The sequence below is a fragment of the Oncorhynchus tshawytscha genome, unplaced genomic scaffold (assembly GCF_018296145.1).
Source record: "Oncorhynchus tshawytscha isolate Ot180627B unplaced genomic scaffold, Otsh_v2.0 Un_scaffold_822_pilon_pilon, whole genome shotgun sequence".
In the NCBI taxonomy this organism is placed as follows: Eukaryota; Metazoa; Chordata; class Actinopteri; order Salmoniformes; family Salmonidae; genus Oncorhynchus; species Oncorhynchus tshawytscha.
In genome coordinates this window covers 872501-1012500 of record NW_024609824.1, presented here as the reverse complement: position 1 = coordinate 1012500, position 140000 = coordinate 872501, and the positions used below count along the sequence as shown (strand labels likewise).

The 140000-nt window shown below is 42.2% G+C and overlaps 7 protein-coding genes and 2 long non-coding RNA genes across 26 annotated transcripts; 2 read left to right on the top strand and 7 right to left on the bottom strand.

The window, feature by feature from the left end:
- Window positions 1–5972: 5972 nt before the first annotated feature.
- ddit4 (DNA-damage-inducible transcript 4) lies at window positions 5973–8181 on the top strand. Its single transcript, XM_024425235.2, has 3 exons — window positions 5973–6133; window positions 6402–6673; window positions 6864–8181. Exons 2-3 carry the CDS (start codon window positions 6466–6468, stop codon window positions 7367–7369), a joined length of 714 nt encoding a protein of 237 aa, XP_024281003.1. The 5' UTR covers window positions 5973–6133; window positions 6402–6465; the 3' UTR covers window positions 7370–8181.
- Window positions 8182–9057: 876 nt separating this feature from the next.
- Window positions 9058–28269, bottom strand: dnajb12b (DnaJ heat shock protein family (Hsp40) member B12b). Its single transcript, XM_042319060.1, has 9 exons — window positions 28060–28269; window positions 27410–27581; window positions 26746–26891; window positions 26356–26529; window positions 26180–26244; window positions 22869–22978; window positions 17809–17981; window positions 11888–12044; window positions 9058–9992 (listed from the first exon to the last, which is right to left on the bottom strand). The coding sequence occupies exons 1-8, from the start codon at window positions 28190–28192 to the stop codon at window positions 11923–11925; spliced, it is 1095 nt and encodes a 364-aa protein (XP_042174994.1). The 5' UTR covers window positions 28193–28269; the 3' UTR covers window positions 9058–9992; window positions 11888–11922.
- A 7418-nt stretch (window positions 28270–35687) lies between these two features.
- scd (stearoyl-CoA desaturase (delta-9-desaturase)) lies at window positions 35688–48234 on the bottom strand. Of its 2 annotated transcripts, none has more exons than XM_042319068.1 (6): window positions 48066–48234; window positions 47525–47815; window positions 46750–46880; window positions 41944–42149; window positions 38291–38523; window positions 35688–37360 (listed from the first exon to the last, which is right to left on the bottom strand). In XM_042319068.1, the coding sequence occupies exons 2-6, from the start codon at window positions 47805–47807 to the stop codon at window positions 37155–37157; spliced, it is 1059 nt and encodes a 352-aa protein (XP_042175002.1). In that variant the 5' UTR covers window positions 47808–47815; window positions 48066–48234; the 3' UTR covers window positions 35688–37154. The 2 variants fall into 2 exon arrangements, with proteins under 2 accessions (XP_042175002.1, XP_042175003.1); XM_042319069.1 differs by having other exon boundaries at window positions 47525–47787.
- Window positions 48235–57858: 9624 nt separating this feature from the next.
- Window positions 57859–82843, bottom strand: sec31b (SEC31 homolog B, COPII coat complex component). The gene is given in 28 exon segments (XM_042319059.1): window positions 57859–59368; window positions 60983–61054; window positions 61211–61330; window positions 63305–63466; window positions 63817–63872; window positions 68278–68322; window positions 68832–68973; window positions 68976–69250; window positions 69729–69951; window positions 70272–70448; window positions 71008–71181; window positions 71367–71512; window positions 71855–71981; window positions 73080–73258; window positions 73495–73633; window positions 73849–74016; window positions 74579–74812; window positions 75641–75793; window positions 76354–76515; window positions 76747–76846; window positions 78584–78726; window positions 79530–79670; window positions 79993–80001; window positions 80149–80244; window positions 80630–80825; window positions 80947–81070; window positions 81456–81570; window positions 82715–82843. Coding segments are annotated over 27 exon segments (3822 nt in total). The 5' UTR covers window positions 81535–81570; window positions 82715–82843; the 3' UTR covers window positions 57859–59188.
- Window positions 64912–67887, bottom strand: LOC121846119. 17 transcript variants are annotated; one of them, XR_006083028.1, is made up of 8 exons: window positions 67377–67887; window positions 66998–67198; window positions 66681–66832; window positions 66588–66649; window positions 66414–66490; window positions 66021–66128; window positions 65276–65337; window positions 64912–65137 (listed from the first exon to the last, which is right to left on the bottom strand). It is a non-coding gene; the product is annotated as an uncharacterized LOC121846119 (long non-coding RNA). The 17 variants fall into 17 exon arrangements; XR_006083037.1 differs by lacking the exon at window positions 66414–66490 and adding an exon at window positions 67331–67376 and having other exon boundaries at window positions 66542–66832; window positions 66998–67167; window positions 67408–67887; XR_006083035.1 differs by lacking the exon at window positions 66414–66490 and having other exon boundaries at window positions 66542–66832; window positions 66998–67167; window positions 67287–67407; window positions 67454–67887.
- A 12671-nt stretch (window positions 82844–95514) lies between the features above and the next one.
- On the bottom strand, window positions 95515–100304 carry ndufb8 (NADH:ubiquinone oxidoreductase subunit B8). The gene is made up of 5 exons (XM_042319061.1): window positions 100146–100304; window positions 99621–99747; window positions 99169–99268; window positions 96611–96766; window positions 95515–95680 (listed from the first exon to the last, which is right to left on the bottom strand). The coding sequence occupies exons 1-5, from the start codon at window positions 100255–100257 to the stop codon at window positions 95588–95590; spliced, it is 588 nt and encodes a 195-aa protein (XP_042174995.1). The 5' UTR covers window positions 100258–100304; the 3' UTR covers window positions 95515–95587.
- Window positions 97377–97988, bottom strand: LOC121846120. The gene is made up of 2 exons (XR_006083043.1): window positions 97629–97988; window positions 97377–97490 (listed from the first exon to the last, which is right to left on the bottom strand). It is a non-coding gene; the product is annotated as an uncharacterized LOC121846120 (long non-coding RNA).
- A 946-nt stretch (window positions 100305–101250) lies between the features above and the next one.
- Window positions 101251–104080, bottom strand: gpx9 (glutathione peroxidase 9). Its single transcript, XM_042319062.1, has 5 exons — window positions 103314–104080; window positions 103061–103154; window positions 102517–102647; window positions 101750–101880; window positions 101251–101595 (listed from the first exon to the last, which is right to left on the bottom strand). Exons 2-5 carry the CDS (start codon window positions 103143–103145, stop codon window positions 101538–101540), a joined length of 405 nt encoding a protein of 134 aa, XP_042174996.1. The 5' UTR covers window positions 103146–103154; window positions 103314–104080; the 3' UTR covers window positions 101251–101537.
- Window positions 104081–104434: 354 nt separating this feature from the next.
- On the top strand, window positions 104435–109237 carry fbxl15 (F-box and leucine-rich repeat protein 15). Its single transcript, XM_024425232.2, has 6 exons — window positions 104435–104592; window positions 104882–105041; window positions 105164–105666; window positions 106730–106877; window positions 107155–107239; window positions 108736–109237. Exons 1-5 carry the CDS (start codon window positions 104567–104569, stop codon window positions 107194–107196), a joined length of 879 nt encoding a protein of 292 aa, XP_024281000.2. The 5' UTR covers window positions 104435–104566; the 3' UTR covers window positions 107197–107239; window positions 108736–109237.
- Window positions 109238–140000: the final 30763 nt, after the last annotated feature.

Here is a 140000-nt window from a genome sequence, read left to right as displayed (position 1 = left end):
GGCTTGTTATTCCCCACACATTCTAAAGGGAGGGGACTGAACAGGCTGATGTTCTGGATGACAGTGCTAGTATGTCCATGTGTCGATGCCCTCGGAGCTGCTCTCAATATGCAGATACACACACACACACACACACATAACATCAGGCAGTCAGTCATTAAAGGACAAGGGGGAGAGAAGTAGGTTTTGTTAATAAATCACCACCATTCTGTCTACACTACCAGGCTGTAGGTGTTCTGTCTACACTACCAATGACAGACTGTTTACCAGGAGTCTGATCAGTACAGTCCAGGGACAGACTGTTGTTTACCAGGAGTCTGATCAGCAGGGTGCAATGTTACAGGATATTGGGATAGAAATGTATTGTGGAACTTATATGTTGTCTGTAATGTCCAGTAGAATAGAGCATTTTAAAATGTCAGCTCTATTCTTATGGCATTTCTATCTGCGGTGTTCCTCCACAGTGTTTGTCTACTGAGCGTGGCCCTGGCAGAGATCCAGTCTCTTTCACCCTGGTGTTTGGTGGGTCTTATTGAATCTGAAGTCAGGAAATGTGCTGTACTTGGTGATCACACCAGTGAATGAATGTTTTTCAGTTGAATGAGCAGTGGGGAAGCTCAGTGATTGGTTGACTGTACAGAATGTACTGTACTAGTTTACAAACTGTTTTTTTTTTTTTTTCAATAAAAGGGTGTGACCAACCGAGAGGAACACTTCTGGGTCCTAAAGTTAGTCCGGTTAAAACTTGTTTTTAACCAGGCTCCTGTTTCTCTACACTTTGTGTCTCTTGCTGTGTTAAAACTTGTTTTTAACCAGGCTCCTGTTTCTCTACATTTTGTGTCTCTTGTTGTGTCAGTTGGTAGATTTGTATTTTTACAAACTACACATAATAAAAGTTATTTCAAACAATCAACTTGCCTCTACTGATTTCGGTAACCTATCTATTTTCCTTGATCAGATAGAGACAAAGGTTGTTGAAGGTAGCCTTAAGTCATTTTATGACAGCACATTGTTTGTCTTGCTGCAGTTCACATTGTGTGCATTGTGCATTGTCTAGCAGTTCAATCTCCTTGACTAGTACAGTCCGTCCATCTCTCGTCATGTGTTGTTTCACTGCATATGTGATACCTGGCTGCCATCCAAAAACTGTTCTTTTCTTCCTCTGGCAGACCACAAAAGCCTGGTTGAGAATGTGTTCTCCTACTGGCAGTAAGGCCTGATACAGAACACACTAGTTTACCAGCCGATCACGTTATTCTGCCAATTTTGTGACAGTAAAAAGTGACTTTACTGAGCCGACGCAGCACAACTTAAGTTAGTTCCTAATCAGTAGGTCTTTTTGTGAGTCCCATATTTTATGATTACTCATATTTTATTTTTCAAGTAGCATGTTTAGTGTACATGTGGAGGATGTCAGAAGTACTTTAAACATATGACTAAGGCATTCTGCGGTTTAGATGGCATCACTATGGCTACCATGCTGGTTGCAGTGGTCTTAGATGATAGAAAGAATAGTACTGCCATGTCTGTAGACTTGTCAAAAGCTTTTTATACAGTAGACCATGTTATTCTGTTGAATAAGCTGTCCTGATAGGGTAATATAGACCATGTTATTCTGTTGAATAAGCTGTCCTGATAGGGTAATATAGACCATGATATTCTGTTGAATAAGCTGTCCTGATAGGGTAATATAGACCATGTTATTCTGTTGAATAAGCTGTCCTGATAGGGTAATATAGACCATGTTATTCTGTTGAATAAGCTGTCCTGATAGGGTAATATAGACCATGTTATTCTGTTGAATAAGCTGTCCTGATAGGGTAATATAGACCATGTTATTCTGTTGAAAGGCTTGGGTACTGATGCTTGCTGATGATTTCGTAATTATCTCAATGACAGAACTCAGGCCATCAAGGTAGATGAGGTCAAATCCGAGATCCTTGAGTTACATCCTCGGCCTGCTAACGTTTACGATCTATATAGAAATAAAAAAACATTAGTAATGCTGTAAACAACTGTAATATTCATTTTGTATGCAGATGATAGTGTTGTATTCCATTACTGCTGTCACGTCCTGACCTTAGTTCCTTTTGATGTCTCTATTTTAGGTTGGGCAGGGCGCAAGTTGGGGTGGGCATTCTATGTTGTTTTTCTTTGCTTTTCTATGTGTTTGGCCTGGTATGGTTCCCAATCAGAGGCAGCTGTCTATCGTTGTCTCTGATTGAGAACCATACTTAGGCAGCCTGTTTTCCCACTATGATTTGTGGGTAGTTGTTTTCTGTGTCTGTGGTTTCACCATACAGAACTGTTTCCATTTTCATTTCTTTCCTTCATGTTGTTATTTTGTAATTTTTCGTGTTCTGATATAATGAATTATAAACTTACAACGCTGCATTTTGGTCCGATCCTTCCTACTCCTCATCAGACGAAGAAGTTGGTCACAACTGCATCAGTTGGCCAAGTCTTCTCCCGTTTAACATCTGATTTACACTGCAGAGGTCACTGTTGGATCTACAGTTGGTGGTAAATACAAACAAAACCAAACACTTTTGTTCTAGGTCCTATAATCCAGATTGAAATGAATTTGTAATGACTAGTTTGAACACTGCACAAATGGAGGGAGTTCCTTCCTACAAGTATCTGGCTTGATGACTAAATGTAATTAAAAAAAAAAAACATGTCACTAAGGTGGTGAAGAAGATGACCGTTCAAGGTTGGTTTCTTTTACAGAAACAAAGCATGTCTGACTTTTGATATCAGGAAGGATATTGTCCAGGCCACTTTTATGTCGATTTAAGATTCTGGGGATATTATCTAATGCCTGTAGCAGCAACTATACTTAAACCAGTAGATGCTGTTTTCCATTGGGCCCTTAGGTTTATTAATGGGGATGGTTCTAGAACTCAACGTTGTGCCATTAGGTTTATTACTGGGGATGGTTCTAGAATTCAACGTTGTGCCATTAGGTTTATTACTGGGGATGGTTCTAGAATTCAACGTTGTGCCATTAGGTTTATTACTGGGGATGGTTCTAGAATTCAACGTTGTGCCATTAGGTTTATTACTGGGGATGGTTCTAGAATTCAACGTTGTGCCATTAGGTTTATTACTGGGGATGGTTCTAGAATTCAACGTTGTGCCATTAGGTTTATTACTGGGGATGGTTCTAGAATTCAACGTTGTGCCATTAGGTTTATTACTGGGGATGGTTCTAGAATTCAACGTTGTGCCATTAGGTTTATTACCTGGGATGGTTCTAGAATTCAACGTTGTGCCATTAGGTTTATTACTGGGGATGGTTCTAGAATTCAACGTTGTGCCATTAGGTTTATTACTGGGGATGGTTCTAGAATTCAACGTTGTGCCATTAGGTTTATTACTGGGGATGGTTCTAGAATTCAACGTTGTGCCATTAGGTTTATTACTGGGGATGGTTCTAGAATTCAATGTTGTGCTTTTTTTTCAAGAAGTGGGTAGGGCTTCTTTGTATGTAAGGAGAGAGTAGCATTATCTTGCGTGAATTTACAAAGCACTCATGCAGAAACCTATGTATCTATCGTCATTAATTACATTTTTGACTTACAAATGACCAAACCCGGTTACAGGCTTGGATAACACTGGAGGCCCCTTCGGTCTCCACAGAGTTGGGTAAAGATGTTTATTTTTTATTTTTTCTTGGCCCTTTATGTGGAACAACTCTCTCAGAGCTCTCTGAAATTAGTAGTTCTGGTCCCCCATTGGTCAGTTCAGAGTCATGATCAGAGACCTCTATGTTGATACATTTTCTTAATATATTTTGTATGTTGTATATATGTTTGATGTATTTATGCAGGGCTCATCTGAAAAAGAGGCCCTAGTCTCAGCATGACTTCCCTGTCAAAATAACGGTTTAGTAATACTATGCAACATGGCATGTAGCTTAGCGGTTAGAGCGTTGGTACAGTAACCAAGAGGTTGCTGGTTCAAATACCCGAGCCAACAAGGTGCAAAATCTGTCGCTGTGCCCTTGAGCAAGGCACTTAACCCTAATTTGCATCAGGGGTGCTGTACTATGGCTGACCCTGTAAAACAACACCTATCATACTACTATGACTGACCCTGTAAAACAACACCTATCATACTACTATGATTGACCCTGTAAAACAACACCTATCATACTACTATGATTGACCCTGTAAAACAACACCTATCATACTACTATGACTGACCCTGTAAAACACAGCCTATCCTATCCTATCTGTTAAACCCCCATCACACTACTATGTAAAACAACACATTTCACTGCACCTATCACTACTATGACTGACCCTGTAAACAACACCTATCATACTACTATGACTGACCCTGTAAAACAACACATTTCACTGCACCTATCAGACTACTATGACTGACCCTGTAGAACAACACCTATCATACTACTATGACTGACCCTGTAAAACAACACATTTCACTGCACCTATCAGACTACTATGACTGACCCTGTAGAACAACACCTATCATACTACTATGACTGACCCTGTAAAACAACACTGCTATCATACTACTATGACTGACCCTGTAAAACAACACCTATCATACTACTATGACTGACCCTGTAAAACAACTGCACCTATCAGACTACTATGACTGACCCTGTAGAACAACACCTATCATACTACTATGACTGACCCTGTAAAACAACACATTTCACTGCACCTAATCCGGTGTATGTGAAAATAATTATTTTTAAACCACAGAACAATGCTAAACGTGTCCCTGCATCCTCCAAACACAAAACCAACTAATTAGTTTATCTGCATTAAGAACACGATGTTCACGACATGAAGATAATGTACCAACCCACTTCCTGAAAACACTTCCTGAAAACAGTTCCTCACACTCAATAGTCACCATGTTATCCTTCTAATAGTGACATCAGCAACATGATCAACAGATAAGGTATTACAGCCAGTTCAGCAATACGTCTGAGACTAATATAATGTCGTTTGTTGATAAAGGATCAATATACCTGTAAATGCTCTCTGCCTTGCTATACAAATGGTAACAGAGAATATTATATCCTGTGGGGAGTGGGAGATTCAAAGTTACAATATACAGCATGTACTATAACAGCAGCTGAGCATAACATAGTAACATACCTGGACTGAATAACATAAACTGTTACTGTAACCAACTGATGAATTGACATAATGTAAAGGCAACATGAAAACATATAAAGTCGCGCTGTATTATAACCAGAAGTGTGTCCATTGTCTGCGGTTCTCTTGTTTACCTGCAGCGGACAGTTTCTATGCCTATTGCCTGTGGTTTGGGGGCTGGGGGGGTACATGGGATGACAAAACAGCATTTTCGACAGTTATTCTCGCAAGTAAAATCATAGCTATGCACCACCAAATGATGACAAAACATTTTCGACAGTTTTTCTTGCAAGTAAAAATCATAACTACGCACCACCAAATTGATGACCCTGCTGTTGTAAGTTATTTTTAGGGTATAAGGTAAAATGCATGTTGTATCTAGAACTGTGTAGTGTAGTAAGCAGTGGACTATGCCTACTCAGCTGGTACAATGTAATACGCTTAGTTTAAATCAGATACATGGTTCCAAACCCATGACGTAATGTTACACCTTCTGCTTAGTCAATGTATTGCGTCCTATTCTTTTGGAAATTAACAAGTGCACGGAGTTTTAAGATGTCCGGGCTAGTACTACGTGCAACAAAGACTGTAGCTGGTGTTTTTCCCGATCAGAAAATACATTTTGAGGGTCCCACCCCCCCTTCACCATGTCTGTGTCCTTCCTTCTGCCCCCTCTGTGATTAACCGCATGTTACCAGGCAAGATAGAACACCGATGACGTGCCCCTGCTTCTGATTGGCTGAAGAGTGAGCGCTGGGCGTGCTGTCCTGCCTCTGATTGGCTGAAAAGTGAGAACTGGGCGTGCTGTTCTCCCGTCTGCATATTTAAACAGCTTCGTCGTTGCAGAATATCTGCAGAGCTGAGCAGCTGTGCGACCGGAGTGTTACATGTATAGTCGGCTTGACTGGGAAGCCTTTGTCCTCAATCGCAGCAACAAAAATAAATAAACTGGATTCGCAACAGAAAGAACATTTCCACGTTAGCAACATATCTTTGTAAGTATCATTACTGTCACTGGCTATTGTTTCAACCTATTGTCTCGACCGTCAACTTTGAACAAGGGAATGAAAGGACTAACGTTAGCCAGCTTAGTCAACTGCCTTTTTCCTCCACTCGGTAAACGTTTATTACAATAGATAACTAGCTATATCAGTCACTGAATAGCTAGCTGTATTGTTAGATTGTCTGATGTGTAAATTCTAGCTAGTCAACGTTACTTTCAAAGTCAGTGGTCTCATCTTTTGCCCTTATTTCTCTCAACAGAACCTGATCTATGATCCCTGAGACTTGGAAAGTTATAAGAAGTTGAACACTTGACCACTTGGAAATGATGCATGCACTTCCTACAACCATGATGGTCCATGATTTAGATATCTTCAGCTCATCTCCTTCTCCAATGGACGCCACTGCCAAAAGGTCTTCATGGGGGAAACTGGTGCAGAAGTTAACAGACTTCAGTGGAGACGGCCAGAGCAGCCGTCACAGTTTAGACTCCGACTCAGACAATGGCAGCAGGACTGATCTCTCAGACTCTGGTAAATATTTCTAATAACTCGACCTAGCCTGGTGCCTGGACCTGTTTGTGCTGTCTTATTGAGGATAGGAGTTGGCTATTAATACAGAAACAAACAGATCTGAGACCAGGTTATTATTATTGCTAGTTCGACAAAAAAAAATGGATCTAGCTGATGTTCTGTATGACTAAAACTGCCCTCTGTCTTTCAGGGTTTGACTTTCCCTCGATCTCCTCATCTGATGACTTCAGCAATGTGCTATACGACGATCTCCTCTCAATGGAGGAGACCCTTCTGAAAGAACTTGTGCACCTAATTGCCAGTAGCTTAAGGGAAGCCAAAGACGGTGCCCTTAGATGTTCGAAACTACTCATCCCTGAGAAGCTTCTAGAACACATAGGCCAAGAGCTCCTTCACCTGGCGGCCAGCGAGCCCTGTGGCCTGAGGGGCGCTCTCATAGACCTCTGTGTGGAACAGGGGGAGGTGTGTCAGAGTATGGAACAGATCGCCGTGGACCCATATCTCGTCCCTACCTTCCAGCTCACACTGGTGCTGAGGCTCGACTCTGGAGGACTGTGGCCCAAAATCCAAGGGCTTTTCTCCACAAAGTCTCCATCCAGTCCCGTAAAGAGACAGGCAATTAGACTGAGCACGGGCTTCAGAGTGATCAAGAAGAAACTGTACAGCTCTGAAGAGTTGCTCATTGAAGAATGCTGAGAGAAACCAAAGAGACGTTCTTTAGATATTTTTCTAATAAACCTCGTTGTACCAAGTGTCCTACCTACAACGCTCATTAGAGCCCTAGTGATCAACATTTGGGATTCTAGTCAAATGTATGATTTTTCTAGGACATTTTCTTAACTGTTAAGATGAACCGCCGATTACTTTGCTATGTTCATTATTTGCCGATTGGTGTTCCTGTGTAGGGGAGCCACAGTAAATGGTACGTGGAAAGTTAATAAGAACAACTATTGTGCTTAAGAGAATGGAGCAGGGAGCCACAGTTAATGGTATGTGAGTAGTTTAGTGTGCTTAAGAGAATGGTGTTAACCCAAACACTGAAAAATGAAGTTTCTGGCACTTTTGCAAACCACTAATATCTATTTTTATACAAGATGGGTGGTTTGGTTTTCCATTTATTGTTAAAAATGTTTACCTGTTTCTATTGAAACCAGACAATGGCAGCTAGCTGTATGGTAATGTTTGAATGTGGCCATTTAGAAACTGTGGTAATATATATAATTTTTTTTCTTCGTGGCATTTCATTGTACACTATGGTAAGGGGACCAGATTGACATGTTTGGTTAGAGACCAACATTACGTCGCAGTACTTGCTTCTCCGTCTGTAGCATCCATTCTGTGAACCACAGGTCAGTTTACTTGATTCTTTATTTCTGGTTTCGACTGGATTGTCCTCCTGCATACTCATCTGTGCATCATTTTATTTGATATTCAAATATCTGTACTGTCTTGATACTTTCCATTTTATGAACCTCCGACAATAAAATATTTTTTTTTTTAAAAACTCATTGTTGCTTTGACCAAACCTTTCAGATTGTCTTATGAGAGGGTGTAGTGTTATACCTCTCACTGAATGACACTCCACTTTACCTCATTGAATCAAGAACACCATATGTAGGTTGCACACTGTGGCTGCATTTTACACTGGCAACAAAATTCTGTTCCCCCCTGATTGGGCTTGACTTTTGATCAGTAAGATCAGATCTATGCCAATAATTGGGACTAATGATCCACATTTATCTGCCTGTGTATTGTGTAAAAGCAGCCAGTAGGAAAGGATTATTAGCTGAATTGGAACATGAATAGTTCTGAAGGATCATGAAGCAACACAGCATTAGATACTAGGATTCTTTGCAACACAGGCGCACATTTGTTTTTCTCTATTCATTGCAGGGCCTTTGTCTGAGCTCCACCACTTGTTTTTCTCAGACGTGTTTTTTCTTACGTCAGCGCCCTCTAGCGATACAGCAAGTCAACTACAGGTGTTGACCATAAACTGAGAAATATATTGCAGTATCCCAAGAAATGGCCTGTGTATATGACAAACATTTCCTTGGAAGACATGTTCTAAAAGGGGCAGTCAAGTACTGAGAAGTATATAAAAACTAGTGCCAACCAGCCCCAGGGTAGATCATTGTTATTCTAGTTCCTCACCACTGATTTGCTTGTGGTTTTAAATACATATTGTAGATACTGAAGCGTTGTGGAATGAAGCCGTCCCTGGGAAACGTGCACATCTTCACGTCTTTGCTACAACTAGTCACTGTTGTACAAGCCAATTTTTCGATGAGTAATGCACTCACTGGTCTGGGCACTTTTCCAACTCCCAGCTCCCACACACACACACACACACACACACACACACAGAGAGAGGAAGAATGACAGATGGGGCACGTAGAATATTTATTTTCCCTGTTTGAGTAAAAACATAATATGAACGTGTCATCGTGAGCAAGACCTACTTTATTAGATAGCCGTTGTGTTCTAATGAAGAAAATCTTGATTAAAAACATTTTGATATTTTAGAATTCCAACAATAAATAAATTACTTTCTCAGTCACTGGGTTCACTCATTGTAAATACATAGGTCTGCAAAATTAAAATTGCTCAGTACATGTCTTGAGAGGTGTATGTTTACCTTACTGACTCTGATAGGAGAATATATAAATATAATCCCTGCATAGTAAAAATCATAATTTACGTATAGAGTATAAAATCAGGAAACCAACTGTCATCAGCTTCAATTGGTCTTAACCATTCTTCTATGTTTTCACCAGATCAAAATAAAAGATGAATATCTCGGAAGTATCACTTGCTAAAGGAGGACATCTATAACGAACCACTTCTGATCGGAGTATTTCCTGATTATAACACCGCCCTTACATCATCTGACTCGAGGGTGCATCCTAAATAGCACCCTATTCTCTATATGCTGCACTACTTGTGACCAGAGCCCTATGGGTCCGGATAAAAAAAAATAAAAAAAAAGAAGTAGTGCACTATATAGGAAATAGTGTGCCATTTAGGACGTAAGAGGGTAAAAGCAGGAGTCCCTAACAGTGCATTTGTAAAACAGTCAGCTTGTAACAGAGCACAGTCACTTCGTGACACATCACCATGATCATCAACAAAGAGGGCATTCATTCTTCCTCAACAAGACTTTAGGTCATTCTCTTCTTCGCCATACGAGATCTCCAACTCAAGGAGAGAGAGTCTGTCCGAGTTTTGGTGTGCAGTGAAGTCACAGTCCCGAATGTTGAAAAGCGTACGTATTTACAGGCAATAAAATTGATTTTTTTTGCGGTTTCGATATAACTACCTAAAAGAGAGAGCAAAAAACAATTCAGTTTCAACATGTGCACTCTGTTCATGGGACTCATAACTTACATAGTCAGGTAGGCCTTCATACCGTGGCAACAAGAAGTGTGTGAACCCTTTGGAATTACCTGTAATTTCTCAAAAATTGGTCATCAAATTTGATCTGATCTTCATCTAAGTCACAACAATAGACAAACAGTCTGCTTAAACTAATAACACAAATAGTATTTTTTTTGTTGTCTATATTGAATACATTATTTAAATAATCACAGTGTAGGTTGGAAAAAGTATTTGAACCCCCCCCTAGGCTAATGACTTCTCCAAAAGCTAATTGGAGTCAGGAGTCAGCTAACCTGGAGTCCAATCAATGAGATGAGATTGGAGATGTTGGTTAGAGCTGCCCTGCCCTATAAAAAAAACACTCACCCAGTCTGAGTTTGCTATTCACAAGAAGCATTGCCTGATGTGACCCATGTCTCGAACAAAAGAGATCTCAGAAGACCCAAGATTAAGAATTGTTGACTTGCATATAGCTGGAGAGGGTTACACAAGTATCTCTAAAAGCCTTGATGTTCATCAGTCCACAGTAAAACAAAATGTCTATAAATGGAGAAAGTTCAGCACTGTTGCTACTCTCCCTAGGACTGGCTGTCCTGCAAAGATGACTGCAAGAGCACAGCACAGAATGCTCAATGAGGTTAAGAAGAATCCTAGAGTGTCAGCTAAAGACTTACAGAAATCTCTGGAACATGCTAACATCTCTGTTGATGAGTCTACGATACATAAAACACTAAACAAGAATGGTGTTCATGGGAGGACACCACGGAAGAAGCCACTGCTGTCCAATAAAAACATTGCTGCACATCTGAAGTTTGCATAATTGCACCTGGATGTTCCACAGCGGTACTGGAAATATATTCTGTGGACAGATGAAACCACAGTTGAGTTGTTTGGAAGGAACACACAGCACTATGTGTGGAGAAAAAAAAGGCACAGCACACCAACATCAAAACCTCATCCCAACTGTAAAGTATGGTGGAGGGAGCATCATGGTTAGGAGTTGCTTTGCTGCCTCAGGGCCTGGACAGCTTGCTATCATCAACGGAAAAATGAATTCCCAAGTTTATCAAGACATTTTGCAGGAGAATATAAGGCTATCTGTCCGCCAATTGAAGCTCAACAGAAGTTGGGTGATGCAACAGGACAACGACCCAAAACACAGAAGTAAATCAACAACAGAATGGCTTCAAAAGAAGAAAATACGCCTTTTCGAGTGGCCCTGTCAGAGTCCTGACCTTAACCCATTTGAGATGCTGTAGCATGACCTCGAGAGAGCAGTTCACACCAGACATTATTATTGCTGAACAATTTTGTAAAGAGGAATGGTCCAAAATTCCTCCTGACCGTTGTGCAGGTCTGATCCACAACTACAGAAAATGTTTAGTTGAGGTTATTGCTGCCAAGGGAGGGTCAACCAGTTATTAAATCCAAGGGTTCACATACTTTTCCCACCCTGCACTGTGAATGTTTACACAGTCTGTTCAATAAAGACATGAAAACCTATAATTGTGTGTTATTAGTTTAAGCAGACTGTGTTTGTCTGTTGTTGTGACCTAGATGAAGATCAGATCACATTTGATCACTAATTTATGCAGAAATCCAGGTATTTCCAAAGGGTTCACCTGCTTTTACTTGCTACTGTACATAGTTCAGTAGGACTTCATAACTATCCCAATGGGGACACTACAACAATGGAGCCTTATATAGACAGACTGTGCCTGACTGAGTCCACAATGGCATCCTATTCCCTATAGTGTCCTATGGGCCCTGGTCAAAAGTAGTGCACTATAAAGGGAATAGGGTGCCATTTGGGTTGTTTTAGTGGTGAGCTCTTACCTATCAGTGTGGCGATCAACAGCCTTCCTTTATATTTAACCACCCAAGGAAACGGAGATGTCAGACAGCCTGGAGCAGCTCGGTGTGCCCATCTTCTGAGCCCTCTGGTACAACTCATTGTCTCCAAAATAGCGAGCTCGATACAGCAGGCCCTCCTCTGGAACACAACAACAAAGTACAACGGCTCAGTCCCCAATATTTCCCAGAAGTCTGCGCTCCATGTCGTGGATTTAAAAGCATATGATTGTTGTAAGCATTGAGTTTCCACTATCGTTAAATCCATGCAAGAAAGTGAGCAAGTGGACACCTTGGGAGAAGGGAGCAGAACTGTGATGTAGTCTAAGACAAACGCCTACTTGGGCATCCAGTACAATACAAGTTCAATAAGATAACAGGAAGTACAATACAAGTTAAATAAGATAACAGGAAGTACAATAGAGAGGCTGAAAAGAGGATCCTAATTCCTTTGCCCAGACAACCAATCATCTGAATGATGTGTTGTAATGTAAAACTGCTGTGTGTCTTTCCTCCTGCCATGGAAACAGCGGTGGCTGGCACTTTAAAATAGGAGGACAGGCTCATAGTAATGTCTTGAACAGAATAAATGGAATTGTACCATTCCTAGGGTCCGAGAAAATCCGCAATGTTGAGAATGAGGACGGAATCACGGAATCCAGACATTAAAACGGAATCCAACAATGTACTGAACTTAGTAGGGAATCAAGTAAATTAATTAAAAATTAAGTTTATCATAAGACATAAACAGAATGAATCAGTGATTGGTATTTCCTGCAACTTTCTGAAGAGCCAATGAGAATTCCCCGTCTGTATGTGTGGTGTGTCGCCGTTAGCGATGATGCTAATGAATGGTCTTTCTGGACATGGGAAAGCCTTTCCTTATCCAAAATCCTTCTCACATTAAATGTCATCTAGGAAGTAGGCTATGCTGACCTGGCAGAACCATATGAGGATGATTATTGTGGCTGTTTTGTCATCTAGGAAGTAGGCTATGCTGACCTGGCAGAACCATATGAGGATGATTATTGTGGCTGTTTTGTCATCTAGGAAGTAGGCTATGCTGACCTGGCAGAACCATATGAGGATGATTATTGTGGCTGTTTTGTCATCTAGGAAGTAGGCTATGCTGACCTGGCAGAACCATATGAGGATGATTATTGTGGCTGTTTTGTCATCTACGAAGTAGGCTATGCTGACCTGGCAGAACCATATGAGGATGATTATTGTGGCTGTTTTGTCATCTACGAAGTAGGCTATGCTGACCTGGCAGAACCATATGAGGATGATTAGTGTGTCTGTTTTGTCATCTAGGAAGTAGGCTATGCTGACCTGGCAGAACCATATGAGGATGATTAGTGTGGCTGTTTTGTCATCTAGGAAGTAGGCTATGCTGACCTGGCAGAACCATATGAGGATGATTATTGTGGCTATTTTGTCGTCTAGGAAGTAGGCTATGCTGACCTGGCAGAACCATATGAGGATGATTATTGTGGCTGTTTTGTCATCTAGGAAGTAGGCTATGCTGACCTGGCAGAACCATATGAGGATGATTATTGTGGCTGTTTTGTCATCTAGGAAGTAGGCTATGCTGACCTGGCAGAACCATATGAGGATGATTATTGTGTCTGTTTTGTCATCTAGGAAGTAGGCTATGCTGACCTGGCAGAACCATATGAGGATGATTATTGTGTCTGTTTTGTCATCTAGGAAGTAGGCTATGCTGACCTGGCAGAACCATATGAGGATGATTATTGTGTCTGTTTTGTCATCTAGGAAGTAGGCTATGCTGACCTGGCAGAACCATATGAGGATGATTATTGTGGCTGTTTTGTCATGTAGAAGTAGGCTATGCTGACCTGGCAGAACCATATGAGGATGATTATTGTGGCTGTTTTGTCATCTAGGAAGTAGGCTATGCTGACCTGGCAGAACCATATGAGGATGATTATTGTGGCTGTTTTGTCATCTAGAAGTAGGCTATGCTGACCTGGCAGAACCATATGAGGATGATTATTGTGGCTGTTTTGTCATCTAGGAAGTAGGCTATGCTGACCTGGCAGAACCATATGAGGATGATTATTGTGGCTGTTTTGTCATCTAGGAAGTAGGCTATGCTGACCTGGCAGAACCATATGAGGATGATTATTGTGGCTGTTTTGTCATCTAGGAAGTAGGCTATGCTGACCTGGCAGAACCATATGAGGATGATTATTGTGGCTGTTTTGTCATCTAGGAAGTAGGCTATGCTGACCTGGCAGAACCATATGAGGATGATTATTGTGGCTGTTTTGTCATCTAGGAAGTAGGCTATGCTGACCTGGCAGAACCATATGAGGATGATTATTGTGGCTGCTCTAGTAGGCTTGCTGACCTGGCAGAACCATATGAGGATGATTATTGTGGCTGTTTTGTCATCTATGAAGTAGGCTGACCTGGCAGAACCATATGAGGATGATTATTGTGGCTGTTTTGTCATCTAGGAAGTAGGCTATGCTGACCTGGCAGAACCATATGAGGATGATTAGTGTGGCTGTTTTGTCATCTAGAAGAGGCTTGCTGACCTGGCAGAACCATATGAGGATGATTATTGTGGCTGTTTTGTCATCTAGGAAGTAGGCTATGCTGACCTGGCAGAACCATATGAGGATGATTATTGTGGCTGTTTTGTCATCTAGGAAGTAGGCTATGCTGACCTGGCAGAACCATATGAGGATGATCATTGTGTCTGTTTTGTCATCTAGAAAGTAGGCTATGCTGACCTGGCAGAACCATATGAGGATGATTATTGTGTCTGTTTTGTCATCTAGGAAGTAGGCTATGCTGACCTGGCAGAACCATATGAGGATGATCATTGTGTCTGTTTTGTCATCTAGGAAGTAGGCTATGCTGACCTGGCAGAACCATATGAGGATGATTATTGTGTCTGTTTTGTCATCTAGGAAGTAGGCTATGCTGACCTGGCAGAACCATATGAGGATGATCATTGTGTCTGTTTTGTCATCTAGGAAGTAGGCTATGCTGACCTGGCAGAACCATATGAGGATGATTATTGTGTCTGTTTTGTCATCTAGGAAGTAGGCTATGCTGACCTGGCAGAACCATATGAGGATGATTATTGTGGCTGTTTTGTCATCTAGGAAGTAGGCTATGCTGACCTGGCAGAACCATATGAGGATGATTATTGTGGCTGTTTTGTCATCTAGAAGTAGGCTATGCTGACCTGGCAGAACCATATGAGGATGATTATTGTGGCTGTTTTGTCGTCTAGGAAGTAGGCTATGCTGACCTGGCAGAACCATATGAGGATGATTATTGTGGCTGTTTTGTCGTCTAGGAAGTAGGCTATGCTGACCTGGCAGAACCATATGAGGATGATTATTGTGGCTGTTTTGTCATCTAGGAAGTAGGCTATGCTGACCTGGCAGAACCATATGAGGATGATTATTGTGGCTGTTTTGTCATCTAGGAAGTAGGCTATGCTGACCTGGCAGAACCATATGAGGATGATTATTGTGGCTGTTTTGTCATCTAGGAAGTAGGCTATGCTGACCTGGCAGAACCATATGAGGATGATTATTGTGGCTGTTTTGTCGTCTAGAAGTAGGCTATGCTGACCTGGCAGAACCATATGAGGATGATTATTGTGGCTGTTTTGTCATCTAGGAAGTAGGCTATGCTGACCTGGCAGAACCATATGAGGATGATTATTGTGGCTGTTTTGTCATCTAGGAAGTAGGCTATGCTGACCTGGCAGAACCATATGAGGATGATTATTGTGGCTGTTTTGTCATCTAGGAAGTAGGCTATGCTGACCTGGCAGAACCATATGAGGATGATTATTGTGGCTGTTTTGTCATCTAGGAAGTAGGCTATGCTGACCTGGCAGAACCATATGAGGATGATTATTGTGGCTGTTTTGTCATCTAGGAAGTAGCTGACCTGGCAGAACCATATGCTATGCTGACCTGGCAGAACCATATGAGGATGATTATTGTGGCTGTTTTGTCATCTAGAAGTAGGCTATGCTGACCTGGCAGAACCATATGAGGATGATTATTGTGGCTGTTTTGTCATCTAGGAAGTAGGCTATGCTGACCTGGCAGAACCATATGAGGATGATTATTGTGGCTGTTTTGTCATCTAGGAAGTAGGCTATGCTGACCTGGCAGAACCATATGAGGATGATTATTGTGGCTGTTTTGTCATCTAGGAAGTAGGCTATGCTGACCTGGCAGAACCATATGAGGATGATTATTGTGGCTGTTTTGTCATCTAGGAAGTAGGCTATGCTGACCTGGCAGAACCATATGAGGATGATTATTGTGGCTGTTTTGTCATCTAGGAAGTAGGCTATGCTGACCTGGCAGAACCATATGAGGATGATTATTGTGGCTATTTTGTCATCTAGGAAGTAGGCTATGCTGACCTGGCAGAACCATATGAGGATGATTATTGTGGCTATTTAGTTTTACAAAAACACCTCTAAAAGAAACAGCCTCAGTACACTGGAATTAAAATGGTAACTAGACCCAAACATATATCAACATTATCCCAGACCTTAAGTGTTCTCCTGATGTGGTTTAAGCATTGTTGTGGACTTAGAAAATAACTGAATAAAATATTTTTAAAAAGTGATTGAGAGCAAAAACATGAAACTGTAGGAAATTGAAATCTGAAAAAACTGAATCAGGCAAAACAAATATATATATATTTTTAGGTCCCTACATTCCATTCACTGTATTTCAGCCATTATTATGAACCGTCCTCCCATCACCAGCCTCCTCTGCATGTGAAGAAGTGCTATTTCTATCGCTTTCTGATATCGCTTTCTGGTACTGTGTTATCCATCTTACGTTATAGCAAACAGGACACAACCGGTTAAGGTCGGATCAGAAAACCTGAAGCCTCCAAACTAAATCATTAAAAACACTCCTCCAGTACACATTCATTTTAAAAGTAGCCAGCCACGTGGAATTGACCGCAGGGCTCTCCAGAGGGTGGTGAGGTCTGCACAACGCACCACGGGGGGGGCAAACTAAATGCCCTCCAGGACACCAACAACACCCGATGTCACAGGAAGGCCATAAAGATCATCCAGGACAATAACCACCCGAGCCACTTCCTGTTCACCCCGCTATCATCCAGAAGGCGAGGTCAGTACAGGTGCATCATCACCACCCGAGCCACTGCCTGTTCACCCCGCTACCATCCAGAAGGAGAGGTCAGTACAGGTGCATCAAAGCAGGGACTGAGAGACTGAATAACAGCTTCTATCTCAAGGCCATCAGACTGTTAAACAGCTTCTATCTCAAGGTCATCAGACTGTTAAACAGCCGTCACTAACACAGAGAGGCTGCTGCCCTACTGTACACAGACTTGAAATCACTGGCCCCTTTAATAATGGAACACTAGTCACTTTATGTTGACATATTTTGCATGACTCGTCTCATTTGTACATACTGTATTCTATCCTATTCTACATCGCTCTGACATTGCCCGTCCATATATTTATATATTCTTAATTCCATTCCTTTACTTTAGATGTGCGTGTATTGTTAGATATTACTGCACTGTTGGAGCTAGAAACACAAGCATTTCACTAAATCCGCAATAACATCTGCTAGACACGTGTACGTGACCAATAACATTTGATTTGGAGAATATTGATTAATCAATAGTACAACTTCATCATCCAAAGACAGAGAAAAAGGTCAACGGAGAAGAAGCTTGTTAGAAAAATCAACCTACTTCTGCTTCCAGCAGCTGTAGTTCTAAGAGTATGGGGTTGTGGGTTCGATTCCCACACGGATCAACATACTGAATAGGTGTCACTGTCCACGCTGACTGTTCTGGAAGTGTCTGCTAAATGACCATGTTATTCTCACACTACAAAGGGAACGTACTCTGTTGTTTCTCCTTCCAGCAGTTGTTTCTGAGGTTGGAGATGTAGTCATCCTCCACACTCCTCTCCACAGTCTTCAGATTCAGTCCGTTGTACTCCCTGGAGAAGTGGTCTCCCACATAGTACGGCACCCTCAAGGTCTCCGTGTACCTCTTGTGGGTGTGTCCAATAGACCTGAATTTGATGGAGATACAGACAGAGACAGCGAGAGAGACAGAGAGACAGAGAGAGAGAGACAGAGAGACAGAGACAGAAAGACAGAGAGAGAGCAGTGAGTGAATTTTTATGTGGACTACTCTCTGACACGATCACTACAGTCTTCCACACGACAGTAACAGTGGTGATAACAGACAGACAGAGGAGTAGGGTATTGGTGGTGATAGCCTGGTGGTTAGGTGCGTAGGGCCAGTAACCGAAAGGTTGCTGGATCGAATCCCGGAGTTGACATGGTCAAAATCTGTCGTTCTGCCCCTGAGCAAGACAGTTAACCCACTGTTCCCAGGGCGCCGATGACATGGATGTTGATTAAGGTAGCTTCCCGCACCTCTCTGATTCAGAGGGGTTGGGTTAAATAAGGATGACACATTTCAGTTGAATACATTCAGTTGTACAACTGACTAGGTATCACACTTTCCCTCATTGCACAAGTTGACTGCGGGTATTAATTTAAAAAGTAGATACACATATTCACATTTATTGAGAAATTACAAATAAATAGTTTTGACGGTATTGAAAAAACATACCGTGGCTTTTTCCAAATACCCTGGTATACTGCCCAAGCCTACCAGCCATCACCGGGCCTTAACCACGGGCCCGCCATCACCGGGCCTTAACCACGGGCCAGCCATCACCGGGCCATCCCCGCGCCTTAACCACGGGCCACGGGCCAGCCATCCCCGGGCCTTAACCACGGGCCAGCCATCCACCCACGGGCCTCCCGGGCCACGGGCCAGCCATCGCCGGGCCTTAACCACGGGCCAGCCATCCCGGGCCTTAACCACGGGCCAGCCATCGCCGGGCCTTAACCGCGGGCCAAAGAGCCCCTGCTGACGACTACTTTCCCCTAAAGTCAATCTATGACCTCCCTAAAGACTACCAGGCGGTGTCCCAAATGGCACCCTAGTCCCTATTTAGTGTCCTATATAGGGAATAGGGTGCCATCTCACCACCCAAGTCAAACTAATACAGCTAGCAAACACAAAAAAACCCCGGCTGAAAACCAACCTTTCCAATCAATTTCCAAATTGTGAAATCCATTGTCATAGCAACTGGAGGATAATCCGTCCCATCAAAGACAGTTCAGCATTGTGTAATACAAGGAAAGAAGACTCATCAAATGATTGCATTATTCTGGGGGAAGTTGCTTAATAATACAGCATAGTCAGATGTATGACTATAGGAGTTTAAGACCGCAACAGCTAGGGTTGCAAAACTCCGGTAAATTTTCCAAAATTCCAGATTGCCATTAATCCTGGTTGGAACATTCCCAAAAACCTCTCTCATCGTCACTCAATGCCTAGGTTTACCTCCACTGTACTCATATCCTGCCATACTCTTGTCTGTACATTATGCCTTGAATCTATTCTTCCACGCCCAGAATCCTGCTCCTTTTACTCTCTGTTCCGAACGTGCTAGACGGCCAGTTCTTATAGCTTTTAGCCGTACCCTTATCCTACTCTGTTCCTCTGGTGATGTAGAGGTTAACCCAGGACCTGCAGCCCCCAGCACCACTCCCATTCCCCAGGCGCTCTCATTTGTTGACTTCTGTAACCGCAAAAGCCTTGGTTTCATGCATGTTAACATCAGAAGCCTCCTCCCCAAGTTTGTTTTATTCACTGCTTTAGCACACTCTGCCAACCTGGATGTCCTAGCCATGTCTCAATCCTGGCTTAGGAAGACCACCAAAACCCCTGAAATTTCCATCCCTAACTATAACACTTTCCGACAAGATAGAACTGCCAAAGGGGGCGGTGTTGCAATCTACTGCAGAGGTAGCCTGCAGAGTTCTGTCTTACTATCCAGGTCTGTGCCCAAACGAATCGAGCTTCTAAAAATCCACCTTTCCAGAAACAAGTCTCTCACCGTTGCCGCTTGTTATAGACCCCCTTCAGCCCCCAGCTGTGCCCTGGACACCATATGTGAATTGATTGCCCCCGTCTATCTTCTGAGTTCGTACTGTTAGGTGACCTAAACTGGGATATGCTTAACACCCCGGCCATCCTATAATCTAAACTAGATGCCCTCAATCTCACACAAATTATCAAGGAACCTACCAGGTACAACCCTAAATCCGTAATCATGGGCACCCTCTTAGATATCATCCTGACCAGCAGGTAACCTATGATGAAAAGTACAGGCCTCTCATATTTTAAGTGGGAGAACTTGCACAATTGGTGGCCGACTAAATACTTTTTTGCCCCACTGTATATCTCACTGGTCATCTCCAAAGCCAACACTTCCTTTGGCCGCCTTTCCTTCCAGTTCTCTGCTGCCAATGACTGGAATGAATTGCAAAAATTACTGTAGCTGGAGACTCTTACCTCCCTCACTAACTTTAAGCATCAGCTGTCAGAGCAGCTTACCGATCACTGCACCTGTACATAGCCAATCTGTAAATAGCACCCGCAACTACCTCACCCCCATATTGTTATTTATCTTGAGTTGAGTTTATTTTTATTTTTACAGGGACAGTGCACATTAATCAACGTTTCAGTAAAAGTGCCGGTTTTAGCCAGCCGGCTAATTTTCAACCGCAGTCCCTGGGCAGGTTATTAAAAACAATTACAATATAGACAATAGCAACATAGAACAAGCAAGACATAGCATACAGACAGAGCAACATAGGACAAGCAAGACATAGCACACAGACAGAGCAGCATAGAACAAAAAGCAGCAAGACAAAATTCATAAAAGCAACAAAGTGTTTCCACACCTCACAAGCTACAGACAACAGACAACATGGAAAGCGGCAACACACAGCTAGGGACCATGTTCACAAATCTGATTGACCTTTAGCCATGTCTTCAAGCATTTTGTGAAAGTGTGATATGTGGTGCAGTTATGTGTGTCTGATGGCAGTGTATTCCAGACATGGGAAGCTCTCACAGAGAATGCAGATTTACTAAAGGTGCTTTTCCTTAGGGGAACTATACAGTCACCTCTCATGGCAGACCTTGTGGATCTGCTGCCATATGTCTGGGTTTTCTGTTTAACAAAAATATTGAGTGGAGGGGGAGGAGCCAGGCCATTAAGGATCTTGAATACAAGACATGCGTCGGTGTATTGCACAAGATTTTCCCAACTCAAGAGCTCATGCTTTCTAAGGATGTGACAATGATGATGGCTATTGGGCTTCCTATCAAGCACTTTGAGAGCCTGTTTGTAGACAGACTGAATAGGTTTTAATGTTGTACAGCAAGCTTGGGCCCAACTAGTCAAGCAGTATGTTAAGTGGGGGAGTATCATAGATTTGAAGTACAGTTTTGCTACCTCTGTAGTCAAACAATTTCGTATAAATCGGAAATTAGCTAGGTTGAATTTGGTTATTTGAATGACCTTTTTCACATGCTTTTTAAAAGAGAGGTTGGAATCAAGTATGATGCCAAGGTACTTAAAATCAGATACCACCTGGAGCTTCTCCCCTGACACATAGACATCTGGCTCAGTAGCATCAGATACCACCTGGAGCTTCTCCCCTGACACATAGACATCTGGCTCAGTAGCATCAGATACCACCTGGAGCTTCTCCCCTGACACATAGACATCTGGCTCAGTAGCATCAGATACCACCTGACACATAGACATCTGGCTCAGTAGCATCAGATACCACCTGGAGCTTCTCCCCTGACACATAGACATCTGGCTCAGTAGCATCAGATACCACCTGGAGCTTCTCCCCTGACACATAGACATCTGGCTCAGTAGCATCAGATACCACCTGGAGCTTCTCCCCTGACACATAGACATCTGGCTCAGTAGCATCAGATACCACCTGGAGCTTCTCCCCTGACACATGACATCATAGACATCTGGCTCAGTAGCATCTGGCTCATCAGATACCACCTGGCTTCTCCCCTGACACATAGACATCTGGCTCCATCAGATACCACCTGAGCTTCTCCCCTGACACATCTTCTTGCTCAGAGACATCTGGCTCACATCTGTTGCCCTCTTTGTGAAGAACATGCAAACAGTTTTTTTCACATTGAGATGCACCATTACAGTAGTGAGTCACTGAGCCACTTTGTAACCTGGACCATTACAGTAGTGAGTCACTGAGCCACTTTGTAACCTGGACCATTACAGTAGTGAGTTCTTGTGCAGCTTGTTGTTTGCTCTTTGCATGCACATATATCACTGTATCATCTGCATACATTTGAACTTCAGACCCAGTACAGACAGAAGGCAGATCATTAATGTACAGGCTGAACAGGAGGGGCCCCAGTATTGACCCGTGGGGCACGCCCACATCATAGCTACGAGTGGGCGACAGCTCATTGCTCACTCTGACACACTGAGTTCTGCCTCAAGGTATGATTTCATCCATCTCAAGGCATCAGGGGAAAAGTTGAACTTGACAATTTTGTGATGAGAATCTCATGGTTAACAGTATCAAAAGCCTTCCTTAGGTCCAGAAACACAGCCCCAACAGCACCCCCTTTCTTGCTCCCCATCTTTCCAGCACCCCATCTTCTTGCTCTTTTGCACCCCAGTATCTCTACTTGAACGTCATCTGCAAATCGATCACTCCAGTGTTGATGCTAAATTGTAATTATTTTGCCTCTATGGCCTACTTATTGCCTTACCTCTCTAATCTTCTACATTTGCACACACTGTATATAGATTTTTCTATTGTATTATTGACTGTACGTTTGTTTATCTCATGTGTAACTCTGTTGTTTTTGTCGCACTGCTTTGCTTTATCTTGGGCAGGTCGCAGTTGTAAATGAGAACTTGTTATCAACTGACCTACCTGGTTATATAAAAGGTGAAATAAATAAAGACCAGGCTACTCCATGAGGTGATTATCCAGGTGTGGGGGGGGTCAGGGGTTAGACTCACGGCCTGAAGCTGAGGCTGTAGGGGGCGGCGGAGACCATCATCTGACTGAGAGCTGACACAACCACTAGGATGACGATGGGCAGCAGCTGGACAAAGAGCGCAAAGCCTCCCTGAAAATCACAACACACAGGTTAGTTAGACAACAACAACAACCTGACATGGTAAACTATACAGGTTAGTTAGACAACAACAACAACCTGACATGGTAAACTATACAGGTTAGTTAGACAACAACAACAACCTGACATGGTAAACTATACAGGTTAGTTAGACAACAACAACCTGACATGGTAAACTATACAGGTTAGTTAGACAACAACAACAACCTGACATGGTAAACTATACAGGTTAGTTAGACAACAACAACAACCTGACATGGTAAACTATACAGGTTAGTTAGAAACAACAACAACAACCTGAAACTATGGTTAGTTAACTGACATGGTAAACTATACAGGTTAGTTAGACAACAACAACAACCTGACATGGTAAACTATACAGGTTAGTTAGACAACAACCTGACATGGTAAACTATACAGGTTAGTTAGACAACAACCTGACATGGTAAACTATACAGGTTAGTTAGACAACAACAACAACCTGACATGGTAAACTATACAGGTTAGTTAGACAACAACAACAACCTGACATGGTAAACTATACAGGTTAGTTAGACAACAACCTGACATGGTAAACTATACAGGTTAGTTAGACAACAACAACAACCTGACATGGTAAACTATACAGGTTAGTTAGACAACAACCTGACATGGTAAACTATACAGGTTAGTTAGACAACAACCTGACATGGTAAACTATACAGGTTAGTTAGACAACAACAACAACCTGACATGGTAAACTATACAGGTTAGTTAGACAACAACAACAACCTGACATGGTAAACTATACAGGTTAGTTAGACAACAACAACAACCTGACATGGTAAACTATACAGGTTAGTTAGACAACAACCTGACATGGTAAACTATACAGGTTAGTTAGACAACAACAACCTGACATGGTAAACTATACAGGTTAGTTAGACAACAACCTGACATGGTAAACTATACAGGTTAGTTAGACAACAACAACAACCTGACATGGTAAACTATACAGGTTAGTTAGACAACAACAACAACCTGACATGGTAAACTATACAGGTTAGTTAGACAACAACAACAACCTGACATGGTAAACTATACAGGTTAGTTAGACAACAACAACAACCTGACATGGTAAACTATACAGGTTAGTTAGACAACAACAACAACCTGACATGGTAAACTATACAGGTTAGTTAGACAACAACCTGACATGGTAAACTATACAGGTGACATGGTAAACTATACAGGTTAGTTAGACAACAACCTGACATGGTAAACTATACAGGTTAGTTAGACAACAACAACAACCTGACATGGTAAACTATACAGGTTAGTTAGACAACAACCTGACATGGTAAACTATACAGGTTAGACAGTGACATGGTAAACAACAACCAACATGGTAAACTATACAGGTTAGTTAGACAACAACCTGACATGGTAAACTATACAGGTTAGTTAGACAACAACAACAACCTGACATGGTAAACTATACAGGTTAGTTAGACAACAACCTGACATGGTAAACTATACAGGTTAGTTAGACAACAACAACAACCTGACATGGTAAACTATACAGGTTAGTTAGACAACAACCTGACATGGTAAACTATACAGGTTAGTTAGACAACAACACAACAACCTGACATGGTAAACTATACAGGTTAGTTAGACAACAACAACAATGACAAACTGACATGTTTAACTGTACAGGTTAGTTAGAGTTAACTGGTAACACTGCAAAACCAACTACTGACCTTAAACCTAGCAATCCACTTTGCACAGGCTAATTTCACACACACTATATGTACAAAAGTATATGGACACACTTTCAAATGAGTGAATTCAGCTATTTCAGCCACACCCGTTGCTGACAGGTATACAAAACTGAGCACGCCGCCATGCAATCTCCATAGACAAACATTTGTAGTAGAACGGCCTTACTGAAGAGCTCAGTGACTTTCAACATGGCAACTGTCATAAGATGCCACCTCTCCAACAAGTCAGTTCATCAAATGTCTGCCCTGCTAGAGCTGCCCCGGGCAACTAAGTGTTGTTATATTGAAGTGGAAACGTCTAGGAGCAACAACGGCTCAGCCGTGAAGTGGTAGGCCACATAAGCTCCCAGAACAAGACCGCCGAGCGATGTAGCCCATAGAGCATAAAAATAGTCTGTCCTCGGTTGCAACACTCACTGCCATGTTCAAAACTGCCTCCGGAAGCAACGTCAGCACAAGAACTGTTTGTCAGGAGCTTCATGAAATGGACTTCCATGGCCGAGCAGCCACACACAAGCCTAAGATCACCATGCGCAATGCCAAGTGTCGGCTGGAGTGGTGTAAAGCTCACCGCCATTGGGCTCTGGAGCAGTGGAAACACGTTCTCTGAAGTGATGAATCACACTTCACCTTCTGGCAGTCCGTCAGACGAATCTGGTGTTGGGAGATGCCAGGAGAACGCTACCTGCCCCAATGCATAGTGCCAACTGTAAAGTGTGGTGGAAAAGGAATAATGGTTTGGGGCTGTTTTTCATGGTTCGGGCTAGGCCCCTTAGTTCCAGTGAAGGGAAATCTTAACGCTACAGCATACAATGACATTTAAGATGATTCTGTGCTTCCAACTTTGTGGCAACAGTTTGGGGAAGGCCCTTTTCTGTTTCAGTATGACAATGACCCTGTACACAAAGCGAGGTCCATACAGAAATTGTTTGTCGAGATCGGTGTGGAAGTGGAACTTGACTGGCCTGCACCGAGCCCTGGCCTCAACTCCATCAAAAACCATTGGGATGAATTGGAACGCAGACTGTGAGCCAGACCTAATCACCCAACATCAGTGTCAGACCTCACTAATGCTGTTGTGGCTGAATGGAAGCATGCCCCCACAACAATATTCCAACATCTAGTGGAAAGCCTTCCCAGAAGAGTGGAGGCTGTTATAGCAGCAAGGGGGGGGGGGACCAACTCCATATTAATGCCAATGATTTTGGAATGAGATGTTGGACAAGCAAGTGTCCACATACTTTTGATCACGTAGTGTAACAATACAGTTCTACCCAAGTAGATCTCAGTTTGCAGTGCAAAAACAACAAGGACTCCCCCTGCTGTACAGCAGCAGTACATTAGAAAACCATTATAAAATGGCTAAATGTATCTACTTAATGACCTGAACTGGAAAATGTGCAATCACGATAAAAACCCACTGGCATACCTCTCTCTGTTGTCCCCGTTGTCCTGCTGGCCTCTGATGCCCATTTCTGTATACATGAACGTTGCCTAGAGAAGCAAAACAGACGACCAATAGATAAAGCATTAGCAGTGGAGGTGGCAGTAAAATATGTAGATGTAATGGTTTCTAATGACTGTGTGTGTGTGTGTGTCACTCACTTGCTGGAAAACCCCCTCCGAAGAACATATTGAAGAGATCCTCGGGTGAAATATCGGCCTGGAAGTCGCCGTTGGTCTGGCCCTGTCTTGACGGATGTCTCTTCTCCTCACCACACTGGTCATACTGTTTCCTCTTGTCAGCATTACTCAAGCAGGCATAGGCATTTCCAATAGCTGGGGGAAAACAAACACCTTTTTAGGTACCTTCAAATGACATTAAATGATATACAATTCATTGGACCGGTTTCCTGGATACAGATTAGACTAGAAAGCATTCTCAGTTTAACACCTTTTAGTCCACTAGGTTTAATCTGTGTCCGTCAAACCGGATCCTTTGAATGGTTATCACATTCAAATAATTAAGAAAATAAGTATGGTTTGGGGGCGTACCTTTAAACGCCTCAGTGGCACCCGGTGCGTGGTTTTTGTCGGGATGGAATTTCAACGCTAATTTTCGATATGACTTCTTGAGATCATCTTCGGACGCATCTTTCTTCACTCCAAGAATCTCATAGAAGTCTTTACACTGTTTTATTCTGGAAACAAAGAAGAAGACAACTATAAAGACAAAACACGAAATTGTTTCAAGATATTTTCATGTTCTGATAAGGAAGATTCATTGTGGAAAGTGGGAGTTAAACAGATGTTTGATGTTAATGTTTTAGAAGCCTTGACGCAGTTTCAATATAACATGCCATTTAGCAGATGCTTTTATCAACACACACACACACACACATATATATATATAGTCCCAGCTCAGCAGGAACGTTGGGCGGCAGGTAGCCTAACGGGTAAGAGCGTTGGATGAAAAATCTGTTTGAATCCAAGCCAGCGACCTTTCGCATTTAACCCCCAACAACTGTTCTCCGGGCAAGGATGACATGGATTTCGATTAAGGCAACCCCTCGCACCTCTCTGATTCAGAGGGGTTGGGTTAGATGAGGGGAGACACATTTTGGTTGAATGTGTTCAGTTATGCAACAACTTTTCCTTCACTTTCCTTGCAATTTTTCATGATAACAATTGCAATGATACTAAACTCCATGCATCCTACTTCTTGACAGCATCCAGTTGATCTGAGGTGTAGGATTTGGCTGTCTGCGAGGCCTTCTCTCCTTGGTCCTCCTCCCCAGGTCTTCGCTGCCTTGGCCCAGTGCCATCACTGGTTCCTGACTGGTTGTCATGACCAGGGGTGAAACCATTTTTTGCAATCAGGTCCAGCAGTGCTGGAAATACAGATAGAGTGTAACATTTAGAGGAACATTAACAGAAACGTCTCCACTGAGCAGGCCCATTGGGGCAAATCTCTGATGACATCTCCCTCTTGTACAGTCAGAAGCACACGGAGTGAGTTATTCGAAGTAACAGCGTCAAAGACCGCTAGCTATGCAGCTACACCGTTTGTATTTAACCAGCAACATGAGATTGGGTGCAACTGAATGTACTGACTACATAACTAGCGTTTAGGTAGCTCGCTAATATAACCAGCAGAATTAAACGGACTGTTGTATACTACAACAGTGACAATGCAAAATCCAGACAGATTAGATGTTTTATATGAAAACTCTGCGATAATTAGCTAGCTATAGCAGTGAGATGGGTAATGTATTTTCGTAACTATAGAGGGCCCTCAATTTCCCAAGAAAAAATATAGCCTGGATGCTAGCTGGCATTCATGTCGCTTCTCAAGCGGCCGTCTCTTACCTCTCGCCTTATCCGTCGGAAAAAGTTTCTGTGCCTTTTCTAGAAACCTAACAGCCTTCTCTGCTTGATTATTTGTTAATGCAGCAGTTGCAATGTCAATGCAACGCTCTGCTTCGTCCCTGTTTACTTCCATTGCGGGACGCAGCTCGAGGTAAATAAAAAAATAACGCTATAATAGCCGTTGTACGGCGCTTTCTAATGACGCCACGCAGTAAGTAGGGACGAGGTGGTGGGGTCACGCTGGTATTGCCTACTAGATGGAGCCAAACCTTCCATAACAAAGCCATCACCTACAGAGAGATGAACCTGGAGAAGCAAGCTGGTCCTGGGGCTCTGTTGACAAACACAAACAGAGCCCCAGAACAGCAACACAATTAGACCCAACCAAATCATAAGATAACAAAAATATAATTACTTGACACATTGGAAAGAATTAACATAAAAACAGAGCAAACTAGAATGCTATTTGGCCCTAAACAGAGAGTACACAGTGGCAGAAAACCTGACCACTGTGACTGACCCAAAATTAAGGAAAGCTTTGACTATGTGCAGACTCAGTGAGCATAGCCTTGCTATTGAGGAAGACCACCGTAGACAGACATGGCTCTCAAGAGAAGACAGGCTATGTGCTCACTGCCCACAAAATGAGGTGGAAACTGAGCTGCACTTTCGAACCAACTGCCAAATGTATGACCATATTTTTTTATTTTATTTCTTTACCTTTATTTAACTAGGCAAGTCAGTCACATATTTCCCTCAGATTACACAGACCCACAAAGAATTTTAAAACTCCCATATCTATTGGGTGAAATACCCGTGTGCCATCACAGCAGCAAGAAAAGGGCAACCAGTGAAGAACAAACACCATTGTAAATACAACCCATATTTATTTTTTATTCATTTCCCCTTTGTATTCGTTGCAACACTGTATATAGACATAATATGACATTTGAAATGTCTCTATTTCCTTTGGAATTTTTGTGAGTGTAATGTTTACTGTTCATTTTATATTAATTTCACTTTTGTTTATTATCTATTTCACTTGCTTTGACAATAAAGCCCTTTGAATTGAATTGCCCTTATGGGGCCCCATGATTGAGCCAGATGGTGTTTTAAGTGGAATCAAATCTCATTGAAGTACAGCTACGTACCGTTTTATCGCAGTTCCAGCAAAATGCTTATGTATCTAGTTCAAGCAGTGCAGTAATATCTAGCAATACAAAATAACAATACGCACATAATCCAAAGGTTTACTAACCGCCTGTATGTAGCTGCTGCTCACGTTGGTATCTGTACTGATGGCGCAAAAGCCATGACAGGGAGACATAGTGGAGTGGTAACGTGAGTGCAAACAGTTGCTCCCGGGTCGCTCTTGGGTCCACTGCAGCATCCACGGAGAGGTTCTTGCTGCCGAGGGAATGCTTGACAGCTTGAAAGACGTTTTGGACACGACAGTGAAAATGGTTAACTTTGCTAAAGCAAGGCCCCAGAACTCTTGTGTATTTTCTGCACTATGCAATGATGTAGGCAGCAACCATGTAACGCTTTTACGACATACAGAAGTGGGCTGGTTATCAAGGGACAAACTATTGACACTTTCTCTCATTTTTTTTTAATTGAGAGAAGTTTTCTTTACTGACCATAATTTTCACTTGTCTGACCGGTTGCATGATGACGAGTTTCTTATACGACTGGCCGATCTGGGTGATATTTCTTTTCTCGCCTGAATGATCTGAATCAAGGATTACAGGGACTCTCAGCAACTATATTCAATGTGCAGGACAAAATTGAGGCTATGATTAATTGAGATCCGCCCCTTTAAAAAATGTTTTTTTTTTGCCTAAAATGACATACCCAAATCTAACTGCCTGTAGCTCAGGGCCTGAAGCAAGGATATGCATATTCTTGGTACCATTTGAAAGGGAACACTTTGAAGTTTATGTAAATGTCAACGGAATGTAGGAGAATATAACACAATATATCTGGTAAAAGATAATGCAAAGAAAAAACAACCGTTCTTTTGTATTTTTTTTGTACCATCATCTTTGAAATGAAAGAGAAAGGCTATAATGTATTATTCCAGCCCAGGTGCAATTTAGATGTTGGCCACTAGATGGCATCAGTGTATGTGCAAAGTTTTAGACTGATCCAATGAACCATTTCATTTCTGTTCAAAATTTTGTATGAAGACTGCCCAAATGTGCCTAATTTGTTTATTAATAACTTTTCATGTTCAAAATCTCCTCAAACAATAGCATGTTATTCTTTCACTGTAATAGCTACTGTAAATTGGACAGAGCAGTTAGATTAACAAGAATTTAAGCTTTCTGCCAATATCAGATATGTCTATGTCCTGGGAAATGTTCTTGTTACTTGTTACTCATGCTAATCGCATTAGCCTACATTAGCTCAACCGTCCCATGGAAGGGACACCGATCCCAAAGAAGTTTTAAGAAGTTGGAGTTCTTCTCTGTCTGCATTAACAAGGACAACACACAGGTCTTTCCATCATTGTATGATTTTTTGTGTACAAATGAACTCAAGCTTACAGACAATGTCAAATGTAATATATAGCAAATGGACAATGTCAAATGTGATATATAGCAAAGCACTTTAGTGAGTTGGGTGCGCAAATACGCAGGTACTTTCCCGAAATGGATGACACAAACAACTGGATTCATTATATACCTTTCATGTCCTGCCTCCAGTCCACTTATCGATATCTGAACATGAGAGCCTCATTGAAATTGCAACTATCAGTTCGGTGAAAATTGAATTTAATCAGAAGCCACTGCCAGATTTCTGAATTGGGCTGTGCTCAGAGTATCCTGCCTTGGCAAATCGTGCTGTTAAGACATGATGCCCTTTGCAACCATGTACCTATGTGAGAGAGGATTCTCTGCCCTCACTAGCATGAAAACTAAATACAAGCACAGACTGTGTGTGGAAAATGATTTAAGACGGAGACTCTCTCCAATACAACCCAACATTGCAGAGTTATGTGCATCCTTTCAAGCTGAGTTATTCACAATTTTTGATGAACAAATAAGGTTTTATATGTAAGATGGTTAAATAAAGAGCAAAATGATTGATTATTATTATATTATTATTTGTGCCCTGGTCCTATAAGAGCTTTTTGTCACTTCCCACGAGCCGGTCTGTGACAAACTCACACTCATTCTTATGTTTAATAAATGTATCGTATAGTGTGTGTGTGTGCGGCAGGCTTACAATGGCAAAAAACAACATTTGAGAGTGGGCTGACCTTGGTGCTAGAAGGGGTACGCAGCTGGAGGTTGAATATGTGAAGTGGTACGGGACTATAAAAAGTTTATGGACCACTGATCCACCGTAACTTGTCCAATAAGAAACGTTTGTTTTCCTTCTCTGTTGCAAAACGTTTTGAAACAGTGTGCACTGGTGAATACACGACTCAGTTAATTTCCCTTCGTCTTTGACATGTTGATTGTGCTTTGGCTTATTATCAGATCTGTTATTATTGAGATTATTATATAATATTTTACAACTTTACTTACAGATTAGGCAAAAGGTACAATGTATTTTTTATTTGACTGGGCATTTGAACAATATATTAATTCATATCAATGTGGCATTTAAATACAGGAAGATACAGTATCTTCAACACGGTATATTTCCCACCTGTAGAAAATCTTCTATTTACAGTGCATTACAACTTTCCTGGCAAAATGTGTCAGACTGTTGCTAAGGCAAAATGTGTCAGACTGTTGCTAAGGCAAAATGTGTCAGACTGTTGCTAAGGCAAAATGTGTCAGACTGTTGCTAAGGCAAAATGTGTCAGACTGTTGCTAAGGCATTTCAAGAATACTGGAAAAATAACTGCACTGCAAAACAGTAGAGCAACAACAATTCATTTAATTATACATTTATTGAAAATATCTCTGAATTTTACTTCAGAATATATTTCACATTTTACATATACCAGAACATAAGAATGATAACATTTTTGCTTCCCTCAACATGACAGAATTAACAATATTTATTTTTGGATTGTTGAATAATACTGCAAGATAATTATTTGAATGACTTGTTGTAATAATTTGCAGTTCAGTAAAACTCTACGATTAGTTCTCAGTAGCATTTCACATGAAAGTATCCTGTTCCCAGATCAACGTGTGCTGTATATCCAACTCCTACAGCTGTTTTGATGTACAGCACAAACCGATCCGGAACTGGGACCAGGCTAACATTAAAGCCCCTTTTTGTTCAAAAGTTCCATGTAGATGATGTCATGTCCTGTCTCTGTACCTCCTTCAGGTTGGCACGTCTATCGGACTCCAGCCACTGTCCACTGAAGTACATTAAATACAGTAAACCACCAATTCATTCATATCTGATGGAACTAAAACACTTAGATCTGCATTGTGGTACGTGTCATTTCTGCCTTTTACGGCCTTTGGCTGTTTTTAACCAAACTAAACGGGATGTGAACACAGAAAGGATCAGGAATGGATTAAAGTCATCATAAGGCATTGGGCAGTAGTAGAGTATCCCGACTCAGTCTTTTTTAAGTACAGTCAACAATGTGATTTCCTGTGTTTTTATATATATATATATATATATATATATATATATCCTTTTAGTGGTAAGAGCTGTTTGAAAAGACTGCCTGAAATTTCAGCCTGTTTTGGTGAGAGGGAGTTTTGTCCTAACATTGTGACATCACCATGTGGTAAATGAGTTAATAGACCAATAAGAAAGAGAGTTCCAGACCTCTCTGCCAATAACAGCTCGTTTTCAGTTTCCCCCTCCCCACTCAGAACCACTTCCAGACAGTTCAAGCTAAACATTTGCTTGAGAAATTGCTCTTTGCTACAAAGCTATTTTTGTTTTTTCTTTTTGACCATTTTAATTGAAAACAATCACAGTAAGGTAGTTAATTGTTACCCAGAAATGCTAGACATTGCGATAAAAATAGCTGCTTTCAACCTTTAAAATTGTTTAAAAAGGTGCTCAAATAATTCATTTTAAAGTTCTGTGCTACTGCCAAAGGAAAAAAGTACTTAAAGCAATACATTTTCATGCCATTTTCTTTCAGTAAATTAAAACCACAAATGGCGAAAAAATACACAATAAATGCATACAGAACATTTTGTCAAGTTAACATACAAACAGAATCTTTCAAGTTGAATGAAAAGTAACTCCCCTATTGAACAAGCTCCTAAGTCACAATCTGAGCCTCTGTAGAAGATCCAAAGGCCCCTAGATCTTCTATGGTCCAAATAACACCTGGGCCTACTGCATGTGTTACTACCTTACTGAGAAAAACACATCACCAAGAATGCTTCCGTGTCAATGTTATCTTTTGCATGCTCTACGACTGTCTCAGGTAACAACTAATTGACTTTATTTAGTTAGTGTCAGGGAAATCAGGGCAGTTGTTTAGGTTATGACAAAGACCACACTTTTAAGCGTTGGCCCAGTAACCGAAAGGTCACTGGTTCGAATCCCAGAGCTGACTAGGTGCAAAAAATATATATATGCCGATGTGCCCTTGAGCAAGGCACTTAACACTAATTGCTCCTGTAAGTTGCTCTGGATAAGAGCCGTCTGCTAAATGTCTGAAAAAGTTTTAAAATCTTGTACAATCTTATGACCTAAGTAGCTTGCTAAACAGCATTATCCAGCTACAAGGGGCTAATAACGGCTCTATGGTAAGGCTGCACTACACATGTCCAACCAATGGCACATTATGGGCACATAGAGGTAACTGGCAAAATAAAAACAACACCAACATCGTCTCAATAGAACGCTGGCCCACCACCAGCCAGAACAGCTTCACCTTGGCATAGATTCTACACATGTCTGGAACTCTGTTGGGAGGCTTGCGACACCATTATTCCAGGAGAAATTCCACCAGTTGGTGTTTTGTTGGCGGTGGTGTAAAACGCCGTCTCAAGGCGCCGCTTCAGAATCTCCCGTAAAAGTGTTCAATTGGGTTGAGATCTGGTGACTGAGACGGCACTTGGTTTACATCGTATTCATGCTTATCAAACCACTCGTGCCCTGTTGTGGACGGGGGCATTGTCATCTTATGGGGACGTAGCCATGGTAACCATAATAATGTCCTGCCCAGCCATTTGTATGCATGACCCTAAGCATTATGGGATGTTAATTGTTTAATTAACTCAGGAAACCACACCTGTGTGGAAGCGCCTGCTTCAATACACTTTGTATCCCTCATTTACTCAAGTGGTATTATTTTAGCAGTTAGATTTATTATCAAATATTACGAGAAAATCCACTAACATTTTCATGCTATGGCAGAGAGGAAGGTATGGAAGAAATGTACCGTAAAGTAGTTGGTGAATGTTTTAAACTAAATGTGGATGAACTCCTTATATAACCGTGTTATCAATAAGTTAAATATTATGATACTGGGGTTACTGGGGCAGGTAGCCTAGTGGTTAGAACGTTGGGCCAGTAACTGAAAGGTTGCTGGATCAAATCCCAGAGCTGACAAGGTAAAAATCTATCGTTCTGCCCCTGAACAAGGCATTTAACCCACTGTTCCTAGACCAGTTAACCCCACTGTTCCTAGGCCAGTTAACCCCACTGTTCCTAGACCAGTTAACCCACTGTTCCTAGAACAGTTAACCCTCTGTTCCTAGACCAGTTAACCCACTGTTCCTAGACCAGTTAACCCACTGTTCCCAGGCCGTCATTGTAAATAAGAATGTATTCTTAACTGACTTGCCTAGTTCAATAAAGGGAAAAAGAAATACTGCAGGTCCCTCTTCAGGGATTCAGAAGTACATTTTATGGCCATAATCCTAACAACTACATTTTACATTCACCTTTTACTAGTTTACTTGTATCAACAAATCATTTTTTATTGAGTTGTCTTTTTGTCAATTCAATGAAAAAGTGCTGTAGACTACAAATAGCTTGTGAAAAGTACACTCAGCCTACTGTAGAATGGCCATGGCAGAGACAGAGAACTGTTTCATATTCATGGCCGGATTACCAACTGGGAAATTAGCTTTAAAACTGAACATTTTTTATCTCTGCCCCATGGCAAAATGTTTACAATTGCAGGAAGTTAGCTTTTAAAAATGTCTTGCTCCACTGCCATGAGGGGAGGGGGGCTTCAAAATATTATTGCCTAGGGCCCCAGATGTGGTTAATCAGCCCTGCTTCTATAAGAAACAGCACATAAAAAAATAATTTTTTTACTATATATGTTTTTTTGTATAGCTCTAACCTGGTTGACAATCTAGGGAGGGGGAGCATGTATTCTTCATTTGTTTTCTAAGATGTATAAAATCTCTTTTTGTGACAGTACCGCCATGCCTGTGCTTTATCCAGTTCCACCGCGACCCCTCTCATTTATCCAGTTCCACCGCGACCCCTCTCATTTATCAAGTTCCACTGCGACCCCTCTCATTTATCCAGTTCCACTGGGACCCCTCTCATTTATCCAGTTCCACTGGGACCCCTCTCATTTATCCAGTTCCACTGGGACCCCTCTCATTTATCCAGTTCCACTGCGACCCCTCTCATTTATCCAAGTTCAGTTCCACCGTGACCCCTCTCATTTATCCAGTTCCACCGCGACCCCTCTCATTTATCCAGTTCCACTGTGACCCCTCTCATTTATCCAGTTCCACTGGGACCCCTCTCATTTATCCAGTTCCACTGGGACCCCTCTCATTTATCCAGTTCCACTGGGACCCCTCTCATTTATCCAGTTCCACTGCGACCCCTCTCATTTATCCAGTTCCACTGTGACCCCTCTCATTTATCCAGTTCCACTGTGACCCCTCTCATTTATCCAGTTCCACTGGGACCCCTCTCATTTATCCAGTTCCACTGGGACCCCTCTCATTTATCCAGTTCCACTGCGACCCCTCTCATTTATCCAGTTCCACTGGGACCCCTCTCATTTATCCAGTTCCACTGCGACCCCTCTCATTTATCCAGTTCCACTGGGACCCCTCTCATTTATCCAGTTCCACTGCGACCCCTCGCATTTATCCAGTTCCACTGTGATGGTTTTCCACGTTTCAGGACTCTATTCCTTATTAATATCCAGTAAATCATTGAGTATTAAAGTAACTTCCAGATTTTTATGAAATATGAAATAGTTTTCCTTCCAATTTAAAAAAAAAAAAATGAAGTCTGTTCAAAAGCAGCTTTTCTGTGTTGGAATGGTGTGGGCGTATCTACCGGTCATTAAAAATATTCATGTGAGTAAACCGCTGATTGGCCAGCACTTCATACTCTATGAGGAAATAGCAAGGCTTTTTTAAACCGTCTGTTTGAGATATAAGTTTGAATTTGGAATTTTTGAAGTGTTTATTTTCTTCTTCTGACCAATTTATGCTTTTGTCCACAAATACAAGTATAGGACGAGTCCACAACATTATTTGGGTTTGAGTAAACAGAATATGACCTTTTAAAAGTGAGACTTTCACTGGACAGTTACTTTAAGAATAGAAAAGTATCTGTGTTGGTTGCACGACCCACATTACATGAAAGCTATGGACACGACTGACAGCTTCACTTCAAGACGGGAGATTTAAAAGGTGTCACAACAAACACGTTTTTTTTTTTAAAAAAGCTTTCTTATTTTTCAAATGTCTCCTTTAATACTTGACAGCAGTATTAAAGAGAAACTCTGGATTTGATTGCCTAGGCAACATCAATGTAACATTACAGCAGAAGAAGCAATCACAGCTCATGAACACCTCCTCCAGCCTACTGAGGGAGGCTCGACCAATGGCAGCATACCAGCTTTGGCAACAGACAGATTTGTACCATTTCACACAACAGACTATTTTGCTGCAACGAAGAAGAAATGAAACAGTAAAATGTAAGGTGATTTAAAGTCCTTATTTTAAAAGCTAACATGAATCTTTAAAGAACTCTTTAGGAAATCTGTAAAAAGCTCACAAAGGAGAAGAGTGAAGATGTGACTGTAGCTACAAGTTAGAGAAGCATCTCTCAAAATTACACTGCAAACTAAACTTTTGTCGGTTTTATATATATGTATTATTATTTATTTTTTTACATTGGTTTTGTTTTGGAGCTTTTTTGAGATTGGGGAAAACTTCCTAGCCACTCCGGTTCCGGGTGCTTCCGTCCCCAGTGCGCTGAGCCCGGGCCAGCACTATTTCAGGGGACACTCTCTTGCGGTCCTTTGCCAGGCCGAGGAAACACATGAAGTCGATGAAACAGGTGGTCAGGTTCAGTTTGCAGCCAAACTCACTTGATGCATAATCATATGGGAAGGTGTGGTGATAGTTATGGAACCCCTCACCTGAAAGTGACAGGAAACCACAGTCAGGATAACCATTGGCTGTTATTTACACAGAATCATATATTCAAGATATCTTGTAAGATGTGAACACCCACACATGGTTTGATATAGAGCTTCTATAAATATTATTTTCTGTCAACTCAAAAACCTAAAATTCATGGTCTGCATAAACTTGCTCTTCATCGACAATGAACAACCAATCCCCTTTGGATCTCTTTGACAAACAGGTGGAATCAAAGTAAACTGACAGCAGGTTAAAAACATATCACGTGTTCAATATCACCCAGGAAGGTAATTACAAGCACAGAAGTCAACGCTCGTTCTGTTAGGCTACTGTTCTGCGATAATTGTGTAATATAGAGTCATTTATTTAGTTATTTACCCCGTTTTCTCCCCAATTTCATGGTATCCAATTGGTAGTTACCGTCTTGTCTCATCGCTGCAACTCGCCTACGAAGGTCGAGAGCCGTGTGTCCCCCGAAACACAACCCGGCCCCAAGCCACACTGCTTCTAGACACAACGCCCACTTAACCCGGAAGCACTAATGTGTCGGAGCAAACGCCGTACATCTGGTGACCGTGTCAGCGTGCACTGCGCCCGGTCCGGCCCGCCACAGGAGTCGCTAGTGCGTGACGGGACAAGGATATCCTTGCCGACCAAACCCTCCCCTAACTCAGACGACGCTGGGCCAAACCTTTCCCTAACCCAGACGACGCTGGGCCAATTGTGCGCTGCCCCACGGGTCTCCCTGGACTTGAACCCAGAATCTGTAGCGGCACAGCTAGCAATGCGATGCAGTGCCTTAGACCACTGCGGCACTCAGGAGACCCCAGTATAGAGTCATCTACGATATAACTACCATGTTATAAAGGAGCGACTTAATGAAAGATCTTAAGATCTTTTAAAATGGCAAGAGGTAGCTAACATACCTATGGCACTAAGGGTGACAAACTTGTTCTCTCTGGGGTTGATGTTGGTGTCGTAGGGCCGGTTTCCCCACATGTGGGCAGCACTGTTGACCAGCCAGGTAGCATTCAGTACCAGGGTGTACCTCAGCAGACCCGGCACAAAGTAGCCCAGCCACAGGCTCTCTCCCCACAGGCACCAAGGAACAAACATGGGGATGGAGAAGCACATCAGCACCACTGACATCTTGTAATACCTGTGGAGAAGACCAGAGACATATCCTCTATTACATCTTGTAATACCTGTGGAGAAGACCAGAGACATATCCTCTATTACATCTTGTAATACCTGTGGAGAAGACCAGAGACATATCCTCTATTACATCTTGTAATACCTGTGGAGAAGACCAGAGACATATCCTCTATGACATCTTGTAATACCTGTGGAGAAGACCAGAGACATATCCTCTATTACATCTTGTAATACCTGTGGAGAAGACCAGAGACATATCCTCTATGACATCTAGTAATACCCGTGGAGAAGACAGGAGAACAGAGACATATCCTCTATGACATCTTGTAATACCTGTGGAGAAGACCAGAGACATATCCTCTATGACATCTTGTAATACCTGTGGAGAAGACCAGAGACATATCCTCTATGACATCTTGTAATACCTGTGGAGAAGACCAGAGACATATCCTCTATGACATCTTGTAATACCTGTGGAGAAGACCAGAGACATATCCTCTATGACATCTTGTAATACCTGTGGAGAAGACCAGAGACATATCCTCTATGACATCTTGTAATACCTGTGGAGAAGACCAGAGACATATCCTCTATGACATCTTGTATACCTCTAGAGACATCTAGTAATACCTGTGGAGAAGACCAGACCAGAGACATATCCTCTATGACATCTTGTAGTGGAGTGTGCCCTCAGGCCCAGAGACATATCCCTCTACTCTTGTAATAGAAGACCACTACCACATATCTACAACACACTGAGTGTGTGCCCTCAGGCCCTCTACATCTACTACCACATATCTAGAGACACACTGAGTGTGTATCCTCTATGACATCTAGTAATACCTGTCCAGGCCCCTATCCTCTATGACATCTACCTGTGGAGTGTGTGCCCTATCCCCTACTCCACTACACATATCTACAACACACTGAGTGTGTGCCCTCAGGCCCCTACTCCACTACCACATATCTACAACACACTGAGTGTGTGCCCTCAGGCCCCTACTCCACTACCACATATCTACAACACACTGAGTGTGTGTCCTCAGGCCCCTACTCCACTACCACATATCTACAACACACTGAGTGTGTGCCCTCAGGCCCCTACTCCACTACCACATATCTACAACACACTGAGTGTGTGCCCTCAGGCCCCTACTCCACTACCACATATCTACAACACACTGAGTGTGTGCCCTCAGGCCCCTACTCCACTACCACATATCTACAACACACTGAGTGTGTGCCCTCAGGCCCCTACTCCACTACCACATATCTACAACACACTGAGTGTGTGCCCTCAGGCCCCTACTCCACTACCACATATCTACAACACACTGAGTGTGTGCCCTCAGGCCCCTACTCCACTACCACATATCTACAATACAAAATCCATGTGTATGTGTGTATAGTGCGTATGTTATCATGGTGTGTATATATCCATGTATCTGTGAAGATATACTATCAGTCTAGCAGACCTCTCTCTACAGGACCCAACACAGCAGATAGACCTCTCTCTACAGGACCCAACACAGCAGATATACCTCTCTCTACAGGACCCAACACAGCAGATATACTATCAGTCTAACAGACCTCTCTCTACAGGACCCAACACAGCAGATAGACCTCTCTCTACAGGACCCAACACAGCAGATATACTATCAGTCTAACAGACCTCTCTCTACAGGACCCAACACAGCAGATATACTATCAGTCTAACAGACCTCTCTCTACAGGACCCAACACAGCAGATAGACCTCTCTCTACAGGACCCAACACAGCAGACAGACCTCTCTCTACAGCACCCAACACAGCAGATATACTACAGTCTAACAGCTGGACAGCCTCTTCTTTGACAGATGAACACAGCAGATCACTCTCTCTACAGGACCCAACACAGCAGATACATTATTACGTTAAAAACTATCAGTCTAACAGACCTGCCTACCGGTTACAGCAGATGTTCTCTACAGGACCCAACACAGTAACACTGCTTCTGGCAACCTTCTTTGAGATGATTACTTATTACGTGATCTAACATATGAGGTTACAGGACAGGTTTCCAACCTTCTGAGTCATACTGGTGATCTAACTATGAACAGGACAGGTTTACTTCTGAGTCATACTGGTGATCTAACTATGAACAGGACAGGTTTATTTCTGAGTCATGCTGGTGATCTAACTATGAACAGGACAGGTTTAGTGGGGAGTCATACTGGTGATCTAACTATGAACAGGACAGGTTTACTTCTGAGTCATACTGGTGATCTAACTATGAACAGGACAGGTTTATTTCTGAGTCATGCTGGTGATCTAACTATGAACAGGACAGGTTTAGTGGGGAGTCATACTGGTGATCTAACTATGAACAGGACAGGTTTAGTGGGGAGTCATGCTGGTGATCTAACTATGAACAGGACAGGTTTAGTGGGGAGTCATACTGGTGATCTAACTATGAACAGGACAGGTTTAGTGGGGAGTCATACTGGTGATCTAACTATGAACAGGACAGGTTTAGTGGGGAGTCATACTGGTGATCTAACTATGAACAGGACAGGTTTATTTCTGAGTCATGCTGGTGATCTAACTATGAACAGGACAGGTTTAGTGGGGAGTCATACTGGTGATCTAACTATGAACAGGACAGGTTTAGTGGGGAGTCATGCTGGTGATCTAACTATGAACAGGACAGGTTTAGTGGGGAGTCATACTGGTGATCTAACTATGAACAGGACAGGTTTAGTGGGGAGTCATACTGGTGATCTAACTATGAACAGAACAGGTTTAGTGGGGAGTCATGCTGGTGATCTAACTATGAACAGGACAGGTTTAGTGGGGAGTCATACTGGTGATCTAACTATGAACAGGACAGGTTTAGTGGGGAGTCATACTGGTGATCTAACTATGAACAGGAGAGGTTTAGTGGGGAGTCATACTGGTGATCTAACTATGAACAGGACAGGTTTAGTGGGGAGTCATACTGGTGATCTAACTATGAACAGGACAGGTTTAGTGGGGAGTCATACTGGTGATCTAACTATGAACAGGACAGGTTTAGTGGGGAGTCATACTGGTGATCTAACTATGAACAGGACAGGTTTAGTGGGGAGTCATACTGGTGATCTAACTATGAACAGGACAGGTTTAGTGGGGAGTCATGCTGGTGATCTAACTATGAACAGGACAGGTTTAGTGGGGAGTCATACTGGTGATCTAACTATGAACAGGACAGGTTTAGTGGGGAGTCATACTGGTGATCTAACTATGAACAGGACAGGTTTAGTGGGGAGTCATACTGGTGATCTAACTATGAACAGGACAGGTTTAGTGGGGAGTCATACTGGTGATCTAACTATGAACAGGACAGGTTTAGTGGGGAGAATTCAAGGAATACGGTTGAAATGGATCGTCAGGAAGGAACACCTACTTCCTCTGGAACATGACGACCTTGTCAGCCTTCAAGTCACTGAGCTCCAGCTTCTTCCCTTTCTCAATGACGTCTGGGTGTTTACGCACCAGGAGCCAACCGATGTGGGCGAAGAAGAACCCTCGGACGGCATTGTGCGGGTCGGCATCGGTCTCTGAAAACTTGTGGTGAACTCTGTGGTCCCGAGCCCATTCAAAGATATCATTCTGTAGTGGGGGAAACAAAGACAAAATATTTAAACATAGAATCCGTAGAACGGCCTGATGGCATAATGGGTGGACTTGGCAGCCATTTTGAGTGTACCCATGTCTAGGTCGTTAATATACTGGTTAAGACAGCGGAATAATTCCATGCAGAGCGTTCGAAAAGGAAACAAATTCATTGGACCGGTGCTGATTCTACAGGATTAGCATTGAACACGTGACCAGCGGTCGGGACATCAAGTAATAAAAGTGGATGTAGATCATTTGAAAAACGTTTAAAAATGACCAGAACGACAGTTATTCTGTGTTTACTGAGTAGTTAGCTGAAATGAACTACGATTGTGTTTATTCTCCACTTTCATGGTGAACTTTCAGTACGGCAAAAAATCCACTTGCAGTCCTTTTTAAATCGCTAATCCTGTAGAATCAGCGACGCGACGCTGGTCCAATGAATTTGTTTATTTTCAAACGCTTCTGCATGGAATTATTACATTGGCCTAAACGTTGTTCGCTTCAAACTAGACCAATCCAGGAAATAAAAACAGGAAGTGTACCTTTCAATCTTTGCTGTGTTGTCAACTCAAATTACATGACAGAAATCCATTCCATTGCATGTGACATATACAGGGCCTTGGGCAAGTTTTCAGACTCATTCACTTCTTCCAAACGTTTGTTAGGTTACAGCCTTAATCTAAAATGGATTTGAAAAATAATTCTAATCAATCTACACACAATACCCCATAATGACAAAGCAAAAATATATATACGTACAGTGTATAGATAAAAAACAAACAAAACATTTTTGCTAATGTATGAAAAAAAACAACAACGGAAATATCACATTTACATAAGTATTCAGACCCTTTACTCTGTACTTTATTGAAGCACCTTTGGCAGCGATTACAGCCTTGAATCTTCTTGGGTGTGACGCTACAAGCTTGGCACACCTGTATTTGGGGAGTTTCTCCCATTCTTCTCTGCAGATCCTCTCAAGCTCTGTCAGGTTGGATAGGGAGTGTCGCTGCACAGTTATTTACAGGTCTCTCCAGAGATGTTTGATCGGGTCCAAGTCCGGGCTCTGGCTGGGCCACTCAAGGACATTCAGAGACTTGTCCCGAAGCCATTCCTGCGTTGTCTTGGCTGTGTGCTTAGGGTCATTGTCCTGCTGGAAGGTGAACCTTCACCCCAGTCTGAGGTTCTGAGCGCTCTGGAGCAGATTTTCATCAAGGACCTCTCTGTACTTTGCTCCGTTCATCTCTGCCTCGATCCTGACTATTCTCCCAGTCCCTGCCGCTGAAAAACATCCCAACAACATGATGCTGCCACCACCATGCTTCACAGTAGGGATGGTTCCAGGTTTCCTCCAGACATGATGCTGCCACCACTATGCTTCACCGGGATGGTTCCAGGTTTCCTCCAGACATGATGTTTCCACCACTATGCTTCACCGTAGGGATGGTTCCAGGTTTCCTCTAGACATGATGCTGCCACCACTATGCTTCACCGCAGGAATGGTTCCAGGTTTCCTCCAGACATGATGCTGCCACCACCATGCTTCACTGTCGGGATGGTTCCAGGTTTCCTCCAGACATGATGCTGCCACCACCATGCTTCACTTTCGGGATGGTTCCAGGTTTCCTCCAGATGTTATTCATACCAAAGAGTGTAATCTTGGTTTCATCATAGATTCTTGTTTCTCATGGTCTGAGTCTTTAGGTTCCTTTTGGCAAACTCCAAGCAGGCTGTTTTTATGTATTTGTTTAGTATTTAACCTTTACTTAACTAGGCAAGTCAGTTTAGAAACAAATTCTTATTTAAAATGACGGCCTACCAAAAGGATACAACACTACATAAAGAGAGACCTAACAACAACAACATAGCAAGGCAGCAACACATGACAAAACAACATGGTAGCAGCACAACATGGTAGCAGCACAACATGGTAGCAGCACAACATGGTAGCAACACAACATGGTAGCAACACAAAACATGGTAGCAACACAACATGGTAGCAGCACAAAACATGGTAGCAACACAACATGGTAGCAGAACAACATGGTAGCAGCACAACATGGTAGCAACACAACATGGTAGCAGAACAACATGGTAGCAGCACAAAACATGGTACAAACATTATTGGGCACAGACAACAGCACAAAAGGCTGTCATGTGTCTTTTACTGAAGAGTGGCTTCTGTCTGGCCACTCTACCATAAAGGCCTGATTGGTGGAGTGCTGCAGAGATGGTTGTCCTTCTGGAAGGTTCTCCCATCTTCACAGAGGAACTCTGTCAGTGTGACCATCGAGGTTCGTCGTCACAGCCAATAAGGACAATTCCTTCGACTTCATGCCTTGTTTTTGCTCTGACATGCACTGTCAACTGTGGGACCTTATATAGACAGGTGTGGGTCTTTCCAAATCATGTCCAATCAATTGAATTTACCACAGGTTGATTCCAATCAAGTTGTAGAAATGTCTCAAGGATGATCAATGGAAACAGGATGCACCTGAGCTCAATTTTGAGTCTCATAGCAAAAGGTCTGAATACTTATGTAAATAAGTATATACAGTGCCTTGCGAAAGTATTCGGCCCCCTTGTACTTTGCGACCTTTTGCCACATTTCAGGCTTCAAACATAAAGATATAAAACTGTATTTTTTTGTGAAGAATCAACAACAAGTGGGACACAATCATGAAGTGGAACGACATTTATTGGATATTTCAAACTTTTTTAACATATCAAAAACTGAAAAATTGGGCGTGCAAAATTATTCAGCCCCTTTAATTTCAGTGCAGCAAACTCTCTCCAGAAGTTCAGTGAGGATCTCTGAATGATCCAATGTTGACCTAAATGACTAATGATGGTAAATACAATCCACCTGTGTGTAATCAAGTCTCGTATAAATGCACCTGCACTGTGATAGTCTCAGAGGTCCGTTAAAAGCGCAGAGCATCATGAAGAACAAGGAACACACCAGGCAGGTCCGAGATACTGTTGTGAAGAAGTTTAAAGCCGGATTTGGATACAAAAAGATTTCCCAAGCTTTAAACATCCCAAGGAGCACTGTGCAAGCGATAATCTTGAAATGGAAGGAGTATCAGACCACTGCAAATCTACCAAGACCTGGCCGTCCCTCTAAACTTTCAGCTCATACAAGGAGAAGACTGATCAGAGATGCAGCCAAGAGGCCCATGATCACTCTGGATGAACTGCAGAGATCTACAGCTGAGGTGGGAGACTCTGTCCATAGGACAACAATCAGTCGTATATTGCACAAATCTGGCCTTTATGGAAGAGTGACAAGAAGAAAGCCATTTCTTAAAGATATCCATAAAAAGTGTTGTTTAAAGTTTGCCACAAGCCACCTGGGAGACACACCAAACATGTGGAAGAAGGTGCTCTGGTCAGATGAAACCAAAATTGAACTTTTTGGCAACAATGCAAAACGTTATGTTTGGCGTAAAAGCAACACAGCTCATCACCCTGAACACACCATCCCCACTGTCAAACATGGTGGTGGCAGCATCATGGTTTGGGCCTGCTTTTCTTCAGCAGGGACAGGGAAGATGGTTAAAATTGATGGGAAGATGGATGGAGCCAAATACAGGACCATTCTGGAAGAAAACCTGATGGAGTCTGCAAAAGACCTGAGACTGGGACGGAGATTTGTCTTCCAACAAGACAATGATCCAAAACATAAAGCAAAATCTACAATGGAATGGTTCAAAAATAAACATATCCAGGTGTTAGAATGGCCAAGTCAAAGTCCAGACCTGAATCCAATCGAGAATCTGTGGAAAGAACTGAAAACTGCTGTTCACAAATGCTCTCCATCCAACCTCACTGAGCTCGAGCTGTTTTGCAAGGAGGAATGGGAAAAAATGTCAGTCTCTCGATGTGCAAAACTGATAGAGACATACCCCAAGCGACTTACAGCTGTAATCGCAGCAAAAGGTGGCGCTACAAAGTATTAACTTAAGGGGGCTGAATAATTTTGCACGCCCAATTTTTCAGTTTTTGATTTGTTAAAAAAGTTTGAAATATCCAATAAATGTTGTTCCACTTCATGATTGTGTCCCACTTGTTGTTGATTCTTCACAAAAAAATACAGTTTTATATCTTTATGTTTGAAGCCTGAAATGTGGCAAAAGGTCGCAAAGTTCAAGGGGGATGAATACTTTCGCAAGGCACTGTATATATATATATATTATATTCTAATTATTTTTAATACATTAGCAAAAATATCTCAAAACCTGTTTTTGCCTTGTCATTATGGGGTATTGTGTGTATACAAATATATTTCAACCCAATTTAGATTAAGGCTGTAACGTAACAAAATGTGGATAAAGTCAAGGGGTCTGAATCCTTTCCAAAGGCACTGTAAATCATTTGAATGAACATTCTACATTACAGCCTGATCTCGCGACAGCTCACATTCTGAGTGCATGCAGTCGTCTGCTTGACCAGGCTAACAGAATGATACTTCGGGGAAGTTTGTTCATCATAACAATGGAAGAGGTTTTTGTGTGTGTACCGCTATTGTCTGTCTTCTGATGTTCAACCCGGTTCAATAAAGGTGAAGTGAGAAAGACCCATGTTGTACCTGAAAGGCCATGGAGTTGGCAGTGGCAAGGAAGATTCTGAGAGGTAATGAGGCCTTGTAGGACCTGTGGCTCCATAGCCGGTGAGCCCCCGCAGTCACTCCTAAAGCACTTGTTAAAAAGCAAAACACAACTGTGTGGAAAGAGAGAGAACAAGGAAGATAGAGGAACAAAATCTATTTAAATGGTCAGATGACAACAGCTCCTCCGGCAGAATCATTTGCATGATAAAACAGAGGAAACACGACCATAAACATGCATAGCATCAGGTGGCAGAGAATGGGTCCTGTACTCTCTGGTTTTCCTAAAAACATTCATTCATTTGTTTGCCATCTAATCCAGAAAAAGGGTCTGCTATTCCATAACAGAGTATAAACGAGCGATAGTGAATAATAATATACACCGTCAGAGTGGAAGGGTCAACAGATTAGAATGTCTCTTTTCCATAGAATCATTCATTTGGAGTTTATCTCCGGGATACAATAATAATATTTGGTTAAGAGTTTTTTTTAATGAATGCATAATAACAATTATTTCTAGAACTTTCTACATGTCTGGTTATTATAGTATTCCATTTGCAGAGAAATGACAACCATCCGTGTTCACCAGCAGGGGAGAGAGAAAGAGGCAGGGAGTTTGCGCTACGCACCACTGAAGACTGGCGAATCCAGCTGTGCTGTGTGCCCAATCCGAGGTGAAAATGAACTACGCCATAAAAAACAATATGAAAACTCAGTTCATTTGAAATAACAAGTGGGTTAGCTTGATCATACTTACACCAAGCCCAGGTCAAAACATGAGCAGATGGGACGAGGGTGATGCCGTACACGGCTCCAATGTGCAATAAAGTCATCAATATGATATTTCTCCACACGATTATCATTGAAGGTTTAGGACCTTCTTTCTCTTTGTACGTTTCATCAAACACATCATCTCTTTTTGTCGCCGATTCTGCGAGCACATCACCGTTCCTGTGTCTCCCCGGACCCTCGATCTCCGTGTCAGTCATCCTCGCCGTGATTTTGTTGTGATGAATGAAACTGGCAACGAAAGCAGACATTTTGTTACCTTCAAAATAACGAGACAACACAACAGTCATAAAATAGTGGCGTGAATGTGAATTAAATGTCATGTTTCTGCAGAAATTGACATTTGTAACTAATGTCACTCGAAATTGTGGTTAAACGTTGCACGATGGTGACAAAACCTGTCTGTGGCTGGGTGATGCTGAACACTGGCATCAAGACACCGCGTACATTAGTTAACTCATGTTGGATGAAACATCCCCGTATTATATTCAATTAAATATCAAACGTACCTTATGAAGACTACTTCTGTTAATTGATGCGAACAAATATGACAGAATCCAGTTTCAAATGGTGGTAAACGGCACTGAATTGAAAATAATATAATAACACTGTGATGCCCTAAGTTCCAGTGCTGCTGAAGCCGTTTACCTTGCTAGGTGCTCCGGGGTTTGGAGAAGATATTTGCGAGACTGTAATTGGACGAGCTGGGTTTGATACCACCTTTCTCGCCTCGTTTCATTGGTTGCCCTGTTATCTGATGTTCACGTTGTTATAAGAACTTGTTAATAGAATATTCTCATCATTTACATAATAATATAGTACAGTCTGGTTTTCATGTCTATGCATGTACCCCCGCACATTTACTCGGTACCGGTACCCCCTGTTTATAGCCTCGTTATTGTTATTTTATTGTGTTACTTTTTTTGTTTTTTGTAAATATTTTCTTAACTATTTATTGAACTGCACTGTTGGTTAAAAGAGCTTGTAAATACGCATTTCACGGTAAGGTCTAAACATGTTGTATTCGACGCATGTGACAAATAAAGTTGGATTTGATTTATGACTACAGTACAGCCCCCCTCAAAGATGAGGGATTGGATGGAGAAAGTGTAGGCCTACTTTAGTCACATCTCATTAATACGATATTGATCAATAATAATCTATTGTACAGGTTTACAGAAATAGTTTAGATGTTTTATTGGATTGGCACTCTAGAAATTGAATGCAATACTGACAATACCAGTAGCCCATGCTAAAAACATCAAACGGTTGGTTTGGATCATCAGTGATAGCGACACTGTCAGCATGAAGGGACTATCTTCAGCCATTAGATAGTAGATAGGCTTCAGTCGTTCCTCCGCTCTCTGCTTCAGCTTTGCCATGTGATGTTACCACGTCTAGTGCTGTGCTTCCCACACCTATATGATGAATTCCACAGGAAGCCTCAATGTCACACCACATTTCAGTGGTTTCGGTGGTTCATACGCTTTGTGATAATAGGCATGTATTTAATGTGCTTGATTCATTCATCATATCTTTGTTTAGTATCACCACTTTCATTCAAACACTGAAGAAATAGAAGAAGAATACTTTGTCCATTGATACAGCCACACCCACACCCACAGCCACACCCACACCCACAGCCACACCCACAGCCACACCCACACCCACACGGTTGCCCTGCAATGATGGGAATGCAGTGAGAGATGATGTCTAAGATTGCTTGACTTGGGCCGGAGCTGTCCCGACGAGCTCCGTACCCGGACTTCACATTTTTTAGTAATTGCAAACCAGATCCTCTATAAAACAAAGTAGCATGTCGCCGGCGCAGATTCACACACCGAGGTAAAACACGGTGATCAAAACGGAATGGAAGGCGGGATCTGCATTGAATAGCAATGAAAATTGGGCATTCATTTCCTGATTCCGCTTTGTTGAAATTGATTCGCCGCTAGTCTGTGAAACTATGCATGACTGTAGGCTGTTCCAGATTGTGCAGACTGAAAATGCACCAGCCTGAATGGCATGGTGTCAAATTAGGGGTTTTAAGGTCATAATAATTTTTGTTAATATAATTAATTAATAAAGGCACACTTTTAAATATGATCAATCACTTAAAAATCGACATATCAGCCATTACCGGAAGGACCATTCATTGCGAGACTGTTGTACGCTGCACGTGTGAGAGTATGAGTGGTCTGTTGCCCGAGGAGAGAGAGAGAGCGCGGCAATTCAGCAGCAGGTATAACATAATGACAGACAACAGACTAACTACCCTGAACTAAAATATAAACGCAACATGCAACAATTTAAAATATTTGTTACTGAGTTTACAGTTCATATAAGAAAATCAGTCAATTGAAATCCATTCATTAGGCCCGAATCTATAGATTTCACATGACTGGGAATACAAATATGCAACTGTTGGTCACAGATACCGTGTGGATCAGAAAACCAGTATCTGGCAGGGGCGCAACAAGTCCCCACCACATTCCCCTATTTTATCATTGGAATGTGATACAAACCTAGGAAAAGGTGTGCTTTAGGACCATGCAGACGTTTGGAGTGTTATCTATCTGGATTCTACAAAAAAAACTTTAAAAAAGATCTACATTTTTATATATATATATTTGTGATCGGAAGTTTCCATAGACTTAGTTTAGAGTCATTAAAACTAGATTTTCAACCACTACACAAATTTCTTGTTAACAAACTATAGTTTTGGCAAGTTGGTAAGAACATCTACTGTGTGCATGACACAAGTAATGTTTCCAACAATTGTTAACATACAGATTATTTCACTTATAATTCACTGTATCACAATTTCAGTGGGTCAGAAGTTTACATACACTAAGTTGACTGTGCCTTTAAACAGCTTGAAAAATTCCAGAAAATGATGTCATGGCTTTAGAAGATTCTGATAGGCTAATTGACATAATTTGAGTCAATTGGAGGTGTACCTGTGGATGTATTTCAAGGGCTACCTTCAAACTCAGTGCCTCTTTGCTTGACATCATGGGAAAATCAAAAGAAATCAGCCAAGACCTCAGAAAAAAATTGTAGACCTCCACAAGTCGGGTTCATCTTTGGGAGCATTTTCCAAACGCCTGAAGATACCACGTTCATCTGTACAAACAATAGTACGCAAGTATAAACACGATGGGACCACACAGCCATCATACTGCTCAGGAAGGAGACGCGTTCTGTCTCCTAGAGATTAACGTACTTTGTTGCGAAAAGGAAGGTACAAAAGTATCTATATCCACAGTAAAACGAGTCCTATATCGACATAACCTGAAAGGCTGCTCAGCAAGGAAGAAGCCACTGCTCCAAAACCGCCATAAAAAAGCCAGACTACGGTTTGCAACTACACATGGTGACAAAGATCATACTTTTGGAGAAATGTCCTCTGGTCTGATGAAATAAAAGTAGAACTGTTTGGCCATAATGACCATCGTTATGTTTGGAGGAAAAAGGGGGAGACTTGCAAGAACACCATCCCAATCGTGAAGCACGGGGGTGGCAGCATCATGTTGTGGGGGTGCTTTGCTGCAGGAGGGACGGGTGCACTTCACAAAATAGATGGCATGAGGGAGGAAAATGATGTGGATATATTGAAGCAACATCTCAAGACATCAGTCAGGAAGTTAAAGCTTGGTCGCAAATGGATCTTCCAAATGGACAATGACCCCAAGCATACTTCCAAAGTTGTGGCCAAATGGCTTAAGGACAACAAAATCAAGGTATTGGGAGTGGCCATCACAAAGCCCTGACCTCAAGCCTATAGAACATTTGTGGGCAGAACTGAAAAAGGGTGTTTCGAGCAAGGAGGCCTACAAACCTGACTCAGTTACACCAGCTCTGTCAGGAGGAAGGGCCCAAAATTCACCAAATTCAACTTATTGTCGGAAGCTTGTGGAAGGCTACCTGAAACATTTGACCCAAGTTAAACAATTTAAATGCAATGCTACCAAATACTAATTGAGTGTATGAAAACTTCTGACCCACTGGGAATGTGACGAAAGAAATAAAAGCTGAAATAAATCATTCTCTCTTCTATGATTCTGACATTTCACGTTCTTAAAATAAAGTGGTGATCCTAACTAACCTAAGACAGGGAATTTTTACTAGGATTAAATGCCAGGAATTGTGAAAAACTGAGTTGAGATGTATTTGGCTGAGGTGTATGTAAACTTCCGACTTCAACTGTATGTCCCCCCCACTTCTAAAACCAAAGTTGTGCCCCTTGTATCTGGTGTGACCACCATTTACCTAATGCAGCAAGACACATCTCATTCTCATGGAGTTGATCAGGCTGTTGATTGTGGACTGTGGAATGCTGTCCCACTCCTCTTCAATGGCTGTGCAAAGTTGCTGGATATTGGCGGGACCTGGAACACGCTGTCGTACACATAGATCCACAGCATCCCAAACATTCTCAATAGGTGACAAGTCTGGTGAGAATGCAGGCTATGGAAGAACAAACACAGTTTCAGCTTCTAGGAATTGTGTACAGATCTGTGTGACATGGGGCCGTGCATTATCATGCTGAAACATGAGGTAATGGTGGCGGATGAATGGCACGACAATGGACCTCAGGATTACGTCACGGTATCTGTGTCCATTCAAATTGCCATCGATAAAATGCAATTGTGTTCGTTGTCCACAGTTTATGCCTGCCTGTACCATAACCCCCTGCAACCATTGGACACTGTGTTCACAACGTTGACATCAGCAAACGGCTCGCCCACACCACGCCATACATGTTGTCTGACATTTGCCTGGTACAGTTGAAACCGGGATTCAAGGTCAAGACCCTGGTGAGGACGACGAGCACACAAATGAGCTTCCCTGAGACGGTTTCTGACAGTCAACTGTCCAGGTGGCTGGTGGCTGGTCTCAGACAATCCCGCAGGTGAAGAAGCCGAATGTGGAGGTCCTGGGTTGGCGTGGTTACACATGGTCTGCGGTTGTGAAGACAGTTGGACGTACTGCCAAATTCTGGAGGCAGCTTATCGTAGAGAACATTAGATTCTCTGGCAACAGCTCTGGTGAACATTGCTGCAGTCAGCATGCCAATTGTACACTCCCTCAAAACTTGAGACATCTGTGACATTGCGTTGTGTGACAAAACTGCACATTTTAGAGTGGCCTTTTATTGTCCCCAGCACAAGGTTCACCTGTGCAATGATCATACTGTTTAATCAGCTTCTTGATATGCCAGACCTGTAATGTGGATAGATTATCTTGGCAATGGTTAAATGCTCACTAACGGGGATGTAAACAAATTTGTGCACAAAATTTGAGAGAAATAATATGTTTGTGCGTATGGAACATTTCTGGGATCTTTTATTTCAGCTCATGAAACATGGGACCAACCTTTTACATTCATATTTTTGTTCAGTGTAGATAACCAATGCAAAACAATGTGTAGCAGTTATCTCACTAGTTAATTATAACTAAGCATGAATGTCGTTGTCACCTTTCCGCACGCCTAAATAAATCTGCACCGTTGGAAAACTGGGATTACCCTCTATTAAACCGTAGCCGTGTAATTACGACGACAACAAAAAATGGTAAGAATTGACAAATGACTTGCTGTGGTACCCTAACTGGGGAGAACAGGCTCATGGTAATGACTGGAGTGGAATCAATGGAATGGTATCAAACACATCAAACACCTGGTTTCCATAGTTTCCAGGTGTTTGATGCCATTCCATTTGCTCCGTTCCTGTCATTATTATGGGCCGTTCTCCCCTCAGCGGCCTCCTGTGCTGTGTATAGATATCTCCTGAAATATGAATATTTGAGCCTTATATATAAACAGTTAAGCCGTGTTCACATTGGCAGTTTGAAGTGACTCAAATCCTATTTATTTGCATAATCTTAGCTTGCTACATAACGTCTGAGTGATAGGAAGCACAAGCACCACCACTAATCAGCCTACACCACTATGGCATACACCTGTTGTTACTATGACGACTAGGGTAGCCTTGTCTGCAAATGACTGCTGTCTGAACACACACAAATCTGATTTGGCCACGCTGTTTGGACAGTCAGTAGTCCAAAACAGATTTGAAAAACAAAACTGATTTGAGCATTAAGGCCTGCAGGAACAAGGCTTTAGAAACCTTGCTTTGAAGTATCCTACCTTATCCATCTGATCAATATATCCATCTGCAATATATTATATCAAGGGTGGCAACCATCCTTCAGGATAACACTGGTGAAAAAAGTATTAAATTCTCATACTGGAGTAAAAGTAAAGATACCTTAAAAGAAAATGACTCAAGTAAAAGTGAAAGTTACCCAGTAAAATACTACTTGAGTAAAAGTCTAAAAGTATTTTTAAATATACTTAACTATCAAAAGTGAATGTAATTGCTAAAATATACTTATGTATCAAAAGTAAAAGTACCAATAATGCAAAATTCCTTATATAAATGCCTTATATACAGCCAGGGTCACACGCCAACACTCAGACATAATTTAAAACAAAGCATTTGTGTTTAGTGAGTCCACCAGATCAGAGGCAGTATAGATGACCAGGGATGTTCTCTGATAAATGTGCAAATTGGACCATTTTCTGTCCTGCTAAGCATTTAAAATGTAACGAGTACTTTTGGGTGTCAGGGAATATGTATGGAGTAAAAAGTACATTAGGAATTTTGTGAAGTAAAAGTAAAGTTGTTAAAAATTATAAATAATAAAGTACCCCAATAAACAACTTAAGTAGTACTTTAAAGTATTTTTTACTTAAGTACTTTTCACCACTGCAGGATAGCTACTGGGTGTGCAGACTTTTGTTCAAGCCCTGCTCTAACCACATTGTAGCCTAAACATCAGCTGCTCAACAGGACCTTGATAAGCAGACTTGGGTGTTTCAGGGATAGATCAAAAGTCAAGCCTGAACACCCAGGAGGTCTCCAGATGGAGGGTTGACCACGTGTTGACAACATGCGACTAAGAGTGCAGGTCTACTTTGTGGAGGTTAAGTGCCTTGATCAATGGCACAACGGCCTACAGGGGATCAGACACCGTGTCAAACACCGTGACATCAGCTCAGGGATTCGATACAGCAACCTTTTGGTTACTAACACAATGCTCTAACCACTGGGCTAGTTGCTAAGGGCTTGTAAGTAAGCATTTCACGGTAAGGTCTACCTACACCTGTTGTATTCGGCGCAAATACATTTTTATTTGATTTACTTAACAGATCCATGGCTGTGCTATCTTTGTCTTTGAGGCCAAAGCTCTCAGTAAAGTGCAAGTGAAGGGTTTCCCTAAAATTCAAAGCTGGCTAGAGCTCTAGGAATCATGTCTGGGTAGGACTGTGAATGTAGATATAATCTGCTCCCCAAATGGCACTCTATTGCCAATATAGTGCTTAACTTGACCAGGGCCCCCTTTTCAAAAGTAGTGCACTATATAGGGAATATGGAGCCATTTGGGATATATTCCATATGACTCTGACACACCCCACCAACACAATCAGACTGTGTTCATTTCCCATTGGTGAATGTAGGATAAGTACATATGCATTGTGTTTGATGGAGGTTATGGTTACATCACCTTGTCAAGAAGAGGTTACTTTAGGTCATAATGGCACTAGGGCGGTTCACCTGGTAAAATCACCCGCACAAGTTTACGTCGTCTGATTCAACACAACCAATCAGCAGCAGTTCTTCAACATGTGTTCCCCTCTGACCAATCGTACCACATGCTTTCAAAGTGAGTGAAAACCTTAGCAAGGCATCACGTCTGAAGTAAATGAAAAAAGAATCCAACCTATAAATTACGGTCATTCCTATATGAGCTCATTGGGACGTCCCTACCCTAAACCCGAACTTTACCTATAATTTACATTCCCCTTGGATGATAGTGGCACAGATGGAACAATGAGCCAGATCTTTCACTGGCTGTATAAATGTGAAGAAACCGGTTGGCGTTTCCACTCACTACCAAATATGGTGATAAGAGGAACCCCAATAGCCGGCTGTAGGAGAAGATGGAGCCAGATGGATTTTGGCCTACAATCTGCAAATTTTCTCATCGATGAAACATTTGATCTCCATACGGTTTTCTGTTTCCAAATCTAGAGTCTGTAACAAACATAGTAGATGTTTTGTTGATTTTACGCTTTGCCAAATGTTTTTAAAAATTGCGTTGTTTAAAAGGAGTGCAAGGGCGAATTTTGATATTGTACACGTACACTTCAGAGTAGGCGTTCCCTTAACAGAAATATGCAAATAAACTCTAGAACACGCCAATAGGATCTCACTAGCTCGTGCTTGGCTCTGCCCACCTCCTTCCTTGTTCTGCCCACTATGATTAATTTGCTCTCATTGGAAAGGACAGGCTCTGGTATATATTGGGTTAGTTATAGAAATCTTTGATAGTGGGGTGACGTGTTCCCACCTTAAAACCTCCAGCTTTGTTGTATGGCTATTAGCTGAGTTTTGGCGCCACCTACCTGGAAAGACACAACATGACAAGGCAGAACATTCGTAGTATCACGGCCTCGTAATTGGGTGATTCTGCAACTACGGGCATTTCCATGTCCTCAGGTCAATTTTGGGGATCTTATTTTAAAAAATATATTCCTTATATGTTAAGTTCACACTACAAGCGGTTCCACACTGCCAGGTTCCATACCGCTGCCTGGTTCCACACTGGTTGGTTCCATGCTGTTGGTCCGCTCCATACTCACCACTCAGTTCAGCCTGACCTGCTGTTATTAAGTCTCTCGTGCCATTCATTCATTCACCTTCTCTCCTGTAGACCCACATGTACATTAGCCTACTCTGCTGAGGAATCAACCTTACACAATCAGAAATCCCTTTATACACTTTCTGCATTAAACATTGACACTTCCTTATTTATACAAGTCTGAATTATTATTATTTTATTTCAAAACAAAAATATATACAGCAAAGGATGGCAATGTAAGCATCAATGGATTGGATAAATATTTTTGTGCAACAAATAATGAGCATTGGGTGAGGTACTTCAATGCCTTCTGTTGCCACATGATGTTCTCTGTTTGCTCTCTCTGGCCAACCTGTTTAACTGACTGACATCTCTTCAACCAACCTATAGTACAGAACTAAACCAATACACAACAGGGTGTAACATAGTAAATTACATGATCAAAAGTATGTGGACACCTGCTTGTTGAACATCTTATTCCAAAATAATGGGCATTAATATGGAGTTGGTCCCTCCTTTGCTGCTATAACAGCCTCCACTCTTCTGGGAAGGCTTTCCACTAGATGTTGGAACATTGCTGCTATAACAGCCTCCACTCTTCTGGGAAGGCTTTCCACTAGATGTTGGAACATTGCTGCTATAACAGCCTCCACTCTTCTGGGAAGGCTTTCCACTAGATGTTGGAATATCAATACGGGGACATGCTTCCATTCAGCCACAAAAGCATTAGTGAGGTCTGACACTGACGTTGGGCGATTAGGCCTGACTCCCAGTCGGCGTTCCAATTTTTCTCAAAGGTGTTTGATGGAGTTGAGGTCAGGGCTCTGTGCAGGCCAGTCAAGTTCTCCCACACCGATCTCGACAAACCATTTCTGTATGGACCTCGCTTTGTGCATGGGGGCATTGTTATCGTGCTGAAACAGGAAAGGGCCTTCCCCAAACTGCTGCCACAAAGTTGGAAGCACAGAATTGTCTAGAATGTTATTGTATGCTGTAGCATTAAGATTTCCCTTCACTGGAACTAAGGGACCCGAACCATGAAAAACAGCCCCAGACCATTATACCTCCTCCACCAAACTTTACAGTTGACACTATGCAGTAGGACAGGTAGCGTTTTACTGGCATCCGCCAAACTCAGATGCGTTCGTCGGACTGCCAGATGGTGAAGCGTGATTCATCACTCTAGAGAAAGCGTTTCCACTGCTCCAGCTCTCAAAAATTTGATTTAGCACATTAGATCTCAACTAATATTAAGTACATACGTAATCATAGGCCACTCCCAATGAGAACAAAACACTAGAATGGATCAGCTTTGGTGTGATCATTTTGTGCACAAACCCCCCCCCCCTCCTGAAAAAGAACAAGGTGGCGTGGGAAGGTCGTTTCTATGGCGACGCACAATTAGAAACTAAATATAGGATGCAACAGGTCAAATAAGAAATGTCTAATTCCTTATTAAAACAGGGGTAATTGCTAATTCCTTATTAAAAAAAATGGGGAAATACTAATTAATTATTAAAACAGGGAAATCGTCAACAACGACAAAAAAAAAATAGGGGGAGTGTAGCTTACGCACCACTTACAATTCACAAAAATATTTCAAGATATTTATTCATGGGTTTCTTTGCCATAATTCATATTTCAGTCGATAACTGCCACATTCTTCAATCAGCATGAAATGTCAAGTGTAACCACACCAAAGCTGTTTACAGTGGTGTGCTCATTACAGTTTATACACAACAGAAGCCAGCACACTATAAACAGGGGGCGAAGCCAACAACCAAGACACACACAGTATCTCAATCACACAAGCTAGCTGACAGCAGTGGGCCGCTCTATAGTGACGAACGCGGACTGACTAAAAAAAAATCCAGCAACTCCACAAGAATCATCAAATGACATTCTGTTGTTGCATAGCTCTGGACCAGGGCGTAATGTGCAGGCTCTGACACAGCTCTGAGTCAACAAGCTGCACGTAACACCCTGGATCAGAGCTAGTCGTTGCAGTGCTTTGGCCTGAAAACGTAACAAAGTAAGAGATGGCACACTGGTCTGTAGAGCACACTGGTCTGTCAGTGAAAAAAGTAACAATTTCAGCGCTGTGGTACAGTATGCATTACAAAAGTGTATATAACTCATTCACTCTTCCTAACTATTGCAAAAATCAGCTGGACGTTGTGTGGTTTGTTAAGGAAAGATGAGGTAGGAAGGTGGACAAAAACAACCTCGCTCTCCAAAGTCTTCCCTTAGTTGGATGTGTTACCATGTTAAGAACTACTGACAGCCAGAGAATCCAAGCCCACATTGTTCAGAGACATTTGCGTATATCTTTCTCCACTCTCAAACATATGACATTAAAATCCTCAGCTATCTTACAATCCTCCCACACCAATAACCCCCCACCCTCTTTAATATTTAACATCCGGTATCTTCCCATCGAGAAGCTAAAAGGACTCAACTTCTTTAATACTATTGGGTGTTTTGCTGTTGATAAACACCACAGTGACTCGTCTTCTCAGAGAAAAACACCTCTCGTCATCAGCCAAGTCTGAAACCTTTCAATGAGTCGGCTTTAGTCAAGCGAAAACCACACATCTGCAATCATGTTCTCTTTATCAAAGCACATTTCAACAGCTGAAAAAGAAATAAATATCTAATCTATAACATTGTGATCCATCCATATGATAACACTTAAGGCTGTTTTTATCTTGGTGTGTTTTTGAGTGTTCCAAATGGCACTCTGCTCCCTATATAGAGCACTACTTTTGACAAGAGCCCTCGGGGGCCCTCATAGACCCCTCGGGGCTCTCATAAATCATAGGGCCCACGGGGCCCGTAAAGAGCCCATAGGGTCTGGTCAAAAGTAGAGCATTATAGGAAATCAGGTTTATTCTAGAAGCCTGCCTTGGTGTGGGATCAGTGGTCAGACGCCCAGCTTGTTGGCGATGGTCATGACCACTTTGAGGATGGGCATGAAGGCTTGGATCTCGCTGAAGTTGCTGCTGGTGACCACAGCAGTGTGGACCTCTAGGCCACGCTGGTAGTTCTGGCCCGCCACACAGCGGCTGATCTCATGTAAACCCCCCAGGATGTTGTTAGACAGCTACAGGATGAGGAGAGAATTTAAAGTTACTATAGGCATGTACACATTTCCTTTGGGTCTGTAATGTAGTGGACTAACTTCACTGGGTCTGTTATGGAGTGGAGCACCATGACTGGGTCTGTTATGGAGTGGAGCACCATGACTGGGTCTGTTATGGAGTGGAGCACCATGACTGGGTCTGTTATGTAGTGGAGCACCATGACTGGGTCTGTTATGCCGGGTGGAGCACCATGACTGGGTCTGTTATGCCGGGTGGAGCACCATGACTGGGTCTGTTATGCCGGGTGGAGCACCATGACTGGGTCTGTTATGCCGGGTGGAGCACCATGACTGGGTCTGTTATGCCGGGTGGAGCACCATGACTGGGTCTGTTATGCACCATGACTGGGTGGATGCACCATGACTGGGTCTGTTATGGAGTGGAGCACCATGACTGGGTCTGTTATGGAGTGGAGCACCATGACTGGGTCTGTTATGTAGTGGAGCACCATGACTGGGTCTGTTATGTAGTGGAGCACCATGACTGGGTCTGTTATGGAGTGGAGCACCATGACTGGGTCTGTTATGGAGTGGAGCACCATGACTGGGTCTGTTATGGTGGAGTGAGCACCATGACTGGGTCTGTTATGGAGTGGAGCACCATGACTGGGTCTGTTATGGAGTGGAGCACCATGACTGGGTCTGTTATGGAGTGGAGCACCATGACTGGGTCTGTTATGGAGTGGAGCACCATGACTGGGTCTGTTATGGAGTGGAGCACCATGACTGGGTCTGTTATGTAGTGGAGCACCATGACTGGGTCTGTTATGTAGTGGAGCAACATGACTGGGTCTGTTATGGAGTGGAGCACCATGACTGGGTCTGTTATGTAGTGGAGCACCATGACTGGGTCTGTTATGTAGTGGAATAACTTGACTGGATTAAAATGAGAACTAACTGACATCATGGTACAGGAGTCGCGTTAATACAGAATTGTGTGATTTTCACGCGGAAAAAAATAAATCTCTTGCTGCGTTACCTCAAATCTAAAATGCTTCTTATTGTAATTTCTGCTCTGCATCAGACTAATTTTGTGCTTCAGTTGCACTTCAGGAACGGCATTCTATCAGCAGATAGCGTTCTGAATGATGTGTAGCTACTTTTCCGTGTAGCCAACTTTTCTCTGGTAAAATACAAGATTAACTTCAAGCAAAACATTGGGAAATGTAGCTGGCTACATTCTCTCTCTATGCCAAACAGAAATATGATGGCCATGCATCGTTTTTGCAAAAAAAAAAAAGACAGTGCTTTTTAATTGTAAACTCATTTACTTGTGTGGCTGCCAGCCAAATGGCGTTCCACTTCTGTTGTCATCTGATGAAAACAAAGTTATTTTCTGCCAGAATGTGTTGCACTAATGTCTTTTCTGTGAATGAAGACTATAGTTACATGTCCCTGATCACTCTATTGAAGCCAAAAAAACAACAAAAAAACAGCCGACTTTCAATATAAAAACGCAGGTGAAATGTTTTAAAAACACAGATGATTTTGTTTGAAGGTGTGTGTTTTGGAACAGCAGATTTGTGAACTCTAAGGCTGGGGCCCTGTGGTAGAGTATCTGCTTCATGTTCTCACCGTTTGCTCTCTCAGCTTGTCATACAGGTACCCAAGGCGTTTCGATGCATCCTCAAGTTTCCTTTTTGTTTGCTGAGGAAAATAAATAAATATTTTGAAATATTAGGATGTCAGACTCGAACAGCAGCACCTTCAGATTGGCTCTGTGTGTCTTATGCAGATAGACGGGTAGAAATTATGTCTTTTGAATCACAAGAGCCGAAACTACCGTCTTGTGTAAAGACTTACTGGGTCTTGTGCGGCTAGCTGGCAGCGTTGAACCAGGCTGTCGAAGGTCTGCTTGAGGACCATGTGCTCTGTAGGGATCTCTCTCTGCTCCACCCTCTCAGCCGGCAGCGCCTGGAGGAGCTGAAGGGACACACAGGGGTTAGAGGTCGGCCTGCCTATAAGTAACTGGTATCCTGACTTTAGGGGTTAGAGGTCAGGCTGCCAGGCCATTAATAAGAAAGTAACTGGTAGCCTGACTTTAGGGGTTAGAGGTCTGCCTGCCTATAAGTAACTGGTAGCCTGACTTTAGGGGTTAGAGATCTGTCTACCTATAAGTAACTGGTAGCCTGACTTTAGGGGTTAGGGATCTGTCTACCTATAAGTAACTGGTAGCCTGACTTTAGGGGTTAGAGGTCTGACCTACCTATAAGTAACTGGTAGCCTGACTTTAGGGGTTAGAGGTCTGACTGCCTATAAGTAACTGGTAGCCTGACTTTAGGGGTTAGAGATCTGACTACCTATAAGTAACTGGTAGCCTGACTTTAGGGGTTAGAGGTCTGACTACCTATAAGTAACTGGTAGCCTGACTTTAGGGGTTAGAGGTCTGACTGCCTATAAGTAACTGGTAGCCTGACTTTAGGGGTTAGAGATCTGACTACCTATAAGTAACTGGTAGCCTGACTTTAGGGGTTAGAGGTCTGACTACCTATAAGTAACTGGTAGCCTGACTTTAGGGGTTAGAGATCTGACTACCTATAAGTAACTGGTAGCCTGACTTTAGGGGTTAGAGATCTGACTACCTATAAGTAACTGGTAGCCTGACTTTAGGGGTTAGAGATCTGACTACCTATAAGTAACTGGTAGCCTGACTTTTAGAGATCTGAGGTAACTGGTAGCCTGACTTTAGAGAGATCTGACTACCTATAAGTAACTGGTAGCCTGACTTTAGGGTTAGAGATCTGACTACCTATAAGTAACTGGTAGCCTGACTTTAGGGGTTAGAGATCTGACTACCTATAAGTAACTGGTAGCCTGACTTTAGGGGTTAGAGATCTGACTACCTATAAGTAACTGGTAGCCTGACTTTAGGGGTTAGAGATCTGACTACCTATAAGTAACTGGTAGCCTGACTTTAGGGGTTAGAGATCTGACTACCTATAAGTAACTCCTGACTTTACCTACCTAAAGTAACTGGTAGCCTGACTTTAGGGGTTAGAGATCTGACTACCTATAAGTAACTGGTAGCCTGACTTTAGGGGTTAGAGATCTGACTACCTATAAGTAACTGGTAGCCTGACTTTAGGGGTTAGAGATCTGACTACCTATAAGTAACTGGTAGCCTGACTTTAGGGGTTAGAGGTCTGCCTGCCTATAAGTAACTGGTAGCCTGACTTTAGGGGTTAGACATCTGTCTACCTATAAGTAACTGGTAGCCTGACTTTAGGGGTTAGGGATCTGTCTACCTATAAGTAACTGGTAGCCTGACTTTAGGGGTTAGAGGTCGGCCTACCTATAAGTAACTGGTAGCCTGACTTTAGGGGTTAGAGGTCTGACTGCCTATAAGTAACTGGTAGCCTGACTTTAGGGGTTAGAGATCTGACTACCTATAAGTAACTGGTAGCCTGACTTTAGGGGTTAGAGATCTGACTACCTATAAGTAACTGGTAGCCTGACTTTAGGGGTTAGAGATCTGACTACCTATAAGTAACTGGTAGCCTGACTTTAGGGGTTAGAGGTCTGACTGCCTATAAGTAACTGGTAGCCTGACTTTAGGGGTTAGAGATCTGTCTACCTATAAGTAACTGGTAGCCTGACTTTAGGGGTTAGAGATCTGACTACCTATAAGTAACTGGTAGCCTGACTTTAGGGGTTAGAGATCTGACTACCTATAAGTAACTGGTAGCCTGACTTTAGGGGTTAGAGGTCGGCCTGGCAGGCCTTTAATATAAAGTAACTGGTAGCCTGACTTTAGGGGTTAGAGGTCGGCCTGGCAGGCCTTTAATATAAAGTAAATGGTACTGGGTTAGGTTGGCACTAGTCTCATGCTACCAGAAATCCCACTGTATTCTGGCTCCAGAACTGGCATGGAGAAACACAGAAGAGGTTGTCACTGACCTGTACGCTGGGCTCCTGAGGGGCCCCTGGGGGGAACTGCTGCGTGCGGCTGGGGTCGTGGCCCTGCTGTCCTTGGGGCTGATGATGATGGCCCTCCATGGGGAAACCCCCCATAACAGGGGCGGTGATGGGAGCCGGAGGGGTGTAGTTGTCTGGGACAACCTGAGATGCGGACAGAACACAGATTCACACACTGGCAGGTTTATTATTACAGACATAAAAGCTTCACCTTATACTGGTTAACATATAGCTAAGATCTTACTGCATGTTTAAACACGTGAAAGTACTGACATAGCAAAGACCCGTCTACAACATCTGGAGAACATGGATTCACTGAATACTGGTTTACATACAACTAAGATTGTAGCTATTAACATTTCCAAGATGGTCTACTGGTCCTGGACTGGGTTGGACAAATTGGAACTGGTCCACATTTCTCCAGTCTGAGCTAGTCCATGTTATCAGAGAGGATGGGGAATCTGGTATGAAGGTCATTTATCCAGAGGAGATACCTTTTTCTTCCTAGAACCCCCTCGTACTGCTGGTGGGTCATTCCAGCCATCTTGTCCTATAGATAGTGAAAGATGAATAGTCAGCCACAAGATACCTGATGCTTTTTAAGAATCCAGACAGCAGCCAAAGCCAAGAGCCAAGAGACCCATGGAAAGCTCTGGGACATTAAGTTGAGCAGGGTTATTTCTCAATCTCTTAGGAGGATAAATTAGTCTTAAAAATCACTTTCAACTCTGAAAAACAAAAAAAGGTATTTCCACTTGAGTAGCAACAAACAGGTCACTTCAACAGACAGCAGGCCACAGCCAGGCAGCATCACAGTGCAGTTAGATTGGACACACTGACTGACAATAAGGGTAGCCTAGTGGTTAGAGTGTTGGACTAGTAAACGAAAGGTTGTAAGTTCAAACCCCCGAGCTGACAAGGTTAACCCGCTGTTCCTAGGCCGTCATTGAAAATAAGAATTTGTTCTTAACTGACTTGCCTGGTTGAATAAAGGTAAAATAAAAATAAAAAATATCACATTATTGTTGTTGCATTATCTTCACTACTTGGCATAGCCTAATACTGTGGTAAATTTACATTTTTTAGTACTCAAATATCATAAACTTAAAACAGATATTTCAGTATTAAATGAGTAAATGTAAATCACCAACAGTGATTTAGCATGGATTATTTCACTACATCGTTACAATGTTTGTTATAAATCAGAGACCGGCTCAACACGTTCCTGTAAAATCATGTGACGGCACAAGCAGAAACCTTTCTACATGTCTGCATTAACACAGTCTTATCCCACCATATCTAAACCTAGCCCTGTCTTATCCCACCATATCTAAACCTAGCCCTGTCTTATCCCACCATATCTAAACCTAGCCCTGTCTTATCCCACCATATCTAAACCTAGCCCTGTCTTATCCCACCATATCTAAACCTAGCCCTGTCTTATCCCACCATATCTAAACCTAGCCCTGTCTTATCCCACCATATCTAAACCTAGCCCTGTCTTATCCCACCATATCTAAACCTAGCCCTGTCTTATCCCACCATATCTAAACCTAGCCATGTCTTATCCCACCATATCTAAACCTAGCCATGTCTTATCCCACCATATCTAAACCTAGCCTGTCTTATCCCACCATATCTAAACCTAGCCATGTCTTATCCCACCATATCTAAACCTAGCCCTATCTGCATTAACACAGTCTTATCCCACCATATCTAAACCTAGCCCTGTCTTATCCCACCATATCTAAACCTAGCCCTGTCTTATCCCACCATATCTAAACCTAGCCCTGTCTTATCCCACCATATCTAAACCTAGCCCTGTCTGCATTAACACAGTCTTATCCCACCATATCTAAACCTATCCCTGTCTGCATTAACACAGTCTTATCCCACCATATCTAAACCTAGCCCTATCTGCATTAACACAGTCTTATCCCACCATATCCAAACCTAGCCCTGTCTTATCCCACCATATCTAAACCTAGCCCTGTCTTATCCCACCATATCTAAACCTAGCCCTGTCTTATCCCACCATATCTAAACCTAGCCATGTCTTATCCCACCATATCTAAACCTAGCCCTGTCTGCATTAACACAGTCTTATCCCACCATATCTAAACCTAGCCCTGTCTTATCCCACCATATCTAAACCTAGCCCTGTCTTATCCCACCATATCTAAACCTAGCCCTGTCTTATCCCACCATATCTAAACCTAGCCCTGTCTTATCCCACCATATCTAAACCTAGCCCTGTCTTATCCCACCATATCTAAACCTAGCCCTGTCTTATCCCACCATATCTAAACCTAGCCCTGTCTTATCCCACCATATCTAAACCTAGCCCTGTCTTATCCCACCATATCTAAACCTAGCCCTGTCTTATCCCACCATATCTAAACCTAAATCCCACCATATCTAAACCTAGCCCTGTCTGCATTAACACAGTCTTATCCCACCATATCTAAACCTAGCCCTGTCTTATCCCACCATATCTAAACCTAGCCCTGTCTTATCCCACCATATCTAAACCTAGCCCTGTCTTATCATTAACACAGTCTTATCCCACCATATCTAAACCTAGCCCTGTCTTATCCCACCATATCTAAACCTAGCCCTGTCTTATCCCATTCTAAACCTAGCCCTCTTATCCCACCATATCTAAACCTAGCCCTGTCTTATCCCACCATATCTAAACCTAGCCCTGTCTGCATTAACACAGTCTTATCCCACCATATCTAAACCTAGCCCTGTCTTATCCCACCATATCTAAACCTAGCCCTGTCTTATCCCACCATATCTAAACCTAGCCCTCTTATCCCACCATATCTAAACCTAGCCCAGTCTTATCCCACCATATCCCTAGCCCTGTCTTATCCCACCATATCTAAACCTAGCCCTGTCTTATCCCACCATATCTAAACCTAGCCCTGTCTTATCCCACCATATCTAAACCCAGCCCTATCTGCATTAACAGTCTTATCCCACCACATCCAAACCTATCCCTGTCTGCATTAACACAGTCTTATCCCACCATATCTAAACCTATCCCTATCTGCATTAACACAGTCTTATCCCACCATATCTAAACCTAGCCCTATCTGCATTAACACAGTCTTATCCCACCATATCTAAACCTATCCCTGTCTTATCCCACCATATCTAAACCTTTCCCCACCATGTCTGCATTAACACAGTCTTATCCCACCATATCTAAACCTAGCCCTGTCTGCATTAACACAGTCTTATCCCACCACATCCAAACCTAGCCCTGTCTTATCCCACCATATCTAAACCTAGCCCTGTCTTATCCCACCATATCTAAACCTAGCCCTGTCTTATCCCACCATATCTAAACCTATCCCTGTCTGCATTAACAGTCTTATCCCACCATATCTAAACCTAGCCCTGTCTTATCCCACCATATCTAAACCTAGCCCTGTCTGCATTAACACAGTCTTATCCCACCATATCTAAACCTAGCCCTGTCTTATCCCACCATATCTAAACCTATCCCTATCTGCATTAACACAGTCTTATCCCACCATATCTAAACCTAGCCCTGTCTTATCCCACCATATCCAAACCTAGCCCTGTCTACATTAACCATCTTATCCCACCATATCCAAACCTAGCCCTGTCTACATTAACCATCTTATCCCACCATATCTAAACCTAGCCCTGTCTTATCCCACCATATCTAAACCTAGCCCTGTCTTATCCCACCATATCCAAACCTAGCCCGGTCTTATCCCACCATATCTAAACCTATCCCTATCTGCATTAACACAGTCTTATCCCACCATATCTAAACCTAGCCCTGTCTTATCCCACCATATCTAAACCTAGCCCTGTCTTATCCCACCATATCTAAACCTATCCCTGTCTGCATTAACAGTCTTATCCCACCATATCTAAACCTAGCCCTGTCTGCATTAACAGTCTTATCCCACCATATCTAAACCTAGCCCTGTCTGCATTAACAGTCTTATCCCACCATATCTAAACCTAGCCCTGTCTGCATTAACACAGTCTTATCCCACCATATCTAAACCTAGCCCTGTCTTATCCCACCATATCTAAACCTATCCCTGTCTGCATTAACACAGTCTTATCCCACCATATCTAAACCTATCCCTATCTGCATTAACACAGTCTTATCCCACCATATCTAAACCTAGCCCTATCTGCATTAACACAGTCTTATCCCACCATATCTAAACCTAGCCCTGTCTTATCCCACCATATCTAAACCTAGCCCTGTCTTATCCCACCATATCTAAACCTATCCCTGTCTGCATTAACACAGTCTTATCCCACCATATCTAAACCTAGCCCTGTCTTATCCCACCATATCTAAACCTAGCCCTATCTGCATTAACACAGTCTTATCCCACCATATCTAAACCTATCCCTGTCTTATCCCACCATATCTAAACCTAGCCCTGTCTTATCCCACCATATCTAAACCTAGCCATGTCTGCATTAACAGTCTTATCCCACCATATCTAAACCTAGCCCTGTCTTATCCCACCATATCTAAACCCTATCTGCATTAACAGTCTTATCCCACCATATCTAAACCTAGCCCTGTCTGCATCTTATCCCACCATATCTAAACCCCCTGCATTAACACAGTCTTATCCCATAACAGTCTTATCCCACCATATCTAAACCTAGCCCTATCTGCATTAACAGTCTTATCCCACCACATCCAAACTTATCCCTGTCTGCATTAACAGTCTCATCCCACCATACCCCTGTCTGCATTAACAGTCTTATCCCACCACATCCAAACCTATCCCTGTCTGCATTAACAGTCTCATCCCACCACATCCAAACCCATCCCTGTCTGCATTAACAGTCTTATCCCACCACATCCAAACCTATCCCTGTCTGCATTAACAGTCTTATCCCACCATATCCAAACCTATCCCTGTCTGTCACTCTGTCACCTTCATCATCGTCAACAAGGGGAGTACTCAGCCAAGGGAAGTACCCTGAAAGTTAAACAAGGGGGACAGCTCAATCAGAAGCATTTATAAATTAACATTATTCACATCTCAAATCTCACTACACATGATTTAGAATTTATAAAAGAGACAAGTGTTAAAGGAATGGTGGATTCTTGTTTAAGCATAAATGAATAAAGATATGATTAAAGATGACTATCATAACAGGTAAACAGTGGTGTTACAGGCCTGTGTCCCAAATTACACCCCAATCCCCGGTCAACGGTAGGGTCCTACCGACCGTACGATCCCCGGTCAACGGTAGGGTCCTACCGACCACACGATCCCCAGTCAACGGTAGGGTCCTACCGACCGCACGATCCACGGTAGGGTCCTACCGACCGCACGATCCCCGGTCAACAGTAGGGTCCTACCGACCACACGATCCCCGGTCAACGGTAGGGTCCTACCGACCGTACAAGCCCAGGTCAACAGTAGTGCACTATACCAGGCATAGGATTTGGGAAGCAACACATGAATTGCATCATGGTCAGTACCTGTAGGAGGAGGAGCAACCGACGGAGCAGAGAAGGACTTGACGGCCGGGGCTCCAGGACCTCCTTGTGGGTACCCAGGTCCCAGGGGTGGGTACGGACCAGAGGGGGGACCTGCAGGTGGGCCCTGGCTGTGGAGGTGAGACCCCCTGGTGGGTACATGCCGACGGGGGCCCCAGGCTGCTGGTAGCTGGGTGGCATGGGGCCTGAAGGGAGCGAGGTGGGGGTGAAGCCTGACGGAGGTGGCCCTGGGCTGGGCATGGTGGGGAGGCCGCCAGGGGCAGAGAACGGAGGCAGAGGGGGTCCAGATAGGCTGGAGCCTGGCATAGCGGGTCCTGGAGGGAAGGCAGAGAGGCCGGGGCCACCTAGTCCTGCAGACATGGGCTGCTGTTGTGGCTGGAATGGCTGGAGTGGAGAGAACCCTGAGCAGACAGGAGACAGACATGTTACATCAAGACCAGTCTGGAGTAGTGTCTGGCAGGTGACAGAGTAGTACCTGGTTCAGCAGGGCACAGCTTGTATATTACGTTCAGATAGAAATATATTATGTAGAACAAACATGTTTCAATGTCACATACTCAAGTACTGTGCTTCTACACCCGCATTGCTTGCTGTTTGGGTGTTTTATGCTGGGTTTCTGTACAGCACTTTGAGACATCAGCTGATGTATGAAGGGCTATATAAATACATTTGATTTGATACAGTGAAAAGCCTTTCTTACAAGCTCCAAACCCAACAATGCAGCAATCAATATCAATATAGCACTAAAAATAACACGGTAGAACAAAAACCACAGGATAGAAAAACAACCAGATGAAGTCAGTAAGCAGACTACACACAGGGTCAGTTCCAGACATAACACCTGCTGAACACGGCCCTGGACGGAGGGCGAGTGCCTACCTGGGGCCGTGGCAGGATGTTGAGGGTAGGCTGGCCGTAGTCCTGTACGTGGCAGCCCACTCGGTGGAGGAGCAGGGGAGGAGGGTGGCAGAACGCCATACGAAGGAGGAGGCTGGCCACCCACTGACATCACAGGAGGAGGAGGCTGGCCACCCACTGACATCACAGGAGGAGGAGGCTGGCCACCCACTGACATCACAGGAAGAGGAGGCTGGTAGGGCCCCTGGAGAGGAACATCATTTACACACAGCCGGTGCCCCATTCCCTTTATAGTGAACTACTTCAACAGTAGACTGGAACGCAGCCACAGAAACACACACGAGAGAATAACAATATACCAAGCTGATGTTTCACAACATGAACTCTAGCAACTGCTATGATATCTTCAAGTGGAGATTAGAGTCATCGATGTATAAATCAATGGATCAATAGATCTGTTTACTTTGTGTTTTATAATCCTCAAATCAATTTTGTGTGTGTTTATTGTTGCATTCTCAAGGCTGAGGCAAAAGTGTCAAATAAAATGCATTAATTCCTAAATACCGGTGTCTGTGTTGGTGGTTGTGCTTGGACGGGGACAGCAGGGGCCTGAGCGGGGGCAGGGTCGCCCCCAGTCACCCTGACTCTGTTGTAAGGGAACGGTGGGGGCTGTTGCCCCGCTGCAGCTCCTCCCTCTCCCTGGGCGTGGAACAGCCGGTCTCTCATCATCATGATGCAAGCCTGCAGGAGGACAAACACCACAGAACAACAACACAGTTATAATAGTACTGGAAATATTTCAAACAGTTTGATGCGTCAGCCTGCCTGAGGGGGTAAACTATAAACCAGGGAGTTAGCAGGCTAACTTGCCCATTTCAAGCGTATAAAAAAAAAACAATAATAATAATAATAATAATAATAATAATAAATCATAATATTTTAGGCATGGTTTTATTGACTCAACAGCCAAGAACACATGGATGTTTAGCTTTGTTAATGAACCAGAAAATGTGTAGTAATTTCTGGTTGTTTATCAAAGTAAGCTGGCTAACTCATTGATCCTGCTCTGCAGTACAGCCCTCTGGAGTAACAGATGGTAGGAAAAAACCCCTTTCTGGACGACAACAACATTAGTTCTCTTTCATCAGGCAAGATCAACGAAGCACAACTTACATATTAAAATGCAGGTCTGAACACGATCCAGGAGAGAGAAAACACGGGGTCTTTGAAGCACGATGACACGTTTAAAACACGTCCTGGTTGATAAGGTATCTGAAGAGGAGTGGGAGGTTGTGTTTACCTGGTCTGAGGTGTCTGGCAGGTAGGACAGGGCTGTAGCCAGGCTGCCTTGTGAAGCTAGGAGACCAGCGTAGTGAGTCAGCTTGTCAGCCAGGATAGGACTCTGTACAGCCACCTCGCTGTTCCTCAGACGCTCCACAGACTTACGCAGAACCATCATCTTCTCTACCAAGTCCTGGCGGTCAATCACACAGACGACATAATGTTACCACCTGGTTACTACCACGTCAATAGAGATGGTATCTGTGGCCAGTTATGACATCACATCATCATAATGCTTGGGTTCACTTGGAAAAGTGACTTCCATGGTTAAATGAAGGATAAATATATAGATAGATATATAAAAAAAAGATTTCTTACCTCTAAAACCAGGGGAGATGAGCAGTCCCTCTGCAGGGCCCAGCATTCCACTAGTTTCTCAATGTTCCCAGAGCAAATGTAACAGAGACATGCCTGCAGACAGCGTTTCTCTGTCCTCTCCCCCTCCAGACGCGACCCCAGGGTCTCTACAGTACCAGGAGAGGGTGGGAGAGCAAGGAAGAGAGAGGAGGAGAGGTTAGATAGAAGATGTAACAGAGATCAGTTATAGTTCTACCAGGAGAAAGGGAGGGAGGGGTTAGGAACAGGAAGCAGAAGAGCTACACAGCACAGAGATCAGTTATAGTCCAACCAGGAGAAAGGGAGGGAGGGGTTAGGAACAGGAAGCAGAAGAGACCATCAGGTACAATCAGGTCTCTCTTCTGAAATAGATTTCTAGTGACTTGCAGAAATAAGCGCTGAACACAAGGTAAAAGCAAGCCGGGGTTTACTGATGCCTTTGTTTACGATCCTCAACATCTTGTTCTTACCACACAGATGAGCAAACTCTTTGGGGTGAGCGTAGGTTAGGAGAGCAGCGAGAGCCTCCTTCCAGTTATCCAAGGCACAGCTCTGCACGATGTCTCCCCAGTTCTGGGTCACCACGGATGAGATCAGCTGAGGACGGTCGACAGTAAACTTAACCAGGTTGTATGTATTCATGCGGACTCAGTAAAATCAGATTATTTTGTTGATATAAAATAACTATATTCTGAACTAAACTAACTTTGCTAGCTAGTAATCAAGTCATACAAATACGATATAAATCAAAATAGCCGTGAGGGTAAGTCCCAAATGTCCCCCGTCTTACCATAGAGATGCTGTTCCTCCCTGTCTTACCATAGAGATGCTGTTCCTCCCTGTCTTACCATAGAGATGCTGTTCCTCTGCTCGTCCAGGTATGTCCCCCCCCCTCCCTGTCTTACCATAGAGATGCTGGTCCCCCGTCTTACCATAGAGATGCTGTTCCTCTGCTCGTCCAGGTATGTCCCCCCCTGTCTTACCATAGAGATGCTGTTCCTCTGCTCGTCCAGGTATGTCCCCTGTCTTACCATAGAGATGCTGGTCCCCCCTGTCTTACCATAGAGATGCTGTTCCTCTGCTCGTCCAGGTATGTCCCCCCCTGTCTTACCATAGAGATGCTGTTCCCCATCTTACCATAGAGATGCTGTTCCTCTGCTTATGGTAAGACAGGGGACAGGTATGCCCCCCCCCTGTCTTACCATAGAGATGCTGGTCCCCCCTTACCATGTCTTACCATAGAGATGCTGTTCCTCTGCTCGTCCAGGCATGTCCCCCCTGTCTTACCATAGAGATGCTGGTCCCCCTTACCATAGAGATGCTGGTCCCCCCGTCTTACCATACTGTTCCTCTGCTCGTCCAGGTATGAGTCTTATGAGATGCTGTTCCTCTGCTCGTCCAGGTATGTCCCCCTGTCTTACCATAGAGATGCTGGTCCCCCTGTCTTACCATACCCTGTCTTACCATAGATGCTGGTCCCCCTGTCTTACCATAGAGATGCTGTTACTCTGCTCATCCAGGTATGTCCCCTGTCTTACCATAGAGATGCTGGTCCCCCCCTGTTGAACATGTCTTACCATGTGCTGGTCCTCTGCTCGTCCACCCCCCCCTGTCTTACCATAGAGATGCTGGTCCTCTGCTCGTCCAGGTATGTCCCCTGTCTTACCATAGAGATGCTGGTCCCCCCTGTCTTACCATAGAGATGCTGTTCCTCTGCTCGTCCAGGTATGTCTGCTGGGTCTTCTGCAGTAGCTCCTGTCCTCCACTGATCGCCAGCAGGATGGCCTCAGCGTAGCGCCCCTCGTTCAGACACAGGTCCACCGCTCCCTCAAAGTTTCCCACCAGCAGAGCCTGGCTGATCAGACCATCTGCATCTAATACAACAGGAGCATAAAGCAACTGAATGAGATACGGGAGAGTTACAGTCATACAAAAGGGCCAGTTACCAGGACAACAGATTCATATTAAGACTAAAAAAAAAAAGGTTTTACGTTGAACATTCTATTTGTTATGTGTCCGGGAAACCAGTCCGTACTGTTTAGATTTCACAGGAAGAGACAGCTGAAGTCACGTCCTGCTGCTGGGATACTGAACGGAAGACTAGCAGTACCTGCTGACACAGGGATCGGGAAGCTCATCTTCTTCTCCTTGTCTTGTGGTTGTGGTGGGATCTGACTGAAAAAGTCAGAGGGCGAGGATGAACCCAGAGTCTTGGTGGAGTCAACCTCATCCCCGGATTCTTCTGACCTCTGGAAACGAAACGAGGACAACGTACTTTTATGGAAGGTTGGTGGTGATAATATAAAAAGGTGACAGGATTCATGTTGTTATGAACAGAGACCACATATCGCTTCTGAAACTCGTCACTGCCCTCTAGTGGACGGTGGAAGGACTGCAGTCTAGACAAGAATTAGGACTACTATAAAAGAGAATGGGCTATGAAGAGGTTTGTTCCTGGACTGACCTGAGTAGAGAGAAGCTGTATCTTCTCAGCCAGATCGTTGGCATCCACTCCATGTCCGTTAGGCTGCAGGTTCTTCCCCAAGCAGGTGGATATCTTTCTCTCTAAATCCTCTTTGCTGAAACCCAAAAGTCTCAGGAATTTGACCCGGGCTTCATCTTCAAAGTTGACCTGCAAACATCAGGAGGTGGACAACATTAGAAACCTAAACAACCCTTGCAGAACTTGGTGTTCATCATATGTCGGTCTTGGCTCCTGAGTGCCTTTCTATCCAAATACATTGTACAGAGAAGCCTACTGTTCATGGAAATGCGTCATCTCCATAGGTGTTCTGTGAGTCCTACTACTGTCCAGTCAGAAGGACAGACAGGGACACAGATAACTGGACTTTTTAAAAAACATTTTGGCAATTAAGCAACTTTTCTACTTAACGAGGGTCAGATGAATTCATGGATACTATTTTAGCATGCTAACAGTTCCAGGAGACTTCCAGTCATTGTGCTAACGCTAGTTAGCAATGGCTCCCGAAACTACCTTCAAAACTGCATGCAGAGGCAAAAAATGGGCTCTGGGTGAGTAGAAAAAGGGATTAAATGACATAAATGTCACACTATCTATAATGTTACGTTGTTTGACCCTGGGGTATGTAGAAAAGTTGCTTAATTGCCAAAATCGTCCATTATTCCTTTAAAAATGAACCTTTCGTGCCACTGTGCAGTGTCATAACACCTACCAGGAGAAACCTCCATATGTCCTGTTCAGAGTCTGTGGGGGCCTTGTGGATCTTGGCCTGGCAGTAGTCTGACAAGGATCCAGATTGCAGAGCAGCCTGCAGCTCTCTGGAACGTTGGAGGAGCTCTGTTTCCGTGGTGACCTGGCTCACAAACACCTGCCTGGGGACAGGGACGGGCTGTGGGCTCTGGACTGGAGCCTTAGGACTCTCAAAGGTGATCAGCTTCCCACCAAACTACAAGGAGAAGAGGATGGGGGCGGGGGGGTACTATTACTATGAGGCAGTTATAATACATTGTAAGACTTGTCATAATCACGTACTGTCCCTTTAAGAGTAGAGCGTGACCAAAGAGTAGCACTTTACGTCATTCCTAAGAATAGACTTTAACCGTGTGTTTCCACCATAATCCACGGGTTGTCATGCCTAAGAATAGACTTTAACCGTGTGTTTCCACCATAATCCACAGGTTGTCATGCCTAAGAATAGACTTTAACCGTGTGTTTCCACCATAATCCACGGGTTGTCATGCCTAAGAATAGACTTTAACCGTGGGTTGTCATGCCTAAGAATAGACTTTAACCGTGTGTTTCCACCATAATCCACAGGTTGTCATGCCTAAGAATAGACTTTAACCGTGTGTTTCCACCATAATCCACAGGTTGTCATGCCTAAGAATAGACTTTAACCGTGTGTTTCCACCATAATCCACGGGTTGTCATGCCTAAGAATAGACTTTAACCGTGTGTTTCCACCATAATCCACAGGTTGTCATGCCTAAGAATAGACTTTAACCGTGTGTTTCCACCATAATCCACAGGTTGTCATGCCTAAGAATAGACTTTAACCGTGTGTTTCCACCATAATCCACAGGTTGTCATGCCTAAGAATAGACTTTAACCGTGTGTTTCCACCATAATCCACAGGTTGTCATGCCTTACTGCTTAAACATATTGGGGTTCCTCACAATAGGCATTTACTGATGTTATTTACCTTCTGAAATACAAAAAAAATGTATATAATTTTTAAATATTTTTTTTTAAAGGTCAAGTACATTGCACTTACAGCGAATGAGGCTCCTACGGGCCTACGAACCCACTTGGGGGGCTTCTTCAGCGGAGCGACTAGGGTGGTCTGAGGGGTGGGTTGGGGAACTTGCAGAGGGGGCAGCACCTGGCCTGTCCCAAACGGATCCATGGTGTCAAAGGACGAGGAGATCTGTGGGAAAGTACCACACAAAGACTGCATTCCAATCTAAATATTATATAAAGGAAAGATAAATGAGCAGAGGTCTTTAAATTATTATTATTATATTTTACCTTTATTTAATGAGGCAAGTCAGTTAAGAACAAATTCTTATTTTCAATGACGGTCTAGGAACAGTGGGTTAACTGCCTGTTCAGGGGCAGAACGACAGAGTTGTACCTTGTCAGCTCGGGGATTTGAACTTGCAACCTTTCAGTTACTAGTCCAACACTCTAACCACTAGGCTACGCTTCAGCCCAAATGAGGTCTACAACCATACCAGGCTAGACACCTGACTACGCCAAAATGTTACTACAATCATATCTATTCCATAAATAGTGCACTACTTTTGTCCCCTGGTCAAAAGTAGTGCACTACATAGGAAACAGGGAGCCTTTGACGTTTTAGCATTTAGCAGACATTCTTATCCAGAACGACTCCCAGCGACAACACTGGATTGTGGGTAGTTTCCTTTAGACAGTAAACAGACATGGGTCACAGATAGAGCTGTAAGACAGATGGAGGCTCTCTACCTGATCAGCCCTGCTCTGCTGCTGGGCCTCCAGGCTTCCTCCCATCACACTGTACACACTGATCCAGCCGTCAAACGAGGCCGCCGACAGCAGCGCTGGGTTCCTGGGACACCACTGAATGTCAAAGCACCACTGATTGGTCGTTGGTAATTCATAGATCACCTAGAGAGACGGGAGAGAGAGAGAGATTGGATCACCACGACATTGTAGAAACAGATCTCCTAGAGAGACGGGAGAGAGAGAGATTGGATCACCATGACATTGTAGAAACAGATCTCCTAGACAACAGTGGCATCTGAAGAAGCCCTGGGCAGGGAAAGATGGCGGGGGCCTTGTGATGAGAGGCCATATGCACCACATGACGCCATGAGGCCTTTAGAACAGAGCAGGTACCTCTCCAGTGTTTGGGTTCCAGCAGAGGATCCTGTTGTCTTTAGCACTACTGAGCAACAGCTCTGGGTCTGCTTGGCTCCACGCTATGGACAGAAGTCCCCTGAGGAGGAAAAACACCAAGCCTTAAATCACCGACGGGTCCAGGCTCTCTCTTTTAACTTCAACTATGAAACGACAACAGCCGCCGAGCTAGAAGAACTCATTGTATTTTATTAATCAATAAAAAAAAAGGAAAATGTGATTGAACCACGTAACACATACAACACCAATAAAAACACAACCAACGACATACAGACAATTAAATGTGATTGAACCACGTAACACACACAACACCAATAAAAACACAACCAACGACATACAGACAATTAAATGTGATTGAACCACGTAACACAAACAACACCAATAAAAACACAACCAACGACATACAGACAATTAAATGTGATTGAACCACGTAACACATACAACACCAATAAAAACACAACCAACGACATACAGACAATTAAATGTGATTGAACCACGTAACACATACAACACCAATAAAAACACAACCAACGACATACAGACAATTAAATGTGATTGAACCACGTAACACATAAACACCAATAAAAACACAACCAACGACATACAGACAATTAAATGTGATTGAACCACGTAACACAAACAACACCAATAAAAACACAACCACCATATCACAACAACAACACCAATAAAAACACAACCAACGACAATTAAATGTGATTGAACCACGTAACACATACAACACCAATAAAAACACAACCAACGACATACAGACAATTAAATGTGATTGAACCACGTAATCACAACCAACGACATACAGACAATTAAATGTGATTGAACCACGTAACACATACAACACCAATAAAAACACAACCAACGACATACAGACAATTAAATGTGATTGAACCACGTAACACATACAACACCAATAAAAACACAACCAACGACATACAGACAATTAAATGTGATTGAACCACGTAACACATACAACACCAATAAAAACACAACCAACGACATACAGACAATTAAATGTGATTGAACCACGTAACACATACAACACCAATAAAAACACAACCAACGACATACAGACAATTAAATGTGATTGAACCAAACACATACAACACCAATAAAAACACAACCAACGACACATACAGACAATTAAATGTGATTGAACCACGTAACACATACAACATCAGACCAATAAAAACACAACCAACGACATACAGACAATTAAATGTGATTGAACCAATAAAAAATAAAAACACAACCAACGACATACAGACAATTAAATGTGATTGAACCACGTAACACATACAACACCAATAAAAACACAACCAACGACATACAGACAATTAAATGTGATTGAACCACGTAACACATACAACACCAATAAAAACACAACCAACGACATACAGACAATTAAATGTGATTGAACCACGTAACACATACAACACCAATAAAAACACAACCAACGACATACAGACAATTAAATGTGATTGAACCACGTAACACATACAACACCAATAAAAACACAACCAACGACATACAGACAATTAAATGTGATTGAACCACGTAACACATACAACACCAATAAAAACACAACCAACGACATACAGACAATTAAAGTGGCACAACACCAACGTATAAATAAATAAATAAATAAATGTTTTATTATGTGAATTACTATGGTTAGATATTACTGCACTGTTGGAGCTAGAAACATGAAGTACTTAGCTCCACCTGCCATAACGGAGACCATATCATCACACATAACAATTCCAGTTAAAGTGATGTGTGGCACAATGTCCCAGAGGCTCACCTTGTGTGGTTCTCCAGGACTTTGAGAGGGGACGTGGCAAAGCGCAGGTCCCACATCTGAATGACTGGCATGCGGTCATCTTCTGAGGCCAGGACCAACTGGGTGGCCACCTCAGGGTGCCAGAGCATCCCTGAACAGTGCATCTACAACACAACACTACATCAGACCAGGACATCTACAACACAACATCAGACCAGAGCATCCCTAAACAGTGAATCTATAACACAACACTACATCAGACCAGAGCATCCCTGAGCAGTGCATCTACAACACAACACAACACTACATCAGACCAGAGCATCCCTGAGCAGTGCATCTACAACAAAACACTACATCAGACCAGAGCATCCCTAAACAGTGCATCTACAACACTACATCAGACCAGAGCATCCCTGAACAGTCCATCTATAACACAACACCAGACCATAGCATCCCTAAACAGTGCATCTACAACACTACATCAGACCAGAGCATCCCTAAACAGTGCATCTACAACACACCAGAGCATCCCTGAACAGTACATCTATAACACAACATCAGACCAGAGCATCCCTGAACAGTGCACCTAAAACACAACATCAGACCAGGGCATCCCTGAACAGTGCATCTACAACAGCACACTACATCAGACCAGAGCATCTACAACACTACATCAGACCAGAGCATCCCTGAACAGTGCATCTACAACACACCAGAGCATCTACAACACACCAGAACATACTCACCCTGTTGCTGTGGTCACTAATCTACTGTACTCACTAGTCTACTGTACCCACCCGGTTGCTGTGGTCACCAATCTACTGTACTCACTAGTCTACTGTACTCACCCTGTTGCTGTGGTCACTAATCTACTGTACTCACTAGTCTACTGTACTCACTAGTCTACTGTACTCACCAGTCTACTGTACTCACCAGTCTACTGTACTCACCAGTCTACTGTACTCACCCGGTTGCTGTGGTCACTAATCTTGATGATGGGCTCGTTCTTCCTCAGGTCCCAGACCACTGCTTTCCCACTGGGGTTTGCAGAGGCCAGGATGTGTTGCACCTGTCTGTTCCACGACACTACACTGATATCTTCAGGAGGCTAGGTGGATGGGGAGAGAAGGAACAGCACTGTTACAAATATAGATATTCCTCCAGGAATTATTGAGTGGAGAATGTCACGGCACACATTTTAGAGATTAAAAAAGAAAAAAAAGAAGTGTTATTTCACATCAAAAAGCAAAGCCAAAATTCCCAACACTGCCACACTGTGGAAGACTATCATCACAGGCTATTTCTCTGAGACTTCAGTAATATCTTGATAGGGGGAAGTGTTAGGTTATTTAACCTTCCCACCAGCCCACACATGTTAAAGCCACCACACACCAGACAACAACCACACACACACTGGCTTTCACTCTTACCTCACAAAGCTACAAAGAGGGGAAAACGGTTCAAAATTAAATGAAGACTCATTCCAGGGATTTAAATCACCTGGAATTCCCCACCATTTTGATTTAGAGAAGAGGTTGAATGGAAATAGAAGAGAACGGGACAAACTTCCCCCCAGAGACATTTACCTGTGACTTTGTCCCGGGTGTCATTGGATTGCTGAAATTGTTCAAATCCCAGATGTAGATCTCTGAATCGTTTGCACCTGACGCCAACAGATTACTCTGAGAGAGAGAGAGAGAGAGAGAGTGAGTGAGAGAGAGTGTGAGAGAGAGTGTGAGAGAGAGTGTGAGAGAGAGTGTGAGAGAGAGTGTGAGAGAGAGTGTGAGAGAGAGTGTGAGAGAGAGTGTGAGAGAGAGTGTGAGAGAGAGTGTGAGAGAGTGTGAGAGAGAGCGAGAGAGAGAGCGAGAGAGAGAGAGAGAGAGTACATTCAAATGAGAGAAAAAAATACATGTGAGGAATATGATACAGAACATTGGATTGAACATATCCTTTAAGTGTTCATATTAAAAGCTTCATTTAAATGTAATTTAGTAGCCATTTTAAATTGCATGTCAAACTACAAGTGAGAAATGGGCCAAAGCCTTGACTGGCTGCTACCAGCATTACCTGAAAGGGGTTGAAGTCTAGTGCTCTGACAGGCCCAGTGTGTTTGTCAGACTGTCCTATTATTGCCTCTGCCCCTGATGTTACGATGGCTTCTGGGCTATACACCGTTACCGTGCCATTATCACTGCCTCCAATCAGTCTCCCTCCCAAACCGTCTTCTCCTGCTCCAAAGTTTACCCACACCAGACTATGGAGCCTAAGGCACAGATATCAAAAATCAAAATGTTATAGGTTGAATCGTATGTATTGATACAATAATATATATTAACTTGATAACTCGTATAGTATTGGGTTAGCAGGTCATTGTTGTTGCTTACCTGTTAGAAGTAGGTAGGGACCCCTTGAGCTTCATGCCCAGGGAAGGATCGGCAAAATCCACCTGGAATATTTCCAAGGCGGCAGTGGTGTTGAATGACGCATCCAGCTGCTGAGCTGACGTGCCTGTTCCTCAACAACAACAACAACAACAACAACAACAACAGACCAACAAAGAAATCTAATAAATCACAAGAACTCAAGAAGTATATTTATTCAGAATTAAAAGTGAAGCCTGTTATCATCAGTTACACAACTCCTGATTTTTAGAAGCCTGCTCCCAACTCTGTTTTTGCATGCTTGCCAAGTTAGGCAAGTTGGCTAGATAGCATAAACAGATCTGGGAGGCTACTGGCAAGAATGCCTAAACATCTGGAACTATCTACTGTATAAGTGCATGACAGTCCTGATACACAAAACAGTTCTGACCTACCTAAGATTAGGTAGAAGGGTTAGAGTTAGTGTAGGACAGGTATGGACAGGCCTGATACAGGTAACATTTGTGCCCTACCTAAAGCCAGGCAGATAGGGTGGTGGGGGGCAGGGCTCCATGCTGGATGAGCGGTCCTCTGGATCTCTTTCAGCCTCATCTTCCTCTATTGGGCTAGGATGCCTCTATCAAAGGCCTAAAAAAATGGAAAACAAGCACTTTTAATGACTTTTCAATACTGGGGTGCATTCAGTTCAGTTCAACGTGTGCAGCATTCTTCAACAGCTTTTGAGGTCTGTTTGCTTCTGTTTGGTGGGTGTACCCTGATCAATATGGGTGTGACACATTGAGATACATAAATCACCAGTGTGACCATTTGTAGCTAATCGCACAATATTGTGCAGCCCACCATACACAATAGCCCTCTGAGCCAATATAATCACACCGTTCTTCTCTTCAGCACCGTTTCCATTGACTAAAACGTTGAACATAGCCAAAAACATTTCGAAATGTTTTGGCTATGTTGAACATACCATAGACGTTATGACCCCCTGGAGTGTATTCATTACGCAAATTCTGTTGCAAAACGTTTCCTCCAAACTGAAAAAGTTTTGCAACGAAAACGAGAGATTCTATCGGGAAAAACTCAGTTGGGTCTGTCTCAGTTGACTTCTTAAAACGGTACAAAGTTTCCGTTGCAAGACGTGAGGAATAAACCCAAGGTAAGCGCATTGCATTGGGCAGTAATGGACGTAATGGGGGGGGGGATAGCCGATTTCTAAACACGATGAACCCACCTACCTACAGCTAACTAGCAAACGTTAATAGTTTCTGAATAATCAAAACAACATATCGTAAGGGCGTCACACGTAACATACGCAACATGTCGGGATGGTTAATTAATAAGCTGAAACGATTTACTAAACGTTAGAAGAATCCATTTCAATCACGTCTCATGAATCAACAACACGAGAAGGAAGCGAGCCGTTAGACGGAGAGCTGCTGGGGGCGATGAGAAAACGTTGAGCTAGCGAACATCCATCCTTTGTTTTAGCTAGTTAATTACACGTCTGTCAACGGCTTTTCTTCCGCCGTAACGTATATGTTCTATAAATAGATAGGTAGTTAATGCTGGTTGAGCTATTAGCTATAAACCATCCCTGGTTCAACCAGTTTCTTTAGTTAGCTAGCTAGGCTAGTTACCGATACGTGTCGTTGGCTTCTGCTAGAGCTTGACAGCTAAAATCATGGTTCAGCTTATAAATCTAGCTAAAAGCTAGAATAAATATAGTCTAACACTATATTGTTAGTACCCCAATATCTTCATGTAAAATACTTACGTCGGAATTGATGATTTTATCAATCTTTCTAGTTTTACAAATGATGTAGAAAACCACCGGGCACTCCCAACGTAATCCTGGATGTTTATCGTCTTCTACGGTGGCCGACATGGTATCAAATACCACAGCAGTCAGTGTCTTCATTTGACCTGTAGCTGTGTTTTGTAATGTTTTCAGTTCAGCATCTTGATTTGACCTGTAGCTGTGTTTTGTAATGTTTTCAGTTCAGCATCTTGATTTGACCTGTAGCTGTGTTTTGTAATGTTTTCAGTTCAGCATCTTGATTTGACCTGTAGCTGTGTTTTGTAATGTTTTCAGTTCAGCATCTTGATTTGACCTGTAGCTGTGTTTTGTAATGTTTTCAGTTCAGCATCTTGATTTGACCTGTAGCTGTGTTTTGTAATGTTTTCAGTTCAGCATCTTGATTTGACCTGTAGCTGTGTTTTGCAATGTTTTCAGTTCAGCATCTTGATTTGACCTGTAGCTGTGTTTTGTAATGTTTTCAGTTCAGCATCTTGATTTGACCTGTAGCTGTGTTTTGTAATGTTTTCAGTTCAGCATCTTGATTTGACCTGTAGCTGTGTTTTGTAATGTTTTCAGTTCAGCATCTTGATTTGACCTGTAGCTGTGTTTTGTAATGTTTTCAGTTCAGCATCTTGATTTGACCTGTAGCTGTGTTTTGCAATGTTTTCACTTCAGCAAAGATTGTCTCGCCTCTTCATATGTCAGTAGTTGAAAGTACTGAATAGATTATTTTTCTTTTTTTTTTTCAAAATACTATTACATCTATAACTATAAATTGTAATTTCCTGATGAACAATGTTGCAACTAGCTTCAACCAGACAAACATACCGTGCCTTCAGAAAGTATTCATACCGCTTGATTTTGTCAACATTTTTTTTTATACACACACTACCCATAATGAAAACATGTTTTAAGACATTTTTACAAATGTATTGAAAATAAAAATACAGATATCTCATTTACATAAATCTTCACATCCCCGACTCAATACAAATTAGAATCACATTTGGACGTGATTACAGCTGTGAGTCTTTCTGGGTAAGTATGTAAGAGTTTTGCACACCTGGATTGTACAATATATGGTAGTGAGGAAGCCCGATTGCGGGCAGCGGGAGAAGATGGAACCAGATGGATTTTAGCCGATATTCTACACATTTTCTTATCGATGAAACGTTTGATCTCAATAAAGTTGTTTGTTCCCAAAACTATATGTTATGAAAAGAGTGGCCTAGGTTTTTCAGACTTTGCCATTTGCAAAAGTTTTTTTTAAATTTGCGTTTTTTAGAAGGGGCGCAAAGGCGAATTGAGTTATTGCACACGCGCACCTCACAGGGTAGTGGGTCCCTAACGGACATGACGCAGATGTGTGCAAGAACACGCCAATAGGATCTCGCTAGCTCATGCTTGGCTCATTTGTTCCCATTGGAAACGAGAGGGTGTGGTCTATCTTGGTTTGCTTATAAAATCTTTGATTCATTGACGTCTTGGTAAGCGACTCTTTCTTCTTCTTTTTTTGAGATCGGGTTGGCAGATCGCATCCAACTTTTAAGGTGCATCACCGCCACCTACTGTACTGAAGTGTGAGGCCAGTCACAGCCCTTCTTCTACTTCTCCTCCTCCTCCTCATTTGTCTTCTTCTTCTGTGGGGGTTTATCGACAATTGGCATCCAACATGATGGTGCATTTACCGCCACCTACTGTACTGGAGTGTGAGCCAGAGACGGAGAAACTAAATCTTACCTGCCAGCCCCATTACTCTTAAAAAATCTCAAATATTTGAGACGATATCTAATGATGTTCTACACAATACACTCTTTAAACTAATGTCCTGTATCCCCTTCTCCCTCATACTAGATCTCAGCCTCTCTTTCCCTCTGATACTGTCCATACTAGATCTCAGCCTCTCTTTCCCTCTGATACTGTCCATACTAGATCTCAGCCTCTCTTTCCCTCTGATACTGTCCATACTAGATCTCAGCCTCTCTTTCCCTCTGATACTGTCCATACTAGATCTCAGCCTCTCTTTCCCTCTGATACTGTCCACACTAGATCTCAGCCTCTCTTTCCCTCTGATACTGTCCATACTAGATCTCAGCCTCTCTTTCCCTCTGATACTGCCCACACTAGCAATACATGCTCCACGGTCTCTGTTTCCTGGCAATAATCACACTTTCCTGTTGGATGCTTTCATCCATCACGCTTAAGGTCTTATTCAACCGTCTGTGTCCCACCCTTAATCTTGTAAAAATAGCCTGCTATTTTCTGTCCCTTCCTGCCGTCCTCCCCTCTCCGACTTTCCTCGAAATAAATGCCTGCCTTTAGTATCTCTATTCCACTGCTCCTGTCATCTCTACACCATCTCTGTCCATATCAGGCTATTAACCTGCCATCTCTACACCATCACTGTCCATATCAGGCTATTAACCTGCCATCTCTACACCATCTCTGTCCATATCAGGCTTTTAACCTGCCATCTCTACACCATCACTGTCCATATCAGGCTTTAAGCCTGCTTCTGTCATCTCTACATCATCACTGTCTATATCAGGCTTTTAACCTGTCATCTCTACACCATCACTGTCTATATCAGGCTTGTAACCTGCTCCTGTCATCTCTACACCATCACTGTCTATATCAGGCTTTTAACCTGTCATCTCTACACCATCACTGTCTATATCAGGCTTTAACCTGCTCCTGTCATCTCTACACCATCACTGTCCATATCAGGCTTTTAGCCTGTTATCTCTACACCATCACTGTCTATATCAGGCTTTTAGCCTGTCATCTCTACACCATCACTGTCTATATCAGGCTTTTAGCCTGTCATCTCTACACCATCACTGTCTATATCAGGCTTTTAGCCTGTCATCTCTGCACCTTCACTGTCTATATCAGGCTTTTAACCTGTCATCTCTACACCATCACTGTCCATATCAGGCTTTTAACATGCTGTCTCTACACCATCACTGTCCATATCAGGCTTTAAACATGCTGTCTCTACACCATCACTGTCTATATCAGGCTTTAACCTGTCATCTCTACACCATCACTGTCCATATCAGGCTTTTAACCTGCTCCTGTCATCTCTACACCATCACTGTCCATATCAGGCTTTTAACCTGCTCCTGTCATCTCTACACCATCACTGTCCATATCAAGCTTTTAGCCTGTCATCTCTACACCATCACTGTCTATATCAGGCTTTTAGCCTGTCATCTCTACACCACCACTGTCCATTTCAGGCTTTTAGCCTGTCATCTCTACACCATCACTGTCCATATCAAGCTTTTAGCCTGTCATCTCTACACCATCACTGTCTATATCAGGCTTTTAGCCTGTCATCTCTACACCACCACTGTCCATTTCAGGCTTTTAGCCTGTCATCTCTACACCATCACTGTCCATATCAGGCTTTTAACCTGCTCCTGTTATCTCTACACCATCACTGTCCATATCAAGCTTTTAGCCTGTCATCTCTACACCATCACTGTCTATATCAGGCTTTTAGCCTGTCATCTCTACACCATCACTGTCCATTTCAGGCTTTTTTCCTCTGCCTTGCTCATTGAAACTACAACATTAACATCCCCACTACTAAGTGCTTGTTTAGCGAGTACATCAACTGCCTCGTTCCCCTCCAACCCCACATGGGCTGGGATTCAAGTAAATCTTATCTGTATTCCCATCTGTCTAATTCTGCCATGGGGTTTGTAGCACCTCATACAGCAGGTCTTGTCTTCTACATGACCTAAAGGACTGAATACTCATTAACACTGCACATGAATCAGAGCAAATAACTACTCTGTCTGGCTTGTCTTCCTCCACCCACTGAAAGGCCAACAGTATGGTCATCAGCTCTGACAGAATATCTGTACTGCGTTTCCTGACTGCCACTCCACATTCCTGCACTACAAATGCTGACCCAGTATGTCCTGTCCTTCCCTGGCTTCCGGATTGGTACTACTAGTGCTCCTTCCAGCTGTCTGGTAGTTTCTCCTGTTCCCAGATTGGTACTACTAGTGCTCCCTCCAGCTGTCTGGTAGTTTCTCCTATTCCCAGATTGGTACCACTAGTGCTCCTTCCAGCTGTCTGGTAGTTTCTCCTATTCCCAGATTGGTACTACTAGTGCTCCTTCCAGCTGTCTGGTAGTTTCTCCTATTCCCAGATTGGTACCACTAGTGCTCCTTCCAGCTGTCTGGTAGTTTCTCCTATTCTCCCAGATTGGTACTACTAGTGCTCCTTCCAGCTGTCTGGTAGTTTCTCCTATTCCCAGATTGGTACTACTAGTGCTCCTTCCAGCTGTCTGGTAGTTTCTCCTATTCCCAGATTGGTACCACTAGTGCTCCTTCCAGCTGTCTGGTAGTTTCTCCTATTCCCAGATTGGTACTACTAGTGCTCCTTCCAGCTGTCTGGTAGTTTCTCCTATTCCCAGATTGGTACTACTAGTGCTCCTTCCAGCTGTCTGGTAGTTTCCCCTATTCCCAGATTGGTACTACTAGTGCTCCTCCCAGCTGTCTGGTAGTTTCTCCTATTCCCAGATTGGTACCACTAGTGCTCCTTCCAGCTGTCTGGTAGTTTCTCCTATTCCCAGATTGGTACCACTAGTGCTCCTTCCAGCTGTCTGGTAGTTTCTCCTATTCCCAGATTGGTACCACTAGTGCTCCTTCCAGCTGTCTGGTAGTTTCTCCTATTCCCAGATTGGTACTACTAGTGCTCCTTCCAGCTGTCTGGTAGTTTCTCCTATTCCCAGATTGGTACCACTAGTGCTCCTTCCAGCTGTCTGGTAGTTTCTCCTATTCCCAGATTGGTACTACTAGTGCTCCTTCCAGCTGTCTGGTAGTTTCTCCTATTCCCAGATTGGTACCACTAGTGCTCCTTCCAGCTGTCTGGTAGTTTCTCCTATTCCCAGATTGGTACTACTAGTGCTCCTTCCAGCTGTCTGGTAGTTTCTCCTATTCCCAGATTGGTACTACTAGTGCTCCTTCCAGCTGTCTGGTAGTTTCTCCTATTCCCAGATTGGTACTACTAGTGCTCCTTCCAGCTGTCTGGTAGTTTCTCCTATTCCTATGATAAATCCACCATAATTGAGAATTTCAATAAGCATTTTTCTACGGCTGGCCATGCTTTCCACCTGGCTACTCCTACCCCGGTCAACAGCACTGCACCCCCAACAGCAACTCGCCCAAGCCTTCCCCATTTCTCCTTCTCTCAAATCCATTCAGCTGATGTTCTGAAAGAGCTGCAAAATCTGGACCCCTACAAATCAGCCGGGCTAGACAATCTGGACCCTTTCTTTCTAAAATTATCTGCCGAAATTGTTGCCACTCCTATTACTAGCCTGTTCAACCTCTCTTTCGTGTCGTCTGAGATTCCCAAAGATTGGAAAGCAGCTGCGGTCATCCCCCTCTTCAAAGGGGGGGACACTCTTGACCCAAACTGCTACAGACCTATATTTATCCTACCGTGCCTTTCTAAGGTCTTCGAAAGCCAAGTCAACAAACAGATTACTGACCATTTCGAATCTCACCATACCTTCTCTGCTATGCAATCTGGTTTCAGAGCTGGTCATGGGTGCACCTCAGCCACGCTCAAGGTCCTAAACGATATCTTAACCGCCATCGATAAGAAACATTACTGTGCAGCCGTATTCATTGATCTGGCCAAGGCTTTCGACTCTGTCAATCACCACATCCTCATCGGCAGACTCGACAGCCTTGGTTTCTCAAATGATTGCCTCGCCTGGTTCACCAACTACTTTTCTGATAGAGTTCAGTGTGTCAAATCGGAGGGTCTGCTGTCCGGACCTCTGGCAGTCTCTATGGGGGTGCCACAGGGTTCAATTCTTGGACCGACTCTCTTCTCTGTATACATCAATGAGGTCGCTCTTGCTGCTGGTGAGTCTCTGATCCACCTCTACGCAGACGACACCATTCTGTATACTTCCGGCCCTTCTTTGGACACTGTGTTAACAACCCTCCAGGCAAGCTTCAATGCCATACAACTCTCCTTCCGTGGCCTCCAATTGCTCTTAAATACAAGTAAAACTAAATGCATGCTCTTCAACCGATCGCTACCTGCACCTAACCGCCTGTCCAACATCACTACTCTGGACGGCTCTGACTTAGAATACGTGGACAACTACAAATACTTAGGTGTCTGGTTAGACTGTAAACTCTCCTTCCAGACCCATATCAAACATCTCCAATCCAAAGTTAAATCTAGAATTGGCTTCCTATTTCGCAACAAAGCATCCTTCACTCATGCTGCCAAACATACCCTTGTAAAACTGACCATCCTACCAATCCTCGACTTTGGCGATGTCATTTACAAAATAGCCTCCAATACCCTACTCAACAAATTGGATGCAGTCTATCACAGTGCAATCCGTTTTGTCACCAAAGCCCCATATACTACCCACCATTGCGACCTGTACGCTCTCGTTGGCTGGCCGTCGCTTCATACTCGTCGCCAAACCCACTGGCTCCATGTCATCTACAAGACCCTGCTAGGTAAAGTCCCCCCTTATCTCAGCTCGCTGGTCACCATAGCATCTCCCACCTGTAGCACACGCTCCAGCAGGTATATCTCTCTAGTCACCCCCAAAACCAATTCTTTCTTTGGCCACCTCTCCTTCCAGTTCTCTGCTGCCAATGACTGGAACGAACTACAAAAATCTCTTAAACTGGAAACACTTATCTCCCTCACTAGCTTTAAGCACCAACTGTCAGAGCAGCTCACAGATTACTGCACCTGTACATAGCCCACCTATAATTTAGCCCAAACAACTATCTCTTTCCCAACTGTATTTAATTTTAATTTATTTATTTATTTTGCTCCTTTGCACCCCATTATTTTTATTTCTACTTTGCACATTCTTCCATTGCAAAACTACCATTCCAGTGTTTTACTTGCTATATTGTATTTACTTTGCCACCATGGCCTTTTTTGCCTTTACCTCCCTTCTCACCTCATTTGCTCACATTGTATATAGACTTGTTTATACTGTATTATTGACTGTATGTTTGTTTTACTCCATGTGTAACTCTGTGTCGTTGTATCTGTCGAACTGCTTTGCTTTATCCTGGCCAGGTCGCAATTGTAAATGAGAACTTGTTCTCAACTTGCCTACCTGGTTAAATAAAGGTAAAATAAAAAATAAATAAAATAAATAAAATATTCCCACACCCTGTTGAACAACACCAATACCTTATCCAGTGCTTCATCACTAAGATGGGCCAACATGGGGCGGCAGGGTAGCCTAGTGGTTAGAGCGTTGGACTAGTAACTGGAAGGTTGCAAGTTCAAACCCCCGAGCTGACAAGGTACAAATCTGTCGTTCTACCCCTGAACAGGCAGTTAACCCCACTGTTCCCAGGCCGTCATTGAAAATAAGAATTTGTTCTTAACTGACTTGCCTGGTTAAATAAAGGTTTAAAAAAATAACATTGCACATATCATATTTCCTAGGTGAAGTTAACCCAGCATTACTTATTGCCCTTTTCACCTCTGCCTTGGTAAATGGTGCATTCAACTCATCCTTTACATCCTCGCTCCTATCCAGCACTCTCTTGTTCTCTCTCGCCTCCTCCTCAGACAAATTTACAGAGCTTTGCACTTGGACAAATGCTTTGGCCATCATCTCTGCCTTCTTCTCATCTGTTACTGCCACATCCTTCCCACTCGTCAACACTGGATAATCCCGCTCCCTTCTGGGAAATGTCAGCTGTGAAATCCTGGAGATCTAAGAACCTATTAGCCGCTTTCACAATTTCTTAGATTTTTTGTGTTAGTCTGTCCTGTACAATTAATCACCTGCTCAATAAACACAACCAAATCCACCTTCTATACGATTAGTATTTCAGGATTTCTCAATTGACCGACATCCACGACATCCACATCCACACCTTCTCGACAGCCCTGACCCTTCCTACTTTGACCTCCTTCACCCTAACAGGGCACTCAGGGAACCCTGGACCGTGATTTACATCACAATGGCAACACCGTGCATCCTCAGACTCTATTCCGTTTGCAAACACTTGATAAGAGGGCTTTTTTTTTTTTACATTTACGACATTAAAGTGGATTTTGTACATCAGATCCCACCACATATCTCATATATCCCAGCTTTACATGGGAACTTCTTCATCAAACATCAACAATAGCCCTTTCTCCTTCTTTCCATTCACAGTGTGGGTTAAGAGACGTGAATCAACTATGCCTGGCATGTTCATCTTAAACCATGAACCCTCAATCTCCATCGACACACCAGATATGACACCTATTATCAAATCAAATTTTATTGGTCACATACACATGGGTAGCAGATGTTATTGCGAGTGTAGCAAAATGCTTATATGGACTTGAAGCGAAGCTGCCATCTCTATCGGCGCCATCTTGCTTATCAGTGTCCTACTCCAATAATCATAGCATTCACAGTGCTTTCTGCTTTTGTTCTTTTCACACAAATGAAATCATGAAATCAACTACACACCACTCCTGGTCACTCTGACTGACTCGACTTCTCCCAATGCATCCTTCATCTACTTTGTGACCATAAATGGGTCCCCCCCCCCAAAAACATCCTTGTTCATGAATTGCACTCGAACAAGGAATGAGGCATTATCATACCAAGGCTTATATTGATTTACTACTTCAGGTCTTTTATCTCCATTAGATGTTACAGTATTCCAGTGATTTCCTCTATCTTCACTCTTCAGGTCTTTTATCTCCATTAGATGTTACAGTATTCCGGTGATTTCCTGTATCTTCACTCTTCAGGCCTTTTATCTCCATTAGATGTTACAGTATTCCGGTGATTTCCTGTATCTTCCCTCTTCAGGCCTTTTATCTCCATTAGATGTTACAGTATTCCGGTGATTTCCTGTATCTTCCCTCTTCAGGCCTTTTATCTCCATTAGATGTTACAGTATTCCGGTGATTTCCTGTATCTTCCCTCTTCAGGTCTTCTATCTCCATTAGATGTTACAGTATTCTGGTGATTTCCTCTATCTTCACTCAGCCAAAATAATTAAGCATCACCTCCGCTTCCATTGTTACTCTCCCACCTTCGGTAAGCAACTCCCGTATACATTTGGCCATTTATTTTTATCCTAAAAAAAGTCCCTAGTACTTGCCGACGACAAGCGTACCCATAACCAATGTTCCGTCTAAACTGGGCGCGTGGGCGGGCGCCCCACTCCCCATGACTGCCATACAGCCTGCGCAGAGATGCATGAGATTGAACTTCACTCAACTTTCGTCAAGTTTTCTCCCTTAGTTAACACTATCAATGTTTCCCTTTACTGTGGGAATTGTGATAGAATCAACGCAATATTAGCCACTTTCAATGCAACATACCGGAACAAAACGAACTAGTCAAGACATTGTGTTGTAGGCAGAACATATCAGTGTAGGATTCTATTTCATTGACAAGCACCACTCCGCCCATACTCTACACACAGACCGGTGAGGCCTAACCAATCAGAGCTGCCTGTAGGCCTATATGCAAATAGACCATTGCCATATATGGATCTGTGCCATTCACTTTGAACTGGACTGTGTTTACAGCATGATCTTGAGTAGATGTGTTTGTTTTGAGATCAAAGCGGGAGCTGAATGTAGCCACATGTGTACATTTGTTTATATCCTTTGCTAGTTAGTCATTTATTAACCCAGTTATAGATCATTAGTAGTCAACAATAGGGGAGTGATTGCTTCCTACAAGAGCACAAAACTTGTCCATTTCTAGACATCTTTGAAAAGCCAGTCTGGTAAAGAGCTTTGTTATGTCTTAAAGGGGCAGTGTTGTATTTTGAGGCAGGCTTAAATAAGCTAAGTAGCCAATAGGCAGAGAGTAGCATAATTTGTTTGATTCTTTCTAATAATGGAATGAGAATAATAATGACATTTGTTTTGTAAAGTAATTTCTTGCATCAAACACAACATGTTCAGTCCCCTCATCTGAAGGACAAGTGGATGAACAGGTTCATGTCAAGCCCTGTATATTAAAAAAAAAAGTCTGATGGAATGTAGGCCTTCGTTGAACACCACACATTGGCTGGTACTGAAGGCAATTTTCAAACAGCTATTTCCATGTTATGGGAGGCATCATCTCAATTAGATTTGATGGTAGGCCTTCGTTGAACACCACACATTGGCTGGTACTGTAGGCAATTTTCAAACAGCTATTTCCATGTTATGGGAGGCATCATCTCAATTAGATTTGATGGTAGGCCTACATTGAACACCACACATTGGCTGGTACTGTAGGCAATTTTCAAACAGCTATTTCCATGTTATGGGAGGCATCATCTCAATTAGATTTGATGGTAGGCCTACATTGAACACCACACATTGGCTGGTACTGTAGGCAATTTTCAAACAGCTATTTCCATGTTAAAATGTTATGGGAGGCATCATCTCAATTAGATTTGATGGTAGGCCTTCGTTGAACACCACACATTGGCTGGTACTGTAGACAATTTTCAAACAGCTATTTCCATGTTATGGGAGGCATCATCTCAATTAGATTTGATGGTAGGCCTACATTGAACACCACACATTGGCTGGTACTGTAGGCAATTTTCAAACAGCTATTTCCATGTTAAAATGTTATGGGAGGCATCATCTCAATTAGATTTGATGGTAGGCCTTCGTTGAACACCACACATTGGCTGGTACTGTAGACAATTTTCAAACAGCTATTTCCATGTTATGGGAGGCATCATCTCAATTAGATTTGATGGTAGGCCTACATTATGATCAAATAGCCACAGTAGCCTACTCGACCACTGTCTGAAACTGTAACTTAAAGTGGGTAAAAGCCTCAAGTGTTCACAGTAAACGCGTGCTCGAAGTTACACAGAATGTTCACAACATTCAAGTTTGCTCTCAGCAGGCCTGACATTTTTTCAGTGCCGAAATTGCTTTGAGGGAACATTGCCCATAATAACATGAAACAGCAAAATATGAAGAGTGGTACTCAGTGATGGATTTGAGCAAAACATAACACTTTGTATTCATGACATAAGGTTCATATACTGTACTCTATATCATCTACTGTATCTTGCCTATGCTGCTCTGTACCATCACTCATTCATATATCCTTATGTACATATTCTTTATCCCCTTACACTGTGTATAAGACAGTAGTTTTTTTGGAATTGTTAGTTAGATTACTTGTTGGTTATTACTGCATTGTCGGAACTAGAAGCACAAGCATTTCGCTACACTCGCATTAACATCTGCTAACCATGTGTATGTGACGAATAACATTTGATTTGATTTCCTTGCTGTTTTACTTCAGTTCCTTGTTGCAAACAGGATACATGTTTTGTAGTATTTTTATTCTGTACAGACTTCCTTCTTTTCAGTCTGTCATTTAGGTTAGTACTGTGGACTAACTACAACGTTGTAGATCCATCCTCAGTTTATCACAGTCATTAAACTCTGTTTTAAAGTCACCATTGACCTCATGGTGAAATCCCTGAGTGGTTTCCTTCCTCTCCGGCAACGGCGTAAGGAAGGAGGCCTGTATCTTTGTAGTGACTGGGTGAATTGATACACCTTCCAAAGTGTCATTAATTACTTCTCCATGCTTAAAGGGATATTCAAAATGTCTGCTTTTTTATTTTTTACCCATCTACCAATAGGTGACCTTTGCACCTATTGGTAGATGGGTATCTGTTTGAATCTGTGCTTGAAATTCACTGCTTGACTGAGGGACCTTACAGATAATTGTATATATGTGTGGGGTACAGAGGCGAAGTAGTCATTACAAAACCATGTTAACCCCTATTACTGCAGACAGAGCGAATCCATTCAACTTATGACTCTTTATGCATAATTCCTCTCTGACATTATGGGACATTGCTTGTAGGCTCGTGACACAATCTAAATTCAGTCTCACAAAGTGGGAAAAGTCACAGGGTGTGAATACTTTCCGAAGGCACTATTTTTATGTTAGTCAAAGAGGTTTAGAAGTTGAAATTGAGCGTAGTAGTGACTGTACGCACTATGAAAGTGACACAGCATTTAAGGATGTAACCTGGTCATTTTATGAATGGTCTTCAATAAGGAAAAACATCTGGCAGAAGTAAATTCATTCACACAAAAAAATATATAATTCGATATCCTAAACGGCCTCGTTTTCACATTGTATTTTTTAATTGTCAAACCCAATAAAAAAATATTAGGGGATAAGACCCAGGCATATGACGACTCCACTTGCACAGCGTTTTACAGTAGTGGGATAGTATCTTTTAATGATAGTCACCCTAAATTAAACACAACGTAGCCCCATAATGCACTATGATATAAAGGACTTCATTTAAAAACACAAACAAGTAATTGACTATTTACCATGTAGCCTAATTAATTAGCCATGTAGACTCTCTTTTTTTCCTACTGTGTTATTGACTTGTTAATTGTTTACTCCATGTGTAACTCTGTGTTGTCTGTTCACACTGCTATGCTTTATCTTGGCCAGGTCACAGTTGTAAATGAGAACTTGTTCTCAACTAGCCTACCTGGTTAAATAAAGAAAATGTTTTTTTTAATTTACCATGTCAATTGGCTATAGGACTATCCACTGATATCTCATATATATCTCTCTCTCTCTCTCAGCAGGCGACGACACGGATAAGTGATATCAAAAAGTTGTACGCAAGCAACATATTCCAGAGTTGCCTGCACGTTTTAAAGTTTGAAAAACCATTCAATCTTAAAAAGGGATTTAGAAGGAGTAGCTTTCCAAAGAATAAGATCTAGGTCAAAGATCAGGAATGTGACTGAAGTCACACTAATAACTCTTTATTAGACAGAAATATACACATTTAGAGAAGCAGATATTTAAATGTTAAAATGTTTGACTTCTTCAGGTTGTTTCTCAGGATCCTCTCCTCTCTCTAGGTGCAGGTTGTTGTAAGGATATTGTTTGGGTGCCTGGAATAGAGGACAGGGGGCATCAGACAGGATGTACCTATTCTATTCACCTTTCCTACAGAAGAGGACATTTGAAGACCTTTGTACTTTTTAAAAACATGTGTTTGGTGAGTGTGTGAGAGGTGCTCAAATGGTCTTCAATAAATACCAGAAAGCATCATAAGGAAATGAAATAGCAAAAAATGGTGGAATATGATAAATGCACTTCAGTTACCATTGCACGTCTTCACACTACTGAATTGGTAGCAGGGCAAGGAAACAAATGAAAACACTAACAGCAGTAGCATCATCTCCGACTCCGTGTACACCCGTCATTAAACTGTATTCAGGGATCAGATCTGTTGCTCCAACTGTAAAATCCAATGTTAGTGTCCACGGGACACATATGAGGGGTAGACCCAAAGGCTGTTATTGGATAAGCCCTTTTCAAATCCAGATATCATAGTAAAAAATGTCTTGAGATACCAAAATGGGAAAGGGTTTCAATACAACAGGAAAGATAATATAATTATATTATCTTCTGGTCTGTGACATCTTAGGGGGTTACAACAGGAAAGACATTATCTTCTGGTCTGTGACATCTTAGGGGGTTACAACAGGAAAGACATTATCTTCTGGTCTGTGACATCTTAGGGGGTTACAACAGGAAAGACATTATCTTCTGGTCTGTGACATCTTAGGGGGTTACAACAGGAAAGACATTATCTTCTGGTCTGTGACATCTTAGGGGGTTACAACAGGAAAGACATTATCTTCTGGTCTGTGACATCTTAGGGGGTTACAACAGGAAAGACATTATCTTCTGGTCTGTGACATCTTAGGGGGTTACAACAGGAAAGACATTATCTTCTGGTCTGTGACATCTTAGGGGGTTACAACAGCGATTACAACGGAGACAAAGCCTGATGCTTTGCTCAATGCAATACTTACCACCGGCTGGTAAGATGGAAACTTCTCCCCGAGGTAGAACATCAGCAGCATGAATCCAACGAAACCAAACAGATGTTTGCACATGGTGTGCCAGGCCACAGGGCTGGGCGACGTGTCCACTCGATTCCTGATGAACATGTCAAAATCCCAGTGGATCTAGAACGAAAACATGCAACAGGCACAGAACCCACTGTCAATGAGTCAGGGGGAAAATACACGAGTAAATAATGAGTCGTAGCTTACACACATTCACGTCCTGCCATTTCAAATGTCTACGTACATAAATGTACACAATACTTTACAGTAAACAACAAGTGGCGCACTGTGAATAATACACAGTAGGGCTGTAACGATATCAGTATTGTCATATTTTCCCATGGCAAAACATTTACACGAAGCAGCTCAAACTCTTTGGTTCTTTATAAAAACCTGCTTCGTGTAAAATGTTGTGTGCTATAGCTTGGAAAATAAATACAAAATGTGACTCTGGGTAACATGTTTGTTTCCAACATTAGCGCTGTTTTCATAAATGAGTTCATCCGCTGTGTGTTGTTTTCTTGTCGCGATACTAAACAAGTATCGGGATACTGGTATTGTCCCAGACCTAATATATAGTCTCAGTTGTGTAGTCATGATACTAAACAAGTATTGGGATACTGGTATTGTCCCAGACCTAATATATAGTCTCAGTTGTGTAGTCACGATACTAAACAAGTATCGGGATACTGGTATTGTCCCAGACCTAATATATAGTCTCAGTTGTGTAGTCACGATACTAAACAAGTATCGGGATACTGGTATTGTCCCAGACCTAATATATAGTCTCAGTTGTGTAGTCATGATACTAAACAAGTATTGGGATACTGGTATTGTCCCAGACCTAATATATAGTCTCAGTTGTGTAGTCACGATACTAAACAAGTATCGGGATACTGGTATTGTCCCAGACCTAATATATAGTCTCAGTTGTGTAGTCATGATACTAAACAAGTATTGGGATACTGGTATTGTCCCAGACCTAATATATAGTCTTAGTAGTCAGTTGTGTAGTCACGATACTTGTAGGCAGATGGCTTTTATTTTTTAATATACACTGAAAAATAAATAAACCAAACATGCAAAGATTTGACTGAGTTACAGTTCATGAGGTAATCGGTCATTGAAATAAATTACTTAGGACCTGATCTATGGATTTCACATGACTGGGAATACAGATATGCATCTGTTGGTCACAAACGCCCTTACCAACAAAAAGGTTGGAGTGTGGATCAGAAAACCAGTCAGTATCTGGTGTGACCACCACTTGCCTCATGCAGCACGACACATCTCCTTCACATAGAGTTGATCAGGCTGTTGACTTGACATGTGGAATGTTGTCTCACTCCTCTTCAATGGCTGTGCAAAGTTGCTGTATATTGGCAGGAACTGGAACACTCTGTAGACGTGGATCCAGAGCATCCCAAACATGCTCAACGGGTGACATGTCTGGTGAGTATGCAGGCAATGGAAGAACTGGGACATTTTCAGCCTCCAGGAGTTGTGTACAGATCCTTGTAGTAACATGGGGCTGTGCATTATCATGCTGACACATGAGGTGATGGCAGCATATGAAGAGCACAACAATGGACCTCAGGATTGCATCACGGTATCTCTGTGCATTCAAAATGGCCATGGATTAAATGCAATTGTGTTCATTGTCCGTAGCTTATGCCTGCCTGCCTATACCATAACCACACTATGGGGCACTCTGTTCACAACAAAAAACCACTCGCCCACACAACGCCATACACATACATCTGCCCGGTACAGTTGAAACCGATATTCACCCGCGAAGAGCACACCTCCCCCTCTTTCCCAGTGGCCATCTGCCCACTGAAGTCAGTTACAACACCAAACTGCAGTCAGGTCAAGACCCTGTTGAGGACAACAAGCACGAAGATGAGCTTCCCTGAGACGGTTTCTGACAGCTTGTGCAGAAATTCTTTGTTTGTGCAAACCCACAGTTTCATCAGCTGTACGGGTGGCTGGTCTCAGACGATCCCGCAGGTGAAGAGGCCGGATGTGGAGGTCCTGGGCTTGCGTGGTTACACGTGGTCTGCGGTTGTGAGGGCGGTTCGAAGTACTGCAAAATTCTCTAAAATGACGTTGAATCGGCTTATGGTAGAGAAATTAACATAAGACTGGTGGACATTCCTGCAATCAGCATACCAACTGCACACTCCCTCAAAAATTGAGACATCTGTGGCTTTGTGTTGTGTGACAATACTTTACATTTTAGTGGCCTTTTATTGTCCCCAGCACAAGGTGCACCTTTGTAATGATCATGCTGTTTAATCAGCTTCTTGATATGCCACACCTGTCAGGTGGATGGATTATCTTGGAAAATAAGAAATGCTCACTGACAGAGATGTAAACAAATGTATCAAAATTGGAAAGAAATCCACTTATTTCAGCTCATGAAACCAACATTTTACATGTTGCATTTATATATTTTTGTTCAGTGTAAGTAGAGTGACACCTGATACTGTATGTAGAAATATACCCCACGTCTATCTTACCGGCTCCCCCCAGTTCCTCCTCAGGTCTGGATGGTCCCAGGAATACCAGGGGTCTCTCTCATGCTGGGATCTGTCTGGCAATTGTGGGTAGTCTCCATACCTACAGAAACACAACAGGGAAAAAAGTGTGTAGGTGAATAACCTTAGGTAATGCACATATCCTGAAACGTTAAAACTCCCATTGCTGTCCAATATTTGTTCTCATACCCTATATATAGTGCATCCCATAGGGCTCTGGTCAAAACTAGTGCACTATGTAGGGAATTGTATACCGTTTGGGATGCAACCTCAGTCATTTCAGTGAGAGTTCAACCCACAGGTTGAGTTACCAAATCAATTTGCTAGTTGTCTGGCAAAGCAACATAGCTCCTGCTGTAATGGGGTGGTATATAGATGACAGGAAAACAATGGCATGTGTGTCCTTCCTTATCCACGCTACCCCGCTTCCTTACCCCTCGCCATTATCCGGGATTGGTTCATAATCCTCTACCCTCATGTTGTACTTCTTCGCTGCAGCTGCTCTCTCCTCGGGCGTTTGGGGGTATGGCCCTGGCAGCATGCCCTTGGAAGGTCCAGAGGCTATACAACATTTGGAAAGAAGTTAATACAGTACCATTTAGCCCCATGATCAACCAGAGTGGGATTGTTAGCTAACTAGCCGTTTGAGAGTAACGTTAGGAATTGCTGGTATATATACACACCTAGCGTAGCTACTTGCACAAGTTATCCAAAGACAGTAAAGTTGGCTGGCCAGGTAACCGTGTATGGGATCTAGCCTAATATTTGATCGTAGACAGTTAGCTACATAATACTGACTTACTAACCTTTTACTAACGTTAGTAAACCACTGAAGGAGATGCAGCTCTGTTGTAGGCTAGCTCAAGGTTAGCGACACTTTGCCTGGCATGTTCTAACTTCCATTCCAACGTGATGCAGGCATTTTGCATTTGTTCAACGATAAAGATCCATGAACCAACCTGCTCTGACTTGGGAGAAAAGCGCCGAGAAGCCTGGCTGTTTCCCCTTGGAAAGCGCTCGAGCCCAATTTCTGAAACCCACGGCAGCCATGTTCAATTGTTGCGGTGACATTGAACAGTGAAATACGCATGCGTCAGGTGACAACTTCGGGAAATCCAATGTTTTTTTTTCTTCTCTTCGCTTCTTTCTTCTTTGGGATTTGGTTGGTGGATTGCATCCAACTTGAAGGTGCATACACCGCCATCTACTGTACTGGAGGGTGAAGCCAGTCACAGCATACCTACACGGCGGGCGTCACAAACACCAGGAATCTTCAACTTCAATCGCTCCATCTCCACACTTAACGCTACCCGAGAAATCACTCCTTTCAATGGTGTCCTGTTCCTAAGAGCAAAGCAAGAAACAAATCTTGACTCAAGTTGCTCCCTCTGATCAGAAGAGACACACAAAAATATCACAAGTCCACTAGTAGTTTCTTTCATCCTTTCTCACCCACCCTGAAAATACAAATGGATCCGCCAAAAGGCAAGCGTCCACTTTCTCCAAAAATGTCACTCCTACTGGACCAGATTCTACTTTATTCAAACTCGGCGGTCCTCCCCATCCTGCATCCTCCCTCTTAGATTCCACCTCTGAGCTACTGGAGGACGTGTCCCTGTTTTTACACGTGACGCCAAGCTCCCTCACCACACCACCTGCCACCGCAGTTAATTCAACCTCACTCTCGTCACATTCAATTTCCTTCTGTAGCTTTTCCAAAGGTTCTGGGATATCCTCCATTCCATATTCACTCAAAACATATTCCACTTTTCTTCCTTGTCTACCATCTTACCACCTTAAAGAAAGGGGGTATTTTTTTTACAGAATAGCAGTCTCTTTGATCAGAAAAATGTCAAAGTATAGAAATGTCAAACATAAAACAATCCAAGTAGTGAATTGTATTTTATTCTCAAACATCCACAGTACTCAGTTATATTCTTTATGTATTGTATATCCTTCCATACAAGTAGGCTTGAGTTTCTATGCAGCTGGAGACTTGGGTTTCTCCTACTGTAGCCTACAAATGTTGTTTTAACAATGTTAAACAATTAAATGGACAACACATTTTAAGATTTCAGCCAAAAGATTTATTGACTTCCTCTGTTTTGCAACAATAACAAAAGGGAGTAGTTAGTTATATTGAGACCATAGTGATATGCCTACTGGTCACCAACAGGGGCTGAGGGATCTGATATTCTGAGTGAATACACTGAAACTCAGAGTCCTTCTCCCTTCTCCATCAGATCCAGCTCAGCTGCGTTTAGTCTGCATTTACTGAGGGATCGTCACTCTGCCTCTGCTGATGAAGGACCCACTTTCTTGACAGCCATAAAGGGAACAGATGACTCCATTTATAGTAGGCCTGCAATGTCTTTTTCCACTTTCTCAGTAGGGCCATGAAGTTCATAACTGGGGAAAAGGGGAGGCCATTATAGAATAGGACATTAAGTATTTTCAAATATTATTTGTTAATTAATTAATTAATTAATTGAATGAATGCATGAATGATTGATATATTTTATATATACTGTCAAATCATTTTTCATTCATGTGTTTAACTTACCGCCTGAAAGGCGCCCCATCAGAATCGATTAGAAACTTCTCAAAGTTCCAGCGAATGTCATTGACTTTGATGGGTGACCAGTAGAACTTCTTTATATCTCCTATGACAGGGTTCACATAGGGCAAAGACTCCTGTTGTACAAGACATTAACACATTCTGTTAGTGAGGTCTAATGTCCATAAGGTATTCAACTTGCCCCCAGAGTGCAGTACATAATAGTGCATAAGGACATGTCAAATATACTACCTTGAGAAAGGCGAAAAGAGGACATGTCAAATATACTACCTTGAGATAGGCGAAAAGAGGACATGTATAATATATACTACCTTGAGATAGGCGAAAAGAGGACATGTATAATATATACTACCTTGAGATAGGCGAAAAGAGGACATGTCTAATATATACTACCTTGAGATAGGCGAAAAGAGGACATGTCTAATATATACTACCTTGAGATAGGCGAAAAGAGGACATGTCTAATATATACTACCTTGAGATAGGCGAAAAGAGGACATGTCAAATATACACTACCTTGAGATAGGCGAAAAGAGGACATGTCAAATATACACTACCTTGAGATAGGCGAAAAGAGGACATGTCAAATATACTACCTTGAGATAGGCGAAAAGAGGACATGTCAAATATACTACCTTGAGATAGGCGAAAAGAGGACATGTCAAATATACTACCTTGAGATAGGCGAAAAGAGGACATGTCAAATATACTACCTTGAGATAGGCGAAAAGAGGACATGTCAAATATACTACCTTGAGATAGGCGAAAAGAGGTTCTTCATTCAACCCATTGACCTCGATCTTGCCAAACACAGGGAACTTGGGGACAAACCCCCCACCTGGCCTTACATACTTGAGAAGGTTGAGGGTTTCATGATTTACCTCTGAAGGAAGAAACAACGACACATGCAACAGACCAGTGAGCTTATTAGTTCTGAAACAGAGGCATTTATAAAAACAGACTGGTCTCGTCATCACACATGACAAACAAGCATACTATTTAACTTGGCAAGTCATTTAAGAACAGATTCTTATTTACAATGACGGCCTACCCCTAACCAGGACGACAATGGGCTAATTGTTTGCCACCCTTTGGGACTCCCAATCACAACGGGTTGTGATACAGCCTGGAATTGAACCAGGGTCTGTAGTAAGATGCAGTGCTTTAGACCGATGCGCCACTCGGGAGCCCACATATGGGCGTTTTGATACATAGCATTACTCCTAGAGACAAAGTAGGCCTCCAAGTTACAACAGATCAAAAACCTTTTTTGTTATTTCAAAAAGACTCTCTTACCAGGTGCCTGAAGACCAAACTGATTGCAGGGGAATCCCAGGACAGTGAAGTTGAGGTCACCAAACATTTCCATGAGTGCATTCATTCTGTGGTACTGTTAGGATGACACATACAATTAGAACACCACCTCAACATTCCCCTTGGGCTGACTCTAGAATGTCTCTAATACTCCAACACAATCAAACGTTTTGCCTATGCCAGCATTAGGCTTTTAGCCTGTATAGGCTAGCACCACGAATCCTCGTTAGCCTACCTCCTCTATCGTTGACCCTCAGAAGGTGGCCAGGTTGACAATGAGGAGCACCTTGCCCCTGTAGATACTGAGAGGAACGCTCTGACCGTTCAAGGTCTCAGCGCTGAAATCATAGATTGATTTAAAGCACGCCATTAGAGGTTATACTTCTTCTTTAGCTTGAAGCCTATATCCAGAGCAGAGCAGTCAGCGGTGGGTATTCACTAAGCCACCCGGTTGGTCCTCCTCATTCAGAGAACCATAACTATAGGCTCAGCAATTGTTCAGCATGGTTGACTCCATTGTGTCGCTGCATGCTAAGAGATGAATTGACAGGATGGTTATTTGTTCAGCAGTTTGCATGGGTATGCAGATCATGTTAGTGACAGTTAGTCATTGGTTATCTCTCATTATTCACTTGACAGCTATGTAAGAAAATCGATGCATATATTGGAAATACTGTAGAACCATAGTAAACTAATATTGGTGCTGTTCCTGGGGTCACTATAGGACATATGATCTATTTTACAATAAAAAATAAAGTCATATTATTGATTATTTTATACATGGTAGAGAATTAAGTATGATCAACATAACCAAAGCTTAGATGGAATTGAATATTTAATTAATTGAGCCTATTGGTTATTGCTGTGTCAAAGATTGGCCTATACCTTTTGTTTGCTATACATAATACATTGCATTTGTAGAACACTTTTAATTTACTGACATGAATCAAAGCTCTTCACATTGTGAGCAACCATTGGATAATAAAAATAATTCCTTCTGATAAAGAACTGATCAAGTCATTCCTACGATTGCCAATATGACAAAATAAAAGCAATGCTTTTTCTTATTTGGAGCGGTTACAGCAAAGATGTTATTCCTCTCGTGTAACAGACATTGACCGGTGCTGCGTATCGGTAAAATCCACAGGCGTCGAATGTCACTTGGATCCTAACGCTCGGTCGTATATTTTGTTTAACCAAAACATCGCACATACTTGTCAAAGACCATCAATAACTACTCCAATGTATTATTTTTCTCAGCTTTATTTCTCCCAAAACAAACACATTTGACTGAGATATAGATTCCCTATTCCTGCGCAGAGAGGTTGACTCTGCATTCTGGAACGTACCCAGTGAACGAACCCGGAAGTTTGGGAATACAGCCAAAAAAGCTGTCGCTGATCCAGAAAGCTTCAACCAAGGCTCACAAGATAGCTAACAAACTGTCGTTGTACATGTAGCTATCTCGCATATTTCTGCGGATTCAAAATGGATGCGGAAACAGAGTGTTGCAAGTATGTATTTTGTAAGCACATATGTATTTTTGTTTTAACGTTACAATAAAAACGTGTCATCAGAACTAGCTAACCGTTAGTTACCTATTCTTACTACTGTAGCTTGCTACGGCATTTGGAGAATGCATGTCCTGCAGAATCATCACATGCTTTACGCTTGAGCTAGCTAGCTACATATCTAGCCACCAATCTTTGTAGAGCTAGTTCGAACGCGAGGCAGACGTTGATGTGTGACTGTGCTAAATTTGTCCATTAACTTGTTGATCAAGTTTGAAATGTCTGTTGGCAGATGTCACCTCTTGGATTTGCCCTGGGAGGATGTGTTGGTAACACACATCTTCTGCTACCTGCCATTACGCCAGCTGGTGCGGCTACAGAGAGTGAGCAAGCAGTTCTATGCCCTCATCCAGGTGTACCTGGCCAACTGTCGCACCTTTGACCTCACACAGGTAGGCCACACATGACCCATTCTATTTATTTCAGGATTTCCTTACAGTTTCTTGTACTTAAAAGCTCATACACTATTTAGCCTAATATTCAGTTTAAGATCACGTTCCTGTAATGTTCACAGATAGGGCCTAGCCTTCCCAAGGAGGCATTCTGCAACATACTAAGGGACAACAAAGTCCTACAGAACTTGTCTGTCCAGAACTGCTCCGATTGGGTGACAGACACGGAGCTGCTGCCTGTGATTGGCCAGAACCAGCACCTGCTGAGAGTAGACATGAGGGGGTGTGACCGGCTGACCCGTCACTCCTTAGTAGCCGTGTCGTTGAGCTGCACACACCTGCAGTACCTGGGCCTGGCCCACTGTGAATGGGTGGACAGCCTGTCCATACGCAGCCTGGCTGACCACTGTGGGGGCCTGAGGTCCATCGACCTGACCGCCTGCCGCCAGCTCAAAGACGAGGCCATCTGCTATTTATCCAAGAAGTGTCTGAAGATGAGGTCGCTGTCTGTGGCGGTCAACGCCAACATTACAGACGTGTCTGTGGAGGAAGTGGCCAAGAATTGCAGGGAGCTGGAACAGCTGGACCTGACAGGCTGCCTGAGGGTTAGGAACGACTCCATCAGGTACTGTTGTTTTGATACACTGACTGCTCAAATCATTTGTATCATCTCTGTGTGTGTGTGTTTGTATTTTGCTAATGTAGGTTATCTATATACTAGTCATATATACTATTTAGGTTCTAGTCAGGTTCATATACTAGTCAGGTTCTAGTCAGGTTCATGTACTAGTCAGGTTCATATACTTGTCAGGTTTGTGTACTAGTCTAGTTCATATACTAGTCAGGTTAATATACTAGTCAGGTTCTAGTCAGGTTAATATACTAGTCAGGTTCTAGTCAGGTTAATATACTAGTCAGGTTCTAGTCAGGTTCATGTACTAGCCAGGTTCATATGCTAGTTTGGTTCACATGCCAGTCTGGTTCAGGTTCTAGTCAGGTTCTAATCAGGTTCATATACTAGTCTAGGCTTTATACTGGGGAAGAGAAGGACATGTTTCATCCCTCTCCAGCCAGTTGGGCGTGGCCACTGAGTGAGCATAAAATGACTTATGAAAACAATTATCTCCTTTAGAAAGATAAAATTACATTTTAATATTTTCACAAATAGTTTCATATTTAAACATTTCAATTGCATAACAATTTCATGTGAATCTGATAACTACAATGTGTAGACTTTCCAAGATACAATTTATGTCGTCCTGTTATCAGTAATAATGTCCCAGACGACAACTGATCTGACATCATATTCTTTAAGTAACAACGGACACTTTCAACTGGTTGGATTACAGAAATATTGTTCCATTCCCCAACCTTTTGATGTTACCATACTATCTCTAAAAGGCTTTCCAAGAGTCCATTCTGTAGAGTAGAGAGAGAAAAGGTATTTATGGGGAGGGGAGGGGAGGGGGGGGTCATAAACCTCACCCAACAGGGTAATGTCATGACACATTTTTTAGATCTGCAATGGCACACCTGTAAGAACCCTCTTCGTGCTGTGTCCAGGACGGTTGCAGAGTATATCCTGCTCCAGCTTGCTTTGGATGAAGGGGAGACTGGCACTCCTACTTTGATATTCACTGGTAAACCTGTCCTTACACCTTTTGGTCCTGCTGTGTATGTGCGTGCAGGACTGTTGCAGAGTACTGCCCCAAGCTGCAGTCTCTGAAGGTGAACCACTGTCACAACGTGACTGAGTCCAGTCTGGACCCCCTGCGGAAGAGGAACGTTGAGATTGACGTGGAGCCACCACTACAGAGGGCCCTTGTGCTGCTGCAGGTATGAGGGCGAAGGACGCACTCATGTACAATTACTACTGTCATTTATAACACAACAATTAGTGTAAGTTTTAACACTTAAGAACATCCGGCACCCTATAAGTTTTAATGTGAATGGCTGAACACACAGTGTCTTGTATTGTTTCACTGAGGCATTGATGAAAGCAATTGTACTGTAAGGACCCCGTACAAAACAAAATGTCCATCTGAAAGGATATGAAGTATCATCTATAATGTATTATTGTTGTTGTCTGTCTATTTCCCTGGTGATACTGCAGGATGTGGTGGGGTTCGCTCCCTTCATCAACCTCCAGATCTAGGCTAAAGTACATCTGTATTCCTCATCCAACCAATTGGAAACAGGTAGGCTAGCTAGGCTAAAGGACATCTGTATTCCTCATCCAACCAACTGAAAACAGGTAGGCTAGCTAGGCTAAAGTACATCTGTATTACTCATCCAACCAACTGGAAACAGGTAGGCTAGCTAGGCTAAATGACAACTGTATTACTCATCCAACCAATTGGAAACAGGTAGGCTACCTAGGCTAAATTACATCTGTATTACTCATCCAACCAATTGGAAACCGGTATGCTAGCTAGGCTAGAATACATCTGTATTACTCATCCAACCAACTGGAAACGGGTAGGCTAGCTAGGCTAGAATACATCTGCATTACTCATCCAACCAACTGGAAACAGGTAGGCTAGCTAGGCTAGAACACATCTGTATTACTCATCCAACCAATTGGAAACAGGTAGGCTAGCTAGGCTTAAGTACATCTGTATTACTCATCCAACCAACTGAAAACAGGTAGGCTAGCTAGGCTAAAGTACATCTGTATTACTCATCCAATCAACTGAAAACCGGTAGGCTAGCTAGGCTAGAATACATCTACATTACTCATCCAACCAACTGGAAACAGGTAGGCTAGCTAGGCTAGAACACATCTGCATTACTCATCCAACCAACTGGAAACAGGTAGGCTAGCTAGGCTAGAATACATCTGCATTACTCATCCAACCAATTGGAAACAGGTAGGCTAGCTAGGCTAGAATACATCTGCATTACTCATCCAACCAATTGGAAACAGGTAGGCTAGCTAGGCTAGAATACATCTGCATTACTCATCCAACCAACTGGAAACAGGTAGGCTAGCTAGGCTAGAATACATCTGCATTACTCATCCAACCAATTGGAAACAGGTAGGCTAGCTAGGCTAGAATACATCTGCATTACTCATCCAACCAATTGGAAACAGGTAGGCTAGCTAGGCTAGAATACATCTGCATTACTCATCCAACCAATTGGAAACAGGTAGGCTAGCTAGGCTAGAATACATCTGCATTACTCATCCAACCAATTGGAAACAGGTAGGCTAGCTAGGCTAGAACACATCTGCATTACTCATCCAACCAACTGGAAACAGGTAGGCTAGCTAGGCTAGAATACATCTGCATTACTCATCCAACCAATTGGAAACAGGTAGGCTAGCTAGGCTAGAATACATCTGCATTACTCATCCAACCAATTGGAAACAGGTAGGCTAGCTCGCTAGCTAACGCTTCTCAGAATCAGCTAAATATTTTAATCTTTTTGCTCTAAATACCTGTTTAGGTGTGTTCCTATGTATTCATGCAGTATAAATGCTATGTAACTACAAATCTCCTGAAGTGTGTACTTGTTCACTACTCCCCATATGTAAAGTATTGGATAGGTCTAGGTACGGGCTAGACAGTTTCCACAATATTTATTTTACCAGTAAAAGCAGTGCATACTGAGGGACAAAGGACAGAATATTGGACTCTACTTTAATGTTCTGCAGTCTATGTAACCAGAGGTATTGTTTTTTGTTTTGCAGGTTTTCCTCCACTAGGAGAATGACCTGTTCCAATTGAAACACACCCTGTGTATGCTGGGACATCAATTAAGCAATTCAAGGACAAACAAAAACGGATGTATATGGGAAATATATTGTGAAACTTGTCTCTTATTTATTACAGTGATGTTGCAGATTATAATTATGCACTTAGGAAAAGACTGAAGGAAGCTGTGCACTTTTCAGTAACGCTGTCACGAGTCCCAAAAGATTCCTGCAGTATTTATTTGTATCTCATCACACACTAACAACACTTTAGATGTTCTTGTGATCTATAGCTTTTAAAAAAAGGACAATTCCAACCAAAGGAGAAGCCGTAACTATAAGAGCATATTGTTGAGTTTTTGTGTGTTTATTGACATGTTGCTCTGCTAAGTGTATGATACATACACCTCTAGATGTTTCATTCAGATTAGCAAGGTAAACTTTTATAAATTAGGTAGGTAAATGTTTTATATTCGGTAAATAAACGTTTTATATTGTGTGTTTGCATTGATCTTACATTGACTGAAACTAATTCTCTTCTTACAATATTCTTTTTAATGGTTAGTTGAGCTGATCAGTCTTGGCCCAGCCCACCATTTTGTTAAAATGTCATTTTAAAATGTTATAAACCTCTGGATACCGTGATCTTGAAATCCTCCTTTTGCCTGTTTACTTCAGGAAATCTGCTTTTCCATTTTGAATGTCTGAAAACATGTAGGTCTAGTTGTAAAACGACATTTAGTTCCATAAGCTTTCTCATATGGTAGGCTATGAAGAAGGACACATTTCTGTTTGTTTTTCAATAGTCACATATTACAATCCCAGTTTTACATCTTGGAAGAAACATGAGAGGAACATGCAGTGTAAAGTCTATTTTAATGTGATTGGCTGATCAACCCACGTTGTATTGTTTCACCGAGGAGTTGCAGTATTGAAACTAGTTGTATTCAATGTGTAATAAGGACCATCCAATCATGTCTATCTGAGAATATAAAGCACTATCTATAACCTATGAGTGTTTTTATCTTTGTCTTGCTAGTTATCTTACTACGTTCTCTGGGTGGCAGTTGGAAGGAACAGGACTTCTCTTTGTGTAAACATGACATTACAACCAGAAGGAATGCTCTCTTCCTGTAACAAACAGATGGCTGTACATGTGCACGCCATTGAACTTTAAGTGAAAACGTACTTAAATTCAGGCATGGAAGGTGCCACTGTTCTTCTAATTATCCCACAATGCTTCACTGCGAATTGAGAAGTGGGGTATTTTTACTGTCACAGTACTCAGCCTCCTGACTGTTAATGCAACACAGGGTAAGTTTTACAGCCTTACCCTTGTAACAGTTTAGGGGTTAAATGCCTTGCTCAAGGCCACAATGGCAGTAGGGGATGGCACCAACCCTGTGCCTGTTGTCTTTTAGATGCTGTGCTTGATTTAGTTTGCCTGGTGCAATGCAATCAATGGAATAGTCCAAAAAGTGCAAACCCCACTCACCCATCTGGCACTCTCAGACAGGCTCAAGCAAACGCTCAAACAACAAGCTGAATGAAATCAACTTGAACTTTTAACACTGTTGGTTCTACTTCAGGAGCCCTCACATGCAGACAGCTATCTGACTAGCTGGAGGACCCAGTGTTACACCTAAACAGGAATATTATAACCCTCACATGCTGACAACTGTCTGACTAGCTGGAGGACCCAGTGTTACACCTAAACAGGAATATTATAACCCTCACATGCTGACAACTGTCTGACTAGCTGGAGGACCCAGTGTTACACCTAAACAGGAATATTATAACCCTCACATGCTGACAACTGTCTGACTAGCTGGAGGACCCAGTGTTACACCTGGAATATTATAACCCTACATGCTGACAACTGTCTGACTAGGAGGACCCAGTGTTACACCTAAACAGGAATATTATAACCCTCACATGCTGACAACTGTCTGACTAGCTGGAGGACCCAGTGTTACACCTAAACAGGAATATTATAACCCTCACATGCTGACAACTGTCTGACTAGCTGGAGGACCCAGTGTTACACCTAAACAGGAATATTATAACCCTCACATGCTGACAACTGTCTGACTAGCTGGAGGACCCAGTGTTACACCTAAACAGGAATATTATGCCAGTAAATATCTGAAGGAAAATGCACAAACATACAGAGACAGTCCTGAGGTAACCAAATACTGTATATGAACAATGTTGTGTATTTTGAAGTGTTCTTGTGGGTTAGCTAAGGCTTAATGCCCGAGGAGGCAGAGTGGCCTATAATGCTTTTGAGAATAGAATGTTGATGTCTGGACGATGTAGAATTGCATCATTTAAAATGTAGTATTTAAAAAAAATACGTCTGCAAGACGTCTTGCCAATTAACAAACTATGTCTAAACTGCATCTTCCCAATGCATAATGTATATAGGTTACATTGTGCCTACGTTGGGCAGAGGTTTGTGTGCAGGATCAGGATCAGGCATCAAATTAGCACGAAATGACAAGGGGGGAAGAACATCATCATTGAAAGCACATAGAACATCATACATATGATGATCTTCCTTGATTTTGGGGGGCGGCAGGTAGCCTAGTGGTTAGAACGTTGGGCCAGTATCTGAAAGGTTGCTGGATTGAATCCCCGAGCTGTCAAGAGTAAAACATCTGTCGTTCTGCCCCTGAACAAGGCAGTTTTTAAATTTTTTTAAATTGTACCTTTATTTAACTAGGCAAGTCAGTTAAGAACAAATTCTTATTTTCAATTACGGCCTAGGAACAGTGGGTTAACTGCCTGTTCAGGGGCAGAACAACAGATTTGTACCTTGTCAGCTTGGGGATATGACCTTTCGGTTACTAGGCCAACGCTCTAACCACTAGGCTACCCTGCCGCCCCAGTTAACCCACTGGTCCTAGGCTGTCATTGTAAATAAGAATTTGTTCTCAACTGACTTGCCTACTAGACTGTGGAGTTTTTCAGGATAAAAAATGAACAGAATGGAGCTTAAAGCACAGCCAAAGTCATAGAGGACAACCTGGTTCAGTCTGCTTTCCACCAGACACTGGGAGATGACTTCACCTTTCAGCTAGACAATACCCTAACACACAACTATACACTGGAGTTGAATACCAAGACAACATTGAATGTTCCTGAGGGGCCTAGTTACAGTTTTGACTTGAAATCGGTTTGAAAATCTATGGCAAGACTTGAAAGTGTCTGTCTAGCATTGATCAACAACCAACTTGACAGAGCTTGAAGAATTTTGAAAAAGAATAATGGGCAAATATCGTCCAATCCAAAGCTCTTAAGACTTACCCAGAAACACCCACAGCTGTAATCGCTGCCAAAGGTGATTCTAACGTGTTTTTTTCTATGTCAATTATGTGACATATCTGAAGTATGATGCAACTTTTATACCTGGCCCTGAGCGTGTTCTCTTCCAAGATCAGCCAATAATATGAGTTCCCTTCACTGTAAGCCAAACATGAGACCAGTCACCATACCCTCACGCAGTCTCTTTCACTTACTCACACACACACACACACACTGGAAATACTTTATTTGAATCCACAAACCACATTACGTCAAGTAGGATTCAAACATTTCAAATGTCTTGGATTGAAAAAAAGCACCTTCACCTCCTCACAGCTAGGCTGCTCCCATAACAGGAGAAACAGAGCAGTACCTCGCCAGTTGCTTTGCTCTAGTCCTAAACACAGACCGCAAGCAGTGGACACTTAAAGGTTCCTTCATACAGTATGACATCCCTATACAATTAGTCAAACGTCTTGTGTTCATGAAGACATGTTGTATGCAATATTAAAGCCTTATAAATGTTGTAGTTTGTTTATTTGAACCCCTCCAGGATCAGATCTGGACCTAAAGTCTGGACATCCTGTTGCTCTAATGGCTGTGTGTGTAGAATGACATGTATCCACGTCTACTTCTAATATGGGCATGAAGGATGCTGCTGGGTAAATGGTCTTATTACAAATGGTTGACAATAACAAATATATACTGTATAATTATTTAATACGACATTATATATTTAAATGTCCAGTTAGAGACAGATCTGAAGTATGATGCTACTTTTATACCTGGCCCTGAGTGTGTTCTCTTCCAAGATCAGCCAATAATATGAGTTTCCTTGTAAGCCAAACATGGTAGTCCTGAAACGACAGTTACACCTGACCTGGTGCTACAGGCCAGAACAAGCCAGTTTGACATGTTGTTTTGCATATGGATGTGGATTCATCTGGATCATAACAGTCTTATAGTGTTGTGTTCTTTAATGTGAAGACAGAGGCTGTGGGCATAGAGCTGTGTGGTCTTCAGTATGCTGGGAACATTGTCAATTAAAGACCTGTTGTGACGTTAATTCATTTATTTATTCAGCACTTTGTTCATCTTTCCAGGTTGGTGGTTTACTGGGAACTAATTCATGATATATTCTTATTGGTTTATCTTGTCAGAGAACACACTGCAGGTTTGATATAAGATGCCGATGCAAGATGGCATTGCAGTCAGACGTCTTTATCTTGTCTCGTCCCATATATATTTTTCTTTGCATTCTTTTTAATATTTTCCTAAACCTCAACTTTAAAATACTCTCCTGCAACCCGCCTCACCCAATGTGGTGTGGATCTGGTTTTTTTCCTAAAGTATTTCTATTTACCTCTGAACTGGAATACCTCATCTGAAGCTATCTAGCTAACTAGCTACCAGCTATCAGTCAGTTAACCACTGCTAGCGGTCATCAGCTAACCTTTAGCTCAGAAAGCTCTCGCCAGTTTGTACAACGCGTTTCTAACCAGAGCATACCAGACTTTTTTTTCTCTCCGTATCCCCGGATTCCTACCGCAAACTCTGAACCTTTTCATCTGGATCATTGCAGCTAGCTAACCGCAAACCCAGGTTGACTACACCTGGCTAACGTTTCCGTCCTGGAGCTAGCACCAACTAGCCTGGAGCTAGCCCATGCTAGGCCCATCTCCTGGTTAGGGCTCCTGGGCTACTCCTGAATCCCACTCCTCAGCTAGAATATCCGGATCCCTTCTACTCACGGTATGGGGCTCGGAACCCCACCAATCATTCACGACTGAATACTGACATAATCTGCCCGAGGATCCCAACAGCCCCGTCAGGCGCAACGTCCCCTGAAGGCCTATTCTGCTAACCGCGGCCTGATAGCTATCTAGAGCATATTGGACTGTTAGCTGATCCATCGGCCAGTTTCTTGGACCACTATACCCATTTTGCCGATTGGACTTGGACCCCTCTGCTACTTGGAACCCTACTAATTCCACGACTGGTCTATCGACGTCACTGCACTGGGAGGCACAAACAGACTTTCCCCTATCGCGACGTACCTCTAAGGCCCTTCTGCTAGCTGCTAACTGCTAGCTTGCTAGCCCCGGCCTGCTAACTGTCTGAATCGCCGTGTCCCCAGCCAGCCCAACCCCTCACTGGACCCATACAATCACTTGGCTATGCATGCCTCTCCCTAATATCAATATGCCTTGTCCATCACTGTCCTGGTTAGTGATTACTGTCTTATTTCACTGTAGAGCCTCTAGCCCTGATCAATATGCCTTAATCAACCATGTTGTTCCACCTCCCACATATGCGATGACATCACCTGGTTTAAACATCTCTAGAGACTATATCTCTCTCATCATTACTCAATGTCTATGTTTACCTCCAATGTACTTTCTTCCTACCATACCTTCGTATGTACATTATGGCTTGAATCTATGCTATCATGCCCAGAATCCTGCTCCCTTTACTCTCTGTTCCGAACGTGCTAGACGGCCAGCCTTTAGCCGTACCCTTATACTACTTCTCCTCTGTTCCTCTGGTGATGTAGAGGTTAAAACTTCTTAGGGCTGCAATCCCGTTAACGGGATTGATATGACAACAGCCAGTGAAAGTGCAGAGCGCCAAATTCAAACAACAGAAATCTCATAATTAAAATTCCTCAAACATACATGTATCTTATACCATTTTAAAGGTAATCTTGTTGATAATCCCACAAAAGTGTTCGATTTCAAATAGCCTTACAGCGAAAGCTCCACAAACGATTATGTTAGGTCAGAGCCAAGCCACAGAAAAACACAGCCATTTTTCCAGCCAAAGAGAGGAGTCACAAAAAGCACAAATAGAGATAAAATTAATGACTAACCTTTGATGATCTTCATCAGATGACACTCATAGGACTTCATGTTATACAATACATGTATGTTTTGTTCGATAAAGTGCATATTTATATTAAAATAATCTCAGTATACATTGGCGCGTTATGTTCACTTGTTCCAAAAACATCCAGTGATTATTTACAGAAATACTCATTATAAATGTCGATGAAAATAGAAATTGTTAGACATGGAAATATAGATACAAATCTCCTTAATGCAACCGCTGTGTCAGATTTCAAAAAAAGCTTTACGGAAAAAGCAAACCATGCAAAAATCTGAGTACAGCTTTCAGACAACAAAGCAGCCAAAAGATATCCGCCATATTGGGTAGTCAACATTAGTCATAAATAGCATTTTAAATATTAACTTACCTTTCATGATCTTCATCAGAATGCACTCCCAGGAATCCCAGTTCCACATTAAATGTTTGATTTGTTCGATAATGTCCATCATTTTTGTCCAAAGAGCTACTTTTGTTAGCACGTTTGGTAAACAAATCCAAATCCAAAGTAATGAAGCGCGTTCCCTAGTTGCAGACGAAATGTCAAAAAGTTCCGTTACTGTCCGTAGAAACATGTCAAACGATGTATGGAATCAATCTTTATGATGTTTTTAACATAACTTCAATAATATTCCAACCGGAGAATTCCTTTGTCTTCAGAAAAGCAAAGGAACGCAGCTACCTCTCATGTGAAATGCGCATGACCAGCGCGTGACTGCTGGCAGACCTCTGACTCATTCCTCTCTCATTCGGTCCCACTTCACAGTAGAATCCTCAAACAAGTTTCTAAAGACGGTTGACATCTATTGGAAGCCTTAGGAAGTGCAACATATCCCACTGTGTATTCAATTGGGGCTGGGTTGAAAATCCACCCACCTCAGATTTTCCACTTCCTGTTTGGATTTCTTCTCAGGTTTTTGCCTGCCATATGAGTTCTGCTATACTCACAGACATCATTCAAACCGTTTTAGAAACTTCAGAGTGTTTTCTATACAATACTATCCAATACTAATATATGCATATATTAGCGACTGGAACTGAGGAGCAGGCAGTTTACTCTGGGCACCTTTCATCCAAGCTACTCAATACTGCCCCTGCAGCCATAATAAGTTAATCCAGGACCTGCAGTGCCTAGCTCCACTCCTACTCCCCAGGTGCTCTCATTTGTTGACTTCTGTAACCTTAAAAGCCTTGGTTTCATGTATGTTAACATTAGAAGCCTCCTCCCTAAGTTTGCTTTATTCACTGCTTTAGCACATTCTGCCAACCCGGATGTCTTAGCCGTGTCTGAATCCTGGCTTAGGAAAACCACCAAAAACCCTGAAATTTTCATCCCTAACTATAACATTTTCCACCAAGATGGAACTGCCAAATGGGGCCGTGTTGCAATCTACTGCAGAGATAGCCTGTAGAGTACTGTCTTACTATCCAGGTCTGTAAACAAAACAATTCGAGCTTCTACTGCTAAAAATTCACCTTTCCAGAAACAAGTCTCTCACCGTTGTCGCTTGTTGTAGACCACCCTCTGCCCCCAGCTGTGCCCTGGACACCACCCTCTGCCCTCCATCTATCTTCTGAGCTCGTGTTGCTAGGTGACCTAAACTGGGACATGCTTTAACACCCCGGCCATCCTACAGTCTAAGCTTGATGCCCTCAATCTCCCACAAATGATCTATGAACCTACCAGGTACAAACCCAAATCCGTAAACATGGGCACCATCATAGATATTATCCTAACTAACTCGCCCTCCAAATACACCTCTAGCCCATCCAATCTAGCTCATCCCCATACTGTATTTATTTATCTTGAGCCTTTGCACCCCAGTATCTCAACTTGCACATTCATCCTCTGCACATCCTACCATTCCAGTGTTTAATTGCTATATTGTAATTACTTTGCCACCATGGTCTATTTATTGCCTAACCTCTCTTATCCTACCTCATTTGCACACATTGTATATAGATTTTCCTACTGTATTGTATTGATTGTATGTTTGTTTATTCCATGTGTAACTCTATATATATATATATATATATATATATATATATATATATATAAAATATAACAGTTACACAGGTTGTCTGGACCAGAACACACTGCAGGTCTGGTATAACAGTTACATCAGCTTGTCTGGACCAGAACACACTGCAGGTCTGGTACAACAGTTACATCAGCTTGTCTGGACCAGAACACACTGCAGGTCTGGTACAACAGTTATATCAGCTTGTCTGGACCAGAACACACTGCAGGTCTGGTACAACAGTTACATCAGGTGGTCTGGACCAGAACACACTGCAGGTCTGGTACAACAGTTACATCAGGTTGTCTGGACCAGAACACACTGCAGGTTTGGTACAACAGTTACATCAGGTCGTTCTTCTCCACATCTCTTTTGGACTTCCTGGATATCTCTTCCCATCCCGTGTCTAGTGTAAAGGTTAATTGCAGGCTGTGTTTTGGTGATAGTCTGCATACTATATGTCCCAGCTATTGCCATGCTTTGTTCTTCACCATCAAAGTCAAGGGTGTTGTGTCTGTCTCAAATTAACCGTCCCCTCAAACAGATCTTTACTCATCCACTGTCAGTGGAATTGTGTATATTTTCTGCCACAGACAGTACCCAACCCTCCACAGACAGTACCCAACCCTCCACAGACAGTACCCAACCCTCCACAGACAGTACCCAACCCTCCACAGACAGTACCCAACCCTCCACAGACAGTACCCAACCCTCTGAAACACTGTTCACGTAACAGGCAATTAAACTATATTTCATCTGAAAATGTTTATTGAAAACATAAATAAATTTGCCCAATAAGCACTTATTGTCTTTAAAAGACATTGTTACAGGTGTTGTTTAGCTAAAATGGTTCTATATAGATTTTTTTAGGGGTCTCGTATATTAAGAATGCATTAAAACCCTTTTTAGTTGTATCCAGATATTTATTTTCTAAGAGTATAGTGAGTGACATTGTGTGCATTGAGTGTTGACTTATTTAATGACCTGGAGCGTAGATGGAAGGGTTTCTGAAGAATCAATTTACATCATGTTTTTGTACCAAGATTAGCCAAAATCATTTGTTCTTAGGGAACTTCTTAGGGGGTTGGGGGTGTGGAAATGACCTGGACAGGTAGGATGACAGATGTAACAGCAGAGAGGCAACTCAGTCTCTGGACCTCCTAGCAGACTGCTTCTACCAACTCCACAATCTCCAGGTTAGTTGACCTTTATTATTATTGTTGCCCGAGGAGGAAGGGTATTCCTGACTATGTGTGTCTGCTTCTACTCTGCTGGGTTTCCTGTTGGCAAACCAGCTCAACCAGGTTAAGGCTAAGGAAGGTATGTCAAGTGCGTGTGTGTGTGTACATTTTTCCGACCTTATCAGGACCACAATCTCCTGACAAGTCTCTAGAATATCCTGACAAGTCTCTAGAATCTCCTGACAAGCCACTAGAATCTCCTGACAAGTCACTAGAATGTCCTGACAAGCCACTAGAATGTCTTGACAAGCCACTAGAATCTCCTGACAAGTCACTAGAATCTCCTGACAAGTCACTAGAATGTCCTGACAAGCCACTAGAATCTCCTGACAAGCCACTAGAATGTCCTGACAAGCCACTAGAATGTCCTGACAAGCCACTAGAATGTCTTGACAAGCCACTAGAATGTCCTGACAAGCCATTAGAATGCCCTGACAAGTCACTAGAATGCCCTGACAAGTCACTAGAATGTCCTGACAAGTCATTAGAATGTCCTGAAAAGCCACTAATGTCCTCTTTCTGGGCTGTCAGTGGGTAATATATAAAGTGAAATAAACAATAAAAATTAACAGTAAACATTACACATACAGAAGTTTCCAAACAATAAAGACATTACAAATGTCATATTATATATATATAATATATTATATATATTATATATATATATAATAAGCATAAATATGGGTTGTATTTACAATGGTGTGTGTTCTTCACTGGTTGCCCTTTTCTCGTGGCAACAGGTCACAAATCTTGCTGCTGTGATGGCACACTGTGGAATTTCACCCAGTAGATATGGGAGTTTATCAAAATTGGATTTGTTTTCGAATTCTTTGTGGATCTGTGTAATCTGAGGGAAATATGTCTCTCTAATATGGTCATACATTGGGCAGGAGATTAGGAAGTGCAGCTCAGTTTCCACCTCATTTTGTGGGCAGTGAGCACATAGCCTGTCTTCTCTTGAGAGCCAAGTCTGCCTACGGCGACCTTTCTCAATAGCAAGGCTATGCTCACTGAGTCTGTACATAGTCAAAGCTTTCCTTAATTTTGGGTCAGTCACAGTGGTCAGGTATTCTGCCGCTGTGTACTCTCTGTGTAGGGCCAAATAGCATTCTAGTTTTCTCTCTCTCTCTCTCTCTCTCTCTCTCTCTCTCTCTCTCTCAATGACAATAGACACTTGTGTTTCATTTTTAACAACTTTGACAGATCAGTAGTTGTCATCATGTTGCTAGGTAGAGTAGGGTGATATGCTAGTTTACACACTCTGTATGTGTCCTAAATGGCACTCTATTCTGTCCAGAACCCCGTGGTGTCTGGTCTAAAGTAGTGCACTGCATAGAGAATGTGGTACCATTTGGAATGCAGTCTATCATGTACTTCCTGCTGACTTTATAGATCAAAGGTCACGTTAGGGGATCTAGACATGGAGCAACAGGAAGATCAAAGGTCACATTGGGGGAATAAGACACTGGGTAACAGATAACATTTCACTATCTCTGCTCTGACTCTACCTTGTGGACATGAATTGTAGTTACGTCTTTGGTTTCTGGGATTCATCTGATTACTTAATAAACTTTCACTTTAAAGTTAAAATCCTTAGTTGCCACATACAGTTTTGGACTTATAAATGAATGTTATATCCATTCACTCTCCAAGAAAATAACTTACAAATGCATCATGAGCAGTCTGAAAACCTGAGCCCTCTGGAGCAGGTTTTCATCAAGGATCTCTCTGTACTTTGCTCTGTTCACCTTTCTCTCGATCCTGACTAGTCTCCCAGTCCCTGCCACTGAAGAACATCCCCACAGCATGATGCTGCCACCACCATGCTTCATCATAGGGATGGTGTATGTTTCCTCCAGAGCGCCCAGGACCTCAGACTGGGGTGAAGGTTCACCTTCCAACAGGACTACGACCCTAAACACTCAGCCAAGACAACGCAGGTGTGGCTTTGGGACAAGTCTCTGAATGTCCTTGAGTGGCCCAGCCAGAGACCAGACTTTAACCTGATTGAACATCTCTGGAGAGACCGGAAATAGCTGTGCCACAACGCTCCCCATCCAACCTGACAGAGCTTGAGAGAATCTGCAGAGAAGATTGGGACAAACTCCCCAAATACAGGTGTGCCAAGCTTGTAGCGTCATGCCCAAGAAGACACAAGGCTGTAATCGCTGCCAAATACTTATGTAAATGTGATATTTGAGTTTTTGTATTTTTTAAAATAAATGTTCAACAATTTCCTATTTTTGCTTTGTCATTATGGGGTATTATGATGTCATTATGGGGTATTGTGATGTCATTATGGGGTATTGTGATGTCATTATGGGGTATTGTGTGTGGATTGATGAGGCAAAAAAACAATTAACTCCATTTTAGAATAAGGCTGTAACTTAACAAAATGTGGAAAAAGTCAAGGGGTCTGAATACTTGCTGAATGCACCGTATGGGCCACAGGAAGATTGATGTGGAGCGTGTCCACAAGACTTGAAAACCCACCACCGGCCCAGGTGATAGGCCCAGGCCGATAGTGGTCAAGTTCCTCAGGTTCAAGGACAAGGTAGCTGTTCTGGAAAGAGCCAAGATCTTGAGAGGAACCTATATCTTCCTCAACGAGGACTATCCTGAAGCCAGAAGAGGAAAGATCTTATCCCAGCCATGAAAGCTGCCCGAGTGCTCGTGGGGACATTACTTACATCCGCTATGACAGGCTCATTGCTTACATCCGCTATGACAGGCTCATTGTCCATCCTCCCTCCCAGAAGCCTGGAATGGATGAGCGAGTCAAGCCTAGGGGTTCGTAGCTTCAACCCCACAGCACACACACACACACACCAATTGATTAATGGACTGCTGAATGTAAAAAAAATTCTCTTGCTTTGTTTGCTCTTTTCAGTATTATGTCTATCTCTGATAAGAGATCAAATAAAATAAGATACCCAGGAAAGGGCTGAAAATAGCCCATATTATTATATGAGGCCTTAGAAATAAGGTTCATGAAATCAATAACTTGCTAACATCAGATAACATTCATATATTAGCCATTTCTGAGACTCACTTATATAGTTCATGTGATGATACAGCAGTAGCAATACAAGGATATAGCATCTATAAAAGAGACAGAAATTCTTATGGGGGAGGTGTTGCTGCATTCAGAGTCATGTTCCTGTAATGCTTAGAGAAGATCTTATGGGGGAGGTGTTGCTGTATTCAGAGTCATGTTCCAGTAATGCTTAGAGAAGATCTTATGGGGGAGGTGTTGCTGTATTCAGAGTCATGTTCCAGTAATGCTTAGAGAAGATCTTATGGGGGAGGTGTTGCTGTATTCAGAGTCATGTTCCAGTAATGCTTAGAGAAGATCTTATGGGGGAGGTGTTGCTGTATTCAGAGTCATGTTCCAGTAATGCTTAGAGAAGATCTTATGGGGGAGGTGTTGCTGTATTCAGAGTCATGTTCCAGTAATGCTTAGAGAAGATCTTATGGGGGAGGTGTTGCTGCATTCAGAGTCATGTTCCTGTAATGCTTAGAGAAGATATTATGTCAAGTGTTATTGAAGTGTTGTAGTTGCAGGTTCACTTGGCACATCTAAAGCCTTTTCTTTTGGGGTGTTGTTATAGGCCACCAAGTGCTAACAGTCAGTATCTAAATAATATGTGTAAAATGCGTGATAGTGTATGTGATGTAAACAGAGTGGTCTACTTTCTTGGGACCTGAATATTGACTGGTTGTCATCAAGGTGTCTGCTCAAGAGGAAGCTTCTTACTGTAACCAGTGCCTGTAATCTGGTTCAGGTTATTAATCAACCCACTCAAGAGGAAGCTTCTTACTGTAACCAGTGCCTGTAATCTGGTTCAGGTTATTAATCAACCTACCAGTGCCTGTAATCTGGTTCAGGTTATTAATCAACCTACCAGGGTGTTTACAAACACTACAGGAACAAGATCATCCACATGTATCGATTAATTTTTACTAATACTGTAGAACTTTGTTCTGAAGCTGTATCTGAACCCATTGGATGCAGTGATCACAATATAGTGGCTATATCCAGAGAAGCCAAAGTTCCAACAGCTGGGCCTAAAATAGTGTATAAGAGATCATACAAAAGATGTGGATAATGTTGAAAATATTTGATGTGATTAATGAGTAGCATCCAGACACTGCACTTGATGAACTTATAAAATAAATTATTGATAAATATGCACCTGTTAAGAAACTGACTGTTAGAACTGTTTAAGGCTCGATGAGATGATGGATTGATGAGGAATTAAAAAACTGTATGGTTGAAAGAGATGGGGCTAAATGAGTGGCTAATAAGTCTGGCTGCACATCTCACTGGCTGACTTACTGCAAATTGAGAAATTATGTGACTAAACTCTACAAGAAGAAGAATAAACTATATTGTGAATTGTTTTATTGTTTTTATTTAAGTCAGTTAAAAACAAATTCTTATTTACAATGACGGCCTACCCCGGGCAAACCCGCACGACGCTGGACCAATTGTGCGCCGCCCTGTGGGACTCCCAATCAGGGCCGGATGTGATACAGCCTGGATTCGAACCAGGGACTGTAGTGAAGTCAAGATCAATGATATAAAGAATTATGGGAAAAAAAACTTTGAAGTGCTTTAAATTAAATGTCAGAAAGACACATTGAACTCCATCTTTCATCGAATCAATTGGCTTATTCATCACAAAAACATTTGATGTTGCCAATTATTTTAATGATTACTTCATTGGCAAAGTGGTCAAATTTAGGCAGGAAATGCTGGTAATGAACAGTGAGCAATTGTATTCATGCAAAAAAAATAAAAAATAATGAAAGAAAAGCATTTTGTAAAGGTAGTGTCGGAGAGGTGGAAAGATTATTGTTATCGATCAATAATGACAAACCTCCTGACATTACCATGATGGAAAGCTATTGAGGATGGTAGCTGACTCTATAGTCACTCCTATCTGTCATATCTTTAATCTGAGCCTAGAGGAAAGTCATTGTCCTCAGGCCTGGAGGGAAGCCATAGTATATCCGCTACCCAAGAGTGGTAAAGCAGCCTTTACTGGTTCTAACAGCAGACCTATCAGCTTGCTGCCAGCTCTTAGCAAAATGCTTGTTTGACCAAATACAATGGTACTTCTCTGTAAACAAATTAACAACAGACTTTCAGCATTCTTATAGAGAATGGCACTCCACATGTACTGCACTGACACACATGACTGATGATTGGTTGAAAGAAATTCATAATAAGAAGATTGTGGGAGCTGTACTGTTAGAATTCAGTGCAGCCTTTGATATTATTCAAATCAAATCACATTTTATTTGTCACATGCGCCGAATACAACAGGTATAGACCTTACAGTGAAATGCTTACTTACAAGTCCTTAAAAACTCTTAACCTGTTAAAGATAGGGCTGATTACTGCCCCCTTTGGGGTGATTGCGTGCCCATAGTAAACAAAAAACTCTTAAGGATACACTCTTTAAAAATAAAAAAAATCACTTAAAATGACATATCCAAATCTAACTGCCTGTAGCTCAGGCCCTGAAGCAAGGATACGCATATTCTTGGTACCATTTGAAAGGAAACACTTTGAAGTTTGTGGAAATGTGAAAGGAATGTAAGAGAATATAACAGAATAGATCTGGTAAAAGATAATACAAAGATAAAAAAACAACTTTTTTTATATATATTTTTTTACCATAATCTTTGAAATGCAAGAGAAAGGCCATGAGGACACTAAGGTAACCTGCCTAAACGACTACCGCCCCGTAGCACTCACGTCTGTAGCCATGAAGTGTTTTGAAAGGCTGGTCATGGCTCACATCAAAACCATTATCCCAGAAACCCTAGAACCACTCCAATTTGCATACCGCCCCAACAGATCCACAGATGATGCAATCTCTATTGCACTCCACACTGCCCTTTCCCACCTGGATAAAAGGAACACCTATGTGAGAATGCTATTCATACAGCTCAGCGTTCAACACCATAGTGCCCTCAAAGCTCATCGCTAAGCTAAGGACCCTGGGACTAAACACATCCCTCTGAAACTGGATCCTGGACTTACTGACGGGCCGCCCCCAGGTGGTAAGGTTAGGTAACAACACATCCGCCACGGTGATCCTCAACACAGGGGCCCCTCAGGGGTGCGTATTCAGTCCCCTCTTGTACTCCCTGTTCACTCATGACTGTACGGCCAGGCATGACTGCAACACCATCATTACGTTTGCCGATGACAAATCAGTGGTTGTCTGATCACCGACAACGACGAGACAGCCAATAGGGAGGAGGTCAGAGACCTGGCCGTGTGGTGCCAGGACAACAACATCTCCCTCAACGTGATCAAGACAAAGGAGATGATAGTGGACTACAGGAAAAAGAGCACTGAGCACGCCCCCATTCTCATTGACTGGGCTGCAGTGGAGCAGGTTTAATCAAATCAAATCAAATTTATTTCTATAGCCCTTCGTACATCAGCTGATATCTCAAAGTGCTGTACAGAAACCCAGCCTAAAACCCCAAACAGCAAGAAATGCAGGTGTAGAAGCACGGTGGCTAGGAAAAACTCCCTAGAAAGGCCAAAACCTAGGAAGAAACCTAGAGAGGAACCAGGCTATGAGGGGTGGCCAGTCCTCTTCTACCTGTGCCGGATGGAGATTATAACAGAACATGGCCAAGATGTTCAAATGTTCATAAATGACCAGCATGGTCAAATAATAATAATCACAGTAGTTGTCGAGGGTGCAGCAAGTCAGCATCTCAGGAGTAAATGTCAGTTTGCTTTTCATAGCCGATCATTAAGAGAATCTCTACCACTCTACTGTCTCTAGAGAGTTGAAAACAGCAGGTCTGGGACAGGTAGCATGTCCGGTGAACAGGTCAGGATTCCATTGCCGCAGGCAGAACAGTTGATACTGGAGCAGCAGCACGGCCAGGTTGACTGGGGACAGTAAGGAGTCATCATGCCAGGTAGTCCTGAGGCATGGTCCTAGGGCTCAGGTCCTCCGAGAGAGAGAAAGAAAGAGAGAAAGAGAGAATTAGAGAGAGCATACTTAAATTCACACAGGACACCGGATAAGATAGGAGAAGTACCCCAGATATAACAAACTGACCCTAGCCCCCCGACACATAAACTACTGCAGCATAAATACTGGAGGCTGAGACAGGAGGGGTCAGGAGACACTGTGGCCCCATCCGATGATATCCCCGGACAGGGCCAAACAGGAAGGATATAACTCCACCCACTTTGCCAAAGCACAGCCCCCACACCACTAGAGGGATATCTTCAACCGCCAACTTACCATCCTGAGACAAGGCCGAGTATAGCCCACAAAGATCTCCACCACGGCACAACCCAAGGGGGGACGCCAACCCAGACAGGAAGATCACATCAGTGACTCAATCCACTGAAGTTTAGAGCTTCAAGTTCCTTGGTGTCCACATCACCAACGAACTAACATGGTCCAAGCACACCAAGACAGTCGTGAAGAGGGCACGACAAAACCTATTCCACCTCAGGAGACTGAAAATATTTGATATGGGTCATCAGATCCTCAAAAGGTTCTACAGCTGCACCATCGAGAGCATCCTGGTTGCATCACTGCCTGGTATGGAAACTGCTCGTCCTTCGACCGCAAGGCACTACAGAGGGCAGAGGTGTGGACTCGAGTCACATGACTTGGACTCGGGTCAAACTCGAGTCACAAATATGATGACTTGCAACTCGACTTTGACTTGAACACCAATGACTCGTGACTTGACTTGGACTTGAGCCTCATGACACGACCTGACTTGAAACCCTCCCCAAGCCCAAACATTAAAAATGATGCTTTTAGAAAATGTGTGCAGCACATCAACTCTTCATTTAACGGATTACAGTTTGAATCGGACAGCAGCCAATCAAATTGTGCCACCTGAGAAAAAGTTGCGCGTGGCAGTGCAGAGGAACGTAGGCGGGTGAATTCAGATGGAGCCCTTGGAAAGATGATACCCCAAATTATTTTTTTCGGAAATAAATACAATGCTGTATCAACAAAAACTGGATTGCAACTTACAAAACATACCTAATCAAATGGCTACCCAGACTATTTACATTGCCCCCCCCCACCTTTACACCGCTGCTACTCTCTGTTGTTATCTTCTATGCATAGTCACTTTCTGAACTCTACCTACATGTACATATTACCTCAACTAACCGATGCCCCCACACATTGACTCTGTACCTGTACCCCCCTGTATATAGTCTAGCTATTGTTATTTTACTGCTGGTCTTTAATTACTTGTTACTTTTATTTCTTATATTTATCTGTATTTTGTAAACTGCATTGTTGGTTTGGGGCTCGTAAGTAAGCATTTCACTGTCAGGTACCTGTTGTATTCAGCGCATGTGACTAATACAATTTGATTTGATTTGAATATAACTAAAATGGTTTTCTTTAATAGAAGCCTCTCTAATTCCAAACGTGTAAAGTGTGGTGTACCACAGGGCAGCTCTCTAGGCCCTCTACTTTCTTTATATTTTTACCAATGACTTGCCACTGGCATTAAACAAAGCATGTGTGTCCATGTATGCTGATGATTCAACCATATACGCATCAGCAACCACAGCTAATGAAGTCACTGAAACCCTTAACAAAGAGTTGCAGTCTGTTTAAGAATGGGTGGCCAGTAATAAACTGGTCCTGAACATCTCTAAAACTAAGAGCATTGTATTTGGTACAAGTCATTCCTTAAGTTCTAGACCTCAGCTGAATCTGGTAATGAATGGTGTGGCTGTTGAACATGTTGAGGAGACTAAATTACTTGGCATTACCTTAGATTGTAAACTGTCATGGTCAAAACATATAGATTCAATGGTTGTAAAGATGAGGAGAGTTCTGTCTGTAATAAGGAGATGCACTGCTTTTTTGACACCACACTCCAAAAAGCAAGTTCTGCAGGTTCTAATTTTGTCGTGTGGTCCAGTGATGCAAGGAAAGAGCTAGTTAAGCTGCAGCTGCAACAGTACAGAGCGGCACGTTTTGCTATTCACTGTAATCAGAGGGCTGTTATAAATACTTTGCATGCCAGTCTCTCTTGGATAAGAGTTGAGGAGAGACTGCCTGCATCACTTCTTCTTTTTCTTTTTTTTTCTTTTTGTTTTCATTGTTGAATTTGACCCCTTTTTCTCCCCAATTTCGTGGTATCCAATTGTTTTTAGTAGCTACTATCTTGTCTTATCGCCACAACACCCGTACGGGCTCGGGAGAGACGAAGGTTGAAAGTCATGCGTCCTCCGATACACAACCCAACCAAGCTGCACTGCTTCTTAACACAGCGCCATCCAACCCGGAAGCCAGCCGCACCAATGTGTCGGAGGAAACACTGTGCACCTGGCAACCTTGGTTAGTTTGCCAGGTGCACACCTGGCAACCTTGGTTAGTTTGCCAGGTAACACTGCGCCCGGCCCGCCACACGAGTCGCTGGTGCGTGATGAGACAAGGATTTCCCTACCGGCCAAACCCTCCCTAACCCGGACGACGCTAGGCCAATTGTGCGTCGCCCCACGGACCTCCCGGTCGCGGCCGGTTACGACAGAGCCTGGGCGCGAACCCAGAGTCTCTGGTGGCACAGCTGGCGCTGCAGTACAGCGCCCTTAGCCATTAATGTGTTGAAAATCCCCAAATGTTTACATGGTCAACTTACACACAGCTCTGATACACACACACTTATCTCACCAGACGTACCACCAGGGGTCTTTTCACAGTCCCCAAATCAAGACCAAATTCAAGAAAGTGTACAGTATTGTATAGAGCCTTTATTGCATGGAACCCCGTTCCATCTCATATTTCTCAAGTGAACAGCAAACCTGGTTTCAAAAAGCAGATAAAAAACACCTCACGGCACAACGCCACTCTCCTATTTGACCTAGACAGTTTGTGTGTATGTACAGTATTGATATGAAGGCTACGTGTGCCTTTTTTAAAATGTTATGTAGTTCTGTTCTTGAGCTGTTCTCGTCTATTGATGTTCTGTGCAGTGTTACGTCATGTTTCATGTTTTGTGTGGACCCCAGGAAGAGCAGGTGCTGCTTTTGCAACATCTAATGCGGATCCTAATAAAATAGTAAATACCAAATACAAGATTGATTTGCATTAGTAGTTAACTGACTTGCACTTGATAACAGCTATTTACTATTAGTAGCTAACTGATTTGCACTTGATAGCAGCTATTTACTATTAGTAGCTAACTGATTTGCACTTGATAGCAGCTATATACTATTAGTAGCTAACTGATTTGCACCTGATAGCAGCTATTTACTATTAGTAGCTAACTGATTTGCACTTGATAGCAGCTATGTACTATTAGTAGCTAACTGATTTGCACTTGATAGCAGCTATATACTATTAGTAGCTAACTGATTTGCACTTGTTAGCAGCTATTTACTATTAGTAGCTAACTGATTTGCACTTGATAGCAGCTATTTACTATTAGTAGCTAACTGATTTGCACTTGATAGCAGCTATATACTATTAGTAGCTAACTGATTTGCACTTGATAGCAGCTATTAACTATTAGTAGCTAACTGATTTGCACTTGATAGCAGCTATTTACTATTAGTAGCTAACTGATTTGCACTTGATAGCAGCTATTTACTATTAGTAGCTAACTGATTTGCACTTGATAGCAGCTATTTACTATTAGTAGCTAACTGATTTGCACTTGATAGCAGCTATATACTATTAGTAGCTAACTGACTTGCACTTTTTGGCAGCTATTTTCAAGCTATAGACCGTAGAATATGTAGACCTAGAGAGTGTTCTAGAACTGGTATAGAGAATATATAGACCTAGAGAGTGTTCTAGAACTGGTATAGAGAATATATAGACCTAGACAGTGTTCTATAACTGGTATAGAGAATATATAGACCTAGACAGTGTTCTATAACTGGTATAGAGAATATATAGACCTAGACAGTATTCTATAACTGGTTATAGTAGCTAACTGATTTCTATAACTGGTTATTGATAGAGAATATTTACTATTAGTAGCTATAACTGGTTTAGAGAATATATAGACCTAGACAGTGTTCTATAACTGGTTAGAGACAGTAACTGGTTATAGACCTAGACAGTGTTCTATAACTGGTATAGAGAATATATAGACCTAGACAGTGTTCTATAACTGGTATAGAGAATATAACTAGACAGTATAACTGATATATAGACAGACAGTGTTCTATAACTATTAGTAGCTAACAGTGATCTTAACTGGTATAGAGAATATATAGACAGACAGTATTTATAACTGGTATAGAGAATATATAGACCTAGACAGTGTTCTATAACTGGTTATAGAGAATATATAGACCTAGACAGTGTTCTATAACTGGTATAGAGAATATATAGACCTAGACAGTGTTCTATAACTGGTATAGAGAATATATAGACCTAGACAGTGTTCTATAACTGGTATAGAGAATATATAGACCTAGACAGTGTTCTATAACTGGTTATAGAGAATATATAGACCTAGACAGTGTTCTATAACTGGTTATAGAGAATATATAGACCTAGACAGTATTCTATAACTGGTTATAGAGAATATATAGACCTAGACAGTGTTCTATAACTGGTATAGAGAATATATAGACCTAGACAGTGTTCTATAACTGGTATAGAGAATATATAGACCTAGACAGTATTCTATAACTGGTTATAGAGAATATATAGACCTAGACAGTGTTCTATAACTGGTATAGAGAATATATAGACCTAGACAGTGTTCTATAACTGGTATAGAGAATATATAGACCTAGACAGTGTTCTATAACTGGTTATAGAGAATATATAGACCTAGACAGTGTTCTATAACTGGTATAGAGAATATATAGACCTAGACAGTGTTCTATAACTGGTATAGAGAATATATAGACCTAGACAGTGTTCTATAACTGGTATAGAGAATATATAGACCTAGAGAGTGTTCTAGAACTGGTATAGAGAATATATAGACCTAGACAGTGTTCTATAACTGGTATAGAGAATATATAGACCTAGACAGTGTTCTATAACTGGTATAGAGAATATATAGACCTAGACAGTGTTCTATAACTGGTTATAGAGAATATATAGACCTAGACAGTGTTCTATAACTGGTTATATAGAATATATAGACCTAGACAGTGTTCTATAACTGGTATAGAGAATATATAGACCTAGACAGTGTTCTATAACCTAGACAGTGTTCTATAACTGGTTATAGAGAAGTATAACTAGACCTAGACAGTGTTCTATAACTGGTATAGAGAATATATAGACCTAGACAGTGTTCTATAACTGGTTATAGAGAATATATAGACCTAGACAGTGTTCTATAACTGGTTATAGAGAATATATAGACCTAGACAGTGTTCTATAACTGGTATAGAGAATATATAGACCTAGACAGTGTTCTATAACTGGTATAGAGAATATATAGACCTAGACAGTAATAACTGGTTATAGAGAATATATAGACCTAGACAGTGTTCTATAACTGGTTATAGAGAATATATAGACCTAGACAGTGTTCTATAACTGGTATAGAGAATATATAGACCTAGACAGTGTTCTAGAACTGGTATAGAGAATATATAGACCTAGACAGTGTTCTATAACTGGTATAGAGAATATATAGACCTAGACAGTGTTCTATAACTGGTATAGAGAATATATAGACCTAGACAGTGTTCTATAACTGGTTATAGAGAATATATAGACCTAGACAGTGTTCTATAACTGGTATAGAGAATATATAGACCTAGACAGTGTTCTATAACTGGTATAGAGAATATATAGACCTAGACAGTGTTCTATAACTGGTATAGAGAATATATAGACCTAGACAGTGTTCTTTATTATTATGGATAGTAGTGTCATAACCTTTTGTATTACTCTACTATTTTCCATGTGCTGATGTATATTCTCCCACTAGTTCATTAGTTATAATCAGTATGCTAGTGATGGCGAGACAGGGAATCGGTAGCTTAAGGCCGCCTCCTTTGAAGTTGCAGTCATGGCCCTTTGTCATGTTTAGTCATTGGGCTGTTCACTGTATTCCTGCCCTGCCATCTTGTGGAGCTTTCAACTTACTGTTTCCTATTACATCAATGTTGCATTTCCTCTTGAGAGAACCGAACCTCAGGAACAGTTTCCTCATATTGCCTTGCACTCCCCGAGGGCTGTGGCGGTCATGACATTCTGTCAGCCAGTGACTGTCAAGGAAATAACTGCCGGTCTCACGGTAATTGACCGCTAATTAAAATTAATCAATGGTGCATTTATAACTGTCACATTGTCAATGAACTTTACTATTCTTATAGCACTTCACAAATGTTATTTCATTGTAATATGGTTGATTTCTATATCCGGACATTTACTATTTATAATTCCTCTTCATTGTACTTTCAGAAACACGCACGCATGCACGCACGCACACACACACACACACACACACACACACACACACACACAAAAGCCCCATTGTCCCGTTCTGACCTTTATTTAATTTGTTTTGTCTTTATTTAGTATGGTCAGGGCGTGAGTTGGGGTGGGCAGTCTATGTTTGTGTTTCTATGTTTGGTTTCTGTTTCGGCCTAGTATGGTTCTCAATCAGAGGCAGTTGTCTCTGATTGAGAATCATACTTAGGTAGCCTGGGTTTCACTGTTGGTTTGTGGGTGTTTGTTTCCGTGTCTGTGTCTGTCACCACACGGGACTGTTTCGGTTTGGTTCATGTTCACATTTACTGTTTTGTATTTCTTAGTGTTCAGTTGATGTTTTATAATAAACGATATGGACACTTACCACGCCGCATCTTGGTCCGATCCTGCCGGTCCGATCCTGCCGTTACACCCTGTGAACCTGCCATTAAATATCATAGCCAGACTAGCAACATTTAGTCAACGTACCCTCCTTTACATGGGGGACAGGCCACCAAAAATCTGTAACTGTCCTCAGATATCCTCGGAGTTTGGTAACCCGAGCTTTATCAGTGAAAATATAGCCTCCCCACTAGGCACAGACGACGTCAGTTCAACCCCTGGTTTTCATTTATATTTGGTTGAGTTGTCAACGTGAATTCAATGTGAAATAAGCAATACATTTCATCGTGTCATTGGACTTAAGTTAAAAAGAGTTTGAAAAAAATTCCCATACGTTGATATGGGAATTTTCCACGTTGATTCAATGTCATCAAGTTGCGTTTCGTTGTTGAAATGACGTGGAAACAACGTTGATACCGACCAGTTTTTGCCCTGTGGGTAGGGCTTTCTTTTGAATGCTCATGGCTAGTTCCCGCAGCACGTTGATTGAGTGGCTGGTACTTTATGGATGGTCGGCCAATGAAAGTAGGCTAAGAAAGGTACCTTGTGGTGGGGCTGACAAGAGGATCAAATGGGATCAACATGTGGTTCTTCTGTTCTGTGCATCCGGACAGGCTACTTTTCATCAATGAACTCAGAGTTTTATATCATGCGCATTAGATTGAAGCCGATACACAACGTGACCCATCCATGTAACTCATCAGTCAGTGATGATGAAGATGATAGAACACGGTCACCATGACCACGACTGCAGAATGGAGGTCATGTTGACTCAACACGCCTGTCCTATGGAATATCCAGTCAGGTAGGCTATATTTGGTCAGTAGTCCAGGCCTAGGCTACGTTGTAGTTGCGTAGTAGACTAGGAAAGTTATTATGCAGGTTTCTGTAGGCATATAGGCTACCTAGACTACATTTGGAGCAATTTAGACATGTCCACAACAAGTTTCAGAATGTAATAATCTGTCTGTCTGTCTGTCTGTCTGTCTGTCCGTCCGTCCGTCCGTCCGTCCGTCCGTCCGTCCGTCCGTCCGTCCGTCCGTCCGTCCGTCCGTCTCTCTCTGTCTCTCTTTGTCTCTGTCTGTCTCTACCTCTGTCTCTCTCTCTCTCTTTACCTCTGTCTGTCTGTCTCTCTCTCTCTCTCTTAACCTCTGTCTGTCTCTCTCTCTCTCTTTACCTCTGTCTGTCTGTCTGTCTGTCTGTCTGTCTGTCTGTCTGTCTGTCTGTCTGTCTGTCTGTCTGTCTGTCTGTCTGTCTGTCTGTCTGTCTGTCTGTCTGTCTGTCTGTCTGTCTGTCTGTCTGTCTGTCTGTCTGTCTGTCTGTCTGTCTGTTTCTTCTCTCTCTCTCTCTCTCTCTCTCGCTCTCTCTCTCAATTCAATTCAATTCAATTCAAGGGGCTTTATTGGCATGGGAAACATGTGTTAACATTGCCAAAGCAAGTGAGGTAGATAATATATAAAGTGAATATATAAAGTATAAAGTGAAATAAACAATAAAAATTAACAGTAAACATTACACATACAGAAGTTTCAAAACAATAAAGACATTACAAATGTCATATTATATATATACAGTGTTTTAACAATGTACAAATGGTTAAGGTATACAAGGGAAAATAAATTAGCATAAATATGGGTTGTATTTACAATGGTGTGTGTTCTTCACTGGTTGCCCTTTTCTCGTGGCAACAGGTCACAAATCTTGCTGCTGTGATGGCACACTGTGGAATTTCACCCAGTAGATATGGGAGTTTATCAAAATTGGATTTGTTTTCGAATTCTTTGTGGATCTGTGTAATCTGAGGGAAATATGTCTCTCTAATATGGCCATACATTGGGCAGGAGGTTAGGAAGTGCAGCTCAGTTTCCACCTCATTTTGTGGGCAGTGAGCACATAGCATGTCTTCTCTTGAGAGCCATGTCTGCCTACGGCGGCCTTTCTCAATAGCAAGGCTATGCTCACTGAGTCTGTACATAGTCAAAGCTTTCCTTAATTTTGGGTCAGTCACAGTGGTCAGGTATTCTGCCGCTGTGTACTCTCTGTGTAGGGCCAAATAGCATTCTAGTTTGCTCTGTTATTTTGTTAATTCTTTCCAATGTGTCAAGTAATTATCTTTTTGTTTTCTCATGATTTGGTTGGGTCTAATTGTGCTGCTCTCTCTCTCTACCCCTCTCTCTCTCTCTTTACCTCTGTCTCTCTCTCTCTCTCTCTCTCTCTCTCTCTCTCTCTCTCTTTACCTCTGTCTCTCTCATTCTCTCAATTTCAATTCAATTCAAGGGCTTTATTGGCATGGGAAACGTGTTAACATTGCCAAAGCAAGTCTCTCTCTCTCTCTCTCTCTCTCTCTCTCTCTCTCTCACACACATAGTTTGTCCATGTTGTATTTCTTTCATCTGGATGACTAGTGAATTAATCAAGAACCACCTGGCCACAGCAGGACACAGGACAGGGGTGTGAAGCAGCAAGATATGAGGGAAGAAGGGAAAGTAGGCTACTGTAATAAAAAAATAAAAAAATAAACTCAACACATGGTGGCAGCCTTGAGCTATTTTTATTCCTCTGTTTCCTCTAACTTGTCTGCATTTCCGTATTTTGTTCAACTTCAAAATAATGAAAACGTTATATATATATTTGATATATTTGATTCCGTTTTGATACTCTCAACCAAATATTTAATGTAAAACTTTATCATTAATTGCATATTCGTGCAATGTAAGGTATTTCCTCTGAAACCAGAATAAAATAATGTAGTTCTGATAAAGGGCTTATGTTATCAGTACAGTCATTAATAGTATGTTGTTCTAGTCATGCTATAGGCCTACACCTTTGCATGTAGTCAAATAAAAAAAAAATCACATTTTTTTCGTCACATGAGCTGAATACAAAAGCATTTTCACCATGAAATGCTTACTTACAAGCCCTTAAAATAAGAATTTGTTCTTAACTGACTTGCCTGGTTAAATAAAGGTTAAATAAAAAAATAAAAAAAAAACAACAATGCAGTTCAAGAGTTAAGAAAATATTTACGAAATAAACTAAGCTAAAAAATAAAATAAAAAGTAATACAATAAAATAACAATAACTAGACTCCCTCCCATCACCACCTCCACCACCACCCCCTCCTCCACCACCAACATCTCCACCACCATCACCACCTCCACCACCACCAACATCTCCACCACCATCACCACCTCCACCACCACCCCTTCCTCCACCACCACCCCTTCCTCCACCACCATCACCACCACCGCGGAATAACCTCAGTAGTCTTACGGTGAGTTTGGCAGACCACAAAGTCTTGCTTGAAGTCTTCTCTGCCATTAAAAAAACACAAGAGGTCTATTTTCCACTTCATGGTTTATCCCATCTGCTGTTGTGGCGGGGCAGGGACTGTAGGTGCACCAACAGAGAGTTGTATTGGGAGGGCTGCAGGGACTGTAGGTGCACCAACAGAGAGTTGCATTGGGAGGGCTGCAGGGACTGTAGGTGCACCAACAGAGAGTTGCATTGGGAGGGCTGCAGGGACTGGCTTCCTTCTGTTACTGTTATCATAATGCTGATAAAGGAATGTGGTGTTATGTCATATTATATTATTATTAGTATGACTCATTGCGTGTTCATTAGTAGGCATGCATTCATTAAGTATCCCTGTATTCATGAATTAGGCCTGTATTTGTTAAGTAGGCCTGCATTCATTAAGTATCCCTGAATTCGTTAAGTAGGCCTGCATTCATTAATTTAACCTTTATTTAACAAGGCAAGTCAGTTAAGAACAAATTCTTATTTTCAATGACAGCCTAGGAACAGTGGGTTAACTGCCTGTTCATGGGAGAACGACAGATTTGTACCTTGTCAGCTCAGGGATTCGAACATGCAACCATTCATGCAACATTTCGGTTACTAGTCCAACGCTCTAACCACTAGGCTACCCTGCCTGTGTACATTAAGTAGACATGCGTTTGGCAAATATTGCCATAATTAACCTAGAAATTTGGTTGTTGCAATATGGATATTGGATGTCAGTTTTTAACCTTTTGGGGGTGGGGGGGATTTGTTTTGTCCTTTTGATGATTTGTGTTGTTGTTATGGCGATGGCTATGAGCTGTTCAACAAATCATTGATTCAGAATGTATTACCTAGAAATGTAAGTTCAGACAGCAGCCACACGACAGTGTTGTGAAACAACAGACATAAAACGACTGACGTAAAATGGACTTAAAACAACGGACATATAACAGACATATACCAGACATAAAGGATAAATAAATAAATAAAGGATAAATATAACAGACATATACCAGACATAAAGGATAAAGACATATAACAGACATATAACAGACATATAACAGACATATAACAGACATAAAACAGACATATAACAGACATAACAGACATATAACAGACATATAACAGACATATACCAGACATATAACAGACATATAAGACAGGCATATAACAGACATATAACAGACATATAGCAGACATATAACAGACATAAAGATACATATAACAGACATATAACAGACATATAACAGACATATAACAGACATAAAACAGACATATAACAGACATATAACAGACATATAACAGACATATAACAGACATATAACAGACATATAACAGACATATAACAGACATATAACAGACATATAACAGACATATAACAGACATATAGCAGACATATAACAGACATATAACAGACATATAACAGACATATAACAGACATATAGCAGACATATAACAGACATATAGCAGACATATAACAGACATATAACAGACATATAACAGACATATAACAGACATATAGCAGACATATAACAGACATATAACAGACATATAACAGACATATAACAGACATATAACAGACATATAACAGACATATAGCAGACATATAACAGACATATAACAGACATATAACAGACATATAACAGACATAAAACAGACATATAACAGACATATAACAGACATATAACAGACATATAGCAGACATATAACAGACATATAAACAGACATATAGCAGACATATAACAGACATATAAGACATATAGACATATAACAGACATATAACAGACATATAGACATATAGCAGACATATAACAGACATATAGGAGACATATAACAGACATATAACAGACATATAGCAGACATATAACAGACATATAGGAGACATATAACAGACATATAACAGACATATAGCGGTGGTCCAGACATATAACAGACATATAGCAGACATATAACAGACATATAGCAGACATATAACAGACATATAGTGTAGCAGACATATAGCAGACATATAGCAGACAGTATAACAGACGTATAACAGACATATAACAGACATATAACAGACATATAGCAGACATATAGCAGACATATAGTGTAGCAGAAAAGCATATAGTGTACAGACATATAGTGTAGACAGCATATAACAGACACCATAACAGACTAAAAGCGGACATATAACAGTCATAAAGGAGACATATAACAGCCATATAGCAGACATATACCACTGCGGTGGTCCAGTGTAGCAGCTAAAAGCATACTGCGGTGGTCCAGTGTAGCAGCTAAAAGCATACTGCGGTGGTCCAGTGTAGCAGCTAAAAGCATACTGCGGTGGTCCAGTGTAGCAGCTAAAAGCATACTGCGGTGGTCCAGTGTAGCAGCTAAAAGCATACTGCGGTGGTCCAGTGTAGCAGCTAAAAGCATACTGCGGTGGTCCAGTGTAGCAGCTAAAAGCATACTGCGGTGGTCCACTGCTGTAGTGTTGCTCTGTTTCTCTTCTCTCCTGTTCTCCCAAACACAGTGTTTCGACAGGGAGAATAATTCCTATCTACCTTAATTATCTTTATTCTAACTCTTGACAGTAACATTATGAGATGTCTGTTGAACAATTGATATTAATGTGTGATATGTCTGTTCAGGAACAGCGGTGACTTCATATGTCATTAATGTTTTCAGATTTAATTTAACGTGTGCCGTTCAAAAACATTTTCATCACCTAAATGTAATTTAATAGTAAGTAAAAGATTAACCAAATGCAGTCAGGTTCATGTATTAATTAGAGACTTGTACCCTTACAATAAACTGAATCAAATGTAATTGAATATTTCAAGTGAATTGAACAGTAAGTAAAACATAAACCACATTCCATCAGGTTCATCGTCTGTCACCGAAGTCACTTAAACAGTTGTAAGGTCGGTGTAACATAACAAGTTATTAGAACAGAGGTTATTAAACTGTACTTTTAAACAAATACCTCGTTCATTTTCTGAAAATAAATACATTTGAACCTTTATGTAACCAGGAAAAGACCCTTTTGAGGTTAGAAAACGCTGTTTGCGAGGGGAGCATTGTGCATGTCACTGTCCCAAATCCAACACTTGGATACTTCCATACTTACTTCATATTCTAACACATGCGTGGGCTGTTAGAGGGGCAGGATATGGGGTTGGGTTCACAGCCTGAAGCTGTATCAAGTCATCAGAGCAGATATACCCTGCCTCCTGTTTATCTGCTTCTCCCCTTCAGCTTGGCTCTTATTAAAACTCTGTTTACAGGAAATTGGGAATACGGCATCAGGTCTTCCTACATGACCTGCAAAGGCATACTGTGAAAATGTAGCCTACAGCAATTGGTTAGTTTCAGCAGTTATTGATTACAAATATGTTTTTTTTTTGTGGTTGTGTGTTTTCATTGGATTTAGAATGCTGAGAATGAAGTGTATTTAAAAAAAATAAAAAAACAAGAACCGCTGGTATAAACTGAATGGTAAAGTAGAAGATTCTGTATCAGTGTAGCCTGTTACTGTCCAGAACCGTTTCTCAGTCTCTGCTGCACTGTTGCTGTTCTGTTCCTGGAATAGTCCTGGGACACCTGTAAAACAGCTTGCAGTTTTTATTTAACTCGGCAAGTCAGTTAAGAACAAATACTTATTTACAACAACGGCCTAGGAACAGTGGGTTAAACTGCCTTGTTCAGGGGCAGAACGACAGATTTGTACCTTGTCAGGTCGGGGGATTTGAACTTACAACATTTCAGTTACTAGTCTAACGCTCTAACCACTAGGCTACCCTGCCGCCCCGCAGTGCTGCTCTACTGTAAGGACACTGAGGTACAGTGTCTTCTGTCTCTGCCGTGCCGCTCTGTCCAGCAGTCACGGGGTTAAAAACATTACAGACCCACATCCATCTTCTGGGCCACTTAATTAGCATTAAATTAAATAAAGAACATGCTTGTGTTATTATATACCATGGAGCCGTTTCTGCTCCAGTGATGGAGTTCACAAGGGGGGAATTTTTGAAACATGGCCGACCTAACATATTTTGTCTTCCTGTCAATAGCGTGGCACTTGTCCAAATTATAGATCAATACTAGTTGATCTTTTTATGTTAAGGTACAATGAAGCTGGATCCCTGTTTTTATTGAAGATCAGGGACGGTTCTAGGATGATATCTCTGGGTGGGCAGTCGGACCGTTTCAAAGCTTTCTTCATGCAATTTAACATGACTGGTGACATAGTCATTTGGATGGATAATTCCCCACCCTGCACCTCCCCTAGAGCCAGCCCTGTTCAGCCCTGTTCAGCCCTGTTCAGCCCTGTTCAGCCTTGTTCAAGATGTAATTCACCCCTCTGGTTACATTTGTATCCACTTTCTTGTCAACACTTGTAATGTAATATTCATTGAAGTGTAAAGGAATATATCTCAGTGATTGCATTCGGAAAGAGTATTTAACAGTATAACTTAACGACGTTTTCCAAAGGGCTCTTGAGTTTCATTCATGTGTGTGTGTGTGTGTGTGTGTGGTGTGTGTGTGTGTGTGTGTGTGTGTGTGTGTGTGTGTGTGTGTGTGTGTGTGTGTGTGTGTGTGTGTGTGTGTGTGTGTGTGTGTGTGTGTGTGTGTGTGTGTGTGTGTGTGTGTGTGTATGTGTGTGTGTGTGTGTGTGTGTGGTTGTGTGTGTGTGGTGTGTGTGTGTGTGTGTGTGT

What these genes read in the sequence shown, in the direction of transcription:
- ddit4 (XM_024425235.2), top strand. Translation starts at nt 6,466, where the DNA reads ATGATGCATGCACTTCCTACAACCATGATGGTCCATGATTTAGATATC. An exon ending in GACTGATCTCTCAGACTCTG is followed by an intron (nt 6,674 to 6,863) that starts GTAAATATTTCT and finishes TCTGTCTTTCAG; the next exon opens with GGTTTGACTTTCCCTCGATC.
- dnajb12b (XM_042319060.1), bottom strand. Translation starts at nt 28,192, where the DNA reads ATGGAAGTAAACAGGGACGAAGCAGAGCGTTGCATTGACATTGCAACT. An exon ending in TGCCACTGAGGCGTTTAAAG is followed by an intron (nt 26,530 to 26,745) that starts GTACGCCCCCAA and finishes GTTTTCCCCCAG; the next exon opens with CTATTGGAAATGCCTATGCC. An exon ending in TACAGCCTCAGCTTCAGGCC is followed by an intron (nt 17,982 to 22,868) that starts GTGAGTCTAACC and finishes CATCAAATTCAG; the next exon opens with GTCTATTGGACACACCCACA.
- scd (XM_042319068.1), bottom strand. Translation starts at nt 47,807, where the DNA reads ATGTCTGCTTTCGTTGCCAGTTTCATTCATCACAACAAAATCACGGCG. An exon ending in TGTTTTGACCTGGGCTTGGT is followed by an intron (nt 46,881 to 47,524) that starts GTAAGTATGATC and finishes CTTTCCACACAG; the next exon opens with TTGTGTTTTGCTTTTTAACA. An exon ending in GTCGTCATGTTCCAGAGGAA is followed by an intron (nt 38,524 to 41,943) that starts GTAGGTGTTCCT and finishes TCTTCTCCACAG; the next exon opens with GTATTACAAGATGTCAGTGG.
- ndufb8 (XM_042319061.1), bottom strand. Translation starts at nt 100,257, where the DNA reads ATGTCACCGCAACAATTGAACATGGCTGCCGTGGGTTTCAGAAATTGG. An exon ending in GGAGGAACTGGGGGGAGCCG is followed by an intron (nt 96,767 to 99,168) that starts GTAAGATAGACG and finishes TTTTCGTTCTAG; the next exon opens with ATCCACTGGGATTTTGACAT. An exon ending in TTCCATCTTACCAGCCGGTG is followed by an intron (nt 95,681 to 96,610) that starts GTAAGTATTGCA and finishes CCTCTATTCCAG; the next exon opens with GCACCCAAACAATATCCTTA.
- gpx9 (XM_042319062.1), bottom strand. Translation starts at nt 103,145, where the DNA reads ATGAATGCACTCATGGAAATGTTTGGTGACCTCAACTTCACTGTCCTG. An exon ending in CTCTTTTCGCCTATCTCAAG is followed by an intron (nt 101,881 to 102,516) that starts GTAGTATATTTG and finishes CTTGTACAACAG; the next exon opens with GAGTCTTTGCCCTATGTGAA. An exon ending in GATGGGGCGCCTTTCAGGCG is followed by an intron (nt 101,596 to 101,749) that starts GTAAGTTAAACA and finishes CCTTTTCCCCAG; the next exon opens with TTATGAACTTCATGGCCCTA.
- fbxl15 (XM_024425232.2), top strand. Translation starts at nt 104,567, where the DNA reads ATGGATGCGGAAACAGAGTGTTGCAA. An exon ending in GCGGAAACAGAGTGTTGCAA is followed by an intron (nt 104,593 to 104,881) that starts GTATGTATTTTG and finishes GTCTGTTGGCAG; the next exon opens with ATGTCACCTCTTGGATTTGC. An exon ending in GCACCTTTGACCTCACACAG is followed by an intron (nt 105,042 to 105,163) that starts GTAGGCCACACA and finishes TAATGTTCACAG; the next exon opens with ATAGGGCCTAGCCTTCCCAA.